At 44.1% G+C, this 128,459-nt stretch overlaps 6 protein-coding genes, 2 non-coding genes and 1 pseudogene across 15 annotated transcripts; 6 read left to right on the top strand and 3 right to left on the bottom strand.

The window, feature by feature from the left end:
- Positions 1–1,905: 1,905 nt before the first annotated feature.
- On the top strand, positions 1,906–31,137 carry NIPSNAP2 (nipsnap homolog 2). Of its 3 annotated transcripts, XM_057748753.1 has the most exons (10): positions 1,908–2,097; positions 11,454–11,593; positions 11,676–11,721; positions 14,603–14,697; positions 15,032–15,102; positions 16,257–16,397; positions 17,248–17,279; positions 24,197–24,291; positions 28,374–28,457; positions 29,985–31,137. In XM_057748753.1, the coding sequence occupies exons 1-10, from the start codon at positions 2,006–2,008 to the stop codon at positions 30,047–30,049; spliced, it is 861 nt and encodes a 286-aa protein (XP_057604736.1). In that variant the 5' UTR covers positions 1,908–2,005; the 3' UTR covers positions 30,050–31,137. The 3 variants fall into 3 exon arrangements, with proteins under 3 accessions (XP_057604738.1, XP_057604737.1, XP_057604736.1); XM_057748754.1 differs by lacking the exon at positions 16,257–16,397 and having other exon boundaries at positions 1,907–2,097; XM_057748755.1 differs by lacking the exons at positions 11,676–11,721; positions 15,032–15,102 and having other exon boundaries at positions 1,906–2,097.
- Positions 31,138–38,034: 6,897 nt separating this feature from the next.
- Positions 38,035–83,918, bottom strand: PSPH (phosphoserine phosphatase). 6 transcript variants are annotated; one of them, XM_057695174.1, is made up of 10 exons: positions 83,844–83,881; positions 74,678–74,944; positions 58,239–58,608; positions 57,479–57,625; positions 53,145–53,199; positions 43,436–43,594; positions 42,748–42,882; positions 42,142–42,287; positions 40,987–41,135; positions 38,035–38,533 (listed from the first exon to the last, which is right to left on the bottom strand). In XM_057695174.1, exons 6-10 carry the CDS (start codon positions 43,573–43,575, stop codon positions 38,426–38,428), a joined length of 678 nt encoding a protein of 225 aa, XP_057551157.1. In that variant the 5' UTR covers positions 43,576–43,594; positions 53,145–53,199; positions 57,479–57,625; positions 58,239–58,608; positions 74,678–74,944; positions 83,844–83,881; the 3' UTR covers positions 38,035–38,425. The 6 variants fall into 6 exon arrangements, with proteins under 6 accessions (XP_057551157.1, XP_057551155.1, XP_057551156.1 ...); XM_057695172.1 differs by having other exon boundaries at positions 83,774–83,846; XM_057695173.1 differs by lacking the exon at positions 74,678–74,944 and having other exon boundaries at positions 83,794–83,918.
- On the bottom strand, positions 65,755–66,588 carry LOC130829041 (tetraspanin-6-like; annotated as a pseudogene).
- LOC130861003 (small kinetochore-associated protein-like) lies at positions 67,219–68,009 on the top strand. The gene is given in 2 exon segments (XM_057749511.1): positions 67,219–67,438; positions 67,441–68,009. Coding segments are annotated over 2 exon segments (789 nt in total).
- A 172-nt stretch (positions 83,919–84,090) lies between the features above and the next one.
- CCT6A (chaperonin containing TCP1 subunit 6A) lies at positions 84,091–93,601 on the top strand. Its single transcript, XM_057747813.1, has 14 exons — positions 84,091–84,309; positions 84,764–84,827; positions 85,966–86,100; positions 86,925–87,098; positions 87,519–87,622; positions 88,222–88,332; positions 88,555–88,714; positions 88,800–88,882; positions 89,817–89,913; positions 90,230–90,377; positions 90,798–90,931; positions 91,593–91,695; positions 92,859–92,931; positions 93,201–93,601. Exons 1-14 carry the CDS (start codon positions 84,173–84,175, stop codon positions 93,271–93,273), a joined length of 1,596 nt encoding a protein of 531 aa, XP_057603796.1. The 5' UTR covers positions 84,091–84,172; the 3' UTR covers positions 93,274–93,601.
- Positions 86,649–86,782, top strand: LOC130829563 (small nucleolar RNA SNORA22). Its single transcript, XR_009047587.1, has one exon. It is a non-coding gene; the product is annotated as a small nucleolar RNA SNORA22 (small nucleolar RNA).
- On the top strand, positions 90,427–90,566 carry LOC130829554 (small nucleolar RNA SNORA15). Its single transcript, XR_009047578.1, has one exon. It is a non-coding gene; the product is annotated as a small nucleolar RNA SNORA15 (small nucleolar RNA).
- An 86-nt stretch (positions 93,602–93,687) lies between the features above and the next one.
- SUMF2 (sulfatase modifying factor 2) lies at positions 93,688–111,949 on the top strand. The gene is made up of 9 exons (XM_057747814.1): positions 93,688–94,765; positions 96,334–96,490; positions 99,776–99,890; positions 100,340–100,384; positions 100,744–100,894; positions 101,661–101,716; positions 109,445–109,529; positions 109,710–109,854; positions 111,100–111,949. Exons 1-9 carry the CDS (start codon positions 94,699–94,701, stop codon positions 111,182–111,184), a joined length of 906 nt encoding a protein of 301 aa, XP_057603797.1. The 5' UTR covers positions 93,688–94,698; the 3' UTR covers positions 111,185–111,949.
- Positions 111,950–112,308: 359 nt separating this feature from the next.
- LOC130860055 (phosphorylase b kinase gamma catalytic chain, skeletal muscle/heart isoform) lies at positions 112,309–120,981 on the bottom strand. Its single transcript, XM_057747815.1, has 10 exons — positions 120,848–120,981; positions 118,467–118,558; positions 117,774–117,952; positions 117,294–117,348; positions 114,449–114,514; positions 114,009–114,172; positions 113,520–113,610; positions 113,239–113,392; positions 112,969–113,094; positions 112,309–112,564 (listed from the first exon to the last, which is right to left on the bottom strand). Exons 2-10 carry the CDS (start codon positions 118,547–118,549, stop codon positions 112,319–112,321), a joined length of 1,164 nt encoding a protein of 387 aa, XP_057603798.1. The 5' UTR covers positions 118,550–118,558; positions 120,848–120,981; the 3' UTR covers positions 112,309–112,318.
- Between the last annotated feature and the right edge of the window lie 7,478 nt (positions 120,982–128,459).

Raw genomic sequence — 128,459 nt, 5'->3', positions numbered from 1 at the left:
ACATAAACTCAGTTAGGCAGGGAAGATGAAAAGAGGTTAGAGAAATGGTGTTCCAAAGTAGAACTCTCAGGGAGGGTGAGCCAAAGGGAGGCATCTTAGACTGTCTACCTAGGGGCAGCTATGCGGTACCGGTTTTCCTGGAGGGGACCAGTATCCTGTGCAAGCCATCTCTAAAAGCTCAAATATTTTAAATGCTCACATATACTCTAATGTATGATTTTTATCTTAACATAGATACTTTTCCTGAAAATCTTGGTGTAAAAGTTATCCTCCAGGAAGATGCCCCATGTTTATCCTATGATGTTGTAACCTAAGCCACACACCTGTGAAATAAGAGTACCTCCTTCCCTGCAGTAAAAAGCATTGGGCTAATGGAACTTCAGAGCAAAATGATAGAGGAGAGAAGAGTGCAGAATGAGTGGCCTAATACTAAACACAAAAGCCAGACCTGCAAAGAAATGCCTACGAAGTTAACATTTCAGGAAAATAGATTTGAAAGCACTTGTCTCCTGAAATAGAGCTGAGAAATCGGGGGAATATGTGAGAAATTTACATCGACACCACTGGCTTGAAGAGGCCCTGCCTCCCATGGTGCAGGATGGGGCCGTGTCCTTTCTGCCCTGGGGAGAGCCCACTCCAGCTTCCCTTTTGGGTCTCTCCAGCCTCTTTGACCTCATGAAGCATAAGCCAGTTGAGATCAGGAATTCCCTCAGCCACACAGCCTCTGGCCTCCGGTCCCTGTGCGCCTGGGCCTCCTTTCCACTGGCTGCTTTCCACCAGATGCCTCTCCCTGGTCTGGGGCAGGTCCTTGTTGCCACTCGTCCATCCACCTGATCCACCTGTGTCCCCCCGGTGGCTCCTTGCCATATGAACATGTTCAAGCATTGCTCCAGTCAGAAAAACTCCTGCACCCCTGGAGCCCCCTCTCCCTTCCTTCACCTCCAAGATTACCAGCTTCAGAGAACCCCTCAGCCCGCAAGCCCAGTTCCTGCCCCGCCCCGCCCCCCCCCCCCCCCAAGCAGAGACCTCCCAGCTCCCCAATCCTGAAATGCTCCCCTTGGTGGCTGGGGAGGCTCCCTGTTTCTCGCCCTTTTCTAACTGTCTAACTCCCTTTCTGCCCGCCTGGCCTTGGTTGGTTTCATGAGTACATGTGTGGCTCTTCTATCTTACCACAGGATACAGTTTCCCCAAACAGTGCCATCCTAACCCACGCCTTTGTCTAAGCTGTTTCCTTGGCCCGGAGTAGTCCTCCCTTCTTCCACGGGTCAACTCCTTCCCTTGGGACTGAGCTATCGTGCCAGCTCCCCAGGGTCTATCCTCCACAGGCTCTCTCGTCTGTGTCCCCATCTCTCCATTTCAACACTTGACACTCCAGTCATTTCACATCCAGCCCCACCAGACTGGGAAGGCTCAAGGGCGGGGATGGGGCCCAGCCCTCCGGTGCTGAAATCAACGGGAACAACGGAGTCTGGAAACCACGAGAGAACCTGAGTGTGCTTCCATCCAGAATGCTTTTATTACAGAGTAATTTATTTTTGAAAAGGCAATATATTTACACGGAGTCAACTCCAAAAAGGTATTCGGGGAGAAGCCCACCCGCCAGCTACGCACCCCAGGTCCGGGATTCCCCTCCTTGTGTTACGCTCTCCTTGTGGGTCTCTCCAGGTGCCTTCAAGCCTTGCCCTTGTTCCTTGGGCGCACCCCTTGCTAGGCACCGAGCTCCTTTTGCTGGAGCTCAAAGTATCAAAATCGATTCCTCTCCGGGTTTCCCGCTCCTTTTCCGCAGCTGCGGAACCCCGCCTCCCGGACGCACCGCGGACGCGACCACCGCGCGCCCCGCTCCCCCTGGCGGCCGCGCCCCGCACTGCAGCGGCCGCGCGCCCCGCCCCGCCCTGCCCCGCCCCCGCCTCGGCAGGCCCGGCCGGGGGAGGGGTCGCGGCGGCGGCGGCGGCGGCGGCGGCGTCAGCGGCGGCCCGGGCGGTGGGAGCCGAGGCGCCGGGGCAAGATGGCGGCGCGAGTGCTGCGCGCCGGCGGAGCGGCCTCGGCCGGCGGCTTCCTGCGGCGGGCCTGCCCCTGCGGCCTCCTGCCCGGGCTCCGGTGAGCAGCGCCGCCCTTTCCGGGAGCGACCGGGGAGGGGCCGCCGGCGGCGCGGAGGGCGCGGGGTCCCCGGCGCGGGTCTCCGCCCCGGCCGGGGCGCGCTTCCACAGGGCAGGGCCGCCCGGGCTCTGCGGGGTGGCGGGACCGGGGCCTCGGCGGGGCGAGCCGGAGCCTTAGCGGGGTCGGAGCGCCTGCCCGCCCGCCTGCCCGGCCAGCCGGGCTCAAGGTCACGGCGCGAACGACGCTCGGCTCCGAAGCCACGTCCGCGCGCCGAGCCGGCCTGGCCCACAGGACCTTGACCCGGCGCGACCCGGAGTGGTGGCCGAGCGGCGGGCGCGTGGCTGCGGCCGCAGGCCCTGAACTTGGCCCGCGGGGCTGCCACCGGGCCGTCTGGAAACGCTGGTCGCCCGCGCAGAGCCTCAGTGCCTGCATCCGCAGATGGCAGTAGAGATGCCCTCACCTCCTGGGTGGTTGTGAGGGAGAAATAAAATAACGTATCGTCCCCGGTGAGCCCTCAGTGGAGAGGCCGGGGGAGTAGTGAAGAGGTGTCAGCCCTAAGAACAGTCGTTGACTCGCATTTAGAAGTAGGTAGCGGGTCAAAAAGTGTGTACGGTTCTCAGCACTGTAAGGAGACGTTGGCTCGTGTTTAAACTTTTTTCCGAACCTCATTGGATTAAATATTTGGTTTTCTGAATCCAGCCCTGACATAGCCGTGTCCCATTTTCCAAATTGAAAAACCAAAGCCCATGCTAACTAACACGTCGATTTGCTTTCTCGGTTTCTTTACGTTGGGTAACTTAAATTTGCTCTTTTTGTTTGTGTTTAATTAAATAATGAGCCTGTAGACAATACTGTTGGCAGTTGAAAATGGAAAGAGGGAACGAACTACCTGTTTGCTAAACTGTTAATACGGGCCAGCTTTATACTGATACGGCTTAGTTAATGTAATCCTAGTAGCAATCTTAAGAAGTAAGTAATAGGATCTGCATTTTAGAGATGAGAAGGAACCTCAAAGGGCTTGAGATACATGGCTGGAAAAGGCATTTGAATTTGAACCCAGCTTTGTCCGGCTTGGGGCCAGTGTCCTTCCTAGGACTGATGCTCAACTTGTGTTTCAAAATTTGATATTTATGTTTCCAAGTTGATTCACAGATCAACCTCCTTTTATTTTTATTCTGTTATTAAGTGTCTACTGTTGCTTTATTTTTTCACATAGGTGATAAAAACCCATGAAATTGATATTTTCTTCCTTTCAAAAAAGACAGCTGAGACTGAGGGTGTTCACCGAAAGTGCCCAAGGTCACTTGAAGCTATAAACTGGAGATTTGGACCCAGGTGTGCCCAGTATCCCCACTTCCTGCTGGGGCCACATGCTCTTGACACTGGAGTCCTTGTCTCCATACAAGGTCCCCTGTACCTTCTGACTGCTCACTCCTTCCTGGGCTCTAGTCTTTCTTAACTGTAGGTGTTCTTTAAGACTCAATCTATACCCGGTTAACTGATTAATTCTATCAAATATTGAATGGATACGATGTCATCTGAGCCCTATGGACCTGAGCATAATAGCCATGGTCACTCTCCCCAGGAAGCCATGGCAGAGATGAAAACCCATGTAGCCTTACAGATTGAGAGGTGGGTACCATGGGAGAATGAAGGAACCTCCCACATGAGGTCATGAACCGCCTCTCTGAGAAGGTGACATAAGTTGAGACCCGAAGGGTCTGTAGGCATGAAAGCCCTGAATGGGAGGAGTCAGGCAGGCTGGAAAACCCTAGAAAAATCTAGGAGCACGAGTGAAGGGGAGACAGAGGACAGGTGACGAGGAGCAGGGGCCGGAAAATTCTAGGCCCTACAAGCCATTGAGAGAGCTTGGATTTTATTCTGAGAGCCGTGGAAGATATTTAAAGATACACACTGTAGTGTGACATGGTCTGACTTACGTTTTTAAAAGATCAGTCTGACTTTGAAAAGGGGACAGAATCCGGGTGGTGGCCCACTGGGCAGATGCTGGTGCCATTTACGGGGAGCGGTGTGTTTCAAAGGTGAAGGTGCCCACCACATGCCAGGTGCTTTTGGGAGGCATCAGTGAATAAGGCACACGATGCTTGCTAGTCATTCAGAGAAGGAGAAACAGGTGTGGGGTGGGGAGGGGGAGGATCCAGGGCAGTTTTGAACCTGGTGAAGTTTGAGATGGCTGTGAGCTATTCAAATAGAAAGGCCCAGTAAGCAGTTGGCCTACTGGACCTATATGACTCCCCCAAGGAGATGCTGGGACAGCATTTGGGAGTTGTCAGCATATAGGAATGCAAAATGTTAATAGATCCATGGGTTTCAGTATACTATACTGTCTTTGAAATTTTTCATAATAAAATGCTCTTTTAAACTGTGAGAATGGGTGAGGTCTGCTTGAGGAGTGTGGATAGAGAAAGAGCTGAGAAACAGGCCCTGGGCTGGATGCATATTTACAGGCTGGATACAGGAAGGAGAGGCAGCAAGGGAGCCGGAAGGGGCAGCTCCGGGAAGGTCATTATGGGTCAGTGCCCTGGGGGCAGTATTTCAAAGAGGGAGGGGTTCAGCTGTGCCACATACGGCTGAAAGGTTAAGTAAGGTGATGGAAGAAAACTTCACTTACCAACAGGGGTGTTGTGGGTGACCTTGCGAGAGTGGTTTCAGAGGGGGGTAGGAAGTGTTAGGGAGGCTTATTTGCCAACACATCTTAGCTCTGCTCAGCACCAGGCCCTCTGCTAAGCTGTTGTTTACTGAACATTGCACCAGTGTCCCCCGGCGCTGGAAATGACCGTGTACCCAGAACTTAACCCATCTTCCTCCTGCAAAGCCTGCTTGTTCCTCCCGGGTCCTCTCTCCCCAGTAATGGAACATCTTGCCTTTAGCGGTCCAGGCCAGAAACCAGAAGGTCTTCCCCAAGCTCTTCCCCTCCTGCTCCCACCCAGCTAGTCAGTTGCCAACTCTGTTCGTTCTGCCTCCGGCATGTCTCTGCCTCTGCATCACTGCTCCCCTGACTCAACTCTGATTCCTATGGCGAGTGTGGACTTGAGGCCATTGGTGAGGGGGACAGCTAGAGAATTCTGAGCAGGACATTTTCCTACTAGAAAGATCTTTGTGATGTGAACCTTGACTGGATCCTAATCCCTCTTCCTTTCCACCCCACCTCTACCAAGAAAAACTCTAAAAAACATGTTAGGGACATTTTAAAATGGAGTGGATGTTAGATATTATAGAATTATAGTAGCTCCTGCTTTAAGGCAAGACTTTTCTCTGGATCAGGCCCTTCAGCCTCCCCTCTCCCCTCACCTCTGCCGTATTCACACTCCTGGCTTTGGCTGCTGGAATTCTGCTTCCGAGAATGTCCTTCCTCCCGTGGGCAGCAACCCGACAAGCTGCTCATCTTTCAAGTCCTCAGCTCAACAAGTGCCTCTTCAGACAGTTGGTTCATGTCTCCCTCAGGCTGACCTAGACCCCACTTCCTCTGCCCCACCCCCGCCACACCCACCAGCTGTGTCTCCATGGAGGGGCTCCTCTTCCATTGGGCTGTGATCATGTTGGTCTGTCTGCTTCCACCAGCAAACCGAGCCCTGTGAACTCAGGGCAGGTTTATTCCTCTTTGTAGCCTCAGCCTGGCCCAGTGCGTGGCATGCACAGTGCACAGTCGGTGGATATTTAGTGCTCAGATGACCAAAGCCCATTACCTCATCCTGTGGTCTCCACATTAAACGTATTTCCCTTCTGTAATTTGCCCCAACTAAACCAAAACACTGTCTTCCACACCTAATCAGGACCCGTGTCTCCTCTTCACCTCAGGTGTATCTTTTGAATCTAATCCTTCCCCCTCATCGCTCCTGCCATCTTCTTAACCCAGGACCATCCTTTGGTTCATCCAGTGAGTATCAGATGCCTCCGGTGTGCTTGGTACTGCTGGGCTGGGCAGCCAGGAGCCCAGGAGCCATGCTCCCTGCCTTTCCTGCTGCAATCCACCTGCCACACCACTGCCAGGCTGCTTTGTACACCTAGATCTTTTCTGAAAACTTGCTGGCAGCGCCCCGTATACAGGATAAAGTCCAGCTGACAGGCTTGGTGTGTGGGAGCCCAGCCCCCCTGCCCCCCTTGCTCTCCCTTTACGCCTCTCACTGTCCTCCCATACCCTGTTCTGTTGCCTCCCTGAACACTTTGCTGTTCCAGAAATATGCGCCACAGCTTCACGACTCCATGCCCCTGGACACGTTGTTCCCTTTGACTGGAATTATCACTGGTTTTGTCCACCTGTCTTGCTTGTCCTCCAAGACAGAGCTGGAATGTCTCCACTGGAGTCCCTCTCGCTCCTTGCAGGCCAAGGCCAAGATGGTTCATTCCCTCGAGTTCCCACAGTGCATGAGTCCACAGTGTCCTTGACCACTCCGGCTGTTTTACTGATGGGTTTTTCCCATGAGACTGGGCAGGCAAGGCATCTGTTCATCTTTGTATCCATCAAGCCAGGCACATAATACTTATTCTATTTAAAATCTAATGTCTTGTAGGATGTGCTGCCCTCTACCTCAGCCTCTGTAAAGTGCCACCCAGCACATATGTTATAACGGCGGTTGCAGTGTTCGTCACTGTCAGTAAAGCACCCTGGCCCAGCTCGGGTTTTATCACCCTGACAGCTGTTGCTATGGCTGCTCCTACCCCTTTCCATGATTCAGCTTGGACAGTGAGATGGACTGGGCATGTGAGGCAGCTTAGGTCACATGCCAGTCAAAAGATTTCAGAGTTCGACAGTCAACTGGGGCTGTGCTGGGCCACACTGGTTTTCATTTGTCAAGACAATTGCTACCCAACTTTGACCCGTAAACAGCTCTCAGGTCTTGTGCCTATCCCGTGATGTTGACTATTTCTTAAGTTAATCTTTAGTTTACCAAGTGTTGTCATATCCCTTACCTCATTTTACCCATCCTAAAGTAAATCCCTTTGGTATTAAAATCTGGAACAAATGCTCACTTGGGGAGGCTTGGGGGGGGGGGGGGCGGGGAGGAGGCATCCCTTATTAGTGAAAATATTTTGACTTTTATTATTAGATCTGGGTTCATATTTTTATCTTGCCGCTTCTTAGCTCAGGTTGTGTAATAACCTCTGTGAGCCAATCCTTAAAATTCGATAATACCTACCTTGCTAGTTTGTTCCAGGGATTAAGTGAGAAGAGATAGACAAACTGCCTAATCCGGTGCCTAACAGAAAGTATGTGTTTATTAATTTGTAATCCCCTTAAATTCTAAGGAGGAAGAGAAGAATTACTTTGGAATTTTTTTCCCTTCCAGATTTAGTCTGTCAGTAATTCTTCATTATGTGCTCTTATTTTGTAAAGTATTAAATGCCATAGGAATTAAATACCAATATGTGTGCACGTGGTGTATGCTTGTCTGTGCACTTCTGAAAGGGTTCATTAAGAGCTATTGGTAGTGATTGCTTTGGTGAGTATTTTTGTGCATGTGAGTATTTCTTAATGAAATTCCTTAGTGCTGATATTTTTAGGAACTTCCATTGTACCCTTTTCCTAGTTATTCATAATTGTTATTCCTAAACTCTTAAAATTTATTTAACCAAAAAAAAAAAGTTTTAAACACAATTTCTGTTTAGTAAATTTAAAATCTGAAATTTAAAAAAAAAAACAGGAACTATACAGTCCCATTTAAAAAATCTTAAAACTTTCTACTTTACATATCACTAATTCTGTATGCTTGCCATTTTGCTTCACTATTTAAGCAAATATCCCAAAACATGGTGTGTTTAAAATACTTCAAACACAGGAATTCCCAGGTGGTCCAGTGGTTAGGACTCAGCACTTTCACCACCAAGGGCCTGGGTTCAGTCCCTGGTCAGGGAACTAAGATCCCACAAGCCACATGATGTGGCCAAAAAAAATAAAATACTTTAAACAAATTCACAAAATGTTTTTATTTTTATTGAAATAAATCTTACTGTGATTCATTTGGAGAATTGCCTTCTTCAGAATTAGTTTATTTATATAATCAAAGAGTGAATTGAAAACAGAGACAAATAGCATATGATTTTGATTTTTGCTAAAGAGCTAATAGTTTTTGTATATAATTTCATTTTAAAAGTTTTTTTAAGTAGTTTTAAAAACAATTTTTAAATATCTCACCATTAGTCAGATGCTGTCCTAAGTGCTTTAACCATATTTACTAGGGGTTAAACATATGCTTAAAAATATACAAGAGTAGAAAACATAGTCAATACAGAGATTATATGAGGAAAGCGGTGTCTCTTCTGCTTTTAACTCTCCATCCTTCCTTCAGGGATATCACCGTTAATACTTTTCTTAATTCTAAGGAATTTTAACACATAATAAAAGCAAAACGGAAGAATTTCCAACTTCTTTTTTTTCTTTTTTTATATCTTTATTGGATTATAATTGCTTTACAGTGTTGTGTTAGTTTCTGCTGTACAACAAAGTGAATCAGCTATATGTATACCTATATCCCCTCCCTCATGAGCCTCCCTCCCACCCTTCCCATCTCACCTCTCTAGGTCTTCACAAAGCACAGAGCTGATATCCCTGTGCTATACCACAGCTTCCCACTAGCTATCTGTTTTACACATGGTAGTGTATATATGTCAGTGCTACTCTCTCGATTCATCCCACCCTCCCCTGTGTCCACCAACTTCTTTTTACAAATGCCACTTAGGACTATATATTTGTGTCCTGTGCACTTACGTAAGAAAAATTGCGTGTACTGGTATTAACTTGTTATTTTGCTTATTTAATATGAGCTTGCTGCTTTTTAATCTTAAAAGATTTGAAAAAATGCTTTTCTATTTCTTGATCATTACTGCATTTATAGAAAACATTTTATTGTTAATTTTATATTTGTATATTTTATGTTGGTGTATTTGTAAGCTCCATCAGTCAAAAAAAAGGCTTTTTATCTAGTTTCTAGCTATTTGTGATAATATCCTATGAATTGGTTTTTAAATTAAAAAAAAATCATATGGGGAGAAAAGTGTTCTGTAATGTTTGTTCATAAAAGCAGCAAGTTGATTTTTTAAGCAAAAAAAGAAAAAGGCTGCCAATGTAACAAGTGAAATTTAGAGTTCTGTTTTTTCTAAAGCACCATAGTTGAATAAGAATAGGAGTTTGTAGTAATGTGGAATCCACACGTTCATCTCATGAGGCATTGGGGAATTTGCATCTCATGCGAGCTTTTCTTGCCTCTTGTTTAAACTCCCCTTCCTTAACACCTGGGGTCACGGTCTCTTTTCCACCTCTATGTGCTTTGTGGTGTCTGCGTTCTTAAGCAGGCCTGCTAAGCAGACTGAAAGTGGTCTGTAGGAAAACATCGAGTGTTTCCAAGAGATCCCCCAGAAAAGGCTCACGCTGGCCTGTCAGTATCCCGACCTTGTTTTGAAACACTGGATAAGATCTGATCATTTATATTGGCCATTTGGAATCCCAGCAGGTTACTGCTGTTGGCATGATCTAGCAAAGGGCAGAAAAGATCATTTATGTGTACATGAATTAAAGATCAAAACAATAAAGAGTATGCCGTGATAGCCCTGCCAGAGACAGTGGTCATCAGCATGAAAGCGGTCATGCAGAAAGGATGGGCAGACGCAAACGGCTACATTCTGTGTGATTCCATATATGAGACATTCTGCAGAAGGCACACTGTCAGTGGTTGCTAGGAGTTGGGCGAAGGGTTGATTACAAAAGGAGGCATTTTAGGGAGCGAAGGAATTGTCCTCCTATGGTGGTGGTTCCATGGCTTTACACATTTGTCAAAACTCATAGAACAGTATGTCCAAAAAAGAGTCATTTTACTGTGCGTGAACTAAAGTGGGGAAGGTGGAGGGACGCGGTTTGTCATTTGATTGTGGTTGTGTGAAGTTAGGAAGAGGATGAGTCTCAACCAGGCTCTAATTTTTAAAATCTTGTGCTCAGGTTATGTACACCTATATACCTTACCCATAAAGGAGTTTCTAAACATGCACTTTTAGATATTTTAGCTAATTTTAAGTATAAAAATAATATATGTATATGGGAAACTCTTCGAGAGTCAGAAGGTTATACAACGAAAAGGAAAACTCTCCTCCCACTCCAAGCCCAGTCACAGTCCCCAGCTGTCCTCACTGTTAGCAGTTCACTTTGTGTGTGTATTTATGATACTGTTCTGGGCCTGCTTTTCCGTGTAACTCATCTCAGAGATACCAGCATACCAGTGTGTGCAGATCTACCTCATTCTTCGTACTGATTGCACTCTGTTCTGACTTTGGATCTGCCTTGATTTATTTGACCAGTCTCCATTAATGGGTTCCACATGGCCTGTACCAGGAACAACCTGGAAGCAAAGCGGTAAGGAATGCTCACACACATTCAGCTGTGTGCGCTTGTCTAAATATAGCTGCCCATAGGACATACTACAAGTGCAACTCTTAGGCCGAAAGGCCAAGACAGTTTTAATTTTGCTGTAGATAATGCCACACTACCCTCTAGGGAGGTCACACAAATTTGTGATCCCACTCGTGAGTTAGACATGCACTTAAAATTTCACAGGTGAAGTGTAGTTTGTTACTTAAGTCAAATCGATCCTCACTTTCTGACAGTGTGCATAGTAAGAATTTAGTTATAAGATGAAAACAAGCAAATTATTTATACGTTAATGAAGTCTGTATTAGGTTTTTTCAGTTAAAAATCTTGATTCTAAGGTTAATTTAGTTTGGGGGTAAAATAATGTTTTTAAGGAAAGAATTCCTTTCACTTTCTCAGTATATTTCTTTTTACATTTTTTTATTGTGGTAAAGCACATATAATATAAAATTTGCCATTTTTAAGTGTACAATTCAATGGCGTTAAGTACATTCACATTGTTGTACAACCATCACCACCATCCACCTCTAGAACCTTTTCATCTTCCCCAGCTGAAACTCTGTACCCATTAAATAGTAGCCCCCCATTCTCTGCTCCCCTCCGCTCCTGGCAACCACCATTCTGCTTTCTTTCCCTGTGAATTTGACTATCCTAGGTTTCCATGTATGTTTTTTCTGTGTTGAAAATTTCCTTGGAGGAGGGAAGAACACATGGCGGAACTTGCAGTGGTGCATGTGAGAACTCTCCTCACAGCGCTTCTCTCTCATTGTGCTCCTGTGTTCCGAGTGCACGCTGTTGGCATGGAAAGTGGACATGTGATATCCCGGGTTCTAGAACAGTGCCTAGAATGTGTGTTCAAGGCGTTTGCTGAACAGACTGATGAGTGTCTGAAAATGATGCACTACGTGACACAACCTGAAGACCCTGAAATCTTTGAACCTCTGATTAAACTCAAATTTTTGCATTTGTTATTCCATAGGAAATTGGCGTCTTCCAATAACAGACCTCGAGAGGACAGCTGGTTAAAATCCTTATTTGTCCGGAAAGTTGATCCAAGGAAAGATGCTCACTCTAATCTCCTAGCCAAAAAGGAAACAAGCAGTCTGTACAAATTACAGTGTGAGTCATAGGTTTGCTATCTTCATAGTTGACTTTTTTCCCTTTGTTCATAAGTTTATCGTTGAATTTTCTTTTGTTTCAGTTCACAATGTTAAACCGGAATGCCTAGAAGCATACAACAAAATTTGGTGTGTATACCAAACTATCCTTTACTTGGGGAAAAATAATGATTTTAATATTTGTTGGTTACGCTAACCCTTGCTAGCAGAGCGAGGACTTTCACACCTCTTCTTAAAGCTGAATATTGAAAGGCTTTTAAGTTGAGCTCTGTGTGGGGTTACCAAGGGTGTTTTGATTTTAAGTGCTCATTCAGTTAAGTCCTCACATAGGCTGTCACTAGACTGTTCAGCTTGGAAGGAACCTTGCAAGGCGGTCTAGCCCAGCTACTTAATCCAGTGCCTGAGTCCTTTCTACAGCCCTTCCTGACGCTTCGCTTAAATACATTCCTACACTCCATCTCTGGACAGTTCTGAGTGTTATGTTAGAATTCACATTCCTGGGACCTCCACTGTTTCCAGTTTTGCTCCTAAGTAACACTGCCATGTGAGAGCCCTATATAGATTTCAGTAGAGCTGCCATTTCTTCGCAAGTCTTCCATCCACCAGGATTCGAGTCCCTTCAGCAGATTCTGATATGACATGAAAGCCATGTGTTCTTATAGAATATGGAAACTTTAAGGCCAAAGAGAATTAAGTGCATTAGTTCTTAGGTTAATAGAAATCGCATTTTAATGATCAGTTGTCCACAAATATAATTTAAAGCTTTGTTTTTAACCTTTCATATCTGCTGCTTTCATGGGAAAGCAAATGATTTTGTTACCAGAATCCACGTAACTTTCAGAACCAAAAAATCTTTTGTTGTTTTATTTTTGGAGGTGGTTCGTGAAATGTAACATTAGTGTTGAGTTTCTCGTTCACCTCAGCAGAGTCCTCTTTATTTTAAAAATGCCCTAAAAACAAAGCAAATGCTTTTTTCTAAATCTCACCTCATAAAATGAAATTTTTCTGTATGCTGATGTTTCTCTGGGTTACCTTTCCTGTCCTGTTTGTTTCACTTCCTTTCCTGTCTCAGATTCCTGGCCATCTAGTCATGTTCTCACTTCAAACTCAACGTGTAGAATCACCCTGCTCTTCCAGGTTCCCCGTGTGTGACTCTCACCATGGTTTTATTTGACTCTTTCCTTAGTTTTATGTGATTAGTCAGTCACTCAGGGCTATGCATGCTTCATTTGACGTGTATTTTGCTTCTCTTTGTTTGTTTCCCTCTCCAGGCCTGTTGAGGCCCATTTCCAAGTAGCCCTTTGTGACTACTTTCCTGGGCTTGAAGCTGCACCTGTACCTTTACCCCATCCTGCAGTCTATTACCCAAAAGTTTGTCAAATTGATCTGCTTGAGTTCTGTTTTCTCATTCATCATGTTTGTTTTTCTTTTCTCTGAAACTTTCAGCAGCTCCCTGTTTCCAGTACATAAAGACTGAGTGCCTACCTGGTTTTTAGGGGCCCAAGTAATGAGGTTCTTCCCAACCCATCAAGTTCTGGGTACAAGTACTACCTGCTGTACAGCCCCCTGGGTCATCTGTGCAGGCTTCCATCTGCCACACTAGCTCCAGTGCTGGGTTGTTTACTTCCTGCTCATGTCATGTGGCAAAAAGAAAACCCATTTCCATTTTGCTAACATAATCCATCTTTCCTCATCCCCGATTTCCATCAATCCCATGTTTTTTCTGAACATTCATGGGTCATACATCAGATAAATTCAATATCTGATCTTCATTTTAAAAGTAAAGGCACATGCAGTTTATTGTATGTCAATTATATCTCAATAAAAGTTATTAAAAAATTAAAAAATAAAAGTAAAGGCTACCCTTCAAAAAATATATGTGATTTGGTCATTGTACTGGGTCAAAAAGACATTTGACATAAGACCATTCAGAGCTTTTCTCTGTTAACTAGTCATAGCCACCCAGTCCTGATGCCCCAACATCAGGTAGTGATCACTAGCTTAATATCACTTGATGTCAGCAAATAATGTGAACAGGTTCCATTGCTAACCCTTGATATCTTTTTGCATCCATTGTTGGATCTGTATTGTACTTTTTCATCAGAATTTTTTATTCAAAAAATGTGCAGGTTTTAGCTTTTCTCTTGGTCTGATGCAGTTATGCCTCTTCCCTTTGCCTTTCCCTGTCCATTAGAACCTGTACTGTAAGGAGGTTTCCGTGGAGCCAGCTCTGATACCTCCGTTAAGTTTACACAGTGCTGTGACCGTGCACGATCTGCAGCAACAAACTGGGTGGCGTGTGCGGTGTGGGATTACGCAATACCTTTCCAGTCCCCTCAGCCGGTTGAATTGAGTAGAAACTAATTTATGCTTCATGTTGTCTCTTTCATTTGGATTCCCTTGCCGCTTTGATGCCCTTTGGGATTACTGGGGTTGGGGTTGCTTCCAGACTGTGTTGTGTTGCGGCTCCATCTTCTTCCCTAAAGCCCACTCGTCCTCTGCCCTGCTTCCTCTGCCTCCTGGGCCACTTCTGTCTTCTCCATCCTCAACATTACTTTCTTCCCTTGCTTTCTTCTCCCACGTTCTTTTTCTGCTGTTCCCATTCCTCTCATCTTTCCTATCTTTGGAACCAGCAGAAGTTAGCTTTTATACACATGACCATTCCTAAGTATATACTTTTTAAAATTTTTCTGAAACAGCAAATAATAGACTCATAGTTTCTGGAATTTTTGGACCTTTGTCTCCTCTTTATCGTTTTTATCCATATACTTGTATTACTTACCACTGTTCTATATAGCTGGCGTATCAGTCACCTAAGCTTCTGATAAGTGGAACATTAGAGTACAACAGAATTCAGCTAAAAGGATAATTCTGCACGTCTTTTTATCAGAAATATATTCTGCTATCAGAACATAGAGTAGATGACCTTTTCCTATTACTGATCATGTGTTGTCCATCTGGTGTAATTTTGTTGGTTGTTTAATTGGTGTTGCTCTTTCTTCTCTTTAAGTCAAGAGGTGTTGCCAAAGATTCATGAAGATAAACATTACCCTTGTACTTTGGTGGGAACTTGGAACACGTGGTATGGCGAGCAGGATCAAGCTGGTAGGAAGCAGAAGTCTTTGGAATAAACACTTGTTCCTTAAGCCTTTACTGTCATTACTTAAATGATTTTTAACTTAATGCTTGTTTTTATAATCAAGTTTTCCAAGTCTCAGTCTAATTTTATGGTTAAAGAAGTTTCTCCAGTAAATCTCTGCAAAAACTCCCTTTTGATCGTTTTTCGTGTTTGAATCTATTATTGAAACTTTATGGTATAACTCAAGCCAACACACATTACAGTTTTGTACTGTGTTAACACCATGCGTATCTGGAATATTTTCAAGATAAGAGTATCATGAGACTCTAAATGTATGTTATCTTTTAATATATATTTCAGTTCACCTCTGGAGGTATGAAGGCGGCTATCCAGCCCTCACAGAGGTTATGAGTAAACTCAGAGAAAATCAGGTAATGATTTTGAAAAAGACTAATGATATAATAGATGTTACTACAGAATTAAATGACACTTTTCTGTCATCAGTTTTTATTAGTAAACTGTTAGTTTTCTGTAATAAAAATTTTATTATTTAGACTCTTTTTTTTTTTTTTAAATTTGCTTGTGCCAGGTCTTAGTTGTGGTAGGCAGGCTCATTAGTTGTGGCACATGGGCTCCTTAGTTGTGGCATGTGAACTCTTAGTTGCAGCATGCATATGGAATCTAGTTCCCCGACCAGGGATCGAACCCGGGCCCCCTGCATTGGGAGTGCAGAGTCTTAACCACTGCCCCACCAGGGAAATCTCTATTATTTGGACTCTTGAGGTTGTATTTAAACATAGACTAACCAGTTGTAATACTATTAAAATAACAGTTCTTATTGTAAAAGTCAGTTGTACTTTGAAACTGATAAGGTGAAACTTTGAAACCAGTAAGTCAGCCTGGGTTACCTAACACACATCTGCTTCAGGAACTGACAGCCACATATTCTTCACCTTGGGCTGACTTTGCTGTCCTCCCCTTCCCTTCACTGACAGGTGTATGTTAATGGAGAAAATTCTACCAGTCATACATTATTAGGAAATGAAATCTTTTCTGTAGATTCCCCATCCATATATAAATGGGTTTTTTTTTTCTTTTTTTTTTTTCCTTTTTTTTCTTTTCCCCGCCACACTGTGAGGTTTGTGAGATCTTAGTTCTCTGATCAGGGATTGAAACCACACCCTTGGCAGTGAAAATACAGAGTCCTAACAACTGGACCACCAGGGAATTACCAATATAAATGGCTTTGGAATTATCTGATGTTTTGAGGTGTCCATGGTCACCTGTCTTAATATGCTGTCAAATGCTATTAGAAGAACCTAAAAACATAGGAAATTAAATTTGTTTACTTTGTCATTTGAATAATTAGGATGACTGTAGTTTGATATCTAAACTTGGACCCTTTTGAGAGTGAAAGGGAATACTAGTAGTCATTATGCTGGTTCAACAAGATGTGCACTGGGACTGTCTCAGGCCAACTGGACCCTATTTATAATATTCTATTATAGGACGAACATAAATGTTGCTAAAGTGGGTTGACATATAAATATTAGGAGATTTCACGAGCATCTTTGTTCACTCAAAGGAATTTGCAGAATTCCGTAAGGCAAGAAGCAACATGCTTCTCTCGAGGAAGAATCAACTGCTGTTGGAGTTTAGTTTCTGGAACGAGCCTGTCCCACGGTCAGGACCGAATATATATGAACTCAGATCTTATCAACTCCGAGTAAGCGCTGAAATAGGAGTTAACTGTCCCCTTGTGCTTCTGTGCAGAAGGATGTGCACCCCTGAGGCTGAATGGACAGCAGACGCTGAGCGAATGTTCTGTGATGTGTGTTTGGCTCGTTTTCTCCCCGTCCAGTTCTTCTCCTCTCGTTTCCTTTTTTTAAATCTTCTTTCTTTTTCATTCTTTCTCTTTGTTAAGCTCATTTGTTTTTTATAGCTTTATACATAAGAGGAAAGACCTAAAATGCAGGACGAGGTACATTATATAGCATCTGTTGTCATTAAACTAGAGCAACTAGTAAGTGTGTGACTATTGAATACATTATACAGCACTGTAAGAGGAAAGGGGAATAATATTTGTATGACTTTCTAGATATTTCCCTACTACATGAGGACTAAAAAGAAAGGCCCAGATGGCAACATAGTTAAAGTGATAACATATCAGTAAGATCTCTGTGGTCTAATACTCAGTATTATACTGGAAACAAATCAAGTGATGTCCTTGTTAGGTTTACTTAAATTGAATTATTTAAAAATTTCACAATAAAGTCTGAATAGGTACCAACAATTTAATCATGATGGGCCTAACTATGGTTTTCATAACGATAATTGGATGACTTAATTAACTCCCACTTTGTATGTTGTCTTCTCAGATGAAGCCATACAATATTACTCCCACTGTGGGATAGGTATGAACACGGTGAATAATATTATTTTGTTACAGTTTTTATCTGTTAGATGTCACATTATTGAAAGTTAATTTTTAAGTTAGTCTTGTCATTTGATTTTTTCATAATGTTATTTCCATATTTCTTCACAGAAGAACTAACCAAATCCAAATCTCTTTGCAGCCAGGAACTATGATTGAATGGGGCAATTACTGGTGAGTATGTGACCACATGATGAGTTTGTAAGTCTTATAAACAGATTCTTTTAGGCCATAGTGTTACTTCTAGAAATAAAACCTGGGGTTAGTGCCATGATTTGATACCAGATTGTTGTTTTGTTTGACATATTTGTATTATGAAAATTTTCAAACATCTACAAAACTAGAGAGAATGATACCACGAGTCCCCCTTCCTTACCCATTACTTAGCTTCAGTAATTATTAACACACAGCCAGTCTTGCTTAGGTCTAAATCCCCAACCCAGAGTATTTGGAAGTAAATACCAGACAACATACCATTTCATCTATAAATATTTTAGCATGTATCTCCAAGAGATAAGGACTTTTTTTTTTAAACAAAACGCCAGTGTTACATGAGGTTATATCATATTCTTCTTGGATATTGTCTTTTCTGAAATGTTGCTTTTGTCACATAAACAGAGCACCACAGTGATATGATTGCTTTTTTTCTTCTTCTTAGTTTAATTAGCAAAATACCAATTTTTCTTCAAACTGATCTATAGATTCAACAGAATCCCAATCAGAATCCCATCAGGCTTTAGAAATGCAAAGGGTGCAAAATAGCTAAAACAATCTTGAAAAAGGAACAAAGTTGGAGGACTCAGAGTTCTCAGTTTCAAAACTGAATGCAAAGCTAGAGTCATCGAGACAGTTTGGTACTGGCATAAGGACAGGCATATAGATCAATGGAATAGAATTGAAAGACGAAATAAATTCTCACATATGTGAGCAATTGGTTTTTGGCAAATGTACCAAGGCAATTCAGTGGGGACAGATAGTCTTTTCATCAAAGGGTCCTGAGACAACTATATATCCTTGCAAAAAGACAAATTTAGACCTCTGCCTCACACTATACGTAAAAATTAACCAAAAATGAATCATAGACCTATATATAAGAGCTAACATACAACACTTTCAGAAGAAAACATAAGAGAAACCCTTTGTGACCTAGGGTTAGGCAAAGAGTTCTTAGATAAACACCAAAATCACAATCCAGAAAAGAAAAAAAAAAAGATAAATTATAATTCATCAAAATTAAAAGCTTTTGTAATTCAAAGGATACAGTTTTAAAAATTAAAAGACAGGTCACAGACTGGGAGAAAATTTTGCAAATCACGTATCTGATAAAGGACTTGTATCCTGAATGTATAAAGAAATCATACAACTCAATAATAAGATAAATGACCCACTTAAAAAATAGGCAAAGGACTTGAATAGACAGTTCTCCAAAGATATACAAATAGCCAACAAGCATATGAAAAGATGGTCAGCATCACTAATCATAAGAGAAATGCAAATCAAAACCACAGTTATATGCCGTCCATCTCACAGAAAATAACCGGTGTTGGCAAAGATACAGAGAAATTGGAACCCTTGTGTACTGCAGGTAGGAATGTAAAATGGGGCAGTCATCATAGAAAACAGCACAGAGGTTCTTCAAAAGGTTAAAAATAGCATTACTATCTGACCGAGCAACCCTACTTCTGGGTATATATTCAAAAGAATTCAAAAGCAGCACCTCAAAGAGATTTGCACACCCATGTTCCTCACAGCATTATTCACAGTAGGTAAGAGGTGGAAGCAACCCAAATATCCATCAGCAGATGAATGGATAAAAATGTGGCCTATGCGTGTAATGGAACATCATGCAGCCTTTAAACAGAAGAAAATCCTGCCACATGCAGGGCAAACCTTGAGAACATTATGCTAAGCAAAATAAGCCAGTCACAAAAGGACAAATACTGTATGATTCCACTAATACAAAGTTTCTAAAATAGTCAAAACCCTAGAAACAGAAAATGAAAAGGTGGTTGCCAGGGGCTGGGTGGAGGGGAGTTGGTGTTTAGCGGGAATAGTTTCATTTTTGCAAGAAGAGAATGTTCTGCAGATCTGTTGCACAATACTGTGAATAGACTTGGCCCTGCCGGCCTATACACTTGAAAATGGTTGAGGTAAATTTAATATTAGGTGCTGTTTACCACAATAAAAAATAAAATCATAAAATAAATTTGAAAAACAAAATTAATGGGCAAAGAATTTGAATAGACATTTCCTCAGAGGAGCTCTGTGAATGCCTAAAAAGGACATGAAAAGTTGCTCAACATCCTTAGTCATTATGGCAATGCAAAGTAAAACCACAGTGAGATAGTACTTCATACCCACTAGGATGGCTGTAATTAAAAAGACAGAATAACGTGTTGATGAGGTTGTCAATGAATTGGTACCTTTATACATTGGTGAGAATGTAAAATGGTGTAGCCACTTTGGAAAAGGAGAACAGTGACTTTTTACTTACTTTCAATGTATATATGTTCCCTTTTTTTTGGTTATGAAATTTCTTGCTTTGGCTAGACAATTTCTAAGATCTCTTCTACCTCCAAAATATAGTTCTGGGATCTTTTTTTCTAATGAATCTTTTCTTCTTAGGTCATCAAAGGCTAAATAATGCAAGGTAGAATTCCTTTTCGTTTGAAAACTAAGAAATACATACTTGATTGTATATTATTATTGTACACACATTTTATTAAGGAATTGGGGGAAGGGATTCTATAAGTATAGTAATTAACTGTTCTGCTCACAGAATAGGATCACTCAGTTCAGTGTCTCCATGTTACTCATTGAGACTTGCCCACCGTGGAATCCACAAGGAAGTACTGAGGTTATTCTTCAGTTATTTTAAAAACTATTTATGAAGCCAGTTCAGCATTCAATTTATATTTTGGCACATAGGTAACTATTTAAGATGGTGACCTTCTCTTCAGTACATGCTTCTGATTATTTCCAGGCTAAGGCAAGTATGTTTTCTTTGCCTTCTGAGAAAGCGAATAAGAAAAATTCAGAATGAAGTGAACAATCCTGAATATTTATCACTATCAATGAAACTGAGGGTTTTTCCCCCTTTGGGTTAGAATGAACATTAAAGTGATTTGCTTAATTTCAATAATTTACGAATCAGATTTGTAATTTTTGTGATGATTATGATCACTTAACACTACACGTAAGGTTAAAGAAATTAATATCACTTGGAGGTAACCCATGAGGGCAATAGCAAGAGATCCATCCTTCACCCCTAAAGAAACTGAAAGTGTGGGTCACCTTCGTGGAGTTGAGCACGTGCTGAATGAAAGCCAAGATGTACAAAGTGACCTTGAGGAGACTGGCTTCCTCACTCCCACCGCAGGCTGCCCTTGCTCTGATTCCACACCTCCCTTTGAGATGTTCTAATTCAGTTGCTGTGATGCTTGCCTCTAAGAAGAGAATGCAGGGACTTCCTTGGTGACACAGTGGTTAAGAATCTGCCTGCCAATTCAAGGGACACAGGTTCAATCCCTGGGCCAGGAAGATCCCATATGACGTGGAGCAACTGAGTCCGTGCGCCACAGCTACTGAGCCTGAGCTCTAGAACCCGCAAGCCATAATTACTGAGCCTGTGTGCCACAATTACTGAAGCCCACGTGTCTAGAGCCCATGCTCCACAACAAGAGAAGCCACCGCAATGAGAAGCCACTGCAATGAGAAGCCCAAGCACTGCAACGAAGAGTAGCCCCCACTTGCTGCAACTAGAGAAAGCCCATGCGCAGCAACGAAGACCCAACACAGCCAATAAATAAATAAATTTATTTTTTAAAAAAAGTGCACTGGTCAAGCCAACTCAAGTATCTTGTCTCTCACTGTAGGTATTAGTGGACTGAATCCTTGTTCGTAGCCTCCAGCTCTTTTAAATGAATTAGAATGAATCCATCTTCTCAAGTCCTGTCCACTTCTAAATGAATTAGAATGAATCCATCGTCTCAAGTCCTGTCCACTTCTAAATGAATTAGAATGAATCCATCTTCTCAAGTCCCGTCCACTCTGGGATGACTGAGACATCAGGCCAAGCCTGGACAGCGTTGATATAAATTCACTGGGTAACTGGGGTGTGGAGTCTCTTGGGAGACTCTACCTGTGACTGACCTCCCTACATCACTTGACACTGCTTCCTTCATTCTTAACTTTGATTCTAGAAAACTGCTATAGGAAAAACATACATTTTAAAAACACATTTAGGATTTCAAGTTCACTAAATATAAAAATAAAGCACTGGTACAAACATGAAAGGTGTTTAAAGAGCGAATACCAGGACTTCCCTGGTGGTCCAGTGGTTAAGAATCCACTTTCCAATGCAGGAGATGAAGGTTCTCCCCCTGGTCATTGAACTAGATCCCACATGCCTCAGGGCAACTAAGCCCAAGTGCTCTAGAGCCTGCATGCCACAACTAGAGAGAAGCCAAAACTAAGACCTGATGCGGCCAAATAAATAAATGCAAGGGTGAGTAAAAAATTATCCGCACTCTGGCTGTAGAATTTATTTTGATTAACTGTTAGAAAAGACAAATACATCATTTTTTGACATAATCTCCTTGTTTTTCAATACACTTTGTCCATCTGTCAACAAGCTTTTGTATTCCCTCATTAAAAAATGTTTTAGGCTGAGCTGTGAGCCACGAATGCACCACTGTCTTCACTTCTTCATCAGAAGTGAATCTTCATCCTCGTAGGGCTGCTTTCAGGGGACCAAACTGGTGAAAGTCTGATGGAGCAAGATCAGGACTATAGGGAAGGTGCTTTAACACCTCAAATTGAAGTTTTTGTAGAGAGTCGACAGTGTGGGCTGAAGTATGTGGACGTGCGTTGCCGTGCAGGAGCACGACACCCTTGGATAGCAGTCCTCTGTGTTTAATCCGAAGTTTAGGCTTCAGCTCTTCAATAAGCATCTCACTGTAATCATCACTGTTGATTGTTGAACCTTTTTCCTGGTAATTTTCCAGTACTGGTGTTGAGAATCCCAGAAAACAATCATTTCATGTGTACACTCAATGTTGTCATCAGCTGTGGATGTGGACAGGCGTCCTGCTCCTTCTTGATGGCTAACACTTGTGTGACCTTCTTTGAATTTCTTTATCCATTTGTGCACAATTCTTCATGACAAAACACTTTCTCCATATTAAGCACAAAGTCTTCAATAAATAACGGCACCAGGTATGCCCTCAGACCACAAGAAGAAATCACTGCACACTGCTCTTCTTTTGTGCAGATCACAAGTGGGGCATCCATTTTTGCTCACACCGCAGTTACAAATGAACTGATGTAACATGTTCACACCTGCACAGCAGTGACTAGGGAGACAGTAGCCTTGAACAGGAAGCGCTGATAAGACATTGCGGCCCACAGAAGTTTTAATATAACAGGAGTGCAGATAATTTTTGACTGACCCTCATAGATATTTTAAAAATAATGAGCTGATACCTTTCAGGAAATCTTAAAAAGCAAAGTTTAAGGCAAGTGCCAGTTTTTAACCAGGTTAATCACAATTTCGTGTTATACACATGGACACATATATCCACACCTTCCTCCACACATGGTCCACACGTGATGGCACTTGGTACTCGTCCTAATGGTTTGCTCAGGTAAGTGAGGAAAAAAAGAGGCAATTTCAGGGTTGGCAGTGATGGTAATGACAGTGAATTGCCAGGAGGCTCATGTCCATGGTTCTTTCATATGCTGTCCAAGGGGTCGCAGAATCCCCCCCCACGCCCCGTAGTTCACGGAGCTTGCAGGTTTCTTAGAGCTCACTGTATGCAGCTGCTTTGTAGGTGTGCTTCCTTCATCTTTGTTTTAAGCCCCATTCTCGAGGCAGGGTCCTGTCTCCCTTGGAATACAGTGCCTGTGGCATCGTGGGGTTCTTGGATCCAGAATTCCCTCACTTTCTCTCAGCGTGTTCTTGGAAAGCAGCTCTTTTTAAGTTAACGAGTCCTACCTTCTGCCAGTTTTTTATTTATTTTTTTTAAGTTAGCTGTTTATTGGCTGTGTTGGGTCTTCATTGCTACACATGGGCTTTCTCTAGTTGCGGCGAGCGGGGGCTACTCTTCATTGTGGTGTGCGGGCTCCTCATTGCGGTGGCTTCTCTTGTTGCAGAGCACGGGCTCTAGGCACAAGGGCTTCAGTAGTTGCGGCACATGGGCTCAATAGTTGTGGCTCAACGGCTTAGTTGCTTCACAGCACGTGGGATCTTCCTGGAGCAGGGATCGAAGCCATGTCCCCTGCATTGGCAGGCGGATTCTTAACTACTGTGCCACCTAGGAAGTCCTTTGCTAGTTTTTTAGACTTTATGTTAAGAATCAGCAGTGCAACCACATATCCTCAGTTGCTGTGTGTGTGTGTTTCAATTTATTTATTTATTTTACTTATTTATTGGCAGCATTGGGTCTTCATTGCTGCACACAGGCTTTCTCTAGTTGGGGCCAGTGGGGGCTACTCTTCTTGTGGTGCACGGGCTCCTCATTGTAGCAGTTTCTCTTATCGTGGAGCACGGGCTTTAGGCGCATGGGCTTCAGTAGTTGCGGCACACGGGCTCAATAGTTGTGGCGCATGGGGTTAATTGCTCCGTGGCATGTGGAATCTTCCCAGAGCAGGGCTCGAACCCGTGTCCCCTACATTGGCAGGCGGATTCTTAACCACTGCACCACCTAGGAAGTCTGTGTGTGTGTTTTTAATGTTTGTTTTGGCTGTGCCAGGTCTTAGTTGCGGCATGTGGACTTCTTAGCTGTGGCGTGCGGGATCTAGTTCCCTGACCAGGGATCAAACCCAGGCCCGCTGCATTGGGAGCGCAGAGTCCTACCCACTGGACCATCAGGGAAGTCCCATGTTGTTTTTATTTTAATAGTTATGAATTACCATCCACTTCACAAAAATGACTGTTGTAGCTACAGAAAGGTACATTTACATCTTGCTTACATTAAAATGACTTTCAAGTGCATTTGATAATTTAAAAATTATTCTTTGTTCTGCACAACTCATGCTGAGGATGGAGGAAACTCACCTGATACAATATCTGAGTGTTCTTCTTCTTATAGGGCTCGCGCAATTCGCTTCAGACAGGACGGTAATGAAGCAGTTGGAGGATTCTTCTCCCAGATTGGGCAGCTATACATGGTGCATCATCTTTGGGGTATGTTTTTTTCCCTTCATTTTTGTGTTCCTGGGGTTTCAGAGTTCATTACTGAATAAGTTGTCCTAGGCAGTAAACTGTATCTCAAGTCAGGAACCTTAAACACTGCAGCCGGTGCAAATGTCGCAGGTGGAGCGTAGGTGCTGGGCTACAGAACAAGGGGTCAGTAGTGAAGGGTCCACAGATGGGCGGCACGTCGGTGAGCCGGCGAGTGAGAGTGGGGGTGAGGGAGGTGAGGCAGCAGCCCCAGGTGAGGGGAGAGAATTGAGCTGCTGAGGGCTTTTCCCAGGGTGGTCCCAGCCCCCCTTTCTGGACATCCCCCGCTCCCTCTGGACATTCCCGCCTTCCACGCAGAGGAGGTCCCTGCATGTGCACCCACCCCCTGCCTCAGGTCCAACTCCATTGTCCCAGAGGCCCTTCTCTCACCTTTTCCGTCCCCTCCCACTTTGGTTTGGCACCATCTTTGGTGTCTTTCAGGGCCTGACTCAGATGTTCCCCTTCATCCCCAAGGGCACATCGCTGTCCCCCTGAGCCCCCAGAGCCCAATACTGTGTGTGCGGTCACAGTCATGGCTGTTTGTGTCTGTCTCCCTGCTGAACGGGAACCGGGTCTCGGCGGTAGCTTGGTTCATTCTGGGCACATTTGTAAATGGTGATTAAAGTTAAAAAGATGAAAAGCATGCCTCTTGCCAAACCTTACTAATTCGCTGAGGTGTTGGTTTGCCCTGTTTGGTCCATCAGGTGCTGCAGGGTTGCATGCCTGGTGGGTTAGCAGGAGGCTCAGAGACAGGGTGACAGGTCTGCTGAGTGGGAAAGCAAAGCTGGGTGACAGGCCACCAGGCCGTGCTCAGTGGGTGACTCGGGGAGTTCCAGTTGGGGTTCTCCTCCTTAGGACTGTATATAGGGATATAAAAGGATACAAAGTTATGAATTGAGGGAAAACCAGTGAAAGGTGGAATGTGAGCTAGACTTCAGGATCTAGGTGGACTGACAGGGGAAAGAAAGATGGGAAGGCAGGTCTGGAACAGTGATGGAGACACAGGAAATTATAAAAAGCGCTCAGGAAATTACAAATAGTGCTGACAGGCTAAATGATAAGATACGTGCCAGGGACCTGGGTCTGAATGGGTGAGTTGAGTCAAGAAAAGTCATTTTCACATTGTGCTCCTGGAACCTTTCCCTGAAACCCTCAGTGTCTGGTGGGGAGACCCTGCTCCAGACCCCTGCCAGCCGCTGCTCCCCTCAGCCGCACACCCTAGGCTTCCCTGGCATTTAAAAGATTGAAACCCGCACCAAATAATTAGAGGCCACCAGTAACCCTTAGGTCCCAGAATGTCGGGGGCACCGGTGTTCCTGGGGGCTGTTTTCTAGCCAGCAGAGATTTGACCTCCTAAAGCATCAGAGTTTTCAAATGGAGTAGATTTGCAAAGAGATCTTTAAAAAGTGTGTTCTGTATCCCTGCCTTTTGAGATTACACTAATTGTAATTTAACCTTTATGGGTTTGAGATAGGAGTGAAGTCGTTTTTATTATTATTTTTTAGTGTATGATCTGGCCAGAGGATATAAACTGAAAAGACAGACCCCTCCCCTTCCTCAGCCTGGAGGGGCCTGAGGGCGGCCTCTGTAGTGAGTGAGCGCGGAGCTGAGATCTTGGGTGGGGATCCTTGTGCTTTGGCGCACAGGCAGAGGTCAGGCACATGTCTGTTCTGAGGCAGTGCCCTTCTCCACCTTCCTTTTTGTCTGCAGTCTATGTCCCAGATGTCCACTGCCCACTTCCTACTTTATAGGAAAAAGTATTGAGATGTGCAGAGATGAATTCTCAATTATCTGCCCCCAAAACTTACCCTCACTTTTCCATCTTTTTTAGAGAAAGAGAACCAACATTTACCACGTGCCTCCAGTGTGCTGGTTATTTATGCACCGTCCCCTTTAATCCTTACAGCCACACACCGCTAACGAGAGAGCTGGGACTCTCAGGTGGTGAATAAAGCACCCCGAACCCACAGCTGTTGAGCTGAGCCAGGCTCCCTTGCATGTGATGCCAGCCCGCCCCCTCCTCCCAAGGCCTCGCTGCTGCAGCCACGGCTCCCCCTCCGCCCCATCCCTGTGCTCCTTCCCTCGGTATCCGAATGGGCTCAGTGCCTCCCATCTTTAAAAGCCCCCCCAAATCCAAGGGTCCATTGACAGATGAACAGATGAACAAAATTTGGTTTGTACAAATTCATAGAAACAGAATGTAGAATAGAGGGTACCAGGGGTTGGGAGAAGAGGGGAATGGGGAGATATTGTTCAGTGGATAAGGTTTTAGAGATGAATGGTAATGGTGCAACGTGAATGCACTTAATGCCACTGAATTACACATTTAAAAATAGTTAAAATAGTAAATTTTATGTATATTTTAACCACCCCCCAATTTTTTTTAATTAAGAAAATTTTTTAAAGCACACAGGCCTCTCCAACCTGTGTTCCCTGCAAGGGAGGGTCACCATGACGTGCACCAGGCGTGCACCTGTCCCTGTGACCACCCTGCTGCTTGTCACGTGAATGTTAACTATTTTCCTCTGGGTGGCGAGAGGTAAAAGATTTTTTTCCTTCTATTTTTCAGCATCTTCAAAATTTTCTGTATTAAATTTACACTTCCATTACTAGTGGAGGGAAATTTTGTCTTTACATGGTCAAACTGCTAGGCCTACAAGGTTAGGTCTTCTCACAGGGAGAAGGAAGCCCCAAATCAGAAACTAGAACTGAGGAGGGAGCCTGGGTGACCTTTTAGTCTCAACTGACACTGTGTCCAGATGCCTAGGAGGCATTTCCCTGGTCAGTGGTTGGAAGGATCTTGCCCGGGTTGGGAATCAGAAACCAAAGCACACAGGTGAGACATCTGAATCATACCCCAAGGACGCTGACCCTTGGCCTGTGCTCTTCCCTGCATCTGGAGGGCCTTTCTCTCCCGTTCTTGCATTTTGACGATGAAATGTCCTTCTCAATCTCGAAGACCCACTTGGTCAAATCACAGCTTCCAGGCAGCTCTCCCTGGTCAGCCGTGTTCTCCCTGGTGCCTCTCTGCTCTTCACTGCCCGGAACACAGTCTCACCCAGGTCACTGTAGTGCTTTATAAATGCTGAGCAAAGTTGAGTCTAATATTGCTTGTCTGTAGTCTGACAGTGTCTGCTTACGGATTTAACCTGTTATTGAGGACGTTCACTTGGTTTGTAAAGGCACATCTTGAATCCCCTCAACTGTGAGCTTTCAGGGCGGATTGTTCTGTGTCTCCCACAAGGCCTAACAGTTTTGCTCAGAATAACAAGCTCACAGTTACCCCAGCTTAGTTCTAAATTCCCAAAATACAGATGGTCCCTGACTTATGATGGTTCAACTTACAATTTTTAATTTTCCAACCATGAAAAAGTGACCACATTCAGTAGAAACTGTACTTCAGATTTTGCATCTTGCTCTTTTCCTGGGCTTTCAGTACATCCTCTCCTGATGGGGGGCACTGGCAGCCGCAGCTCCCAGTCAGCTACATGATCACGAGGCTGAACAGCCCACATGCTCACACCTCTTCTGTCTTCACCTTTAGAGCAGCACTCAGTAAGATACATGAGATACTCAGCACTTTATTTATGAAATAGGCTTCATTATGGAATAAGCTAGGGTATTCCAGTAAGTTAGGTGTATTGAATGCATTTTTGACTTACATTTTCAGCTTATGATGGGTTTATGGGGATGTAACCCCATCATAAGTTGAGGAAGATCTGTAGGCTTTTTGAGAAAACAAGATGAGCAGCTGAATCAACACTTAATGGATATACAGTTGACCTCTGAACAGCACAGGTTTGAACGGCTTGGGTCCACTTATATGCAATTTTTTTTTCAGTAAATACACACAGTACTGCATGACCCACGGGTGGTTGGATCCGAGGGTGCAGAACCATGGATGCAGAGGGCTGGCTATGGGACTTGAGCACATGCAGATTTAGATATTCACAGCGGGTCCTGGAACCAGTCTCCCACTGTACTAGTGGAATGTAGGGCATCATGTTTGGTTTAAGTCTTAATTCTTCTGTGTGGCTGTTTTTAAGCTTACAAGGATCTTCAGACCAGGGAAGATATACGGAACGCAGCATGGCATAAACACGGCTGGGAAGAACTGGTGTATTATACAGGTAATCTCTTAATAGGCACAAAGCATTTCATTCTTTTCATCTCACTATTTTAATGTTCTTTCACCCTGAAGTTAATATGTATTTTTTTTTAAAAATGGTGTGTTGCTTTAGGATGGTGAATTGTAAGACTGAGGGAATGGAGAAATAGTCATATTTTTCTGTGATAGTTACATGATATTTTTGCAATAGAAAATATTCATTCTTTCAAGTATATATGTTTGGTACAGTTTTCAGATCTTTACATCATTATCTTTCTTGTACATTTCTATATTCTCTGAAAATTTATTATACAAATAAATTTTTTCTAAGCTTTTTCTTTCTCATCAAAATTGTCCATTCTGGACTTGAGGACACAGGGTTGGGAGGGGGGTGAAGGGGAGGCTGGGACAAAGTGAGAGAGTAGCATAGACATATATACACTACCAAATGTAAAATAGATAGCTAGTGGGAAGTTGCTGTATAACAAAAGGAGATCAACTCGATGATGGGTGATGCCTTAGAGGGCCAGGACAAGGGAGGGTGGGAGGGAGTCGTGGGAGGGAGGGGATATGGGGATATATGTATAAGTACAGCTGATTCACTTTGGTGTACCTCAAAAACTGGTAGGTGACTGTAAAGCAATTATAGTCCAATAAAGAGCTTAAAAAAAACTGTCCATTCCCCAAAACATTACAACTTAATATAGCAATTAAAATTTTTTTTAAATTGATCTTTAGACTTTCCATATGTACGTGTGTTTGCATGTGTACATACATGTACACCCATACATGTATGTATACTCATATATATACTATGAAATCCTAGTTGCTTGACTTTTAGAAGAAAACAGCAAGGCTGAGTACCACCCAGTGATACCAGTGCAGGTAATAAATACCACCCATGCTGCATGTCAGGTACATTTAAGCCCATGTCCTACCAGGAAGATCAAAGGGTAATTTGTTCTGGAAAATAACTACGAGGGTGAGTCAATAATTATCCGCACTCTGGCTGTAGAATTTATAGAAGGTTTAATGTAACTGGAGTGCAGATAATTTTTGACTCACTCTCATATTGTCTTTTAGTTCAAAAAAAATCATATAATTGTATGTGGCTTTGCTGCTTATTCTTACATTTCCATCAGTTCCCAAAGATGTGTTTTACTTAGCACTGACAGTTTTACAAGTACAGTGTATTTCTTCCTTTATACAGATACAGCCAAATTATTTGATTTTATATAAATTTTAATTCAGTTCAGAGAACCTTCTGAGAAACATCATTTTTCTCACAATATGGAGTCTCCTAATTTCCTACAAATGAAACACATTTCCAACAGAATGTTTTAATAATATCTTATGGGATGTCAACTGATCTGTCAGTAGCTTGTATTTCTACCCCTGAGATCAGTCTTGAATATTCCAGTACTCTGTTCTGATTTCAAGCAGCATAGCATGTCTTCTGAATATTCTCCGCAACCTATTTGTTAACGTATATTTTACTACCATCTGTTTAGAAAAGAACAAGCCCAGTAATCTTGATCCTTGTTTTCAGTCCCACTTATTCAGGAAATGGAATCCAGAATCATGATCCCACAGAAGACCTCACCCCTCCAGTAAAGCTACGGAATTTAGATGCGCCTACATAAATTTATGTGACAAGTACTTGTCATAAATTAATTTGAACTGTATATCAAGTGAAAGAAGAAACACTGAAGTGTAAACTGCTGTATATAGCTTGTAAGAGACCTCTTTTCTTTAAAATTTACATTATCACAAGAAAGTAAACTATTACAGTTTGGCTGATATTGTAACAGTGCTCTGTAGTCCTCTGAAACATCCCTGTATTTGTCAAATATACTTTATAATGCCAAGCCACCTCTCCCCACCCTCCAGGAAAAGAGGGCCCAAATTAAAACTGGAATCATCTCCAAATAAGAATCTAACCATGGAAAAAAAGTTAGCCATTTCTTTATAAAAAGCAAATCTGTTTTATAATTACAGATTTTTAGACAGATTTCTTGTATCAGGAAGAAATATAAATTTTGTCATGTTTCTGTAGCATTTTTTCTGAGTCTCGGACTAGGAACAAGTTATGTGTACCCAATACCTGCAAATGTTTTACTTCACTCTCATTTCTAATGTCAACATAGTAAAAACAGTGTGTCATTACAGAGCTGGAAGTAGTTGATCAGTAATTCAGTCTCCACATTGTGTATTGTGATGTCTTTATACGAGAGGAAAAAATGGCTTGAACCTGTGTATCATATGTGACTTTGAAATGAACACCTTGAATAGCACTAATTTTTATTTGTAATATTTTTCTATAACAAAACAAGTAGCACTAGGAAAAGAGGTTTTATTTTGTAAACAATCATCTGTGACCTCAGACATTCTCTGGTTAATATTTTAGTAAGCTCACAGCAGATTCTTCCAAGATCATGTATGAGGAGTGGTGCATGTTGAGATTTAAATTGGCATAAAGTTGCATACTTTGTCTAGCTCTGATTTAGTTTTTTAATATAGTGTGCCAATTTTGTGACTGTAATCATGTGTAAGTCCTGTTGAAATGAAAAACTATGTCTGACCCCCATATCACAGAATTTGTTAAAGTGTGAATAACTCATATCAAATGTCAAGCTTTTACATGTGAATGGTTTTCTCCAAGAACATATAAAAGTCAATAAATTCCTCTTAATTTTCACATATTACATGCTTGCGATCTTTTTTAATGAACTGGTGCTGAGGACGACCCCACCACTCTTGAAAGATAGCTGGTCCCAGTTCAGTGGGCATATGTGAGTCTACAGAATAAAATATTAAATAAATTCATAAGCCGCTCCTTGTGGCCACTTGGTAGGTGTTATGGGGAATGGGTGTTTGGGTACCAGTGCATAATGGCCTGATGTTTGGGGGCTGGGGCTGCCAGTGGAAGAACAGGCTCTGCTCCTTGATGGGGTACTTATCCTCCTTGGTGTTGAGTTCCTTAATCTATAAAATGGGGAGGTTGGATCCAGTAGCCTTTTTTTTTTTTTTCCTTTTAACTTTTTTTTTTTATTTTATTTTTTTGGGGGGTACACCAAGTTCAGTCATCTGTTTTTATACACATATCCCCATATTCCCTCCCTCCCTCCCTCAACTCCCCCCCCACCCTCCCCGTCCCAGTCCTCTAAGGCATCTTCCATCCTCAAGTTGGACTCCCTTTGTTATACAACTTCCCACTGGCTATCTATTTAACAGTTGGTACTATATATATGTCTGTGCTACTCTCTCGCTTTGTCTCAGCTTCCCCTTCACCCCCCATCACCTCCCCTCAGCTCTGAATTTCTGTAACTGGCTCTTCTTGGTAGCACAGGAAGCAGTTGGGAGAGAGAGGGTATAGCGAGCTGTGGCACAGAAAACCTGCAGTTTAGCACCAGCTACTCTACTGCTTAGATGCTCAGAGCATGTTTGCAGCCTGTGAATGAAAGAACTATTTATATGAAACTGCTTTCTAAACTACTTAAAGAAAAATGGTAGAATTACTATTTCTAGTAAAGGTAATCTAGCTATTCAAAACTGAAAAAAAATTGTCTGGGAACAGAGGGAATTTTCACTTACAAAATTGTGTGGACTTGTAAACGAAACAGACCCTGCAGAAGTCAGGAATCTATCATTCACCAGTGTATTAGGGTTCTTCCGAGAAATAACCAATACGATATCTAGATATAGATATAATTGAGGGGGGAGGGCAAGATTGGGCATTTGGGATTAGCAGAGGCAAACTATTATATACAGGATGGATAAACAACCAGGCCCTATTGTATAGCTTAGGGAACTATAGTCAATACCCTGTGACAAACTACAATGAAAAGAATATGAAAAAGAATACATATATATGTAAAACTGAGTCATTTGCTGTACAGAAGAAATGAACATTGTTAACTATACTTCAGTAAGTTTTTTTTTTTTAAGATACACTTAAAAGGAGATTTATTATAAGAATTGGCTCATGCGACTATGGAAGCCAAGAAGCCCCACAGTCTGTTGTTTGCCAGCTGGAGAACTAAGAAACCCAGTGGTAAGATTCTGTCCAAGTCCAAAGGCCTGAGAATCAGGGTGAGCTGATGGTGTAACTCTCAGTCCGAGGTCAAAGGCCCATAAATCAGAAGCTCCAGTATCAGAGCTAAAGGTGGGCATCCCAGCTCAAGAAAAGAATGAATTTGCCCTTCCTTCACCTTTTTGTTCCACTCAGGTCCCTGATGGGGTGGATGTCCGTCCACAAGCGGGAGGGCAGTGCGCTTTACCCAGTCTACTGAATCACATGCTAATCTCTTCCAGGAAAACCCTCAAAGACACACCCGGAAATAAAATTTTACCATCTGAGCATCCCTTAGGCCAGTCAAGTTGACACATAAAATTAACCACCACAACTGGGCTCAAGAGCTGCCCCAAACTGCCTCATCCACTTGACTCCCCGTCCACAGGCCATTCAGTATCTGGTGAGAACCAGAGTGTCCAGGTGCCAAATAGAATATGAGAGGATGATATTTTCTTTTAGAAACAGTTCTTTCTGTCTTGCTTTCTGTTCAGAAAAGCATAGAGGGGACTTCCCTGGTGGTCCAGTGGTAAAGAATCCACCTTCCAATGCAGGGGACGTGGGTTTGATCCTTGGTCAGGGAACTAAGATCCCACATGCCATGGGGCAACTAAGCTCACGTGCCTCAACTAGAGAGCCCGTGTGCCACAAGCTACAGAGCCCACACACTCTGGAGCCCACAAGCCACATCTAGAGAGAAGCCCATGCACCGCAACAAAAGATCCTGCATGCCGCAACTAAGACACAAGGCAGCCAAAAATAATATAAACAAATAAAATATTTAAAAAAGAAAAAAAGAAAGAAAGAAAAGTATAGAGAAATAAACTGTCTCTAAAATGGAGTTCTTTCAGAATACACCCTCCTCTGGAGTCCTGAGGAGTTTCTGTCCTAATTAAGTCATTAGATTTCACAAGGCAGTGAGAAAGCCTCACACTGCGCTTTAGTCTTCATTCAATTCAACAAACATTGAGCTTCTGTTCTGTGCCAAGCACCAGGCACTTGGAGTAACATGAACAAAACATGATCCCTGCCCTCGTGACGCTTACAATCCAGTGAGAGGAGACTGGCAATTAAAATACAGAACACTAAGTTACACGGCATGGTCGAGGCTGATAAATGCTGTAGTAGAAGAAGGTAGGGTGGGTGATGGAGATCAGGAATCTCAGGGTGGGCTGGGGGGGGCAGGGGGCGGGCAGTACATATTATTATATATGTCTGGTCAGAGTTGGCCTTGCTGAAAAGTTGAGATTTAAGCAAAAAATTGAAGGAGCTGAGGAAGTTAGCCAGTGTTTGGGGAGAAACCCCTCCACGCTGAGGGGATGGCTACAGCACAGGCGCTAAGGCAGGCTCCTGCCTGGTGTGCCCTAGAGCAGTGGAGACCACCGTAGCTGGTAAAAGAAGAGGTCAGAGAAGTCACGGAGCTGGATCAGTAGGGGGCTGGCTTTTACTCTAGGTGCAATGGGATCCATTGGAAGGTTTTGAGCAGAGGAAGGGCGTGATCTAACTTACACGTTAAATGGTGGCCTGGAAGTGGAAGTAGGGAGAATGGTCAGATTCTAAATATATTCTGACGGCACAGCCAAGATGATTTCCTGAACAATTGATTGTGGAATGTGAATGAGAGGGAAAAATTTTAAATGAGTTACATTTTTGCCCTCAGCAATGGAAAGGATGGGGAAGGCCGTAGGTGGAACAGATCTGCAGGAGTGATGATCAGGAGTTTTGCTTTATTCATGTTGAGTCTGAGATGTCTGTGCAGATATCCAGGTGGAGATATCAGGTGGGCTGTGGGTATATGAGTCTGAAATGCAGGAGAGCAGCCTGGCCAGCATACAGAATTTAAAGTCAATGGGGAGTGAATATAGAGAGAGAAGAGGACCGAGGTGAGGACGAACCAGGAAGGGAGAGTGAGTACCACCAGGGAAACAGGAAGAAACTCAAGGAAGCAGGATATCATGAAAGCCAAGTGAAGAAAGTCCATCCCGGATGAGATCATCCATGTCAAATGCTCCTACAAGGCTGGGTTGGATGAGGGCTGAAAACAGTTCATTGAGTTAGCAACAAGGCGACTTCCCTGGTGGTCCAGTGGTTGAGAATCCGCCTTCCAATGCAGGGGATACAGGTGTGATCCCTGGTCAGGGAACTAAGATCCCAAATGCTCGTGGAGCAACTAAGCCCACACCACAACTAAAAAAAGAGCCCATGTGCCACAACTGCTGAGCCCATGTGCCACAACTACACAGCCCACATGCTCTGGAGCCCACCCGCCACAGCTAGAGAGAAGCCGGTGTGCCACAACAAAGCTCTGCATGCCGCAACTAAGACCCAACTCAGCAAAAAATAAATAAATAATTTAGCAACACGGTGGTCACTCGGTGACTTTTGACAGCAACATTCTATTAATAAGCTAATTTATCAAATACACTTTATTTTAGCAATCCCTGCCCAATTTGTCAAATTCTTTTATTAAACCCCTGGAATTGAGCAAGTTATATTAATTTGTCCAACTACTAATTTTCCTTGGCAATATTCAAAATTTCCAAACATTTCCATTCACTGGGTATAAGTCTGGTGATTATTACCTATATAACCCAACTTATTTTTAATTATAGTTCATGTGATATCATCCCTGTTACTTTTTAAAAACCCTCTTGGAACCACACTTTGCTCTCCTCCCAACTAGCACTTGATAGAACCTGCTTCTTTTCCCTTATTCTCACAACTGCCTGTGAAAGATCCTTTTCTTCAGTTCTACATTAAACTTTTAAATTTCTTATTAAATTTATACTGTCAATTTCTGGCTCAGACATAGTAGATGTTCAATAACATGCTTGATGAGTCAACAGAAGGAAGAGAGGGAGAGAGGGAAGGAAGGGAAAGGGAAAGTATAGAGGCTGTCACTTCTGGGACTTCCCTGGCGGTCCAGTGGTTAAGACCCCGTGCTTCCACTGCAGGGGGCATGGGTTCAACCCCTGGTCAGGGAACTAAGATCCCACGTGCCATGCGGCCAAAAAAACATACTTTATAGAGACTGTCAGTTCTAATCGGAAAATACATGGGACTCTCAGAAAGCAGACACTGCTGTGTCTTTATTCCTACTATTTTCATATTCTAGCAATCCTTAGAAATACGACCTACCTAGATAAGCTTCATTAAAACAATTTAAAAGGAAGACAAACATATACAGAAATATGTTCAGAGTTGGAAACTGTGATCAGCAAAGTACTGAACAGTCTTCTGTTAACTATTACTAAAACTAGCACTTTTTCCATAGTTCAATAACCATTAAAAATGAGACCACTTGTATTTTTTCCAAAACAGGTTTACCATCGTAGGAAGTAAAATTTCATCTCCTGTATTAATATATGTTAACACTTGTAATCACAGTTCAGGGTGGATTCTCTCAGCCCCAGTAAATTATTCACGCTCTAGTAATGCGTAAGATAAAAAATGCTGTGGAAATCACTGGCCTAGGTTCCAGCTCTGAATGTGACCTTTCAGCAGTCATTAATTTCTGTGAGCTTGTTTCCTGTCTGCTAAAAATAGGACAGCGACATCTATACCTCTGACCTCAGGGTTGTGAGAATCATATGAGGAAACATGTGAAAACACCTTGGAAAATGGGAAAAGGAGCAGTGTGACTTGTGGTTAGATCACTCCTCAAGTTTTCTGAACCTGATCATAAAGATTCTGAGGGTCACAGAGGCAAAAGCCACCATGCTTGTGCCATCACCCCCCGCGGCCGACCACTTCAGTCTCTGAACTCTAGCTACGCTCCTGCGCTTGGTCTGGAATGCTGTCCCCTGCTCTTGGGAGTGGCAGCCAGGTGGGCCTCCCTAGGTGTCACGGAGAAACACTCGTCTCCATTGGAAGAGAGCGCGAGAATCCAATCCTCAATTTTCTCCTGTTTGCCTAAGCCAGTGCCCATAAGCAGAATGGTGGATGTCACAAGGATAGGAAGCCACATAACACCGCCACCGCTTTCTGAATCCTGTCCTGGTGTCACCATGTACATAACCCCTGGGAGAGCCTTTCTGTCGCTATTTCCAGTGAGTTCAGAATTAGAAAAGCATGGAAGAGGTTAATGCAGTTCTTGGGACATTTCAAACTCACCCCTCCAACACAACAAAGAAGGGACTGTGCCTGCTGCTTTTGTGCAGCTTGTGAGAGAGGGGCAGCCTGGGGGCCCGAGGAGGGGCTGCGTCACTGGTATAAAAGGTTCTCTGTGGCTATCACGATTCCTCAGCAGATCCGACTCCTCTGAGCCAACCTCAGCACGCACCTCCTGTCCAGCCCGCTGCCCAGCGGAGGGCAGGCTCTGAAGGCCTGGCAGTTAGGATGGACGGCACGGGGGTGGGCAGAGGCCCTCCAGTCCTCCACCCGGCGTGCTGCAGCTCGTGCACACAGGGTGGTGGCAGAGGCTGAGGCAGTTCCCAGAGCTCTGCACCGCCTGGCATGCCTGGTCCTGCCCACTTTGCGCCTCTGGGAGTGTCAACACTGCAAAACAGCTTCAAGGAGAGCTGCCAGCGAGCACTCGCAATTATGAAACAACTGCCTTGTTGTCTGTGGTCTCACTTAAATGTTGCCAAACCTATTTCATGGCTCTCCTACAGAAACTCTGATTTGGAAGGAAACTTGATTCATCTGATTTGATTATTTGGCTAAATAATTATCTGACTACTTGGCCAAATTTGATTATTTGGTTAAATTATAAATATGTCAAATAACTGCCAATGTTAAACGCTTCCGGCCTTTTCTATTTAATTATCCAAGAGTATCCACTCATGGCCTGCTTCTTCCTAAAGCTGTGCCTCTGTCTTTCCCCCAGTTTCCCACCAGGTAGAGGTTATAATCTCATATTCTCAAAGCATGTTCTGAAATGTCCCTTTCAAAAAAGGTACTGCTCAGAATAAACATGAACCTGGGCTTTCAGGTCCTCCCAAGTCATCTGGAAGAAAGAAATGGTTCATATATGTTCTGAGGAGTTCATTTAAGGGGAAATACTGATCTTTATTTAGGCTAAAACTTGTTTTTAATTCTTTTAATTCATGTGGTTATCAAATATCTATTTTTTAAGGTTGGTACTTTTGTTTAAGGCCCCATTGTTATCTTTTTTAAAAAGTCTTTGTAACATTCCCCAAATGACAAACACCAAAAGGTAATAAAAGCGCTTCCATCCGGCCCAGCCCTGCACCCCGTGGTGGGGGCTGAGTGGTGGGTACACTATGACAAACCCTCTGCCCTGTGCTCAGGAGAGTCTCGACTCCTTGGTTCCTTGCCCGGAGGTTGTTTCTACTCAAACACATAAAGTACTTGAAATACTGGATACTGAAATACATGGCAGGCAGAAGTTAAAATTCTACACATCGGAAATTCTCTGGCGGTCCAGTGGTTAGGACTCCACACTTTCACTGCCAAGTACCCGGGTTCAATCCCTTGTCAGGAAACTAAGATCCCACAAGCCACGTGGTGTGGCTCAAAAAAAAAAACAACAACGACAAAAAAAACCCAACATTCTACAAATCTGTTCTGATATGTGAATAAATTTTTATTTCTATATAAAGGGAAAACCAATTTCACGTAAAGCTACCTAATCCATATTTCCAGTAGTGAAGGCGTTAAATTCACTACCTACCTTCAAAACGCTTCAAATAAAATCTAGCTAGGAAAATACATAAAGAATTCAGACTATAAAACTCTGCAGATAATTAAATGGTCAAAATAATACCGGAACTACTGTTAACAAAAACCAAATCATAATATTCTAAGAGCCCTAACTATAGTTCACTTGGAAGTACACATAATCAGTACCAAATTTATATATTAGGTCGTAATAGGCAATTGGAAGCAAACAGTATCAAACTGTATAACTTTTAAAAATTAACCTGAAGTTGTTAAGAACTATACAAAAACTGATCTTATTCTTCCAGTTCTCCCAAAAGCTCTACAAAATCAGTGATGTACCATTCTGCGTTGTCCTTTACTTGCTGCCTGATCACATTTCCTCCAAATCCAATGAAAGCATCCTAAGAAGAGAACAAAAGGGAAACAGTTTAAAAGAGAGGGAGAAAGACACAGCGGCAGCCTAGGGCAATCAGTGCTGTTTAAAAGAATAAACTCTGTGCCAAGGGAGGTGAGCCCAGCCTCGCTGGGGCACCTCACTGCCCCCCTCCCCGTGCGCCTCCCCCCCACCCCACCGCCGCCCTGGGGATGAACGGGTCTGACCACCACCGCTGCAAATGCGCTTCAGCTGGACACTGTGGGCTTCAGGAGAACTGGAACCCTCTTAAAACCAAGACAACTGCTTACAAAAATAAAACCACACCAGGTGGTAAATGTCTGCGTTCTAAACTGGGTGGCCATCACATCCAAGCCAGACGATTTCAAAGAAAGAAGATCAAAGAGAAGCCTGTCGTGTCGTGGAAATGCCCAAAGCCTGGAATCAGGACCACAGCAGGTATCTCCCGGCGGCTGTCCTGGGAGAACCTGAGGGACCTCCCTCCCGGGAAGGTGTGTTATTCTGGGCTGAAGGAGATGGCAACCCCAGAGCACCTTAGCAGCACTCTATTTTTTCACTGGTGAATTATTTAAAGGTACATTGCTTCATTAACTTCTGCTCAGTGATACCTTCTTTTAGTGAAAGATCTTTTTAAATGGTATTTTCTCTTTTTCTGCCAGGCTACAGACACAATATACACTAATTTAGAAGTACAAAATTCTCTTACCTGCCCTTTGTCTTTGTTTTTATTTTCATACCATACAAGAGGGAAAAAATAACTAGATTCTTACTTCTAGTTAAATTTAACCTCTGTGGCAGCCCTTTCTGCATGCCAGCACCAGCTCAGGCTGTCCTAACACACTGACTTGTTCCTTCTCAGTCCAGAAGCTTTCCAGGGCTTCCCATGACCCAAAGGTAACACCAGAGTCCCTGGTATGTGGGATCTGCTTCTCTTGATGAAGGGAAAGCCTACTCCTGTCATTCCTGGCCCACTGACCAGCCCAGGACTATGCCCAGTACATCCTTACTGTGCTCTGCTGCTTCCCCTCCCTCTAGAAACTTCCCCCTCCAAGTCCTGCTGGGCCTCCACATGGTGGCTGCTAACTGTCCTTTAGGGTACAGATTCCTCTGACCACCTTCCAGGGCTACACACCTGCATGCACACCACTTTCTCCCGGGTCAGCTGTCTTCTGACTGGTAGGATCGTCTGGAATTTGTAATTTCACCCTTTCTGGACACAGGGAATGGGGGACCCCTGAGAGAACCCTGCATTTTATACCTTGAATTCCTCATTCAACTAGCCCGGCGCTCACTGCTTAGTTGACCCCGACATCAGCTGTAAATCATCTAAGAACGTGTTATGTCAAACTTTTTCAAGTAGTGTTAAAAGGATCCCAAAAGATTCTTTAACCATTTATGATTAATCATTGACAGAGACAGATAATATTTTTAGATCTCAGGAAACTAGGTAGTAAAACGTTCACCACTGTATTTGTGGTTCAGTTTTTCTTAAATTAGAGTGAGATGGTATAGTCAAAGTTCACCGTGAAATGGGATGTGAAATGGACATGTGATAGTTAAGATATTGGCTGTGCAGGATTTGTTTCCTGCTAGTCTCAAAAAACAATGTTAAGGGACTTCCTTAGTGGCGCAGTGGTTAAGAATCTCTCCCCCTGGGTTCGAGTCCTGGTCCAGGAAGATCCCACATGCTGCAGAGCAACTAAGCCCATGTGCCACAACTACTGAGCCTGTGCTCTAGAGCCCGCGAGCCACAACTATTGAGCCCACGTGCCAAAACTACTGAAGCCTGTGTACCTGGAGCCTGTGCTCCACAACAAGAGAAGCCACCGCAGTGAGAAGCCTGTGCACCACAATGAAGAGTAGCCCATGCTTGCCACAACTAGAGAAAGCTGGCACCCAGCAACGAAGACCCAACTCAGCCAATTAATTAATTAATTGATTAAGTAATTAATTTAAAAACAAACAAAAAACCAATATTAATTCAGAAGAATAAAATGCTTTAATACGGGCACGGTAGCAAACCTCCCTGAGCCTCAGTTCCTGATCAGTAAAAAGGAGAAGATAATACTTTTACCTCACTGGGCTGTTATGAGGATTAAATGAGATAACACATGAGGAAATATAAAACAACATTAAAATTTTGGTTATAGTATAACAGCTGCATTATTTGTGGAAATGAAGCCAAAACTTGTTGAGCACATACTTGGGCTAAGAGGTAGCAGTCATACTGCTGGGACAAGGGGTCTTTGGAAGTTTTAAAAGATTTTTAATTTCCTTATTTGCAACCTTCCTTGGGTTTACAAAAGGTCAATTAACATACTGAGATGGAATTTGTTTATTTTGTTTTTTATTTTACACTGATATAGGTTTTTGTTTAACTCTCATAAATTGTACTGAGTTCTAAGTCAGCTGTCAACAATAAAAGTACAACCGCAAAAAATTAGTACGCTTAATACATACAGCAGGAGGACAGGCTTCCATGTCTGTGGCTCCATCTCCAATCATGATTATTTTCTTAAAATGAAATTTTTCCTTTAAAAATTTAATAACTTTTCCTTTCCCACCAGATTCGGCTGTTGGCTGTGTCTCATCAAAGCCTGCATATGCACCTTAAAAGAGCCATTAAAACAGTATTAAAGATCCACACGATTATATCATTAGGGCCAGCTTTTTGCATAGATGATAGCCTCACCTTCGTGTCACTGACAAAGCTAAAAATGGCCTTTAGTAAAGTGACACAGCCTGGACTTCCCCGCTTATTCCTCAAGATGAACAAGCTTTGCTTTTAAATTACAAACACCTCTTGGCAAGGTTACTTCTTTAGGTGACAAACATCTTGGGGTAAATTAGCTTTATCCTCTAAGCTTCCAGTGTAGTAATTCTCAAAACTTGCTGAGGTGGCAGAACACCATGAAATAGTAATATATTAATTTACAACATGTTAATACACACTTTCATCTCAGAGGAGATTCCAATTTATACTTGATGCATTATTTCCATTCTTACAGTAATTACCACACTTATTCTCTACTTTTTTTTTAATGATTTCTATCTATAGACCCTTCAAAAGTGTTCCATTAACACACTTAAATTGTTTTAATTAATATTATTTGGCTTTAAGCATGTCAGGAACCCCTTGATATAACCAGAGACATCTTGAGATAACAGAAAACCATAGCTGTGGCTCTGTGATGGTCCAGAGAGGGGTCAGGAGGTGCCTCGAAAGGCCACTACGGTGCAGTGACTTGTTCACAAATAAACTCTCCTTCCTGAGTCTAAATTGATTCAAATACATGAGAGCTTTCATAAAACTGAAATATGATGCATAACAAAATAATTCCTATGTAACCCATATGACTTAGCGTGTTACTAAGTGCAGACATTTATCTACAGATAGATGATTATATGGATACTGAAGGTAGATGAGAGGATGATCTACTTCTACTTTACAGAACAAAGGATACCAAAGTGTAAAAGACATCAGTAAAGAGAATCCTTTATCTCAGTGTTTAACTGTGATGCTACCTTGCTTAAGCTGCATTCCAACAGACATTACCAAGGATATTGAATACAAAAACTGATAAGAAGGGGAAAGTGTTACCATTAAAGACTTACCATTAAAGTAGAATTTCAGCCTGTTGGCAAATACATTGGTTGATGGGATGTTGAGCTTTGAAGCAACATACTCCACAATGCTCCTAAAGCCACCAGATATTAGGAAAACTTGAACATTTCGCTCTTGTAGGCGACTTACTAGCTCCCTGCAAAAAAACATATAAAATACCAAACACTGATTAATACAAAAGAGAAAACATGAAACATGAAAAAGAAACTCAAATATATTTTTTCTCCTGAATGCATTTGCCCAAGGTACATCAGACAAGGTATACTGCCTAATGAATTAATGTTTTATATATTTTTTTTTCTAAAAGCACTTAGAAATTAATGGGTGGGGCTTGACTGCTTTAGGAAACCCTTCCACAACTCTATTCTGCCTATGGACCCAGAAACACAAGATGAAGAACAGGCTTAGGCTCTCCATGGGGAGAGAGGGAGGGCAGACATGGGCAGGACCAACCAGCAGACAAGACCACATACAAGTACCAAAAGAACCACACAGAAGGGAGCTCTAAAGTAATGGTGAGATACCCGTGGAAGAACGTGCCCCCACATGCAGGTGCTGATAGGGAGACAGTGTACCCAGACCAGGGATCTCCTTACCTGATGCCGGGGGTCAGGTGTGGGGGGTGCTCTGCTATGAGCCTCTGCACCTGTTCCCTGGAGGGCTGGATCAGAGCTAAGCGCTCTGTGAGGGCAGCCTTGAAAGGCACTGCCCCGCCCATGGCTCGCCGTGTCCTAGGAGGAAGACCCAACAATCAGGTCAGCCAAGTGCTGTCTTTGAAGTTTTCCTGCCTACCCACCCCAGCTCCTCACAAGGTCCACCCATGAGGAAGGTGCCCCACCATACGACAGATGTGCTGTGTTGCCATGGGAGTGAGTGAGGCCTGGGATAAACTATTGAAAAGTTTGCTTGAGAATCACATTAGTGATTCTCAACCACACTCTCAACCAGGACGCAAAGCAACGGACCCCTGAAGACCCTCCAGGCCGTCTTCTTTGGTTACTTATTGTCGTCACTCCCCTGACCAAGCTGAGTGTGTCATCCATATTTGTCATCCAGAGGCAACTATACACATTTTTTGCCATAAATATTTGTATAAATGGATGGTTGGATGATGTACACTACCAAATTCAGCTCAGTGATGGGAGAAAAAGCCTAGTGCCCACGTTTCATAGGCAGGGACTAAGATCAGGGAATTGTGGCTCTGGTTCTGCACGTCATCCAAAAGTCACTCTTCTTTTGCAATTCTTTATCATTTCGTACAAGGTGAATAAATACTGTTCCTACATTTCTGACACAGCATCCTCAACTCCACAGAATTTGGCCAGCTCATCAATTCCTTCTTCTCTGATGACCGTGCTATCAACATCAAAGCACACTGCATCAGCTGAACAGAAAAGTTTCCTCAACTCTGAATGGGAGACCATCTTTGGAAGAATTTTCCTCCTACAACAGAAAAAGATAAATATATTTAAAGACAAAAAAAAAAAAAACTCATAAAAAGGTCTAATTTTGCCTAGGAATATCAATATATTTTTTTAAATTTATTTATTTATTTATCTTATTGGCTATGTTGGGTCTTTTTTGCTGTGCGCGGGCTTTCTTTTTTTTTAGTTGCGGTGAGTGGGGGCTACTCTTCGTTGTGGTGCACAGGCTCCTCATTGCCGTGGCCTCTCTTGTTACGGAGCATGGGCTCTAGGCGCGTGGGCTTCAGTAGTTGCAGCACATGGACTCATAAGTTGTGGCTCACGGGCTCTAAAACGCAGGCTCAGTAGTTGTGGCACACAGGCTTAGTTACTCCGCGGCATGTGGGATTTTCCTGGAGCAGGGATCGAACCCGTGTCCCCTCCGTTGGCAGGTGGATTCTCAACCACTGCGCCACCTAGGAAGCCCTCAATACATTTTAATTTGTATCAAAGTCAGGGTAGCCCACATAAGCATGTCCTCATGGAGTCATTCATTTTTTTTTTAACACAAATTAAGCATCTTCCAAATGTCAGGCTCTGGGGTTACAAAGATGAGCGGGACCCAAACTCTGCTCCCAGAAATTCAGTCTAGTGAAGGTACCAACTTAGGGATATATTTGATGTTCAACCAATATTCAAGTACTGTTGACCTAACAATTAGAGCAACAAGGCAAGCACTGTAATGGAAATGTGCATAAGATACCACGAGCACACAGAGAAAACGTTTAACCTTGTCTCTGAAACAGGGCTTCCAAGAAGTTACAGGCATTTGAGCTGAATCTTGCAGAGTAAGTGGCCCTCTGAGTGGGTTCTCAAAGGGCAGGACGTGAATTGGGCGTGTGCTGGGAATTAGCAGGGAGGGGGATCTGGCAGCAAGACGAGAGGGTAGTGACGCCAGAGGGAAGAGCACAGGCAAAGGCAAGACGGCAGAAGCACAGATGACGAGCTGGAAGCTGCCTGACGGCCCAGTCCAGCTGCCAGGCAGTGCACAGGGAGTTAGTGTGGGCTAGGCTAAGAAGTTTGGATTTTAACTTCTGGCTAAGAGGAAATCTTGAAAGGCTTTCCCCCTCAGAAGAGAAGTCAGAGCTAAACATCCACATGTGTTAGTCTCCAGTGCAGAGGTGGTAACTGGAGGCACGGCTTGATGGAAGTCACCAGAGAAAGAGGAGAGGGGGAGAAAGAAGAGGGCTGAGGACAGAGTGCAGGAATGGGACATTCAAGTCAGGAGCCTGAGAAAGAAAATGAGAGGAGAAGGTAACGGGAAGAAACTGTGGGAGACCATAGTGCTACACAAGCTAGAGGATAGTTTCAAAAGAATTTTGAGTATTTCTTTTTTTTTTTTTTTTCCAAAAAATCACTGTACTAGAGTTGTGGAGGTGAACAAGATCCTAGAGGTCACGCAGACCACTCTCCCATCAGAGACTAATGTGTCATGTACAACAGCACACGAACGCTGCACATCATCTCTATTTAGCATAAACAGAGGCTGAAACAGACTCAAAGGAGGCTGGCCAACCCACTTTGCAACTGATTTCAAACCAGTGCATTTGGCAGGATGATCCAGTTCAAAGTTGACCTGGAAAAAAAAAAATCTTTTAAGCCAGAGGTCAGCAAACTACAGCTAGTAGGCCAAATCCAGCCTGCCACTTATCTTCGCACAGCCTATGAAGAATGACTTTTACATTTTAAATAGTTGGGAAAAAATAGAAGAACAATATTTTGTGAAACATGAAAATTAAAAAAAATTCAAAATTCAGTGTCTGTAAATAAAGTGTTATTGGAATACAGCCATGTTCATCGTTTATGTGTCTATAGCAGCTTTCCCACTACAACAGACAAGTTGAGTAGCTGTATCAGAGACTGTATGGCCTGCAAAGCCTGAAATATTTACCATGTGGCCCTTCACAGAAAAAATTTGCTGATCCTTGTTTTGAGCCCTTACAAGAGAGTACTCCAAACAGGAAATGTGAGTTTTATTGGAGACCTGCTAAAAACAGGCAAGGGAGGGTACATTAATGAATCCAGTTAGATAATACAATCTTGAACTCTGCACTAACATTATCAACCTAAATGTGAATAAGTCCCCATTCAACAGAAAACTATTCTTAAAAAACATGAATACTAAACACATCTGCTACTGGTTATCTACAATCTGTTTTCTCCTCCAGCATCACCCACTTGTTCAAGCGGATCCCTCAACTTAGAGGACTGACTTCCTAGGTTCGCATATCATCCACTCTCTGGGGCTGAGCGCCATTGCTGGTTGGCTCTCTTCTGTTCTCTTAATGTTGCAATGGCCCATGGTCCGTCCTTGGTCTTCTCTACCTATATTCACTCCCTAGATGAATTAATCCATCCAGGCTCATGGCTTTAAACGTCATCTCTATGACAGTAACTCCCAAATGTACACCTGCAGCTCAGTTTTCTCTCCCAAACTCTAAACTCCAACTACCTACCTGACTTCCACTCAGATGCCTGGTAAACATCCCAAACTTAACATGTCCCAAACTGAGCTCCTGATCTTCCTTCCCCACCAAAAACTGTCATTCTTGCAGCCTTCCTCCTCTCCCTTGATGGCAACTCCATTCTTCAGTCACCCTTGACATTTCTCTTTCTCTCAAATCCCACATCCACTCTTTCGGGAAATGCTGTTGGTTCTGCCTTTAAGATCCAACTAAAATACGACCACTCCTCACCACATCCACTGCTATTCTAGCCTGAGTCACCCATGTTTCTTGCCAAGATTATACCAAAGCCTCCTAAAAGGTCCCCACTCCAGTATTTGCTCTCAACACAACAGCCAGAGAATCCCTGTAAGTTGTAAGCCAAATCATGTTACACTCCTGGCTCAGAATCCTTCAACGGTTCTTCATTTTACTAAAAGTAAAAGCCAAAGTCCTTATGATTACCTAGAAGGTCTGCCCCCCAGCTGTGGCACAACCACCACCACCACCACCCCACTACCACCACCACCACGCCCTTGCCATTACTTCTCTGGCCTCATTTTCTACTCCTTTCCCCCTGTTTACTCTACTCCAGCCTCACTGGTCCTCTTGCTGCTCTGCAAATACACCAGGCAGGCTCCCCACTTAGGACCTTTGCTCCGGCTGTGCACTTGGAGGGAAGGCTCATCACGTGAATATTCACTTGGCCAATTCCTTTGGCAAGAGTTTGCCCAAATGTCAACCTGACCACCCTGTTTACCACGGTAACCTTCCTCCCTAACCTTATCCCCAATATTACTAACCTCCCTCATGATGCCCTACTTCTTTATTCTGTAACATCTCTCATCTTCCAACACTCAATAAAACTTTTATTATGTGATATCTATCTGTTCCCATTAGGATGTAAATTTCACAAGAGTACGCTCTTTATCAGCTTTGTTCACTGCTGGATGCTTAGGACTGAGTACAGTATTTGGCACATAGTAGGGCTCAGCAATACCTGTTGAATTAAGTGAATGAATAAAGCTCAAATGCCATTTTCACTGTTAAGACTTCCCTGATTCCCCTGAGCTGGAAAAAATATCTCCCCAGAACTTCCACAGTACTTGTGTAGACCTGTTTTTAAGATATGGAATTTATAATATTCCAACTTGTCTTAAATTGATTTATGTGCATATCACCTCCATTCTTGGATTGAAAGCTCTTTATATTAATATCCAAATTTTTCCAAAACACCTATTGCTTTGAACCTCTTTTGAGTAGATGCTCAATTAATTTCTGAAGGTTGAATGAATAAATAAAATGATACAACTGTGAATTACATACCCACAACTAACCATTTTTTAAACGTTTTATTGTGACAAATTCCAAATACATACAGAAATAGAAAGTATGAATACACAAACTCCATGTTATTTATCATCTTGCTCCAACAATCAGAGCAAATCTCACTTCACCAACAACACTATAAAAGTTTCCAACATTGGGGGTTGGAGCTCCCATATATCCAAGCAATCCTTGGACACCAGCAGGGTATCCTATACATCAACTCAATTCCAACACTATCTACCCAGAAAGAGAGCATCAGATTCCAGAGGTTAAGGGTTCAGTCCCACAAGACTGACCCCACTCCACCCCCGACACACACACACACACACACACACACACTTCAAATGCCAGTTACAACTCCAGATTATCACCTGTGCTTCTGACTGACTCACTATAGACCAAAGGTTCCAACGACCCCCTCCTTGGGTTTGATTAAATTGTTAGAGTGACTTACAGAACTTTACAAGATTTATTCTAAAAAGATATAACTCAGGAACAGCAGATGAAAGAAATGTACAGGGCAAGGTATGTGGGAAGGGGCATGGAGCTTCTGTGCCCTCTCCAGGCATGCCGTTCTCCTCAAATCTCCTTGTGTTCACCAACCCAGAAGCTCTTCAAATCCCGTCCTTTTCGGAGGACTCATTACAAGGGCATAATTTATTAAATCATTGGTCATTGGTGACTGAGCTCAGCCTCTAGCCTCTCTTTCCTCCCCAGAGGTCAGGGCAACGGGACCAAAAGTTCCAACCCTCTAATCACATGGTTGGCTCTCATGGCAAACAGCCCCCATCCTTAGGTGGGTCCAAAAGTCACCGCATTAACGTAAGAGACATCTTTATCGCTCTCATCACAGGAAATTCCAAGGATTTTAGGAGCTCTGAGCCAGAAATAGGGCAGGATCAAATACATGTTTATTACAAATCGCAATCTCACACCCACACACTTTCACCTTTGAGATAAATCTGATTTATCTCAAAGCAAATCATCATATCATTCCACACAAAATTATTTCAGTATGTATTTTTAAAAGGTAAAGACTTTCTTTTTAATGCAGTCATCAGCACTTAAATTTTAACTACACTACGTGCCTGCCTGTGTTCAGGTTTGGCTGCTGAGGACTGTAGAATCAAATCAGGTTAATCACATCAGACCTCATGATGCCCTTGCTCACCCATTCCTCATCATTAGCATATAAATTAACATGATGTCTCTGTTATTCAATTCATTTATACCCTTCATGATTTGAATCCTATTTCACCACTCTATTCCCCATTGCTCTTCTCCCCCGCCACAAACACTCACATACACACACCCACACTTCATGCTCAAAGAATACAGGGGATTTCTTGTTCCTTAAACATGTCATGGTTTTTTAATTCTCTGTACCTTTGCAAATGCTGTTCCCTCTGCCTTAAATCACCTAATTACTCATGTCTAGTGGGGAAATTCCTATTTATTCTTCAAGGTGCAGATTAAATGATTTTCCCTGTACTAGCACCTTCATAACCCCCTCAGAGAACTAATTAATCACTCCCATTCCTCTCCTAGACTGTGAGGTCCTTCAGGGTAGGGACCTTGACTGAATTATCTTTCTGTTTCCAGCACCGTGGGTGTTAAAATTAAATGTTTCATGAATTAAGAGTTGCACCTAAGCAGTTACTAAGAACTCAACACAGAATCAAATAGATTACTGTTCTCAATAAAACAATTCCAATTTAGTGTGCTATTACCCTAAAATTAAAATCCTTAACCAGCAATGATGACTATAACAGAGAAAGAGAATCAACATCATATATTCTGAAGTTGGAAGGAAACCCAAAGCCATTATCTGTGGCTAGTCCCATGCCTTTCTGCAGGAACAATATTAATACATCCATTTCACAGATTAACTAATAGAGGTATAAGGAAGTCAAATGCTTTACCCAAAGTCATACAGCTCCTAAGCGATGGCCAAAGAACTGAAACTTGGACCTCAAATGTACAGAGACAACGTAAGAGAGGTGGGTAAATTAAGCAGAATTAAATAAGGTTAGACATTGTTAAGAACGTAACATGGACCTGGGAAATGTCAAAGACTTTCACCAAGAATTCAGATTATGCTCCAGAGAAGACATACAGATGGCCAACAGGCACGTGAAAAGATGCTCGACATCGCTAATCATTAGAGAAATGCAAATCAAAACCACAATGAGGTACCACCTCACACTGGTCAGAATGGCCACTATCAAAAAGTCTACAAATAACAAAAGCTGCAAAGGGTGTGGAGAAAAGGGAACCCTCCTACACTGTTGGTGGGAATGTAAATTGGTACAGCCAGTATGGAGAACAGTATGGAGGTTCCTTAAAAACTAAAAAGAGAACTGCCATATGACCCAGCAATCCTACTCCTGGGCATATTTCCGGAAAAGACGAAAACTCTAATTCAAAAAGATACATGCACCCCAATATCTATAGCAGCACTATTGACAACAGCCAAGACATGAAAGCAACCTAAATGTTCATCAACAGATGAATGGATAGGGAAGATGTGGTATATTTATACAATGAAATATTAATCAGCCATAAAAAAGAATGAAATAATGCCATTTGCAGCAACATGGATGGACCTAGAGATTATCATACTAAGTGAATTAAGTCAGACAGAGAAAGACGAATATCACGATATCACTTATATGAGGAATCCAAAAAAAAAAAGATACAAATGAACTTATTTACAAAACAGAAAGGGGGGGGGGAGTCAAGGAAGGGAGGGAATACGGGGATATGTGTATAAAAACAGATGATTGAACCTGGTGTACCCCCCAAAAAAAATAAAAAATAAATAAATAAATAAATAAATAAAAAAAACAGAAAGAGACTCACAATCATAGAAAACAAACTTATGGTTCCCAAAGAGGAAAGGCGGGGGAGGGATAAATTTGGAATTTGGGATTAACAGACACACACTATTATATATAAATAAACAACAAGAACCTACTGTATAGCACAGGGAAGTATATTCAATATCTTGTAATAACCTGTAATGGAAAAGAATCTGAAAAAGAATACATATATACATACACACATATGTATGTATAATAATCACTTTGCTGTATACCTGAAACATTGTAAATCAACTATACTTCAATAAAAAATAAAAGTTAAAAAAAAAAAAAGAATTCAGACCAAAGTTCTGCTAGCTATACAACACAATAGGTGATGATTCACTAACAGTGAAAGAAGACCTGCCCATTCTTTGGGAAACCAGGAGACAGAAACAGCTTTCATAAACTGTCAAATTCCCACCAAGCCAGGGAACTCCAAGGAGCTCCATATCCCACTCTCTGTGCCTCAGAAATGCCCATCTGGCTCTGGTCCAGAGGGAATCAACCTAATATTACGTGGCTAGGCAGGCTCACTATAAAAGCCTAGAAGACAGAAGTCTATCAGCTGAGAAGCAGTGCTTAACGCAATGCAGTTCCAGTGAGCATGGAGAATGAGCCACTTGTAAATGGAGAGGAAGCTAGCAACAGACAAACAAATGAAGTGTGAGGAGCTAAAATGAGATAAATGTGCTGGGCTAAAGAACCTTACAAGAATGTACCGGAGGCAATACAAGTAATGAGGAATGGACAAGACTCCTGAGAATGAATGACAGGCTCCTAAAGCCTCAAAGCTGTAAGAAGATGAAGCCAGCCCACGGTGCCACTCTGTGCCTCGCACAAGACCTGGGAAACACAGAAGCGGCACCATCTTCAAGAGGCTCCCAGTCTCGTTGGGATGATCAGACAAATCATTATTGCTCACGTTTGAAAAGCCAGCACCTTGAGCCTCTTTCCAGCCACTGATATCAGCAATAGCTTCAACCAGATCATAAGCCTCAAGTATGAAAGGAAACATACATTTCCTCAAATAAAGTGAGGACTGATTTCCACAGGCTCAGAGGAACTCTAGTCCTGACTTATAACTCAGAATTGCTGACACCTGCATCCTGCGTTGCACTGTGGTTCCAAAGACAGATTTTGGTTCCAAAGACAGGAATTTTGAGACAAACTACTGGAGGACAGAGGGAACTAAAAGTGCCCACCAAACTGAGAGGCATCCTGAGACCAAAAAATGAGGCAGGCAGCTCCATATGATCAATGGATCAGTCTGTCATAGGTGACTTACTCGGAGGGTGGGGTCTGGATCAGGTGGACAATGACCCAGAAGCATTCGCAGCTGCACTTCCCACCACCAGGGGGCCACTGGGACAACTTCATAGTGCGTGGGGGTGGGTGCTTGGAAACAGGGCGTGCACTCCTAAGCCAAGGTTTATGAATGGGTACGTAGTCTCATGGGTGCCGCGAATAGTCAGGGGAGGTTTTCATCATTGTTTGGGGACTAACAGAGCACAGAGGCTACCTGGTCCTAATGATTATTAAACAATGTCTATTAACTACAAAGCCCTTGACGACAAGAAGTGACTCACTGCCCCGTACAGTCCTGGATAGGGTCAGCAGAAGGACAGGAGAAACTGTAAGGGTCCAAGATGGTGCTATTTATGCTAATAGCTGTACACAAACATCACACTGAAGTTAGGTGGAAGGCTGACCCTCTCCATGCCCTCCCTAGGAGATGGAGCAGGATTATATGACCTTAACTTTGCCCACTAAATGCTTGTGCCAGGGGATATGCCCTCCACCCCTTGGCTTACATGGGTTTCAACCCTTGCTTAGACTGTAGAATAAATGCAGGTTCCTTTAGCACTTTCCAACCCACACTGTAAAATGCTCTGCCTCTTTGTTCACTTCTGGTTCCCTCTTTTTTTTCACTGTCTCCACCAGGAGTGACTCATGATTCATGCAAATTCAAATTTTCATAGCTCCAGGGAGCAGACGGGAAATCTGCTGAGTAGGTTCAGTTGCTTCAAAGTGAATTGTGTACATTAGAAAAATCGTTGCTGGAGAATGGACTCTGGATCCCTCACATCTGGCCCTTGAAAGGAAGGGGGACGGGACAGGGGTGGAAGAAATCCTGGTGGAAAGGTCTGTGCTTAAGTATGGCAGCGCCCAGGCCTAGTCCCGACCACTGGCCCACTGCCTTCTGTCTCTCAGGACAGGACTCCTGCCCACCCAACCCCAAGCAGGTCCATCTTGGGGAACCAGAGGGCCAACTGGTTAAAGAAGCCACAGCCGACAACCCCTTCTCACCCCCAGCTCCAAAAGTACAAAAACAAGTTTTCCTTCAGGGCCAACCTTAGGAAGTTTGGTTTTAGATAAGAGGAGAAAAACTTCCTCATCCAAACAAACTCTGTTCCAACTTCTCCATCTAAGTATCTTGCAAGAGGCATCTAAGATCACTTTCACCAACTTCCGCTTTTGCTGAGATTGACCTCTTACCTTCACCTGTGTAAGAACAAATATAAGCTGGTACAGAGGTTGAAGCCCCCGACAGAGCAAAGTTTCCTGGGCTTAGATGGGCGTCACCTGGGGTGGCTTTGGTCATAGGAGTGAGTCTGTTTGGGGCCCTCCAAGCAGGGAAACAATGCCCAATGGAGTCTGAGAGGTTTCTGGATCAGAGGGGAGAGTCAAAGAGCATTCCTGTAACTAGGGCTAGGGTTCCTAGTCAATGCATTTATAGTATATTTTATGATAAAAAAAAGAACAGCTATTCTTTGGGGAACCTGAGATTTCTATGCATACCACATAGATTACAACAATTTTTTTAATTCATTGAAGGGTAAACTGTTAACTGATAAATATACAATGAAAACAGCAAAAGACAAATCAGACTCACGTTTCTCCAGTGCTGGATTCCTAGGAGATGACACTCTTCTCTTCCCGCTTCTTTCCTGAATAAAAACACAGCATAAAGTTCTGACTACAAATTTCTTTAAGAGAAATCTTGTGAGTTCTGCAAGAGTAAGAGCCTAGGAAAAAACGGAGAAAGGAACATCAAGGTTCAGACACAGGGAAGAAACAGGAGACTGTCTAGCTTCACTCTCCCTCCTAGTAGGGCCAGTACCAAGTAGGGTCAGCTGCAGTCTCCTAAGACTGCTTCCCCTGAGAAACACTTCACTTCTGCCTCCTTTAAGCACCGCAGAGAAGGAAACACTCTCTTCTCTGTGGCTTTATCTGCAAAAGCTTCGAGTCTGATGGGAAATCACCTACACTGGATTAGCAAGGCTCAAAGAAAAGGGAAAGGAGAGAGAAAGGGAAAGAGGATCTATCGGGAAAATACAATACAAATACAGAGAAGCCAACACAGATACATTACAGGTTCTACGAAACGGTCCCTGCTGTCTTCAAAATGAGGAACGTCAACAATATTCCAAGAACAGTCAGAGGGGAGTCCTGCTGCCCAATAACAAGGGAACAAAGCCAACAACTTCAAATTATAACCCTCATCATTTAAACTGTAAACAGAAGTGGATAAAGGTGCTCAATCTCAGAAGTAAAAGAGATAAAAAGAAATAGTTAAGAACAAGCAGCAAGAAAAAGCAAAGTAGAGGTTGACAAAAGAAGCCAGAATGGAAATGAATCCTTTGGAAGGTTCAAATACGGCCCTCACGGAACACAGAAAGGGTTCGATGTACCCTTTCTCTCACCAGAGTCACACAGGATAATACTCCCGTGAAGGTGGAAGAGTACCAGGTGTGCTCCAAGCCTCGTACCTAAGCCTACAGGTCTAGTGTTTCTTTCTCACTTTTCTGAGCATGACTGGCTTCTGCAGGTGTCCTGTCTGAATCCCACTTCCCTGCAAGCCAGTGAGAGCTGCACCCTAGTGGCCCTCTCAGGAAGCGGCTGCTCTTAAGAGCGAACCCACGGCCCAGAAAGGCAGGACAAGAAAAGGAATATTTCCAATTTGCTTCTTTAATATAGTTTATTCTTTCTCCCTTGATCCGTTTACATCTAAAGGAGAAACTGTTTTAATTATAAAGGCCTGCTCTATTTCTCTTCTAATTTAGAATTCATACTTTGCTACTGGCCTTTTTTTTTTTTTTTAAATTGGGCATGTATTAAATCATGTGAAAATTTAAGATGTCCTTTCTGTCCTTTGTTTCACTAACATGAAAATGACAAGACTCTGATCATTATTATATTGAAATCCTACCTGGTAGTTTTAATAAAATATAGACATCTTAAAATGTATATTCTTCCCTAACCTGTAGTCCAAGGCCGAAAATTAACTCCAAATGAATCAAGACCTAAACACAAAAGCTAAAATTATAAGACTTTTAAAACACAGGAGGAAAATTGTACACCTGTGGTAGGCAGCCTCTAAAACAGCCCCTAGTGGGAACTGCCTGGCGGTCCAGTGGTTAGGACTCCATGCTTCCACTGCAGGGGGCCTGGGTTCCATCCCTGGTTAGGGAACTAAAATCCTGCAGGCCAGGCAGTGTGGCCAATAAACAAAAAACATCCAAAAAACCTAGTGAACAGACTTCCTGCTATTCCAACCCATTGGTAACCCCCTGCCCTTGATAGTAAGCTGGGTTTAGTAACTCTCTTCCAATGAACAGAATGAGGCAGAGGTGACAGGATATCACTTGCAAAATGAGACTGACACAAACGAGTGTGTGTTTAACTGTGAGGTCTGAACAGGCTCTATGGATTGTGCCAATGTCAGTTCCTTGGGATGTTGCCTTCAGGGGAAGGGGAAGGGGAATGGGGGAAGGAGGAGTGCATGAGATTTCCCTGTGTATTTCTTTGCAGCCTTCTGTGAATCGATAATTATTTCTAATTATAAAGTATCAATAAAAGTGGCTTTTTTAAAGTGAGTTAATCTCAGGGAATTGCCTGGCAGTCCAGTGGTTAGGACTTGGCACTTTCACTGCTGGGGCCCATGTTCAATCCCTGGTCAGGGAACTAAGATCCTGCAAGCCATGCAGTGCAGCCAAAAAATAAAATAAAATAATAAAATAAAGTGAGTTAATCTCAGAAAAAAGAAGAAAAAAAAAAAAAAGAATGTGGCTTCCATCTTGCCTCAGCACCCCCACTCCTTACTCTGGGGGAAGGCAGCTGCCATGTTGGCAGCTGCCCTATGAGAGGCCCATGTGGCAGAACTGAGGGGATGTCCAGCAAACAGCCAGTGAGGAACTGAGGACCTCAGTCCAACAACCTCAAGGAACTGAATCCTGCTAACAACCAGGTGAATGCTCTGGGAGGCAGATCCTCCCCCAATAAAGTGTTCAGATAAGTTGACCTTGGCCAACTGCAACCTCTTAAGAGACCCTAAACCAGGACCACCCAGCTAAGCTGCTCCCAGATTTCTGACCCTCAGAAACTGTGAGAAAATAAACGTTTGTCATTTTAAGCTGCTGAGTTTTGGAATAATTTGTTATGCAGCGATAGATAGCTAATAGAACAACTTAAGGTAGGAAAAATTTTCTCAAATAAAATGCAAATAGCATGAATAATAAAAGGAAAAAAGTGATAAATTGGACTTCACCAAAATTAAAAACTTCTGCTTTTCAAAAGACCATTAAGGCAGGGGTTGGGGGTGTGGAATGGAGAAAGGAAAAAAAAGGCAAGTCACAGAATGGCAGAAAATGTTCATAATACATATAGTTGATAAAGGACTTTTATCGAGAATAAAGAACTCTTAGAACTCAATAAGACAAACAACTCATTAAAATATGAGCAACAGGCATTTCAAAAAAGATGTGCAAATAAACTCAAAAGAAGAATAAAGAAATTAAAAAGAGTGACAATATCATGTATTGGTGAGGACATGGAACAACTGGAACTCCTATACATTGCTGGTGGGAATGTAAAATGGCACAACCACTTTGGAAAACAGTTTGGCAGTTTCTTACGAAATTTAACATTTACCTAATGTAAGAGTCAGCAGTCCCACTCCTGGAAATTTATTCAAGAGAAATGAAAACATATTCAAAGCAGCCTTATTCGTGATAGCCCAAAATTAGAATGACCACCAACAGATAAATGGATAAACACATTGTATTACGTCCCTAGAATAGAACACTACTCAGCAATAAAAAGATATGAATTACTAATGCATGCTAGAACATGAATAAATATAGAAAACATTATACTGACCAGAAGAAGCCAGACACAAAAGAGTACATACAATATGATTCTGTTCATATGAAATCCCAGAAAATACAAACAAACGCTATAATGATAAAAATCAGGCCAGTAGAGCTAAGAGTGGGGGGACCTGATTGCAAAAAGGCCCTAGGAAACTTTTTTTTTTTTTTTTGGCACACAGGCTTAGTTGCTCCGTGGCATGTGGGACCTTCCTGGAGCAGGGATCAAACCCATGTCCTCTGCATTGGCAGGCGGATTCTCAACCACTGCACCACCTAGGAAGCCCCCCTAGGAAACTTTTAAGGGTGATGGAAGTGTCCTATTGTGGTGGTGATTATAAATGTGAACAACACTGTCAAAATTCATCAAAATGTACACTTAAAATGGGTGCCTATTATCGCATTAAATTATACATCAGTAAAACATTAGCTTAAAAAAAGTCACTAGGCATGTATCAAATAATCTGAAACTTAAAATGTCCAGACTACTTTGTTTCCCAACATGAAAGTGACAGGACTATGATCATTATATTAAAAACATACCAGGCAGCTGTAATAACATACAGAAATCCTGGATTTAACCTTTCTTCCCCGATCCTCATTCCAATACCAGTCAGTCAAATATTTAAAGGGTAAACACAATGTGCAAGTCACATATAAAGAAAACACAGTACATAGTTTAATGAATGGAAGTAACTCCCAGCTTGAAGCTGTACCTTTACAACAGCGTATCTTGTAAGTACATAATTAAAATTCTAATGGGACAGAAGTTGATGAAGTCAGCCACTGCAACTCTAAATTCTGGAGATTTTCCTACTCTTGTACTGATGACTCCTCTATGTAGGATTGCATCATTCATTCATGCTGTTTGGTAACAGGCAGCAGTGGGATAAAACAAGTGAAAACCATTCAAAAGTAAACGGATGCAAAGAAACCCTTGGAATCCCATGAAACATTTTACCTATTCCGATTAAGAAAAATAAATGTAGAATTACAGAGGCCCTGGGTGTAGGGCAGGCAGACCGGTCAATCACAGAAAGCTGGGCACACGGAGAGATAAACACATACCCAGACTCACCCGGGCGCTGCTGCTCGTTCCTGGGCCGCTGCCACTGCCTCCAGGTCTCCCGCGGCTGTAACCGTCCGACTGCAGGGGGGCCGAGGGCTGGCTCCGACGTTCAGTCGCGGAGTTCCGAGGGAGGTGACCTGGGCAGAGCCGCAGAGCCTTTACCAAACAATCATGAGATGTGCTGATAAGTGCTGTGGCTCCTGGCCGGGTTAGCATGCACTTTACTTAACTGGAGACTGCAGACCTCCGCTCTGCAGAGCCGGGCTGGGAAGAAGCCCTTGGCCCCGCCCCCGAGGGAGGGACTCCCTGAGCCCGCCTCCTGCAGCCTCTGGGGGCTCTGCGCCCGCGGACCTAGACTTGCACTCGGTGGTGGACTCTATCCTGCAAAGCCGCGGGCCACACCGCGTCTGCTTTGCGGAGGAGGAACAAAAGAGTTCCCGTCCTTCCCAAGCGCTCTCCACCGCCACCACCACTTGGGATAAGGTTAAGTGAGAGAAGCGAGGGACCTCTGCACTGATCTTGCAAATAATGAAAGCCCCTTAAAGACCTCTGAAATCTACGTTTGGCTTTACGCTCTTGTAGGAATGTAGGTCCCAAGAGAAATTCAAAAACTACTTACATTAGCAACTAAAATGCAAAACACCATGAGTGACAAAATGAGTCTTTGCACCCTTTTTTTTTTGTCATCCTATTTTCCTCTAGGTGTCACCTGCCCAGCTACTTTTATGCTGACTACATTAAATAAGGGTGATTGCTCCCAAACACTTACCTTTGGGCACAGCTGGTTGGAGCTGGGCAGTGAAGTCCTACCCTAAAACACAACCTGAAACCTAAGATACTGACAGTCATGTCTGCAGGCTCCCTCCAAAACTGGTCATTCAGGTAGAGGGGATGAAATTGCTGGAGCAAGACTCGGTCACAGCATCCCTGCCCTCTGCTACAGGACCCCTCAAAAAACACAGCTGTATCCAGAAACAGGAGTTCTGATGCTCCGCGGTCACATGTGCCTTTGAAGTTCAATATTCTCAGATTTCATTAGTGAGAAAATGTTCCCAGGTTTGGGGAACACCCGGTTTAATTTCTCCCAGATCTGCCAGAGATGGTTTTGATGAAGGATGGAAAGGAGGAATTTTGATGTTCTGAAATATGAGGTAAAAGGTCATACAATTAGCAGGGGAGGGCAAAATAACAGGGTCTAAAATAACAGTCTAGTCAAGAACTTGTTTCTATTTTATGACAAGGAATTCAGATATAAGGATAATGAAACAGGATGTTAAATACCAAATACTTGCATACAAGCATAAAATGGTAATTGAGAATTTATTTCAAGAGGAAAAGAAACCCACGTACAATAAATTTGAAACCGAAGAGTTCATTTTTGCTATTATTCATATTTCATAGGTGTTTAATATTAGATTTCAGATAAAATGTACCAAATAAAATCTGTCAGCTATTTATGATCCCTGTACCCACCTCACATTTACACCTGTATTAACACTCGTGGCTGTGAGGTGGCAAGAGTTATAGACACTGTTTAGGTAGAACACAAACCATTAAAAAAATTTTAAAAAAAGGTTGTCCAAAGGCAGCTAATGGGTGGTCACAGATCATGTAACAATCAGGAAGCAACACAGGTAACAATCAGACAAGGCATAGCTATTTAAACAGATGAGAATATGCTTCACTGTTCTTCTGGAATAATGCTAAATAGCACACCTGAATCAAATACAATATAGTATAATGAAGTCATAATGAAAACACTAGCACGTTATTTTGCAAAGTTTTAATCATAACTGGTTATTAAAAGTAATACAAGTAAGGTTCTCTATAGACCACATTTTTATAAGCTAACAAATTTTCTAATGATTAACTATGTTAGAATCAAGTTCAATTTTTTTTAAAAAGTAATTCAGTGCTAATAAAATAGCCTTCCAGGGACTTCCCTGGTGGCAAAGTGGTAAGAGTCTACCTGCCAATGCAGGGGACACGGGTTCGAGCCCTGGTCTGGGAAGATCCCACATGCCGTGGAGCAGCTGGGCCTAAGTGCCACAACTACTGAGCCTGTACTCTAGAGCCCTCAAGCCGCAACTACTGAACCCAAGAGCCGCCACTACTGAAGCCTGAGGGCCTAGAGCCAGTACTCCACAACAAGAGAAGCCACCTCAATGAGAAGCCTGCACACCACGATGAAGAGTAGCCCCCACTCACTGCAACTAGAGAAAGCCCGTGTGCAGGAATGAAGACCCAACACAGCCAAAAAATAAATAAAATAAAAATAAAATAAAACAGCCTTCTAAAGTATAGTACTTTGGAACAATCACTCTAGAAAACAATATAGTATTATTCAGCAACATTGAACCTGCACATTTTCTATGACCTAGCAATTCCACCTCAAGAATGCACTCAGAAGAAACTCTCATATGTGAGTACCAAGAGTTACATGTAAGAATGTTCACAGCAGTACTCTATACATATAAATAGTCATTGGCTGGAAACTTTAAAAAGATAATGTCACTTAACATCATAAATGATAGCTCATAAAATGCAGAATAGTAGTTACCTCTGGGGCAGGAAAGGAAATGAGACTGGGAAGAGATTATTAATAGAGTTAGTTTCCTAATGGTATTGATAATATTTCTTTATTTTAAGGGCAGTGTGTATACAGATTTTTGTATCTATGTATATATAAAATATTTTATAATACATTTAATATTTTATATCAATACATTAAATACCAATATATTAAAACAGTATATTTTAAAAGAATATAGTTAAAGAAAAAAATGCAATTTAATGTAAATACTGACATTCAAAATATCACACCCTGGAAATATGTCCATGATACATCATGTGAATAAAGCAGGTTGCAGAACACTATATATAGCTTGATTCCCATTTTTGAAAGAAGAAAACTCTGTGTATGTCTCTAAACATGTGCAGTATATGATTAAATATCTATGTCTGCATATAGTTGTTAACTCTGGGGAACAGTTAATTCTGGGAAGTAAAAGGAATGAAGAATTTACCTCTCTAATTTATTTGGTTTCACAGACACAGAGAACAGACTTGTGGTTGCCAAGGGGGAGGCAGCATGGGGGAGGGATGGACTGGGAGTGTGGGATTAGCAGATGCAAACTAGTATATATAGGATGGATAAACAAGGTCCTACTGCATAGCACAGGGAACCATACTCAATATCCTGTGATAAACCATAATGGAAAAGAATATGAAAAAGAACATATATATATAATATATATATAACTGAATTGCGTTGCTGTACAGCAGAAATTAACACAAAATTGTAAATCAACTATACTTCAATAAAATTTAAAAATATATTTAAAGTAACTTCTGTTAGGTCATAATAGTTGCTTGGAAGAATAAATTCTGATAATTAAAAAAAGAATAGTGTAAATCTATATCTACTGACAAAGAAGAACTTTGGGACATATTATTGAATAAAATGCAGAATACAAAACAGCATATATAGTATGAATTTATTCATATAAATCTGTGTGTAACTGAGAGATGTTTGGAATGTTTACCAAAATGTTGAGTAGTTACCTATCAATGATTTTCACTCTTCCTTGTACTCTTTTGTATGACTTGAATTTTCTACATAATTATGTATTATACATTATCTTTGGCATTAGGGAAAATACAGAGCTATCTTTATAATGCAGAAAAATGGGGAAATTTTACATTGCAAAGCAATATGATTGTGATATAGGTACTACAGCTATGTATGACTGAATCTCTGCCCTCCACCCCATAAATCATATAAAGCAGGACTTCCCCAGTGGCACAGTGGTTAAGAATCTGCCTGCCAATGCAGGGGACACAGGTTTGAGCCCTGGTCCGGCAAGATTCCACATGCCACGGAGCAGCTAAGCCTGTGTGCCACAACTACTGAGCTTGTGCTCTAGAGCCCGTGAGTCACAACTACTGAGCCTGAGTGCCACAACTACTGAGCCTGAGTGCCACAACTACTGAAGTCCATGTGCCTAGGGTCCGTGCTCCGCAACAAGAGAAGCCACAGAAATGAGAAGCCCAAGTAATGCAACGAAGAGTGCCCCCACTCGCCACAACTAGAGATAGCCCACACACAGCAGCAAAGACTCAACACAGCCATAAATAAATAAATACATAAATAAATCTTTTTTAAAAATCATATAAAGCAACAGGGAAATACAGGAAGGGAAAAATAAAACATGAAAATCCCATATTCAGCAATGCTGGGAAACAAAGAGCAACTGAAGACTACAAGACCTGAGTAAGGATTACCATGAGCAGCTGAGATTGGGCAGAGGTTGCATGGGAAGTGGCTCCTGGAGTGTTTAAGGGAACCAGCAGCAGCAGATCACAGAAAACACCAGCAAAAATAGATTCCCAGAGGATGAGAAAATACTCACTGAGGATGAGAGGTTCATGCCAAAGTTAAAAAATGTGTTATTCAAAACAATCAGAGCAGAAGTAGAGATAAAAAGAACTGAGGCTGAAGGACCTCCCTGGTGGTGCAGTGGTTAAGAATCTGCCTGCCAATGCAGGGGGCACAGGTTCGATCCCTGCTCCAGGAAGATCCCATGTGCCACTGAGAAACTAAGCCCATGCACCACAACTATGGAGCCTGTGCTCCAGAGCCCATGAGACACAACCACTGAGCCTGCATGCCACAACTACTGAAACCCACGAGCCTAGAGCCCATGCTCCACAACAAAAGCCACCACAATGAGAAGATCGTGCGCCACAACAAAGAGTAGCCCCCCGCTTTCCGCAACTAGAGAAAGCCCATGCACAGCAACGAAGACCCAACACAGCCAATAAATGAATAAATAAATTTACTGAAAAAGAAAAAAGAAAAAGAAAAGAACTGAGGTTGGGTTGCAGCTACAGGGAACATAGTAGAAAGAAGAGGTACAGGATGTCCAAAAGAATGTCTGGGAAACTCAGATATGATAAATCTCAGAAAGTAGATAAAAAGCTCACCTAAAGTGCAGGAGCTTTGTTTCCCGTGTGCAATGACTAGTGATGATGCCAGGGAGCACAGGTCGGGAGCAAAAGCTCAGTTTAGAACAGAGAAGCAAAGAAAGCAGGGCTACACAAAAACTACAGAAAGAGCCGCACTGAATGGGACAGTCAGATTGTGGCAGCTGAAAAACCTTTGCGTTGGGCAGCCCGGAAAACTACCTTGGTCTCTCTTGCCCTTTCTTCACAGAAGACCCTTGAAAATGGTTGGAAAACACAATTCATTTAATAATGGATTAAAGAAAAAGAAGTGACAAACACCTTTGTTATGAGTTGAACTGTGTGCCCCAGAAGTTTGTATGTTGAAGTTCTAACCCCTAGTACCTCAGAATGTGACTCTATTTGGAGATAAGGTCTTTAAAGAGAGGATTAATCTAAAATAAATAAATTAGATTGAGTCCTAAGCTAATCTGACTGGGGTCCTACTAAAAAGAGAAAATTTGGATGCATGGGGAGATACCAGAAATGTGAGTGTGCACAGAACAAAAACTATGTGAGGATGCAGTGAGAAGGCAGCCATCTGCAAGACAAGGAGAGGCCTCAGAAGAAACCAAACCTGCCAACACCTTGATCTTGGACTTCTAGTCTGCAGAACTTTGAGGCGGAAAAAATTCTATTTTTAAGCCACCCAGTTTGTGGTTTTTGTTACGCAAACTAATGCAACCTTTCATACAAAATTACTATTAAAACAGTAGAAAAGAGCAGCTAATCTTACCCATAGACAAAAAATACACACTAGAAAACTGTTGGCCACAGAAAAAAATGAAAACTGTGATTGATTATACATCATGCCTTGATATTTAAAAACACAATGAAGTGCCTACATCACAGGCAAACAAAAATACAAATTTAGGAATTCATGGAAGAGATGACAAGATAAGAGGAGGAGGTGAGACGACACATAAAATCCAGGAAAGAGGTAGAAAGGAGGAAAAAAAAAAAACAGCGAAAAATGAAGATGAAACTAAAAAGGAGAAACAAAAATAGATATTATGATAAAACTAACAAATATAGAGGGTAAAAGTGAGAAAAGCAAACAACATAAAATAATGAAAGGGAATTAAATAGAAAGCAATAGCTGTAGAAGACAGGCTGAGGAGATCCAACATATGCACAACTAAAATTCCCAAAGATAACCAAAACATTAGAATGAAACAAGTATTTAAAGATATATAAATAAAAGCTACTGAATTTAAAAATAAGAAAATACTCATTGAGGCTGCCAGGAAAATAGAGCTAGTAATTTATAAGGTGGAAAAAACAGGCTGACCTCACACTTCACAGATGAATTTAATGTCAGAAGAGAATGGGGCAATAGCTACAACAGTGTTTCTCAAAATGAGATCCTTCAACCAGCATCAACATCACCTGGGAGCTTATTAGAAAGACCAATTTTGGGGCCCACCTTAGACTACTGAATCTGAAACTCTGGGTATGGGGCCCAGTAATCTGTATACTGACAAGCCCCCTAGATGATTCTGATGCAGACTAAAATTGTAGAAGCACTGATCTATAAGACACTCAAGAAAATAAAGAATGAGTCAATGTTTTTTTAACCAAACCAAGTCACCATTCACATAAGGACTACAAACAATAGTTTTGATACATCAACTCTGGGAATGTTTTTCCCATGGGAATATTTTTCTTGGGGAAACTACTAATGAACACATTTCTACCAGCTAATGAATGACGAAGGAAACTTCCACAAAGGAACAAGCAGGAACACTAAGTATATATAACTACAAAACTAAGACTAAACAAACTTAGGTGTTGGGGAGAAAAAAACTAGAATATAAATTATTGCATACCCTGACAATATAGAAATGATTCTACCAAAAAATTAGGAGGGGAAAGATGATAGAAGAAATGAAGTAGGGTGAGTTTTTGTTGGTTGCTTCATCTACAGTAACTGAGAGTTAAAGGTGTTACTTGAAACATATTTAACAGTGTAAAGGTAATGTTTAAAAAATAATGTTCTAAATGTCCATTAACACATGAATGGAAAAAAAAGATGTGGTACATGTATACAACAGAATATTACTCAGCAGTAAAAATGAATGAAACGGGGACATTTGTCAAGACATGTAGGATGGACCTAGAGACTGTGATACAGAGCGAAGTGAGTCAGAAAAAGAAAAACAAATATTGTATATTAACACATATATGCAGAATATAGAAGAATGGTACAAATCAACCGGTTTGCAAGGCAGAAACAGAGACACAGATGTAGAGAACAAACATATGGACACCAAGTGGGGAAAGTGGGGAGGGTTGGCGGGGAATGAATCGGGAAATTGGGATTGCCATATATACATTACTAATAAGAAAACAAAACACCAAATTGTACACTCTAAATATATGCAGTTTATTGTATGTTAACGGTATCTCAATAAAAGTTCTTAAAACAAACAAACAAAAATAATGTTGTTAACTAAAATCAGTAGAGAAAAAATGAATAGATACAGTCTGAAAATTCTGAGAATTCACTAAAGGCATATTTATCAATATCACCATTAGAACAAAAATACAAAGCTTCCAAATATCAGAAAATTATAAATTTACATGTATATGTACACACACAAATCAAAGCAAGCAAAAGAAGACATAACACAAAACATGTCAGAATTAAGACTAAATATTTCTTTCATTTTAATAAATGTTAAAGGGGCTTGACTTAAATAGTATCTCTTAGAATAAAAACATTGTTAGATTGAATCAAAAAGTAAAACCAGAGGCTTCCCTGGTGATCCAGTGGGTAAGACTCCACGCTCCCATTACTGGGGGCCCAGGTTCAATTCCTGGTCGGGGAACTAGATCCCACATGCCCCAACTAAGAAGTCCACATGCCCCAATTAAGAAGTCCACATGCTGCAACGAAGATCCCCTGAGCCACAGCTAAGACCCAGTTCAGTCAAAATAAATAAATAAATATTAAAAAAAAGAAAAGAAAGTAAAACCAAAACTCTATGCTGTTTTTTCTGTTGGTTTTTGTTTTTTGTTTGCTTCATTTACAATTTACTAAGCTCTTCCAGTGTTTCAGAGTGATATGGAGATCTCAAGGATCTAACATGAATGGGACCAAAGGTGGACTTTGAACATATCAAGCAAATGTCTTGATCGAATCAGACTATTGGTGTAGGTTTTCAAGCTATCTGTAAGAAATGCTGGTCTTCCATCCAGGCGATCTTGTAATTCACAGGGTTGGGGGTGGGGATGTTAATATCCTCTACGCAGTGAGGAATAGGCCCCTGTTATGCTGGTTACACTATCTCATACTGGTTATTTGTTATGGCGCTGAGAGAGGCAGTAAGCTAGAAAGATTCCAATCAGCTGGAAGGAAGCAACTCCAAAAGAAATTCCTGCAACAACTCCCATTTCTGACTTTATAATCATCATCACCTTTATAAAACAACCTTCATTGTTTACTTTATCTGCAACTCTCTGAGGAGAACAATCTTCAAGTTTACAGTAGCTCTTGGGAAATCCTTTTTCTGAGTAATAATTAGTATCCTTCCAATCCCTATAGTCGGTGACACCACAACAATGCAACATATTTTGGATCTTGTCTACTGCATCGCTTCTATAATCTCCTGTAGTATTATACTGCTTTAAAGCTTTCTCATAATTATTCTTAAAGCTGTTCTTAACCTCATGTCTGAAAACAAATCCTATGATGGCAGCGACCAGTTCAACCAAAAAAATGAGTCAGAAACACTGCATACAGTTTTAGCATCCATGCAGAAGCTAGGCAGGTAGCAAAACAGCCGAAGGTGCCCCAAGAATAATGACAGTGCCAGTGCCAATGGGCACGAAGGGGACATTGGTGGCCTTTTCATTTAAAAGGCAAAAAACAATTCTCTAGGCTCACCTTGCCCCAAATGCCAATGGCAAGAAGGATAACACCAGTGATCCAAAAGATGATTGTGTAGATCAAGAGGACGCTCTTGAAACAAGTGATGAAGGGTTTGGTCTGCAGCCTCCGAAATGGGGACGCCATGACTAGCCTGAGACCCTTCCCCGCTGCGCCAGCTATGCTGTATTTTTGAAACTCACCTAAAAGTAATTCAGAAGGTTGAAAATAGGATGAGTAAAGACATACTAGTTAAGGGCAAATAAAAGAAAGCAAGAATAATGATTTTAATAGCAGCTCAAGTGGAACGCAGGCCAAAAAACCTTTAAATGAGAAAATATTGCTTACAGTTATAATTCAAAATGAACATAAATGTTATAAATATCACAAAGCAGAAATTACAGGTGATATAAGGAGAAATATACTGCTGTTTGCTATAAAGGAAGTATTTTTAACTAAGATTCAAAATCTACTAAAAACATTAATAAATTTGACCATAAAAAATAAAAATTTTCCACATAACAAAAAAAATATTTTTAAAATAAACCTAACCACTGCACAGCTTGCAGAATCTTAGTTCCCTGACGAGGGACTGAACCCAGGTGCTTGGCAGTGAAAGCAGGGAGTCCTAACCACTGGACCGCCAGGGAATTCCCTAGAAAACCTTTTTTTAACATACAGTTAAAAGACAAATCACGAAGTGAGAAAAAAGTATTTGCAGAATTAATTTCCCTCATATAAAAAGAAGTCCTAGAAAAAAGAACAAGACCAGTAATCCACAGAAAAGTGAGAGAAGACGTACAGTCAGTGCTCAGATAAAGGAAAACAAATGGCTTTAAAACCTAGGAAAGAAGCTCAATTTCACTTAAATGAAATGCAAATTAAAACTATACTGAGTGACGAGGCCTGCGGGCAGGAGCAGCAGGCGCCTGGGCCTCAGCCGTGCCGCCTCCTTACGGTGACCAGCGTGGTGCAGACAGTGTACACCCTGCAGCCCCGTTCTGTGCTGAGCAGCGGCGTGCCCGCAGACCCACAAACTCGAGCCACTTCTAAGAGCCTGTGACCTGTTAAGTCCAAAGAAGTTGATGTTTCCAACCTCACTCAGGAGGTTCCGAGAATGACGTTACCAGAGTCATCAGACCGAGACGCGAGAACGGGCAGGTGAAAGCTACAGACACTGCCACCAGGAGGGACATCAGGAAGAGCTACAAGCCACTGAGGGAGCAGAAATCAGAGGAAGAGCTCAAGGATAAGAACCAGCTCTTAGAGGCTGTCAACAAGCAGCTGCCCCAGAAATTGACTGAAACTCAGGGAGGGCTGAAGGACCTGACCCAACAAGTGGAGCTGCTAGAGAAGTTTCAGGACAACTGTTTGGCAGTTTTGGAGAGCAAGGGCCTCAAGCCAGGCAGTGAGACCCTGGCGTCACAGCAAGACTCTGCCACGGATCACGCGGACTCGATGTTGCTGTTAGAAACTTTGCAAGATGAACTGAAGCTTTTTAACGAAACAGCCAAAAAGCAGATGGCGGAGTTACAGGCCTTAAAGGTAAAGCTGAAGGTGAAAGAAGAGAGGGCCCAGTTCCTAGAACAACAGACCTTGTGTAACAGTCAAGTAAATGATTTTACAACAGCCCTTGAAGAAGTAGAGCAGCTATTAGAAATGTGATCAAATCAGGTGGCCACGTGGCTCCTTCTTGGGGATAAACTCTCAGAGGAAGCCACTTAGGACATCTGCTTCTTGGCCGTGATCTTCTAGGACACACCATCCCCAGAATGAAAACAGTTTCTGCAATAGGATTAAGGACAGTTTATGCTGGAATGGCGATTTCTCCTTTAAACAAGCGTTCCCAGCCTTCAGACTGGCCAGCTCTCCTGAACCTCACAGTATGTAATTGAGGCCTACAAGAGAGGGAGCCTGAAAGCTTGGATCAACCTCCTAGGCAACAAAGCAGCACAGCATTAGAATCAGGAGACTTAACCAGCCACAGCCAGAGAAGCCAAAAGGTGACATTCAGACGTGCAGGAAGAAACAGTGGAGCACAGGTGCTCCATGGGAGACATCCCTGAGGAGCCATGTGCTCTCCTCCTAACTTGGAATACATTCTGTCCCATCCTGGTTGGCTCTGTAACCTCACTGTTAATTTATGAGCTGGAAGTTACCTGAAATGGCTTAATAAATGGGGCGAAGGTACAGATATCAATAACACCTATGAAACAATACACCTTGGAGCTTTTAATCTAAATCACTTCTGTTCGTTTTTTTTATAAAGTGTTCCTTTTAACATAAATATTTCTGTAACTATTCAGACTGAAAAAAAAAAACTATACTGAGTGACTTCTCACTGTTGTAAAAAGAAGTTACAAATAAGGAAAGGGGAAGCACTAGAATGAACCCTGTGGTATTGGATTAGAATTGAAAATATGAGTATAAATGGATGGTTTTGCAGACTGAAATAGATGTGTATGTGTATGTGTTCATACAAATATTCTGCTGAGAGGGTCTAGAGGCAACGATACCCTAGCAGCAAAAAGCATACCTAGCACCCAGGTGTTACTTTCCAAATACCATTAACCAATAAGAAGAGCAGGGCTCTTTGGAGAAATAGCTGGCTTCAGGGCTGGGGCTGAGAAAATACAAGCTGAGTTTGGAACATTTTGTACTGTGCTGCCAGAAAGTAAAGAACTGCTGAGAAAATCATGGGGACAAGTCAAAAACACAAGAGCCAATCTGAAGAGCTCCTAATTTGAGCATCAAAATAAAGACTATAATTGACTACAATCCAAGAACAAAACAAGAATCCGTGAGAGAAGGAGAGAAGAGAAAGATCTTCCTTACAGTAGAATTCCAGTCAATAAACGTATAAAGAATGATCAAAATAGAAAATTACCATTTGGCAAACTGTCAGGTCTGAGATTTAATTTTATCCTACTTACAAACTAATAAGTTAGCCTGATACCATTTCATAGGTGGTGGCGAAAAACAGAGACACCTGGATCAGAGACAAAGGCCTTTATCCCTTACAGCACAGCAAACAGCATAAGCATCATTTTATTTCCAACAGTTCTCCTTGTTCTCAAGTTTCATGGGGGCAACATAATATGGGCCAGATGGATGCCTCACACACCGTGGGTTTGGATCGCAGCTGAGGAACTCCTGAGCTTGGGGAATCTGCTGCTTTCACAGCCAACAGTAGGAAAGCTGGCTCTTGGTCCAGCGGGAGATGTTAACTTGTCTCTGAAGATTAGCAGCTGCATAAATAATCCTAAGAAAAGGCCTAAGTAAAGAGCAGTCAGGGCCTTTACATTCTTGGTACCCACAGCAAGATGTGTAGAAGCAAAAGAGACCCATGGAGGACTGTCTCTATCAACACAAATATCAGTAATAATTGTTCCAAGCAAAAATCATTAATGGATGCTAAAATCAGTGGGCAATTAGGAGGGATATTATCAAAAAGACAACAGACAACAAAGTGTGGCAAGAATATAGAGGAGAGGATTAAGATGGCGGAGTAGGAGGACGCGTGCTCACTCTCTCTTGCAAGAGCACCAGAATTACAACTAACTGCTGAACAATCATCGACAGAAAGACACTGGAACTCACCTAAAAAAGACACCCCACATCCAGAAACAAAGGAGAAGCCACAATGAGATGGTAGGAGGGGCGCAATCGCGTTAAAATCTAATCCCATAAATGATGGGTGAGTGACTCACAAACTGGAGAACGGTTATACTGCAGAAGTCCACACACTAAAGTGAGGGTTATGAGCCCCACATCAGGCTTCCCAACCTGGGAGTCCAGCAACGGGAGGAGAAATCCCCAGAGAATCAGACTATGAAAGCCAGCTGGATTTGATTGCAGGACCTCCACAGGACTGGGAGAAACAGAGACTCCACTCTTGGAGGGCACACAAAAAAATGTGCTCACCAGGACCCAGGGGGAAGGAGCAGTGACCCCATAGGAGCCTGAACCAGACCTACCTGCTGATGTTGGAGGGTTGCCTGCAGAGGTGGGGGTCAGCTGTGGCTCACTGAGGAGACAGGGGCACTGGCAGCAGGGAAGTGCTCATTGGTGTGAGCCCTCCCAGAGTCTGCCATTAACCCCACCAAAGAGCCTGTAAGCTCCAGTGCTAGGTAGCCTCAGGCCAAACAACCAACAAGGTGTGAACACAGCCCCACCCATTAGCAAACAAGCAGATTAAAGTTTTACTGAGCTCTGCCCACCAAATCGGATTAAAGCCTTACTGAGCTCCGCCCACCTAGCCCTACCCATCATCAGTCCCTCCCATCAGGAAGCACACAGAAGCCTCCTAGATAGCTTCCCCCACAAGAGGGCAGACAGCAGAATCAAGCAGTATCAGCAGTATTTCGTCTTGTGGAACTGAAAACCACAGCCACAGAAAGACAGAGAAAATGAAAAAGCAGAGGACTTTGTACCAGATGAAGGCACAGGATAAAACCCCAGAAAAACAACTAAATGAAGAGGAGACAGGCACCCTTACAGAAAAAGAATTCAGAATAATGATAGTGAAGATGATCCAGGACTTTGAAAAAAGACTGGAGGCAAAGATCAAAAAGTTTACCAAAGACTTAGAAGAATTAAAGAGCAAACAAACAGAGATATGCAACACAATAAGTGAAATGAAAAATACACTAGAAGGAACCAACAGCAGATTAGCTGAGGCAGAAGGACGAATAAGTGACCTGGAAGACAGAATGGTGATAATCACTGATGCGGAAAAAAATAAAGAAAAAAGAATGAAAAGAACTGAAGACAGCCTAAGAGACCCCTGGGACAACGTTAAATGCATCGACATTCGCATTATAGGGGTCCCAAAAGGAGAAGAGAGAGAGAAAGGACCCGAGAAAATACTGGAAGAGATTCTAGTTGAAAACTTCCCTAACATGGGAAAGGAAATAGCTCCCCAAGTCCAGGAAGTGCAGAGAGTCCCAGGCAGGATAAACCCAAGGAGAAACATGCCAAGACATATAGTAGTCAAATTGACAAAAATTAAAGACAGAGAAACGTTACTAAAAGCAACAAGGGAAAAACGACAAATAACATACAAGGGAACTCCCATAAGGTTAACAACTGATTTCTCAGCAGAAACTCTGCAAGCCAGAAGGGAGTGGCATGATATATTTAAAGTGATGACCGAGAAGAACCTACAACCAACAATACTCTACCCAGCAAGGATCTCATTCAGATTCGATGGAGAAATCAAAAGCTTTACAGACAAGCAACAGCTAAGAGAGTTCAGCACCACCAAACCAGCCTTACAACAAATGCTAAAGGAACTTCTCTAAGCAGGAGTCATAAGAGAAGAAAAAAACCTACAAAAACAAAGCAATTAAGAATGGTAATAGGAACATACATAGCGATGATTACCTTGAATGTAAATGGACTAAATGCACCAACCAAAAGACACAAACTGGCTGAATGGATACAAAAACAAGACCCATATATATGCTGTCTACAAGAGACCCACTTCAGACCTAGGGACACATACAGCCTGAAAGTGAGGGGATGGAAAAAGATATTCCATGCAAATGGAAATCAAAAGAAAGCTGGAGTAGCAATAGTCATATCAGATAAAATAAACTTTAAAATCAAAAATGTTACAAGAGACAAGAAAGGACATTACATAAAGATCAAGGGATCCATCCAAGAAGAGGAGACAACAATTATAAATATATCTGCACCCAATATAGGAGCACCTCAATACATAAGGCAAATGCTAACAACTATGAAAGAGGAAATGCAAGGCAGAAATAGAGACAGGTGTAGAGAACAAACACATGGACACCAAGTGGGGAAAGCAGGGAGGGTTGCGGGGGGAAGAATTGGGAGATTGGGATACCAAATTGTACACTCTAAATATATGCTGTTTATTGTCTGTTAACTGTATCTCAATAAAAGTTCTTTTAAAAAAAAAGAATGTAGAGGAAAGGGAACCCTTATATGCTGCTGGTGAGAATGTAAACTGGTACAGCCATTATGGAAAACAGTACAGGAATTCCTAAAAAAATTAAAAATAAAACCACCATATGATTCAGCAGTCACACTTTTGGTATGTATCAGCTGTGGTCTGAATGTGTGAGTCCTCCCCAAAATTAACATGTTGGAATCTTAATGCCCAATGTATTAGTAGGTGGGATCTTTGGGGAGATGATTCATTCATGAGGGTAGAGCCCTCATGAAAAGGATTCGTGCTCTTATCACAGAGACCCCTAGCCCCTTCCACTATACAAAGACACAGAGGAAAGGCACTGGCTATGAATCAGGAAGAGAACCCTCATCTGACCAGGCTGGCACTTTGATCTTGCACTTTCCAGCCTCCAGAACAGGAACATGGCAAGGATGCCCACCTTCACCACTTCTATTCACTGTAGTACTGAAAGTTCTAGCCAGAACAATTAGGCAGGAAAAGAAATAAAAGGCATCTAAATTGGAAAGGAAGAAGTAAAATTATCTCTGTTTGCAGATGATATAATCTCATATGTAAAATACCCTAAAGATGCCATAAAAAAGCTATTAGAAGTAATAAATAAGTTTGGCAAAGTAGCAGGATAAAAAGTTCTTACACCATATCTGCAGTTACTTCCTCCACTGAAGTCTTGAACTCCTCAAAGTCATCCGTGAGGGTTGAAACCAACTTCTTCCAAACTCCTGTTAATGTTGATGTTTTGACCTCTTCCCATGAATTACAAATATTCTTAATGTTCTTAATAGCATCTAGAATGGTGAATCCTTTCCAGAAGGTTTTCAATTGACTTTGCCCAGATCCATCAGAGCAATCACTACCAATGGGAGCTACAGCCTTTTGAAATGTATTTCTTAAGTCATAAGACTTGAAAGTCAAAATTTCTCCTTGATGCATGGGCTGCAGAATGGATGTTGTTAGCAGGCATGAGGACAACATTAATCTCATTGTACATTTCATCAGCGCTCTTGGGTGACCAGGTGTATTGTCAATGAGCAGTAACATTTGGAAAGGAATCTTTCTCTGAGCAGAAGGTCTCAGTAGGCTTTAAATACTCAGTAAACTATGTTATAAACAGATGTGCTATCATCCAGGCTTTGTTGTTCCATTTATAGAGCACAGACAGAGTAGATTTAGCATAATTCTTAAGGGCCCTAGGATTTTCAGAATGGTAAATGAGCACTAGTTTCAAATGAAAGTCACCAGCTACATTAGCCCCTAACAAGAGAGTCAGCCTGTCCTCTGAAGCTTTGAAGCCAGGCATTGACTTCTCCTCTCTAGCTGTAGGAGTCCTAGATGGCATCTTCTTCCAATATAAGGCTGTTTAATCTACATTGAAAATCCAGCTTCATTAATTATCTTTGCTAGATCTTCTGGATAACTTGCTGCAGCTTCTACATCAGCACTTGTGGCTTCACCTTGCACTTTTATGTTATAGAGATTTCTTTCCTTAGACTTCATGAACCAACCTCAGCGAGCTTCAAACTTTTCCTCTGTAGCTTCCTTACCTCTCTCAGTCTTCATAGAATTGAAGAGTTAGGGCCTTGCTCTGGATTAGGCTTTGATTTAAGGGAATGTTGTGGCTATTTTGATCTTCTAAGCAGGCCACTAAAACTTTCTTCATATCAGCAATATGGCTGTTTTGCTTTCTTATTTATGTGTTCACTGGAGTAGCACTTTTAATTTCCTTCAAGAACTTTTCCTTTGCATTCAGAACTTGGCTAACTGGCACAAGAGGCCTAGCTTTTGGCCTGTCTCAGATTTCGACGTGCCTTCCTCACTAAGCTTAATCATTTCTAGCTTTTGATTTAACGTGAGAGACATGTGACTCCTTTCACTTGAACACTCAAAGGCCATTACAGAATTATTAATTCCCCTCATTTCAATATTGCTGTGTATCAGAAAATAGGGAGGCCCAAGGAGAGAGAGAGAGAGATGGGGAAATGGCTGGTAGATGGAGCAGTCAGAATGCCCACATTTATTAAGCTTGCCATCACATGTGGGCAGGTTTTGTGGTGCCCCCAAATAATTACAACAGTAACATCAAAGATCACTGACCACAGACCACCATAACAAAGATAATAATAATAAAAAGTTTGAAATACTGCAAGAATTAGTAAAATGTGACACAGAGATATGAAATAAGCAAATAGTGTTAAAAAAAATGGCACCAGTAGACTTCCTCAATGCAGGGTTGCCACAAACCTTCAATTTGTAAAAAGCGGAATATTTGGGAAATACAATGAAATGAAGTGCAATAAAACAAGATATGCCTGTACTATACACACACACCACAGAGAGAGAGGGAGAAAGAGAAAGAGACAGACAGAGGTACTTTAAGGAATTGGCTCACGTGACTGTGGAAGCTTGGGGAGTCCAAATTCTGCAGGATAGGGCAGCAGACTGGAGACCCAGGGAAGAGCTACAGTTCAAGTCCAAAGGCAGTCAGCTGGCAGAACTCTGTCTTGCTAGGCAGAGGTCAGGTCTTTGTTCTATTAAGGTCTTCAACTGATTGGATGAGGCCCGGGGGACTTCCTTGGTGGTCCAGTGGTTAAGACTCCATGCTTCCAATGCAGTGGCGCGGGTTCAATCCCTGGTCAGAGAACTAAGATCCCATATGCTGCTCTGCAAGGCCAAAAAAAAAAATTTTTTTTTTTAAAGAAAAAGAAGATTTACTGAATGAGGCCCACACGTTATACAGCATAATCTGCTTCACTCAAAGTCCTCTGAATTAAATGTTAATATTACCCAAAATATACCTTCACAGAAACATCCAGAACAATGTTTGCCTATGTATCTGTGCACTGTGGCCCAGTCAAAGTTAACACATAACCATCACAAGCCTACCCCTTGTCTAGTTGGCACTCAGATGCATCTCCTCAAATTTAATGATGCAATAAAGACAATAACAAGGTCATAATTTTGCCTAACATAATACAACTCTCCTGCATAGATAACTGAAAACACACTAATCCTTTCCCCAGAAGAGGAGGCAAAGACCTTGGGTGATGTTTATTCTTCTTCCTGACATCCTATAACTTGAATACTATGCTACAGAGTTAACAATAAATAGTATGACATAAAGTCAATAATGTTACATGACTATGTTACATGATAAAGGAATAAGAGAAAGAAGAAAACATAGATATTTGCTCAAGACACACGCACATGTATTAATAATAACATAAGGAAGAAATACTCATGACAAATAGAGCCCTCATTTCTGTAACTGGTCCTGCAGTTGTCAATGCTATTTAGAACTACCTTCTTCCACTCCCATACTGTATTCCCATTGCCCTCAGCAAGCACTTCAGTTGGTCATGGTTCTTTATCTGTTGGAGTGTAGTTTCCCATTGACTTTAATCACAGGCATGGTGATACTAAGAGACACCCTGTGGGATCTTTTGAATGTGTTATGGAAATGTGTCCAATTTCCCTTTTTTTGTTTTGTTGTTGCTGTTGCTGTTTTGGGCCACACCATGTGGCTTGCAGGATCCCAGTTCCTTGACCAGGGATGGAACATGGGCCCCCCCAGTGAAAGTGCCGAGTCTTAACCACTGGACCACCAGGGAAATCCCCCAATTTCCCTTTGGTACTCAGGATCAATATCCCCAGTCAGCCAAGTCAATTTCTTCTTTGCCGTTGACCCAGAAGCATGAGGAGCCCAAAGTGGCTGAGTGGCACTGTTAATTTCCAGTTCCGTGAAATTATTATTTTGTCTCCTAGTAAAAGCACTTCTCTCTTTGAAACTAAGACCTGTAGGCTAATAGAGCATAAGGTCATGAGAACAGGTAGCAAAAATTTTACTAGTGGATCACTAGGGGTGCCACTCTCATTTCCACTCCTTGATACCTGTGAATCCTGGCTATGGGAGAAACAGCACTGTATATTGGATGCTGATTCAAAGCACATAAGCCTCCTGGAGAACCTTGTCCCAGCCCTGCAAGGGACTGCCACCTAGCTAACCCCAAAACGGAGTCTTCGAAAAGCCATTCTGCCATTCTAACAAGCTGCTTCAGGATGGTGGGGAACATGGTAACATTAGTGAATTCCACGAGCATGGGCCCACTGCTGCACTTCATTTACTATCAAATGGGTTCTTGGACCAGAAGTAATACCATAATGGTGGATAGGGCATTCTCTAAGTCCACAGATGATAGTTTTAGCAGAAGCACTATGTGCAGGGAAGGCAACCCCATATCCAGAGTAAGGGTCTATTCCAATAACAAAATGTTGCCCCTTCCATGACATAAGTATGGTGCAGTGTAATCAACCTACCACCCCGTAGCTGGTTGGTGACACCATTCACCCCAGGGAATGGTGTCACATCAGGGACTCCGTGTTCCGCTGCTGGCAGATTGAGCACTCAGCAGTGGGGATAGTTAAGTCAGCCTTGGTGAATGAAGTCCATGTTGCTGATCCCATGCATAACCTCCATCCCTGCCCCCAGGGCCGCTTTTTTCAGAACTTCATTGGGCAATGACAGGGTTGGCTGAGGAAAGAGGACAACTGGTACCCACAGAATAAATTACTCTAGCCACTTATGAAAATCTTCCTCTGCTGAGGTCACCCTTTGGTGAGCATTCACATGGGACACAAATGACCTTCATGTTTTTCACCCATTCAGAGAGGTCAACTGATGTATCTCTTTCCAAGACTTCCTTGTCACCAATTTTCTAACTGTGTTCCTTTCAAGTCCCTGACCATCCAGCCAAACCACTGGCCACTGCCCATGAATATAATCACTCATCAGGCCTTTTCTCTTGCCAAGCAAAATGAAAAACCAGTTGCACTGCTTGAAGTTCTACCCACAAGGAGGATTTCCCTCTACCATTATCCTTCAGGAATGTCCCAGAAAGGAGCTATAATACTGCATCTGTCCACTTTTAGGTGGAGCCTGCATGTCCTTCAGAACCATCGGTAAACCAGGCCCGAGTTTTCTAATCCTCTGTCAACTGATCACAGGCAACTTCCTATGAGGCACAGGTGCAGGCTAGAAGAGAGAAGGTAAGATAGCAGTAGTTGGGATCATGGATATTTGGGCCACTTCTTCATGTAACTTACTTGTGCCTCCAGGGCCTACTGAAACTTTAGTTATAGTCTCAGAAGCAGAAAGGGGTGAGTCCTGAGGAGAATTACCAGTATCTTGCAAGGCAACTGCCTCACAGGAGGCCATTACAGTTTCACAAAGCAATGAGGGTAAATCTCCTTAGACAGGGTTAGAGGCTGCTTCTGCTGGCAAAGAAGATTTAACAGAATGTAGGGCTCAATATCCCCAACTTCATCAGGGTATTCTCACACATCCCACTCCAAATTTCAGATCCCATTCCTTCCTCATAATGCCCTCACTTTTCAATTTATATTGTAATTCAGCCACTCACATGATAAGATTTCAGCAACCTCAGCTCTGTGGCTATATCAGGATGGACACAGAAGCTTTCAGGTGATTTATATATTGCTTAAGCTGGGAATTTGAATCCCTGATCTCATCCTTTTCTTCCCTCACTTTGTCCAGTGACATTAGAAGCAACCAACCTCATCACATTCATTAGTTTGACAAAAAAATGTTCAAAGGTACCATATACATGGTTACCCAGGTCCTTGACTCTTATAAATGTGTTTCATTAGGAGCATCCAGTGATGATATTTTGCATATTTCTATTTTCATAACATGCGATGAACTATACCATTACTCTCTTTACTATTAGAATCACTGTCTTTAACTCTAATCATATGAGAAAGCCAATTCCAGAAACCCAAGAACCAATTCAGAAAATTCATCCTTAAGATTCCGCTCCCTTAGACGCCTCATCAGTACCATAATCTATATTAGTCAAGATTCTCCAGAGAAACAGAATAGGATGTGTATCTAGACACCTATCTATATCTATCTATCTAGATAGATAGATATACAGCCTCACAGGGTATCTACTGTTAAAGTGAAGACATTTAGGGCATCATTTACTATTAAAATGAGACTGATTTACTTTAAGGAATTGGCTAACATGATTCCAGAGGGTTGGTAAACTCAAAATCTGCAGGGTAGACTGGCAGACTGAGGCCCAGCGAAGAGATGCAGAGTCCATCTGCATGGACTGTCTGCTGGCAGAATTTCTTCTTGCTAGGGGGACATAAGTCTTTGTTCCATTAAGGCCTTCAACTGATTGGAGGAGGCCCACCCATTATTGTAGGATACTCTGCTTTACAGTAAATTTAATGTTTAAATTTTTTTTAAAGCTTTTTTTTTTTTAATGTATTTAATTTATTGGCTGCGTTGGGCCTTTGTTGCTGCACACGGGCTTTCTCTGCTGAGAGAGGGGGCTACTCTTCATTGTGGTGCGCAGGCAGCTCATTGTAGTGGCTTCTATTGTTGCATAGCACAGGCTCTAGGCACGTGGGTTTCAATAGTTGCGGCACATGGGCTCAACAGTTGTGGCTCACGGGCTCTAGAGCACAGGCTCAATAGTTGTGACACACAGGCTTAGTTGCTCCGTGGCATGTGGAATCTTCCCAGAGCAGGGCTTGAACCCATGTCCCCTGCATTGGCAGGCGGATTCTTAACCACTGTGCCACCTAGGAAGTCCTAATGTTTAAATTCTAAATCCACCAATTTAGATGTTAATTTTATCCAAAAAAAACCTTGCACAGAAATGTCTAGAATAAAGTTTGGCCTAATATCTGGGTACCATGGCCCAGCCACAATGACATAAAATTAACCATCATGGACTTCCTAGGTGGCGCAGTGGTAAAGAATCCGCCTGCCAATGCAGGGGACACAGGTTCGAGCCCTGCTCTGGGAAGATTCCACATGCCACGGAACAACTAAGCCTGTGAGCCACAACTATTGAGCCTGTGCTCTAGAGCCCATGAGCCACAACTATTGAGCCCACGTGCTGCAACTATTGAAGCCCACACACCTAGGGCCCGTGCTCCACAACAAGAGAAGCCACTACAATGAGGAGCCTGTGCACCACAATGAAGAGTAGCCCCCGCTCACAGCAACTAGAGAAAGCCCGCATGCAGCAACGAAGACCCAATGCAGCCAGTAAATAAATTAAATAATTTTAAAAAATTAACCATCACAAGTGGTCATCTCTGAGTGATGACATTATGAATTTATTTTAAATTTATTTGCTTTTGCTACTTTTTCTATAATGATTATGTATTATTTTTCTAATAAGAAAATCAAATATATTTTTTCAATAGTTAAAAAGATTTGCTTTAGGAAGTCTTCTCTTAATAGCATGGCACTGAGATTCTACATATCATAACAGGTCTTTAGTATCTTGTGTATATTACACATGTTGTTCTATGTTTGTCTCTCTACACTGGGAAGTCTCTGAAGGGGCCTTCTCTTTTCATGTGTATGTTTACTCCAAGCACAGTGCTCCGCAACAAAGTAGACAATCAGAGAATGAATGGCCAACAACAGAAGAAACATTACCCCAAATCAATAGTTACCTCACCTCCCCATACAAAACCTGCCCCTTTTCTGGAATTTCCTTGACCTCTTCAGACTCCTAGACTAGAAATAGTGACTATGTAGCACAGGTTTCCAAATTCAGTCATTTTTCTGTCAGAAAAGCCTCTAGCCCCTGACCTTTTGCTATCTCCACTTCCACTGCATTAATTTGAATACTCCATCTGTTAAAATATGTATTTTACTTAAAAAGTAATATACATGCTTTAAATACACGCTCTGAAAGCAACCTATGATCAAAAAGAGATTTTTAAAAACTAGATTAATTCTATTATTTATTTAAAAAGAAAAACAAACATGCAAAATAGCCAGAAAATTTCTGAAGAAAGATTGATGAAGAGCATCTGGCCCTACCAAATTCTGAAACATACTTTAAAACTATGGTAAACAAAACAATATGGTGTTGGTACTTACAACAGTATAGAACTGAATATAGTCCAAATTAGATCCAGATACGTCTGGGAATGTTGCATATGCTAATAATTACATTACACATTAATGGTGGAAAACAATTATTCTGGAAAAAAAATTAAATTGGGTTCTGTGTGAGTTTTTTCCAAGCACCAATAACCAATTCTCCAACTTCTCTCTGATTCTCCAACACCAATTGGGCATCCAGCAACTCAATTCAGTTCTGACACTATCTGGAGTTAGTGCAAACCCCACAGTTAAGGGTTCAGTCCCACAAGAGTGCCTCCACTTCAGACACTAGTTTCAAGTCGCAGGTCCCTAAGCTACCCACACTTCTGTCCAACTTGGTTACAGATATGGGAGTTCCCACAATCCCCTCTTTAGGGGAAACTGAAAAATTTTGAGACTGACCCTGAACTCAGGAAATCACTTGACTTAGGTTTAGCAGTTTATTAGAAAGGATACAACTCGGGCACACACAAATGGAAGAGATGAACAGGACAAGGTGCTGGGGGACTGACTTAGAGCTACCATGCCCTCTGGATGTACCACCCTACCAGGACATCAATGTGCTCACCCACACTGTTCAAGCATTTTTATAACCCATCTACAGCTCCCCTCCACTCCCCAAAGGTTGGGGGCACTGGGCTGAGATTTTCCATCCTCTAACCACATGTTTGGTCTTTCTAGTGACCAGCCCCCATCCTGAGGCTATTTAGGGTCCCTACCTTGACTCACACCGCATTAGCACAGACTCAAGTATATTCTGAAGGAGACTGTAAAGGATAACAAGACACTCCTATCACTCAGAAAACCAAAGGTTTTAGTTCTGTTCGAGGAACCAGGGACAAAGACCAAATATATATTTTTATTTTATCACATATTCTTATCTCATTCCTTACGAAAATGAAATAAATTCTAAATGAATCAAAGATTAAAATGAAATACAAAACCTTAAAAATACAAAAGAAAACATGGGAGAAATTTTAAAATATTTTTGTGTGTGTGTGTACAGCTTGTACAGCACAAAATTCAAACACACGTAAAAGAAAAAAAAATGATACAACTAACTACTTGAAAAAAATTTTAACATTTAATTGTAAAAAAGGCATAAAGACAAAATACAAATAGCACTGGGACAAATTAACTGCAACACAGAAAACATAAAGAGCTCTCACAAATCCACAAGAAATCTACTAGGAAAAGAGAAGACATAGTTCACAGAAAAAAACCCTACAAATGGCTCTTACATATAAGATATATGCTCAACCTCATTCTCAACAAACAAAACTTTAAGGGAGTTCCCTGGTGGACCAGTGGTTAGGACTCCATGCTCTCACTGGTGGGGGAACTAAGATCCTGGAAGCCTCAGCTAAAACAACAACAACAACAAAACACTTTAAGATACAATTTTTCACCTATAAATAAAATTGGCAAAGATAGAAACAAAATGTTAAACATTTTGAAGATATCCTGTCCTTTATATGCATAAATATTTAATTTTTTTTTTTTTTTTTGGCTGCACCATGTGGGATCTTGGTTCCCCAACGAGGGATTGAGCCTGTGCAGCCTGCAATGGAAGAAAGAAGCCTTAACCACTGGACTGCTAGGGAAGTCGCCTAAATATTTAATATTTTTATAAAATCATATATATGAATATATAAGACCCCAGACATACTTTGTACATTTCATATTTTCATGTCTATACTTACAGATCCCACTTTTATGGATACATAAATTGAGGGGGGGAGAGCTGCAAAAATAAAAATATCTGTATTTTTTTTTATGTCATTAATGTTAGGATTTTTTTTTAATACTTATTTGGCTGCACCAGGATCTTTTAGTTGCGGCACGCGTGTGGGATCTAGTTCCCTGATCTGGGATTGAACCCGGGCCCCCTGCATTGGGAGCATTAGCCACTGGACCACCAGGGAAGTCCCCAACGTTAATATTCTGATGCATGTCCTCTGTTCTTTTTTGTATAGATGCAGGGGAAATGCTTACAAAACTGAGAACATATTATAGATGCTATTTAGAACATGTTTTTGCCCCTTTTTATGTCATTATATATGCTCTCATCACCTTCTGCATGGACTTTTCAACACCTTTCTTTCTGACCGCCCTATCTCAGTCTTCTCCCTTAGTTCATCCTCCATTCCACCTCCAGTGTTACCTTCATCACTAGTTTTTTGGGTGGGTTCTCACTGCTGTCAGGCTTAGACTCAGACTTCTTAACTAACAAACCATGCCCTAACAGTCAGGACAAGCTACTTCTCCAGATTTGTCTCTTGTAAACTTTCTCCCTCCATTCTATGCACCCACCTTTCGCTGGGTATGCCAGGTCCTTCCACTGTCTGCTCTCTATCTGATATCACTCTCCAAAGCCCTCTTCTCCTGCAGACTCTATGTATCATTCAAAACTTACTTCCTCCAAGAAGCCTCCCCTGATGGTCAGAGCTAATACCTTTGTGCTCAGAGCACTTCATTCATCCCTTAAACAATATATCCTATACTTTACTGTCATTTACTTATCTCCCTAAGTTACATGCTTCTTGAGAACCAAGGATCTCCAGAACTAATCACGCAGCTCCTTCTACTGTATAGCTCAAACTTATATAGATGTTTTTGTGATTCTAATATACACAGCCACTTAAATGCATTATATACCAGGATATTCACTGCAGCCTTAGTAGGCGACCGACTGGGAACAACCTTTAAATGTTAAGCAGTAGGTGACTGCCTAATCAGGTCATTCTTACCAAGAATATGGTGCACCTGTTAATAAGGAGAAAGCCCTATTTGTATTGATATGTTACAGTCTCCAAGATACTCCAACTCTCCAAGAGTCACACACCCAACAGTGTGTATTATAAGTTGCCATTTTGTGTGGGGGAAATTCCTTACATTTTTACACATATTTATTTAGAAATTCAGAAAGCATCCGGGAAATTCAGAGTAACCAAAGGTAACCTATCGTGTATCTAAAGGTACATGTCAGGAGGAAGTTGAACTAGAGGAAGGAGGAAGACCTTTCACCATATACCCTTTGGCACCTTCTTAATTCTGAACACTTAGTTATCTATAAAAATAAAATACAAAACATTAGAGAAAACCTGATATCTTGGTGGAAGACGGGAACTGGATATTAGGAAACAATTGTGGACACCTTTCAGAATAGAGTCCTCTCAAAGGCAGGACACCACTGCTCAACCAAGGTTGAGTTTTCAAACCTGCCTTGAAGGCCTCAAGCCTCAGCACTGTGTCGTGAGCCCAAAGGGTGAAATGACTCTTGCTTCTCCTCCACTACCACCGCACCTATCAGGTAGCTTTCTAAAAGCTTCCAGCACTTTCCACCTCGCACTGTATCTCTTCATCTCCCCCAGGCCTAAAACACGTAGGATCCTGGGCGAGGGTCCTTAGCAGATTCTCTCTGTAACCCCCACAACACCTAGAACACCGTCCGGCACACAGCACATAGTCAAGACAAGCCTGGTGACCGGGATAAAAGTGGCGAGTGGGGGAGGGGGGAGGCCCACCCTACACCCTGCGGCCGGAGACCTCCGGGAAAGAGGAGCCACCTCTCCAGTCAAGCCTTGACGCACGCGGCCAACAAGCCCGCCTCGCCTACGTCCTCAGGTCCGGGATCCGCAAAGCCGGACCCCGGGCAGCCGCCACACGAGTGCCCTGCGAGCCCTGGTCGCCGTGGGGAGGGACACGCTCCTCCCCAGCGCGATGGCGCCGCGGCCAACGCGAGGGGCGGGGCCACGTACGGCCGCGACCCAACGAGCGGCGCCGGTTGAACCGCGGTCCAATGGCGGCGGCGCGCGGGCACGCTGGAGGCGGGCCCAGCGCGCCCGACTTTCCCAGAAGGCTCAGGATAGCGCCTCCCGGCCACGCCGAACCGGCGCTGCGTTTTCCTCGCGGCGGGGTCCCTCGTTTTCTTCTGCTGAGTCAGCTATGGCGGCGGTGAAGACCCTGAACCCCAAGGCCGAAGTGGCCCGAGCCCAGGCGGCGCTGGCGGTCAACATCAGCGCGGCCCGAGGGCTGCAGGACGTGCTGAGGACCAACTTGGGGCCTAAGGGCACCATGAAGATGTAAGGCGGGGCTGGCGGGGAGGGCCAGGCGGGCGCGGCGCGCCTCGCGCTGCTGCGGGCCTGCGTCGGGGATCGAGGCCTGGGGCTCGTCGCCTCCGGGCCTTTGCGGTCGCCACTGCGGACCTTCTTCCCCGCGCTGTCCCGGGTCGGTCTTATTTCTTGTCCTGGTTATTTGTTTTGGTTGGTGACATCTCCACCGGGAACAAAGCTGCCCGCGTGCGGGGCGCCCCCCCCCCCCCCCCCCCCGTCCCGCGCTTTGGACTTCAAAGACCCTGAGAACTGGTTCCCAGGTGGAAAGGGATGGGCACTGCACCATTCCTGTTACCAGGAGCAGAGAACCACCCCTTTGGCCCCAGGTCCCGAGGATCAGGGTAAAGCCCGATTTTTTATGGCCCTCCTAATTTGGTCTCCGTTGATAAAGTCACACTGTGATTCATTTCTGCCCATTGAACAGGCTTGTTTCTGGTGCTGGAGACATCAAGCTCACTAAAGATGGAAATGTGCTGCTTCACGAAATGGTGAGAGCCTGCTGTATTAGTTCCAAAATGTCTTGGTTTTCGGTAGTGCATTTGTTTTGTAGGAAGACTTTACTATTGGATATGCATCACTCTCAACAGGTAGTTTTCCAGACAGTGGAAGGAGTAGAAAAAATGTAATCGGTACTGCTATTGACAGTATAGTACAGTGAGGAGCCCTGAAGTCTAATAAACTTACTTTTGAATCCCCTACCCTTGCCATTTAAGGCCTTCGTTAAAGGGTTTTAATTATTAAAATTCTGATAAAACCTGAAAAGCTAAGAGCAGTTGATGTAATCAGGTAGGCAAAATGGGATAGGATGGTTTTACTTTTTCAAACAGCAGTAAGGATTAGCTAACCTAGAAGGTGTTGTTTTTGTTGGTGGGTTAAGTGGTGGCCTGTGCTAGCGGAGAGAGGTAGGAGTCATAGTTTAAACTTGATGTCAGAAAGGCCACCTCTACGTGACTTTCTGATTTTACCTAATTGAATGAAATAGTCTGCTTAGATTCTTAAAACTGCCAGTGTCCCAAAGATGTAAAAGACTGGAGAACTGTACACAATTAGAGAATAAGAAGACAAAAGCAGTGCAGCTGCCATGATTGGGCCTTTTGTAATTAAGAATATGTGGGTGGGGCTTCTCTGGTGGCCCAGTGGTTAAGAATCCACCTGCCAATGGATCCCTGAGCAGGGAGGATCCCACATGCTGTGGAGCAATTAAGCCTGTGCGCCACAATTTACTGAGCCTGTGCTCCACAACTAGAGAAAGCCCGCGCACAGCAACGAAGACCCAATACAGCCAATAAATAAATAAATAAATTTACTTTAAAAAAAAAAAAAGAACCTGTGGGTGACAAATGTAACAAATGTCCTGTTCTTCTCACCTTGAGTTAACTGGGCCTCACATTTCCTCATCAGTAAAATGGAAATAATTTGAGAAGTAAACAGTTCATATATGAAAATGTTTTCACCATCATAAACCGGCAGGATAGCTAATTGTGAGTTTTTAATCAAGGTAATACGTAGCTGTACACTTCGGCATTTTGTGCAGCTAGATTAGCCCTTCTCACATTTTAAGGTATATTTGGACTGTTTTCTTTTTAAGTTGTTTCAGGGATTTTTTTTTTCCTTCTCTACCTGCAGCAAATTCAGCACCCAACAGCCTCCTTAATAGCCAAAGTAGCAACAGCCCAGGATGACATAACTGGTGATGGTACCACTTCCAATGTCCTAATTATTGGAGAGCTTCTGAAGCAGGCGGATCTCTACATTTCTGAAGTATACATGATTCTCGTGTTTCTGTTGTTATTTTATCTTGTAAAGGGAAAAATCTTAGTTTTACTTATACAAACTGATATGCCAGTAGTAGCTGAGGGCATATAGTAGAATGTAAAAAGCATGGGGTTAAATCTGGGACCAAAGTCTGTATCCTAGTCTGACACAAATGTACTATGATCCTGGATGAGTTGAAGAATCTTCCTTGGCCTCACAGGTGGTTATTTAAATAAGAATACCACAACTTTTTAAGCCCTCAGTAGTTCCAAGATTAAAGCAAACCTCAGTGAATACTAATCTGATGTTAGGAGGAATTTTCTGGGAAGAGAGAAAGCAGACTCCCTGGTTTTGTTTTGTTTTGTTTCCCGATCATTATTGGAGTATAATAGCTTTACACTGTTGTGCCAGTTTCTGCTATACATCCATGTTTATTTCTTATTAGTAAATGGTGTGAGTTAATTTCAGATTACCTATAGAAAAGATACAGTGGTCCTCTTGACTGGCAACTGTTTATGACCCAGTTTTGAATTTTAGGCCTTATCCCTCGCGGTTTGCACAGTGAACACCCAAGTGTGCTTCATAGTTCCCTTGGCTTTGACTCTGTGCTAGAGCAATGTCTGTTCTTTTCCTCTGCATTGAAAGGACCATTTATCCTTTTAAATGTATTCAGAAAGTCAGCACATTATATTAATTGTGTTTAAGCGTATGAATGATCCAGAATATCCCTTCATAGATTTGCTTTATGAACTTTATAGTTGCTTTATACTTTCGTGTAACTGAAGGTCTCTGGTGTTAGTGGTGGTGTGGTAATTGTGTGTTTATTGTAGGGTCTTCATCCCAGAATAATTACAGAAGGATTTGAAGCTGCAAAGGAAAAGGCACTTCAGTTTTTGGAACAAGTCAAAGTAAGCAAAGAGATGGACAGGGAAACACTGATAGACGTGGCCAGAACATCTCTACGTACTAAAGTTCATGCTGAACTTGCTGATGTCTTAACAGAGGTATGTGTTACATTTAGTGTGTGTCTGGTACATTACACCTATACTGAAAACCCCTGGCAACTGGAAACAGCAGTATTCTTACTAATTCCAATTATAGAGTGCCATCTCAAGTCTTCACAGTTTCATACTGTGTGGAGTAAGTAGGTTCATTTTTGTGGCAGTGATAACCTGATCTGTGTCCCTAAAAAAAGAAAAAATAAAGTGAGAACATCATAATAGTATACCTGGCCAGGTTATAAAGATATAATCAGAGCTTTCAGTAAAAGGGGTTTATAAAATGGAGATTTCATTATTAAAAAGCCACCTGTTACCAGTATTTTTAATAGACAAGAAGCTGTCTACTTTAAACTTCTGAAGAATAAGTGATGTGTCTCAGCTTCTATAAGTCAAGTTCATTAAATGGTTATACTCCTGTTGCAGGCTGTAGTGGACTCCATTTTAGCCATTAAAAAGCAAGATGAACCTATTGACCTCTTCATGGTTGAGATCATGGAGATGAAACATAAGTCTGAAACTGATACAAGGTAGGTGGTAGAATGCTGTGAAATACTTGAGTATTTACAAACTTGAAGGAGTTTATACAGTACATATTTTTTGCCTGATTTTTTTCTCTTTGAATTAATATATATTGCCTACGTGAGTAATTTATTTAGTAGTATCGATGTTTCCTCTTGAAGTTAAAGGTATGATGTATTTATACATAGAATGGTTCTGAAAAGTCAGCTATATCAGTCATTTGGCATATATCAAACAAAGCATATGGGAGACTTTGGGGAATTTTAAAGAAAATTATTTCAAAGACCTAGTTTGAAAGCATTTTTTAAAGGAGGTGATCACAGTTTAATAGCCTACCGGTTGTGTCTTTTTCTGCAGAATTTTCTGTACAAAAGAGGGTCGTTACTTTCATTTGAATGGCTTGTTTTTGTCACGTTCTCACATTTTGCTTTTTCACAATTGAACTTTCCTAGGTATTACCTGAAAGTCTTGTTCAAATGGCTCAAGAAATAAAGCTGATTGTGTGAAAATTATCAATACAGTCTCAATTCAGCATTTTAATTTTGTTAGCATATGTTACACCCCATCTGGAAATCAGTAAGAATATAATTTTTATGTGTTTTAACAGCTTAGTCAGAGGTCTTGTTTTGGACCATGGGGCACGGCATCCTGATATGAAAAAGAGAGTAGAAGATGCATACATCCTCACATGCAACGTGTCATTAGAATATGAAAAAACGTGAGTTTATTGCTCCTTAAAAAGGGAAGAGAGGTGGAAGAGCTTGGTGTTTGGGGCAAGCCACTTTTCTGTGACTCAGTTTCTCCACTATACAGACAACAATGCCTCAACCGGGTTTTGGGAAATTATGGGAAGTAGCCTCTGAAAACGTACCGGGGTGGGATTGGAGCTCAGTGACTATTTGCTTAATGTTTCCTCCCCTTGCTGTAACTTCTTTTTTAGAGAAGTGAATTCTGGCTTTTTTTACAAAAGTGCAGAGGAGAGAGAGAAACTAGTGAAAGCTGAGAGAAAATTCATTGAAGACAGAGTTAAAAAAATAATAGACCTGAAAAAGAAAGTCTGTGGTGATTCAGATAAAGGATTTGTTGTTATTAATCAAAAGGTGAGAAATTTTGTTTTAATAAGCTAGTGTGTGTCTGTTTTTATTTTCAAGGTAAAATGCTGAAACTTATCTTTTGTTGTTATAGGGAATTGACCCCTTTTCCTTAGATGCTCTTGCAAAAGAAGGCATAGTAGCTCTGCGCAGAGCTAAAAGGAGGAATATGGAAAGGTACGGATAACACCTTTCATGTGTGACATGAATTTCACTTATTTTGCAAGTTAACTTGGATTATTCCTTCCCCCCCCACTTATTTTTGCGATTTTCTTATTTTCTACTGTGATAACATACATAATATAAAATTTATCATTTTACCTGTGTTTTTAAATGTACAGTTCAGTGTCATTAGGTTAAATTCACATTGTTGTACAACCATCACCATTATTTATTTTCAGAATTTTTTCCATCATTGCAAAGTGAAAGTCTATACTCATAAACAATAACTACACACACCCTCTCCAGTAAATACTATTCCATTTTCTGTCTCTATGAATTTGGTATTTCATGTAAGGGAATCATGCAGTATTTGTCCTGTGTCTGGCTTATTTCACTTAGCATAATCTTCAAAGTTTATGTTGTAGCATGTATCAGGATCACATTTCTTTTTAAGGATAATATTCCATTGCATGGGTATACCACTTTTAGTTTCATTTATTCATTTATCTGCCAGTGGGCATTTATTTGGGTGTGTATCTTGGCTGTTGTAAATAGTGCTCCTATGACTGTTGATATATACTTGTTTTATTTTTAAGAGATGGCCTATACTGTACGTATTTTTCCATGTCAAGAGACAGCATTAAGGGTTTTAGAGAAATAGTTTTCTCCCAGAGAGCTCACCATGATAAAAACTCTCATGCACCTGTAGCTTTCATATCAGGGAAGTATTTGCTGACTTGAGAAGAGTGTTTTAAATGGAGAGTTAGGAGAAAAGGCCAGTTTTCAGCTGGTTGGTGGTGAATGGAAAGGCTTAAGCTAAAATTCATTTTGGAATATGATTTTAGTATGTAATTCTGAAAAAGATTGCTTTCTAAAAATTATTGATCTCTAAACATAACTACTAAAATCCCTCTGCATCTCCCTTAAAACACTTGAATGTTTCTTTCAGGCTGACTCTTGCTTGTGGTGGGGTAGCCCTAAATTCTCTTGATGACCTAAATCCTGATTGTTTGGGACATGCAGGACTTGTCTATGAATATACATTGGTAAGTGTATTTTCTTTCCAAAATAATACTACTGTTTGGCTCATGAATTCTTCAGTAGTTAAAAAATTCATTCAAATTCAGGATGATATTTTTGCTTTGTTAACATACATTTTGATGATTTATGTGTAATAGTGTTAAGCCATTGATGGGAAAATCAAATTTCTTTTATGCAACTTTTTAAAAGAAATTATTTGCTTTAATGTGATCAGTTCTGTGCCCTATTAATATGCTACTTATTCTTCCATAAGCCCCTCTCCTCTGGTCATTCTTTGCACAGCCATATCCTGGTTTTTGAAAATGTTATCTCTTCACACAGGGAGAAGAGAAGTTCACCTTTATTGAGAAATGTAATAATCCTCGCTCGGTCACGTTATTGATCAAAGGACCAAATAAGCACACACTTACTCAAATCAAAGATGCAATAAGAGATGGCTTGAGGGCTGTTAAAAATGCTATTGATGATGGTAAGATCCTCACTGTATTTAAATTACATTCTTTTTGCTAGTCCAAAAGGCATGGCTGAATACTGTGTTCTTTTTATCAGTAGTTTACACAGCCAGACACCATGCAAAAGTAAAGTTTTCCCTTTAAAATGGCTATGATGGTATGCTAAGTTTTTTCATAGCATGCTGTTGTTAAAAGGGGATACAAATAAATGAACTAACACTAAGCTTGCAGGATTTTCCATGTGCTCGTTAAATCCTTCTGCTGTTTGAAACGTTGCTTATATTGCTTTCCAGTGCAATATTAAAATATGGTTATACTGAATGCTCAGATTAATGGCTTTTCTGTATGCCTTTTAACTTATATATTTTCTTATAATTGACGCTACAGTTTTATTTTCCTTGATAGTTTAGCATTTCTCTCTTCCCCTCACCCAACAGGCTGTGTAGTTCCAGGTGCTGGTGCAGTGGAAGTGGCAATGGCAGAAGCCCTGGTTAAATACAAGCCCAGCGTAAAGGGCAGGGCCCAGCTTGGAGTTCAAGCATTTGCTGATGCGTTGCTCATCATTCCCAAGGTGTGAATGCTTTAAAAGTTTTCGAAACTACACCAACGTGATTCATCTGATGAAAACTGTTTTGCTAATGTGGGTTTTTTTCATTGTGTGAACTTTGAATAAATAGGTTTCACCCTAACGCTAGAACAGGTGTTTCTCATTATCTGAATGTATTGGTTCTTCTGGGGGGAGGCTTGAATATCTGAAGTTTCAGATGGCATGAGATAGCTATTTTAAGAGGGTTTGCAGTGTAGCAGTTATACTTGAATACAAGCTTGCTTTTTTTTTTTTTTTTTTAATTTTACTTATTTATTTATTTTGGGGGGAGTACACCAAGTTCAATCATCTGTTTTTATACACATATCCCCGTATTCCCTCCCTCCCTCACAAGCTTGCTTTTTGTTTTATTTGTTTTGAACTAAGACTAATATTGTGATTTTTCTATTGTATGCGCATCTGAGGGTACAGCTTATGACCAGTGTATTGCTGGGCTTGAGATGGATTAGTGAGTTGATCAGTAGTGTATACCTAGTCATTCTCTGAAGTGAATATAAATACTGGTCTGTTTTCATTCATTAAAGGTTTTTTTTTAACTATTAATTGGAAATATTGTTCATTTATTGTAGACTTGATATCTGTTATTAGGTCCTGTCTTTTAAATAAATCTGTTTCCTTCCTTTAGGTTCTTGCTCAGAACTCCGGTTTTGACCTTCAGGAAACACTAGTTAAAGTTCAAGCAGAACATTCAGAGTCAGGTCAACTTGTGGGTGTGGACTTGAACACAGGTAAGGAGGATGTGACTGTTTGTAGGAGGAGAACTAGATACTATAGGTGAGGTAAGACCAGGAAGGATAAAAAACTGGAGACAGAAGAATCTTGGGAGTTGCTTTGCTGTTTGACACCAGTGCTATCAGGGATCTCTAGGTTCTAAAATGCGATACAAAAATGTAATGACTAGATACAAAGATAAAGGGAATCGAGACATTTGAAAATTTTACAAGAGTACAGATTTGTTGATATTGCTGAGTTGTGGTAAGTGGTTCGGATTAATGTTGAAGGGTTTCATGTTGAGCTTGCTTTACTGTTTTTTATCAGGGGCTTTGATTAAAATGATACATTTTGTGATCATATTCATGGGTGAAAAAAGGCTGAGGAGAGCAAAAAATTCTGGAAGAGGGAACCAAATCTAATAAAATGATTCAAGCCCTGATCTTAGGCCAGTGTAATACTAATTATACAAGCACAAGGTGGAAGAGAGATAACTGAGACACATCTGTGCAGTATGTGTAAGACCTATTGTGAACAGCATCATTTACATTCAAGTTAATATAAAAGGTTTTTTTTAATTTTTACTGGAGTATAGTTGATTTACAGTGTTGTTAGTTTCTGCTGTACAGCAAAGTGAATCAGTTATACATATATTCACTCTTTTAGATTCTGTTCCCATATAGGTCATTACAGAGTATTGAGTAGAGTTCCCTGTGCTATACAGTAGGTTCTTGTTTTCTGTTTTATATATAGTAGTGTGTATAGGTCAATCCCAGTCTCCCAATTAAGTTAATATAAAAGGTTTCTGGAATGAGGGAAATGATAAGCCCGTTTTGCCAGATTATAGTTCCAACTGCTATACTTTAATATGGACAAACAGGAATGTCTCCAGAAAAAGAGATGTTGAAATATTTGGTAACCAAATAGAGCACTCCTATCACTGGAAGTATTTTAAGTAGAGATGAGCCACTCATCATAGCTGCTGTGTACAAGAGTCATGGTCTGGAGTACAATATTGGGCTACTTGAGGAACTTTGGGTTCTCATAGTTAATACTGGAGGAAATGAGTAACCATTGATGAGTAAAAGCAGCACAAAATACTCTTGTTAGTTTTTTTAGACAGCATTCTGATCTTATGAACTGATGTGTGTGATTTTAAGAATACTGGGTTACTTTTCAGGTGAGCCAATGGTCGCAGCAGAAGTAGGCATATGGGATAACTATTGTGTAAAGAAACAGCTTCTTCATTCCTGGTAAGTTTGGGAAAGCCAAAACTATAAAATAACATTTAGGGAATCGTAATACTCTTTGAAGTTGGTCTGTTTTGTTTAATTTTCTTTTCATAAGAAAATGTAATCAGTCAAAAGTCTAGCAGCTAAGCTAGCCTTCTATGTATGGAGGGGAAAGGGGAAACTTGACTGGATATAATTTGCACAGTTTAGTTGGAGATTGAGTTGAATTAGCGTTGATACCTCAAACCTGAGCAGTCTGATTATTCCCCCCCCCCCCCCCCCCTTTTCAGCACTGTGATTGCCACCAACATTCTCCTGGTTGATGAGATCATGAGAGCTGGAATGTCTTCTCTAAAAGGTTGAATTGAAGCTTCCCTTGTATCATCTGAATCATGAAGACTCTACAGAGTGATCCCGAGAATATGACCATGGAATTTTTGTCCACGCTTCAAACAGTTTTCAAAGGATTTTCTTTACCCATATAAAAAAAAGGAGAGAACACTGGCACCTATTCAGGTCCTAAAGTTCTGAAATTATAATTGCAGTGTTTTTTAAATTGCACTGCAGTGTACACATACAGCAGGCCATACTCACCCAATAAACAGGATGTTTTGTTCTACCTTCTGTGAGATAAAAATACATGTTAGATAAGCATATGTTATCTACCTTGTTATTAAATATTCCTTGAGAAACAAATTTTAATGGTGTAATAATTCTAATGAATGTATTTTATCTCCAGTAGTTCCCTGTCATTAAGCATTTAAGTTTTAAATTTTTAGGCTAGTTAAAATAAGACTTTAGTAACTTAAGGTTTTGAAAGCATTCCTGTTTCTTTAGTATAAATTCTTTTGAGCAGGGGTCACCAGCCCCTAGGCCGCAGACTGGTAATGGTCAGACTGGTAAGGAACTGCTCCGCACAGCATGGGCTCAAATTACCACCTGAACCATTTCCTCACCACCCGTGTCCCCGCCCTCCCCAGGGAAAAATCGTCCACCAATCCGGTCCCTGGTGGCAAAAAGTTTAGGGACCGCTGCTTTTCAGGAAAAAAAAACCTTGGATAAATTGGACTTTTCATGCTTTTGAAGCAGTTTTGCTGAATTAAATCCTTTCCAGAAATTGTAGTGAGTAGAAAGATGGAACTAGAGGCAAGGAAGTTGAAAGCTGCAAGTCTAAAGCAGCAAGCTAGAAAAGGTAGAAGTTAAAAACATGGCTAAAGGTGTGGTGACTAAGGACTAGGTGAGAGAAGAGATTTTCAGACGAGACTGTTCACACCTCAGAACCTTTGCTTACACTTATACCCCTTCGCAACCGTATTGTAATCTTTCTCACCCAAATTATTGTTCTCTCCTACATGCTTCCACAAAATACAGTAGGAGTACCTGAAACCCTTGAAAGTCAAATTGTCTGTTGCTAAGCTTTGTGCTTGGAGGACCAGGCAGTTGCCTACAGTGAGGGCGATAAATAAGTTGAAATCTTTGCTGTGATATTGCGATGGTATCCCAGGGCACGAAAGGAATCTGAATATAAAGGGGAAGGGAATCTGTCCCACCAAATGTCCACAAGCAAATGAAGCGCCTTCTGGAGGGGCGGGGTCTCGACCCTAACCCTGAGTGGGCCGGCAAATCTTGAAACCCCGGCCCCACCCGCCGCCCGGGCCGCTTACGGGAGCTTTGCGCACGCGCGCGTAGGGGACGGCGGCCGACGTGATGCGTGCGGGGCGCGTGCGCAGCAGAGCCGCACGGTGGCGCGCTTCCTGCTCGTGACGCTCCCGGGTTCGTGTTCTCGGCATGGGCACCTTGCTGTCGCCGTTGCTGACTCTGCTATCGCTCCTTTCCGGCCCATGGCTCGAACTAGGTCAGTGTGCTGGCCTGCCCGGCTGCTTCTGGCGCCATTTGTCCCTGGAGGCATGAGGAAAGGCATGGGGCGCTCGGCCCTGGCGGGGACAGAGACGGTGGCCCGTCTGCCCGCGTCCTGCACGGGCTTGCAGCGGCCGGAGGTGCTTCCCAGAGGCGGCCAATTTGGCGAGGTGTATCTCACTTCTTTTTTACTCTTAACTTATTATTCTGGAATCTTTCGAACGTTAAAAAAAATAAATAAATAAAACGAGCCTCTCCCGGCCCGCACGTACCCGTTGTCCAGTTTAAACAGTTACCAATTTTATGGCTTTAATCTTGCTCTTTGGGACCCCTCCCGCTTTCCGCCTTTCCTGGGAGATTCATTTTGGAGTGAATCGAAGCACGATACAGTTTTATTCCTAAATGGCTTGAATAACCAAAAGGACAAGAAGTCACAGGAAAAACAAGTGTCACTTTCCCACCTAAAAAATTAACAGTGCTCCTTCCTAGCATTAAACATCCAGTTAGTGTTCAAATGCATGTACAGTGTTTTTAATTTATAGTTTACTTGTTGAATTAGTGTCAAAATAAAACTGATATTCTGCTATTGTGTGTTGTTTCTTAATTCTGTTTTAATCTGAGAATTTCCTGCTTTCTCTATTCCAACCCCCACCCCCACTGAAGTGGATGAAATCATCAGTGTGAGTGTGTCAGAATGAGAAAAGGGCCAAAGATAGGATCGTGTGGAACATGAAAAGATGTGGACTCTGCCTTTAGGGAACTTACGATATTTAGACATTATTAGGTAGAAACATAACAAAGTAGTACATCAAACCAGAAAAGTGTGCCCTTTTGGAAATAGCACTGACCTGGAAGTAAGGAGACCTGGGTCTCTCCTGTTAACTAGCTCTTTAAGTCATTTTCCCTTTTAGGTCTTGGTTTCCTCCTGTCAAATGAGGGAGTTGAAATAAAGATCCTTTTAATTCTGATTTTTGGAGGTTTTCAAACAGCAAGTATAAAGGAGTTCATCCAGTCATATGATGATAATTACTGTGCACTTGTGCTGGGTGCCGAGCATACACTGGCAAAATACATGTAGTTCCTTTCTTTCTGGAGCATATATGATGGTGAAAATCATTAGGAATTGATAAGAGTTCAAACAAGTGAAGAGCAAGAGGTAGAGAAACTTGAGCAGAAGTATGGGTAGAAAGTTGATAGATATATTTCAGGGTTTAGTGTCTAGATTTATCTTGCTGGGACAAAAGATTGTTGTGTAGAAAAATAAGAGAGGTAAGGAAAGGAAATAAACATTTGTTGGAAACCAACTATGTGCTAAACATTTCACACATTTCAATACAGCCATACATTTGAGTTAGTTATATATTATTCCCATTTTATAGATGAAGAAACTGAAATCCAGACTATAATTTGCCCAAGGTCACCCAGCAAATTAAGTGACAACAAGAATTTAAAGCCAAATTTTTTAAGCCTCCATTCTTTTTCATTATAGCATTATGAGTCATACATATGATTCAAATATTGCTACTTGTTTTATATAACATGTCCGACTCTCTTTTTTCTCTGCAGGGAATGGGCAGATGACCAACATGGTCCAGCTACCAGGTGGGAGATTCCAGATGGGAACAAATTCACCAGATGGCAGAGATGGTGAAGGACCTGTCCGGGAGGTGACAGTAAAACCCTTTGCCATCGACATATTTCCTGTCACCAACAAAGACTTCAGGTACATCCAGTGTTCTTCCAGCAGAAGCAAAGGCAATAATCTCCATAATATTTAAAAGGAGATGAGCTTGTTCACAATCACATATCTTTGCAGTGGTACAGCGAGATAAGTGTTATCTACGTTTTTAAGATGAAGAATCTGAAGTCCAAAGAGGTTTACCTCACTTTGCGTTAGTGGCAGAGCTGGCCCTGGAACTCACATCCCCTGACTCTTTAGCCAGTGGATTGTCCAGTGCACTGGGCATAGCACTGAGAAATGTGGGCAGAAATCAGACTCAAGAGAAACCTCTGCAACAGGGGAGAAGGAAGTGGAAGAAGGGTCTTACTAGCTGAGAGTCCCTTAAATTCCCTCTCTGTCTCTCTCTCTGTCTTTTTTTTTTTTTTTTCTTGGCTGTGTTGGGTCTTCGTTGCTGCGCTCAGGCTTTCTGTAGTTGTGGCGAACAGGAGCTACTTTTCATTGTGGTGTGCAGGCTTCTCATTTGCAGTGGCTTCTCTTGTTGCAGAGCACAAGCTCTAGGCATGTGGGCTTCAGTAGTTGCAGCACGTGGGCTCAGTAGTTCGAGCCCTGGTTTGGGAAGATCCCACATGCTGCAGAGCAACTAAGCCCGTGTGCCATAACTACTGAGCCTGTGCTTTAGAGCCCATGAGCCACAACTACTGAGCCCACATGCCACAACTGCTGAAGTCTGCATGCCTAGACCTGTGCTCTGCAACAAGAGAAGCCCACTCACCTAAAAGAAGAGTGGCCCCCACTTGCCGCAAAGAGAGAAAGCCCACACATAGCAAGGAAGACCCAATGCAGCCAATTAATTAATCATTTTTTAAAAGATGACACTGTAAACAAATGTTAACAATTTAAGGATCACTTAAGTGTATTGTATAGCAGAAGTATAGCAGAAGACTTAGCAGCACTTAAAAATCCTGTTGTCAGAAAGAGATAAGGGGACTTCCTAGGTGGCGCAGTGGTTAAGAATCCACCTGCCAATGCAGGGGACACGGATTCAAGCCCAGCTCCAAGAAGATCCCACATGCCACAGAGCAACTAAGCCCATGAGCCACAACTATTGAGCCTGCGCTCTAGATCCCGTGAGCCACAACTGTTGAGACTGAGACTGTGTGCTGCAACTACTGAAGCCCATGTGCCTAGAGCCTGTGCTCCACAAGAAGAGAAGCCACCGCAATGAGGAGCCCACACACCACAATGAAGAGTAGCCCCTGCTCACCACAACTAGAGAAAGCCTGTGTGCAATAACAAAAGACCTAATGCAGCCAATAAATAAATAATTAATTAATTTAAAAAAAGAGATAGGAAGTGTTAAGTGAGGAAAGTAGATTACAAAATACTAAATAGAGTATGATCCCATTTTTTAAAACGGTGTGTTTAGAATGTATATGCATTGAAAAAGAACTGGAAGTTGCAACACTGCATTAGGTGATGGATTCTGCTCATGTTTTTGTGACTTCCAAGTGAAAATAATTATAGGAAGCACCTTCTGAAAGTGATTTAAAAATCTTTGGTTGTGGGGTAAAGGCAGAGAGAATATGGACAGGTATATCTTAGTTGGTGTGATAATGGATGATTTTAGTTTTTTTCTTTTTACCTACTTATATTTCCTTGTTTTTCTATAATATAATGTTATATGTGCTTTTAAAAAATATTTTTAAATAGGAAAGTTATTAAAATCAAAGGAGAAATCACTTCTGATCAGGCTTGTACCACATCATGACAACCAGAAAGTTTGCTAGATAGATGTATCCTTTTTTTTTAACAGTATACGTCCCTAGTGTGAGATGCATTTTTGTATCTTTATATTTTTTTAAAAGTTTTTTTATTATTTATTTATTTTATTTTGGGCTGCATTGGGTCTTTGTTGCTGCACACGGGCTTTCTCTAGTTGTGGCGAGTGGGGCTACTCTTCATTGCAGTGCGCACGTTTCTCACTGCGGTGGCTTCTCTTGTGGAGCACGGGATCTATGTGCGCGGGCTCAGTAGTTGTGGCTCACAGGCCCTAGAGCACAGGCTCAGTGGTTGTGGCACACAGGCTTAGTTGCTCCACGGCATGTAGGATCTTCCCGGCCCAGGGATCGAACCAGTGTCCCCTGCATTGGCAGGTGGATTCTTAATCACTGTGCCACCAGGGAAGCCCCAGATGTATTCTTTTATATTTCAAATTATGACCTTTTATATGATGGAAATATAACGTCACCTCCAGCAAGCCCCTAAACTTTGCTTAGAACCCATAATCTGTCTTTGCCTCTCTGGTAAAAGAGTCTCAAACCGTTCAGATGGTCAGAGGTCGGTTAATAGCTGTTGCTATCAAATCTCCTCCCCTCCTCCTCATTCTCAATGCCCCTTTGGTGGGTGAACAGTGTCTTCTCGTATCAGAGGGCTGGCACAGACAGAGTACTCTTAGCTCAATGAAAACAACCCATCTTACCCTGGAAATTGGCTTGCTGAAATTTGCTCAGCCATCCCAGACTATATGAAAAGCCATCCTAAAATCTCAGCGAGTCATTTTTGTTTGACTCAATTTCTCTCATCTGTTAAAGGAAGATAATAACCCCTTTTCTGCCTCCCTCGCCTGATTGTTGTGAGGTTAGGGATGTGACAAAGACCTTTCAGGAGAGAGACCCTTCCCCACCCTTGACTCTTCTCAGCAGCTTTATTTATTATTTGCAGACACTGGAGACAACCCAGGTGACCTGCAACTGGTGAACGGATAAACAAAACGTGGTTCATCCGTCCAACAAAACACTACGCAGCAATGGAAAGGAACAAATCGGGTGGGGGCAGGGGGGAAGGAACAGACTACTGATACGGGCAACAGCATGGATGAATCTTGGAATCACTATGCTAAGTGAAAGAAGCCAGACCCCAAATACTACTGTATCATTCAACTTATGTGAATTTATATTCTGGGAAAGGTAAAAAGTATAGAGGCAAAAAACAGATCAGTGGTCACAGAAGCAATGGGGAATTTGGGGGTGGGGGGTTGTTGATGGAACTGCTCTGCATCTTGATTGTGATGGTGACTGCGTGCTTTGTCAAATTCACAAAACTATACACCAGAAAGAGTGAATTCTCCTGTTTGTGAACTGCACACACAGCAACAAGATTTTAAAAGAAAAATCTGCACAGGCTCTCAGGTTAATTCCTTGTAGTTCTTGAAAATTCTGTGATGTGTGACTAACAGGATGAGGGTATATGAGGTTTTCTGGAGCAGGAGAGGGTGAGGGTGGAGCACAGAACCCTACCAGCTGAACTATATGAAATATCTCCTTACAGGGATTTTGTCAGGGAGAAAAAGTACCAGACAGAGGCTGAGGTGTTCGGGTGGAGCTTTGTCTTCGAGGACCTGGTCTCCGATGAGGTTAGACACAAAGCAACGCAGAAAATGCAGGTAAGAGAACCTGGGTTTGCAGCTGACGGGATGGGGGCAGGACCTGGACGGAGAATCCTGTGAGATCTGAGGTTACCTGGGCCACAGTAGAGAATCAAACCTGAGAACAGGAGGCAGGGAGGAAGCAAGAGAGACCCACCCTGGAAGAGTCAGGTGAACAACACACTCCCAGGAAGTTCACCCTATGCTGGTTTCTATATAGAGAGACTCTGTAAAGATGCAGATACACACAGGGTTCAAGATACTCCCTGGACCAGCAAGAGAACCTCCTGAGACGCCTCCCTCTAATATGGGTGGTGAGATGTCACACTTGAAAGATTCTGGACACAGCCTCACTTGGACCCCCTGCGTCTCAGCCTGAAGTCTCTGCTCTACCTCCTGGATGTCAGTCAGGAAGGTGCCCTTGCTCGGTCAGAGCATCTTGTAATCTTGCTCCTTCTCTTTTGCAGGCTCTTCTCTGGTGGCTTCCAGTGGAAAGGGCATTCTGGAGGCAGGTAAGGGTTGGCTCCTCTGCCTTGTTTTCTATCCCTGCTGACTCTTACTCTGTAGGCCTGGCTTCCCTAGACCCCTTACCATCTAGAATGCTGAGGATGACAGAGAAATTTCAGGGAAGCAGCCAAGCCCCCTGTTTCCTCTGCCCTAATCCTTTTACCCCAGCCCATCCCATTTCTCCCTTTTGTCTCATATTTAGTCCTTCTTTCTGACTCTGGACCTCTCCTCACTCACCAGGCTCTCTCTGCCCACTTCCTTGCTCCATTTAGTGATAAAGGCTGAACTCAGGCACCCTAAGGCTAGCCTTCCTCAGCCTTCCACGAGCTCGCAGCAGCTTGTCTCACTTCATCCTGGCTATCAGCCTGCAGGTCCCGGCTCTGGCATCCGAGAGAAACTGGAGCTCCCAGTGGTACACGTGAGCTGGAACGATGCCCATGCCTACTGTGCTTGGCGGGGGAAACGGCTGCCCACTGAGGAAGAGTGGGAGTTTGCTGCCCGAGGGGGCTTGAAGGGTATAGAGATGCCAAGGCAATTTCCCTTTATTCGTTCTCCCCTTCCTGCCTTCATGGGGGGCTTTAAAGGGTGGGACGGGCTTGTGCTCCCTCAAGCAGTGCTGCTTACACTGTGTGGTGATGGAGCAGTTGGTGGTGGTGTTATTTCTAATCTATTTCAGACCAATACTTCCATAAAATAGCATAAAAATTAATAACTGGAAAATGGAATGAAAAAAACATACTTTTTTTTTCTCATTGGAGATTCAGTTCCAGACATGTTCCATTTCAATGAGTATGATCAGAAAAAGTGTATTACCTACACTGTATACCTTTTGCATAGCTGTATAGGGATTAATATAACATTGCTATTTGCTCATAACTTTGTCATTTTGCAGTCTTAGCAAAACAGAAATTTAGAGTGGAATAGCAGTTTCCCATATGCAACATCTCTGTTCATTTATCCAAGCCAAGTCCAATGAACAAGTTTCTCAAAGCTTACTCTCAATTTCTGTACTTAACCCAGCATGAGCTGGTATCAGATACTTTGCAGAATGGCATTGGTCAGAACCACACCTAGAATTGTCCTATCCTGGAGCAAATCAGAAGCCAGGGGCTCTGAGTGCAATACTGTGAGTGGAAGGGAGGGGCATGAGAAGTAACAGTAAGTACTCTTACTCTTCTCATCACCTCCTCACTTCCTTTCACTTCCCTCCCTCTCTGTTTCTCCCTTCTTCCCCAACTCCTCACCTCTCCCTCCTCCACTGTCTCCTTGCCCTCCTGGCAGGTCAGGTTTACCCCTGGGGAAACGAGTTCCAGCCAAACCGCACCAACCTGTGGCAGGTAAGAGACACATTCCTCCCTCCTGTCCCTTCTCAGAGTGTTGATTGAGACCTGCTTCGGGCTAGATACTGTGTTAGGCTGTGGGACTCGGAAGGTTTCGTGTTCTAACGGAACTGAAGACTGGTAAAGGGCTAAAGGGCAGAACGACAGCCTGGTGGGGCTGCATAGTGAAGATGTGCAGCGTGTGCCCGGGAGGGCATCACTGTCTGGGAGAGCGGGGTGTGACTTCACAGTGAACGTGCCATTTGAGCTGGTTAGACTGGAGTTTGCCAAGAGAAAAGTGGAGGAAACAACATGCATGTCAGCAGTGGATTAGGAAAGGGTGCTGTTCAGAACAAACTCAGAGAGCCTAGTGCACAGGAACACGGGAGGCATAGGAGAGGAAGTCGGCAGTGGATTGGAGGCAGGTTGTGAAGGACCAGGTGTGCCAAGATGTGGTTTTAGTTTTTACCCTCCGGGCATTGGGGAGCCGACAGAGCTTTTGAAACAGGAGAGCAACAGCATCATTTTGATGTGGGGGGATGCTGATTGTTGAAAATTCACGAGGGACCAAATGAAGTAGAGCTGCAGGAGATCTCTGAACTCGAGGCTGCAGCAGTGGTCCAGGGGATTGTGAACACATCAGTGAAGTGGAAGTGAGATCAAGAAGAAGCCACGTGGGGGAAGAATCAAGATGGCAGAGTAGGAGGATGTGCGCTCACTCCCTCTTGCAAGAGCACTGGAATTACAACTAACTGCTGAACAGCCATCTACAGAAAGACACTGGAACTCACCAAAAAAAACTACCACACATCCAGAGACAAAGGAGAAACCGCAATGAGACAGTAGGAGGGGCGCAATCGCCTTAAAATCAAATTGCATAAGTGCTGGATGGGTGACTCACAAACTGGAGAGCAGTTATACTGCAGAAGTCCTGAGGGTTCTGAGCCCCACATCAGGCTTTCTAACCTGGCGGTCCAGCAACAGGAGGAGGAATCCCCAGAAAATCAGACTTTGAAAGCCAGCGGGATTTGATTGCAGGACCTACACAGGACTGGGGGAAACGGAGACTCCAGTCTTGGAGGGAACACAAAAAAGTGTGCTCACCAGGACCCAGGGGGAAGGAGCAGTGACCCCATAGGAGACTGAACTAGACCTACCTGCTGGTGTTGGAGGGTTGCCTGCAGAGGTGGGGGGCAGCTGTGGCTCACCGAAGAGACGGGGGCACTGGCAGCAGAGGTTCTGAGAAGTGCTCATTGGTGTGAGCCCTTCCAGAGTCCACCATTAGCTCCACCAAAGAGCCTGTAAGCTCCAGGGCTGGGTTGCCTCAGGCCAAAGGACCACCAGGGTGGGAACACAGCCCCACCCATTAGCAGACAAACAGATTAAAGTGTCACTGAGCTCCACCCACCAAATCAGATTAAAGTTTTACTGAGCTCCGCCCACCCAGCCCAACCCACCATCAGTCCCTCCCATCAGGAAGCATCCACAAGCCTCCTAGACAGCTTCCTCCACAAGAGGGCAGACAGCAGAATCAAGCAGTATCAGCAGTATTTCATCTTGTGGAACTGAAAATCACAGCCACAGAAAGACACAGAAAATGAAAAGGCAAAAGACTTTGTACCAGATGAAGGGACAAGATAAAACACCAGAAAAACAACTAAATGAAGAGGAGATAGGCACTATTCCGGAAAAAGAATTCAGAATAATGATGGTGAAGATGATCCAGGACTTTGGAAAGAGATTGGATGCAAAGATCGAAAAGTTGCAAGAAAAGTTTACCAAAGACCTAGAAGAATTAAAGAACAAACAAACAGAGATATGCAACACAATAACTGAAATGAAAAATACACTGGAAGGAACCAATAGCAGATTAACTGAGGCAGAAGGACGAATAAGTGACCTGGAAGATAGAATGGTGATAATCACTGATGCGGAAAAAAATAAAAAAGAATGAAAAGAACTGAAGACAGCCTAAGAGACCTCTGGGACAATGTTAAACTCACCAACATTCGCATTATAGGGGTCCCAGAAGGAGAAGAGAGAGAGAAAGGACCTGAGAAAATACTGGAAGAGATTCTAGTTGAAAAATTCCCTAACATGGGAAAGGAAATAGCTCCCCAAGTCCAGGAAGCGCAGAGAGTCCCAGGCAGGATAAACCCAAGGAGAAACACGCCAAGACATATAGTAGTCAAATTGACAAAAATTAAAGACAGAGAAAAGTTATTGAAAACAACAAGGGAAAAACGACAAATAACATACAAGGGACCTCCCATCAGGTTAACAGCTGATTTCTCAGCAGAAACTCTACAAGCCAGAAGGGAGTGGCACGATATATTTAAAGTGATGAAAGGGAAGAACCTACAACCAACAATACTCTACCCAGCAAGGATCTCATTCAGATTCGATGGAGAAATCAAAAGCTTTACAGACAAGCAACAGCTAAGAGAATTCAGCACCACCAAACCAGCCTTACAACACATGCTAAAGGAACTTCTCTAAGCGGGAAACATAAGAGAAGAAAAGGACCTACAAAAACAAACCCAAAACAATTAAGAAAATGGTAATAGGAGCATACATATCAATAATCACCTTGAATGTAAATGGACTAAATGCACCAACCAAAAGACACAGACTGGCTGAATGGATACAAAAACAAGACCCATATATATTCTGTCTACAAGAGACCCACTTCAGACCTAGGGACACATACAGCCTGAAAGTGAGGGGATGGAAAAAGATATTCCATGCAAATGGAAATCAAAAGAAAGCTGGAGTAACAATACTCATATCAGATAAAATAGCCTTTAAAATCAAAACTGTTACAAGAGACAAGAAAGGACACTACATAAAGATTGAGGGATCCATCCAAGAAGAAGAGATAACAATTATAAGTATATCTGCACCCAGTATAGGAGCACCTCAATACATAAGGCAAATGCTAACAACTATGAAAGAGGAAATCGACAGTAACACAATCATAGTGGGGGACTTTAACACCCCACTTACACCAATGGACAGATCATCCAGACAGAAAATTAATAAGGAAACACCAGCTTTAAATGACACAATAAATCAGCTGGATTTAATAGATATCTATACAACATTACATCCCAAAACAGCAGATTACACATTCTTCTCAAGTGCGCATGGGACATTCTCCAGGATAGATCCCATTTGGGGTCATAAATCAAGCCTTGGTAAATTCAAGAAAAATGAAATTGTATCAAGCATCTTTTCTGGCCACAATGCTATGAGATTAGAAATCAATTACAGGAAAAAAACTGTAAAACACACAAACACATGGAGGCTAAACAACACACTACTAAATAACCAGCAGATCACCGAAGAAATCAAAGAGGAAATCAAAAAATACCTAGAGACAAATGACAATGAAAACACAACGATCCAAAACCTATGGGATGCAGCAAAGGCAGTTCTAAGAGGGAAGTTTATAGCGATACAATCCTACCTCAAGAAACAAGAAACATCCCAAATAAACAATCTAACCTTACACCTAAAGAAACTAGAAAAAGAAGAGCAAACAAAACCCCACGTTAGTAGATGGAGAGAAATCATAAACATCAGAGCAGAAATAAATGAAATAGAAACAAAGAAAACAATAGCACAAATCAATAAAACTAAAAGCTGGTTCTTTGAGAAGATAAATAAAATTGATAAACCTCTAGCAAGACTCATCAAGAAAAAGAGGGAGAGGACGCAAATCAATAAAATTAGAAATGAAACAGAAGTTACAACAGACACTGCAGAAATAAAAAGCACCATAAGAGATTACTACAAGCAACTATATGCCAATAAAATGGACAACCTGGATGAAATGGACAGATTCTTAGAAAGGGATAACCTTCCAAGACTGAATCAGGAAGACATAGAAAATATGAACAGACCAATCACAAGTAATGAAATTGAAACTGTGATTAAAAATCTCCCAACAAATAAAAGTCCAGGACCAGATGGCTTCACAGGTGAATTTTATCAAACATTTAGAGAAGAGCTAACACCTATCCTTCTCAAACTCTTCCAAAAAATTGCAGAGGAAGGAACAATCCCAAACTCATTTTATGAAGCCACCATCACCCTGATACCAAAACCAGACAAAGATACTACAAAAAAAGAAAACTACAGACCAATATCACTGATGAATTTAGATGCAAAAATCCTCAACAAAATACTAGCCAACAGAATCCAACAACACATTAAAAGGATCATACACCATGATCAAGTGGGGTTTATCCCTGGAATGCAAGGATTCTTCAATATATGCAAATCAATCAATGTGATACAACACATTAACAAACTGAAGGATAAAAACCACATGATCATCTCAATATATGCAGAAAAAGCTTTTGACAAAATTCAACACCCATTTATGATAAAAACTCTCCAGAAGTGGGCATAGAGGGAACCTACCTCAACATAATAAAGGCCATATATGACAAACTGACAGCAAACATCATTCTCAATGGTGAAAAACTGGAAGCATTCCCTGTAAGATCAGGAACAAGACAAGGATGTCCACTCTTGCCACTACTGTTCAACATAGTTTTGGAAGTCCTTGCCTCAGCCATCAGAGAAGAAAATGAAATAAAATGAATCCAAATTGGAAAAGCGGAAGTAAAACTGTCACTGTTTGCAGATGACATGATACTAAACATAGAAAATCCGAAAGATGCCACCAGAAAACTACTCGAGCTAATCAATGAATTTGGTAAAGTTGCAGGATACAAAATTAACACACAGAAATCTCTTGCATTTCTATACACCAACAATGAAAGATCAGAAAGAGAAATTAAGGAAACAGTCCCATTCACCGTTGCAACAAAAAGAGTAAAATACCTAGGAATAAACCTAACGAAGGAGGTAAAAGACCTGTATTCAGAAAACTATAAGACACTAATGAAAGAAATCAAAGAAGACACAAACAGATGGAGGGACATACCATGTTCTTGGATTGGAAGAATCAACATTGTGAAAATGACTATACTACCCAAAGCAATTTACAGATTCAATGCAATCCCCATCAAATTACCAACGGCATTTTTCACAGAACTAGAACAAGAAATTTTACGATTTGTATGGAAACGCAAAAGACCCCAAATAGCCAAAGCACTGTTGAGAAGGAAAGATGGAGTTGGGGGAATCAGGCTTCCTGACGTCAGGCTATACTATAAGGCTACAGTGATCAAGACAGTATGGTACTGGCACAAAAACAGAAATATAGATCAATGGAACAGGATAGAAAGCCCAGAGATAAACTATGGTCAACTAATCTGTGACAAAAGAGGCAAGGATATACAATGGAGAAAAGGCAGCCTCTTCAATAAGTGGTGCTGGGAAAACTGGACAGCTACATGTAAAAGAATGAAATTAGAACACTTCCTAACACCATACACAAAAATAAACTCAAAATGGATTAAAGACCTAAATGTAAGGCCAGACACTACAAAACTCCTAGAGGAAAACATAGCAAGAACACTCTTCGACGTAAATAACAGCAAGATCTTTTCTGATCCACCCCCTAGAATAATGGAAATAAAAACAGAAATAAATAAGTGGGACCTAATGAAACTTCAAAGCTTCTGCACAGCAAAGGAAACTATAAGCAAGACGAAAAGACAACCCTCAGAATGGGAAAAAATATTTGCAAATGAATCAACAGACAAAGGATTAATCTCCAAAATATATAAACAGTTCATCCAGCTCAATATCAAAAAAATAACCCAATCAAAAAATGGGCAGAAGACCTAAATAGGCATTTCTCCAAAGAAGACATACAGATGGCCAAGAAACACATGAAAAGCTGCTCAACATCACTAATTATTAGAGAAATGCAAATCAAAACGACAATGAGGTATCACCTCACACCGGTTAGAATGGGCATCATCAGAAAATCTACAAACAGTAAATGCTGGAGAGGGTGTGGAGAAAAAGGAACGCTCTTGCATTGCTGATGGGAATGTAAATTGATACAGCCACTATGGAGAACAGTATGGAGGTTCCTTGCAAAACTAAAAATAGAACTACCATATGACCCAGCAATCCCACTGCTGGGCACATACCCAGAGAACACCATAATTCAAAAAGACACATGCACTCCAGTGTTCATTTCAGCACTATTTACAATAGCCAAGACATGGAAGCAACCTAAATGTCTGTCAGTAGATGAATGGATAAAGAAGATGTGGTACATACATACAATGGAATATTACTCAGCTGTAGAAAGCAATGAAACTGGGACATTTCTAGAGACATGGATGGACCTAGAGACTGTCATACAGAGTGAAGTGAGTCAGAAAGAGAAAAACAAATATTATATATCAACACATATATGTGGACTATACAAAAATGGTACAAATCAACCGCTTTGCAAGGCAGAAATAGAGACACAGATGTAGAGAACAAATATATGGACACCGAAGGGGAAAGCGGGGAGGATTGGGGGGGGGGAACGAATTGGGAGACTGGAATATCAAATTGTACACTCTAAATATATGCAGTTTATTGTAAAAAATAAACAAGTTAAAAGTTAAAAAAAAAAAAGAGGAAGCCACGTGGGAGACACCTGCCTCAGAGGAGAGTCAGGGCTTGGTACTTAGCCAGATGCGGAGGAGTGGAAGAGAAGGATTCAAGCATGAATCCAGGCTTGGGCAATAAGCGCCAGTGCGACCATCATCCAGACTAGATAGTATGCACTTTGGGGGTCAGGGGGATAGAACTCCGTCAGTTTAGGATCAGCCTAGCTTCAGATGCCTCTGGGTCATTGATATGCTCAGTTAGAGGTTGAAGGTATGAGTGGAGTTTAGGACAGAGGTCTGGGTCAGAGCACGTGGTTTGGAGTCACCTGCATACACCATAGGCAAGAGTGACATCCCCCAGGGGGACTCTGCAGCGGGAGACCAGCACCAGCGTTTTAGGGTGAAGCCTTGAAAAGGGCCTGCGGGGTAGACTGACCTTTTAGATGATCTTGAGATCAGAGCTTTGCGAGAAGTCAGATCTGACTTATTCACCATAGGATCTTTGATAAATTAACTGTTTTGAGTCTCAATTGGTCGCTTTTTAAAGGGAGAAAATACTTGCCTCACAACCTTATCAGGATTAAAAGACACAGACGCAGCAGCCCTAGCACATAGTCTTCGATGAGTCAGTTGTAGCCCCTTCTTCTTCCCTTTCATAAGAGCAGCCGCCACAGAGCGGGGGCAGCTGAACGCGTGTTAATGACAAGCAGGATGAGCGAGCTGAACAGATTGCGTTAGCAAATACAGTTACTTTTTCCGGAATCCTGGCCGTAAAGAACGAGCGGTGAGGAAGGCGGGGTCAGGGCAGATGAGGGAGAGCTAAGCCTGTCGGTGGTGGAAGGGGAAGCGATGGTACAGGGGAGCACAGGACGGGCATCTTGGTTCCTGAGGAGGTGGGGGGGGCAGGGCACAGAGGAGGGGAGGCGGAGCCTTTCTTGTCAAGGCACATGGGGAGGAAGTCGAGGAAAAAGTGGGAGTGGGACGGGTTGGTGTGGACACAGGGGCAACACACCCTTCATGATCCAGCCAGCAGTCGTGGTGGAGGACATGAGGCAACTGGTTTCGGAGCTCAGGGTGGGAACCTTAGGTCACTGCGCCGTGCCCTTCCCCTATCCCAGAGGATACCGCAAGATGGCCTTGGTTTAAACTCCTCTGGACAGGTGGGAGCAGCTGCCTTGGGACAAATCTTTTAGCCTCAACTTCTCCCCCTCAGGGAAAGTTCCCCAAGGGCGACAAGGCTGAGGATGGCTTCCACGGAGTCTCCCCAGTGAAGGCCTTCCCCCCACAGAACAGCTATGGTAAGATTGCTCCTCGGGTTGCCGTCAGCGGTCACAGGTCGGTTGGTGGGATGGTCCTGCCTGATAGAGGAGGCGGAGAGAAGCAGCACTGGGAAGCCTTCACTCCCCAGGGCGGTTGATGGCCAGGAGGGGCGGGGGTGGCGCTCCCCAGCCTGGACCGGACCCGCCGCTCTGCCGCAGGGCTCTATGACCTCGTGGGCAACGTGTGGGAGTGGACAGCGTCCGCGTACCAGGCTGCCGAGCAGGACATGCGCGTCCTCCGGGGGGCGTCCTGGATCGACACAGCTGACGGCTCTGCCAATCACCGGGCCCGGGTCACCACCAGGTGAGGGGCTTAGTGACTGGGGGCCGAGGGTCCGGGTCCTGGTCTCCCAGAGCACAGGTGGCACCGGAGCTGGAGTGGGCGCTGCTTCTGCACCTCTCCCTCCACCAGGGGTTGTGGGTACAGGGAGGAAGGAAGCTGAGCTTGCTATGAAAAGGCAAGAGCCCAAGACTACTTGTGCCTTTTCCTGCCAGCTCTCAGCACCAAGGGAGACTCTGTGTCCAGCATCTTAATTATATGGGTTTCCCCTCTGTCCTCAGAGCTGGGCTTGCAGAGGAAGGGAAGCGGAATGGCCACATCGATAGGTCATGGCCAGGGGTCGTGGAAATATTGGCTCTTTCAACAAGTGGGCACATGAAAAATCGTTGTCTACAACCATTTTGTTTTATAATCAAGGAACAGTAGGCTCCGGGAGGTCCTGGAACCTGCTCATTTCACACAGATGGTTAGCGGTGGCACAGCTGGTTAGTGGTGAATGGTAGAGTCCTGGCTCCCGAGTCCCCTTCTAGGACTTTCTACTTTGTTTATCTGTAAATTTGTTTTAGTTAATCTCCCTGCAACTCCTTCTACTCCTGGATTCTGTAAGGACTGTAGAGAGGCCACAGTGCCTGTGGCCTCAGGGTATCAAATGTGCAGGTGTTTCTTTGATACGTTGAAGCCCCGGGATTTTCCTCACTTTTTTCTTTAGAACAGAGTATTGGCCTGGGGACCGGGAAACTGGGTTTGCCGTTGTGCTACTGAAGCAGTGGTTGGCTTTGGTCAAGACAGTTAAATCTTTCTAGTATCTGATTCTGGGTCTGTGAGATGGTGAAAAAAACCCACCTTTCAGAGCAGTAAGGGAAATGGCAAATGAAGGAATACATGTGAAACTTCTTTGGAAAGTGCGAGGTACTGATTGGTGCTGTGATGTTCTCCCTTCTTGCCAGCAGGATTTTTTCGGCTGAGTTATTCTGAACTACCGACAGTCCAAGATATTAGTCATGGCCTTTCCTGCCTTCCAGTTCAGTCTCTCAAAACCACCCTCACTTCCTCCACTCTGTCCCCAAGGTCCCTTCTTACCCCTTTCCCCTAGGAATGGCGCACCCTCAGGCCCTGCCCTCACACCAGGTTCCTTTCCAGACCAGGCCCTCCCCAGCCTTCGGGTGCCCCGAGCCACAGCAGGCCCTGGGCGCTGGAGCAGGAGAGCTGGCTAAGGCCCCGGGCCCCTTTCTCAAAAAATGTCCGTTCTCTCCCCTTCTCTGGCGGCAGGATGGGCAACACTCCAGATTCAGCCTCAGACAACCTAGGCTTCCGCTGTGCTTCCAGTGCAGGCCGACCGCCTGGGGAGCTGTGAGCGGCCATGCAGAGACGAGAAGAGTCCCCCGTGGCACTCGTGGCACCCCCTGGGCACATTCCAAACACACCCAAACTCTTCAGACGACCTCCGTCCCCTCCCCCACCCTCTGTGGCAGGCATCTCTCTCCAGGGCAGGAAAGGACCCTGACCTCCATGGAGGGGTGCCGCTGTCTCTTGGAGAAGGGACCCAACTTATTGATTGTGGCCAGGAGCTGGATGTTTCCTATAGAGGTCCAATGTTGACCCTGTAGGGGCCAGATGCTCAAAAGAGTTGGGGTACAGTGCTCTGAAGGGCAGTTTGTGAAAAAATTTTAAATCTGCTCCCTCCCCCTTTCTCCCTGTCTGACCCCAGGATGTGACATTGTTTGCTCAGGACAGAATTTCCCCAGGGCTCCTTATTTTCCCGGCAAGTTGCTGTAGAAAGAAAATGGTTCCTTCATTTGCCTTATTGGTGGGGTGACGTGCACCTCCGAGGGAACCTAGTTTCCACTGTGTGTGAAATGCAGTCCTGTGGGCTCTTTAAAGCACAGTGTCAGTCTTACAAGGGTCGAGGAGAACAACAGATTTGCCAGGCGAAACTGCACCACGGGAGTCCCAGAGTGAATCAGTCATACTCCACAGAGACAAAGCGCAGGAGCTTCCCTTTCTATTGTTTGCTATGAGAGGGCTACCATCTGCCTCTAGGAACATGTCCCCATTGAAGAGCCTGCTCCCATGGTGTCACTGGACGTTGTGAGGTCAGTAAACTCTCCTGTGATTGTAATTCTCAGACTGTTCTGGCATCCTCACCCTGGGGCCCTAAAGCAAGTGCATGGAGTGTCAGTAACTCTGGGCCTCCCCTGAGGAGAAGCGCAGAGGGTGGTACAGCTGGCGGTGGAGCGACAGGGGCTCCCGGTTCTGGACCAAAGCTGGACGCCACTCTGCGGGCCTGGCTCCGACGGCGCTGACCACCACGTGGTGCCTCCAAGAGGGGAGAGTGGCTGCAGTTCCTGGGTCCTGGCCAGGGCCAAGTGCCGCCTCTGGCCAGAGGCCTGCACTCCTCCTCACCCCTTTGCCCTCCATTTCGGTGGCGTGCCCTCCCTGGCTGACCCCACCCCCCCTTCCCCACCTGTCCTGCCCGCCCAGCCGCCCCTCAGTAGTCCTCCTCAGCCAGGGAGAGGAGCACGGCCTTGGGTGTGTTCTCGAAGAGGGCCGCCCGGTTCTGCTGCTGCCCCTTCTTCACCCAGTGGCCGTAGATCCGGAAAGCATAGGCGTCGATGAGTCGCCGCAGGGGCCGGAGGGCATAGGGGTCTCGGATGACGATCTCCCGGGTCACGGGCTTCACGCGGCGGTACTGGTAGTAGATGCGCACGGAAGCCAGCACCGTCAGGCAGATCACCTGCGGAGGCCGGGGCCTCAGAGCTGCACCCGCCCCGCGGGCCTGGCTCCTTCCCCGCCCGGGTCCAGTGCCCGCAGGCCCTGGGCTTGTTTGCCACAGAGCCTCGTGTGGCTTCCGCTGGGCCTGTCCTCGTGTCCGCCTTCTCCTCCCGCCCTTCCCCATCCCCCCACCCGCGCGCCCACCATTCCCCCCGTTCCCACCCCACCAGCAAGCGGAGGCCTTAAGGCTGTTGGAGCCAGAAGAAGCTGAGCTGGAACCAGCACAGGCCTGGGCGGGAGGAGGAGGGCAGGTGCCCTGGCAGCCCCGTGGGCGTGACAGGTCCCCAAGAAGGGCCCCGCGGACTTGGCCTTGAGGGCCCTGCAGCACCCGCCCCGGGGTCCCGCGTGGGAGGCGAGCTTCAGTACCTTGAACTTCCCGCGGGGGCTGAAGTGCCGCACTTCCTCCACCACGTACTGCTGGAAGAAGGGGTGCGCTAAGGCCTCTTCTGCCGAACAGCGGCCCTGGGGGCTCACCACCAGGAAGCGGGACACCTGAGCGAGGCCGGCGGAACCGAGGGATCAAGGCTGGTCCCCCGTGGCGGGCGCCTCCATCCCGCAGCACGCGCGGCGCACGCCCCTCTCCCCGCGGCACCTGCCCCGCGCCGGGGCCGCGCGCCAGCAGGCCTGGCCCCTCACCAAGTCCTTCACGGTGTCCGAGTAATCGTCCCACTCTGGCGAGCCGAACTGGTAGTTGCCGCTCATGATCATCCTCAGCATCAGCATCTGCTTGCGGTGCCAGAAGGGCGGGGAGCCGGCCAGCAGCGTGTACATGATGACTCCTGTGCTCCACCTGGCCGCGGGCGGGCGAGGGAGGCAGGGGCCGCTGGAGCGCCCCCTCTCCCCTCCCCAGCCAGGTGCGCCCGGCCACGGGGGCAGCCCTGTCCCTACGGGTCACCTCCCTCCCCCGAAGCACTCACATGTCCACCTCCTTCCCGTAGCCGGGGTGGTCATCGTTCATGGAGCACTCAATGATCTCAGGGGCCAGGTAACTGGGGGTCCCACACACCTCTGCAGGGACAGTTTCCATCAAGACAGGTCAGCAGGGGCACTTGGAAGAGGAAAGCCCAAGGAGATAATGGAGATGGGACCAAAGTGCTGGCTAGGCTGGGATTCTCCGAACGCGGGCCTGGTTCAGGGCCAAGGGCAGGCCCAGGGTGCTGGCTCCTGTGGCCACCCGACTGGGGCCCCTCGCTGGCCTGGTCACTTCGAGCCATGGTGGCCTGGAACGCAGGCAGTGGGAACCTGGCTTAGCCCGGTCTGGGGAAGAGACACCCAGCCCTGAAACGGTAGGATTTTTATTCTGGGGGGAAAACCCAGGCAATCTCTGTTCCTGGGAGAGCTGAGGAGAGCCCCTGACCCGCTGAGTCCCTGAGCCCCTGACACGGGCCGAGGCCACGTTACCGGACCTCGCAGCTTCTCTCCGGGCTGCAGCTGGCAGGAAAAGCCAAAGTCTGTGAGCTTGATGTTCATGTCATCGTCCAAGAGGATGTTCTCGGGCTTCAGATCCCGGTGCACGATGTTGAGTTTGTGCAGGTTGGAGATCACCTCCAACAGGGCTCGCATGATCTTTCTGGGGTGGGACAGGCACAGGTTACTCTCATCTGCTGCTCTGCAGGGTCAGGTAACAGGCAGGGACACCAGAGCCCATAGGCCAGCCGGACTGCAAGTGAGGGAGGACTCAAGACAGGCCAGCCTGCCTGGGCTGAGTCAAGGGGGGAGGGAGGCCACCAAAGCCCGCCAAGCACACGCCCCACCCAGAGGAGTGCACGCCACGCTTCCTGCAAGACCTCGGTGCCTGAGCACTGGATGCAGGCCAGAAGTAGGGAGGGGGCAAGTCGACCCTCACCTGGTTTCCTTCTCACTCAGGGTGACCTTCTCAGTGAGGTAATCAAAGAGCTCCCCCCTCTTCATCCTGTGGGGACAGAGGGTTTGTAGCTGCATGTGCCCCAAGGCTACCCCCTCCTTACCCTGCTCCCGGAGAACTGTTTCCCACCTCACACCTCCAGGGGTACGTGGGCTGCTTCCCACGTAGGACCAAGGTCTGCGGGGAGGAGCCAGGGAAGTGAGTGGAGAGGCTGTCTGGGAAGGTTGGGGGAAGGGCAAGGGGGGCTGGGGAGGGGGATGGCTCCAGTGGGGAGGTCCCCCCGTCTGTGGGAGTGACAGCATGGACCGGGACTCCTCAGGGTCAAAACCAGGGCTGGGAGGGGAGAGAGGGACCCTGAGCCACTGGCCCAAGGCCCCAGACCCAGATCAGAAGGACAGGACTATCCTGACTGTTCCCAGGAACAAAGAGAAGCAGCAGCAGTACGAGTGATGGAAGAGCAGTTTTGCCTATTTTAGAATTTCTTAGGATTAAAAATTGTGGTTCCATCTTCTCACTTGGGATGATCTACAAAGAGGTCTCTGCTAGAATCCGCTAGCTATACCCTGGAAGGGAACTTGGGGCAGCGTTAAAAATAGCTTCCCCAAGCAACTTCTTCAAAGGTTAGAGACATTGGAGCTGTCCCCAAGGGCTCTACAGGACGGTGCTACCGAGCGGAGGTGGGGCAGCTGCAGCTGGGCAAGTCTGCAGGGGTGCTGGGCAAGGCTACTGGTTAAACACAAAAGGTGCATCCTGCCCAGCCCTCCAGGAAAAGCAGAGCCCAAGGGAGGAATTCTGGCCAGTATCCAAGGGAGGCAGGAAGATAGTTAACTGAGGGGGGGCGGGGCGGGGAGTTCTGTTTGAGGAGCTACCCAGAAATTAGAGAAGTAAGCCTTGTTTCATACACTGTCGGAACTGTGTCCCTAAAAGCAATCGTGCCTCCAGTTCTGATCACTTTAATTCCATGTTAAACACACGAGGAGAACTCACTAATAGCAGCTGTCAAAAGACTGACCCGTCAACACTGGGACCCTGCCTGGTGCATGAGCAGTCTCCGGCCTTCCTGGAGCTGGCAGGTTAACTATACAGACGCCACGTTACATTGTGTCTCCAAGAAAAAACAACACGGCACATGTTCAGTATGGCTCCACAGTGACGTGTTCCAGCAATACACAATCTGCTGAAATGATTTTCTCAAGTAAATCTAGTCCCGAACTTAGCAGTTACGTATGGAGAAATCAAGACAATGATTTGTGCAACAGAGATGTGTGTTCTTTAGTGAGGAGTCAGTGGAGCCGGGGCTTGGGAACTGGAGAGGTCCCTTCTCTGAGAAACTCCTAATAAAAGTGGTAAGACGTCTTAGGGCAGTCTTCACGGAGCACTTTGTGTGGTTGGAATGTGATGCTTGGAGGCTGGTGAGATGGGCAATATCACTTTTCCTGTCTTGAGAAAACAGAGGCTCTCGCAGCTAAAAGGCCCATGGGTCCCCGGGGGCAGAGGGCCCTGCGACGAGGAGCTCATCTCAGGAGCCCTGTTGGTGCGCAAGCAGGGGAAGAGTGCCGCGGTGCTGCTGATGCTGACGGTGCTGTCAGCCTTGGCAGCACATCCCACATACCGTCTCTACCACTGGCCTCCCTGGTGGGCCCCTTGCCCCCACACTGCTGGCCTCCTCCTCTCCACTCAACCTCCTTACACTCAGTGGGATCCTTTATCAAAGGAAGTCGGGGACTTCTCTGGTGGCGCAGTGGCTGGGATCTGCCTGCCAATGCAGGAGACACGGGTTCGACCCCTGATCCAGGAAGATGCCACATGCCTCTGATCAACTAAGCCCGGGCACCACAGCTACTGAGCCTGTGCTCTAGAGCCCGAGAGCCACAACTGCTGAGCCCGAGAGCTGCAAGTGCTGAAGCTGACGGGCCTAGATCCCGTGCTCCACAAGTAGAGAAGCCACCGCAATGAGAAGCCCGAGCATGGCAACAAAGAGTAGCCCCCCATCTCTGCAACTAGAGAAAGCCCGTGCGCAACAACAAAAGACCCTCTGCAGCCCCCCAAAACAACATGAAACAAAACAAACAAAAAACTAAGTCACATCATATCACCCTCCTGCACTTGGCCCTCCAGATTTCTCACCTCCACAACGCCTGCATAGTCTGCCTTTGGCACTTAGTGACCTTGCATCCTGCCTTCGCCACAGGCTTGCTCCTCTCCCCCACCCTGACTTCCTTGCTGAGCCTCAAACACACCAAGCCCACCAGCAGGGCCGCTGCTCTGGCTCTCCCCTCTGGAGGCTCCTTCTCCAGGTCTTGGCTCAGATCCCTGCCTCCCTCCATCCAGGTCTCTGCTCAGGTCGCCTCCTGGAGAGCATTCCCTGCTCACTGCCTCCGACCCTTCTCAGCTTGACGTCTGTGAGTGTGTGGATAACTCTGTGTGGGTTTTATGACTTGATGGTTTTCCGTTCACTCCCTGTGAAAATCAGCGCATGAAGTAGGATTGCATATCCTCAAAGTCTAGAATAAGTATTCAATGCCCGCCATGGTCATCACCATGGTAGTTACTAGTAATTAGCAGTTACATTGTACCAGTCACTGTGTGGTCATTACTCCTGGCGTACCCATGAGAAACCTGCTACTGAAAGAAATCATCCGGCCCGTAAGTGATGGACCCAGGATTTAAAACCTGGCAGCCTGACCCCAGGGGCTGATCTGCCTGTAGCATCTGTGACCTTCTGTGGCATCCACCGTGCAGGGGGCTGGCTGCTGGTCTCCAGGAAGCCCTGCGTGGGGGGCCACGATAGAAGTTTCTCCAACAGGCCCCAGGCCTGGGTACTTACAGATCAAACACCAAGAAGAAGAAAGTGTTGGTCTCATAAGTGTCCTTCAGCTGTACTGAAATGGAAATGGCTCGCTCGTCTCAGGCAGCAGAGGAGCCCGGGCGGGGGCAGTGGAGGCGCAGGGGCAAGGGGACCACAGCCACTGGGGCCTGACTCCGGAGCTGGAGGGGGTGTCACGATGGTGTTCCCCAGCAGGGCAGGGGGCACCCAGGGACGTCGCGCTCCCACTCCCCCACCCGCACCCAGCCCTGCCTGCCAGCCCTCCTGTGGGGCTGGAAGAGGAGGCTCAGAGCTGAATCCCGGGGGCAGTGAGGGTGCAGCCGGGAGCCTCAAGCCCCTGGGCACTGGGCCGGCAGGGCCTTGGGGTGCGGGAGACGCGCTGGGTGGTGCTGGCGAGCTGCCCTGGGGCCCGCTGCCCGGCTCGGGTTATCCGAGCAGAACCGTGGCGAGCACCCGGCGCGGCGCGGGGCCGTCACTCACTGATGTTGGGGTGTCCCGAGACCTTGCGCAGGATGTCCACCTCCTTCTGCGTGGCCTCTCGCAGCTCCCGCACCTCCGCGGAGCTGAAGCTGCCCCCACCCGTGATGTCGATGATCTTCACGGCGTACTCCTGGCACGTGGGCTTGTGGATGCAGCGCCTGACCACGCTGCTCACGCCCCTGGGGGTGCAGAGGACAGGCGGTCCCACGGGCCCCTCACCCCGGGGGGGCCCAGCTCCAGGCCGCAGCACAGACGGCCTGCCTTGTCCCCCAGCTCCCTGTGAGCTTTGGGGGTGGTGGGATGAAGAAGGCACAGGGAGGGCGATTTGCCTGGAGCTGAGGAGGAAGAAGCCTGCCCTCGGGCCTCCTGGCTCCTCGTTCAGTGCTCTTTCCGGGCATGGAGGAGGAAGCCGTACCCTCTTAGGGCCGTGAGCTTCCCGCTGACGCCTGATCCCTGACCCTGGCCCCAAACTGGGGGACTCTTTGCTGGGTGAGGTCTCTGATCTGGGTGCTCTCATACCTGCTTCCTCTGTCCCAGTTCAGGAAGGCAGGACCCCAAACTGAGGGGGATCCGAGCGGACAGTGCTTTGGGGATGGACATGGGGTCAGCGCTGCGGGTCCAGCAGAGAGTGCTCCCGCCCGCGGCGCTGGCCAGAGCCCAGGACAGCACGTCCCGGGGCAGGTGGGGCCGTACCTGCCCAGGATCTCCTTGGTCTCGTAGTTCTCATAGAAGCCCTGTGCAGACTGGGCTTCCGGCAGTGCCTTGTCGCGGGTCATGTTCAGCTCCTTAAAGAGGGGAACAGAAAGAAGCCGTCAGCCTTCCTGAGCTGGGGGATATGCTCTTTGAGGGCTGAAACCGTTTATCCCCCTTTTTTTTTTCTTCTTCTTCTTTTTTTGCTGCACCGCCCAGCATGTGGGATCTTAGTTCCCGGACCAGGGATCGATCCTGTGCCCCTGCACTGGAAGTGCGGAGTCTTAACCACTGGACCAGCAGGGACGTCCCTCTCCCTCATCTTTGTATCTCCTGGCATAGGTCTGGCCTCTTGTGCATGTTCCAGATAAATGTTTGTGACTTTTAAAAAAGGCTTTGGAAAGAGCCCGGCTTGCTTCCCCCCACTGGCTGGAAGCTCTGGGGAGCCCAGGTGACCGCGTGGCTCCCGGCCTGTTCTCGTTGAAGCCGTGGCTCCCCCGTAGGAGCAGCAGACGGTCAGCCGGGCTCAGGGCCAGGCTCGAGGCAGGCGTGGGGCCACTGGGCCCCAAGGTGAGCTCTGATGAGGCCAGCACACCCCTGAGTTTAGAAAGCACCACCGAGAAACTTGGCAAAGGACACACGAGAGTGTTGTTTCCTTTCCTCTTGGGGGAGACGAGGCTGGTCCTGCTTCTCCTCTGCCTGCTCTCTGCACTTGGGAGAAGGGGAGACGCTTCACGGTTTCCGTCGTCAAACATGCCGCTCCCACAGCCTCTGCATATCTCCCCCACTTGCAACTGTCCTGCCCGGAAACCATCCCTCCTTCTGGGACAGGCTTGCTGTGCTTCCACTGGTGCTTCCTCACCCATTCTGCCCTTAACAAGGCTTCTGTGGTCCCTGACCCTCCTTCTCTCTTCTTTCCTCCCCACCTCCCAGTCTCCCTCCCTTCCTTCCTCCCTTCCTTCCTTCCTTCCCTCTTTCCTCCTTCCTTTCTTTCTTTCACACTCTGAGAACTACTGTGCCAGGTGCTCTGAGGGAAGCAGAGCTTGGGGGGTGAGTCCTGGTCCCAGCCTCTGGCATCACTTGTGCTCTCATCTCCATCAGACCATGATCATCTCTAGAAGGTGCCGACCATCCCTCCCCACGGCGCCCCGTGCAGGTGTGTCACAGGTGCTGCTCCGCAGACATAAGTCGATGGCCGGAGGTGTCCCTTGGAGCCAGGTTCCTGCCGGCAGGATGGTCCTGTCCTCAGAATGTCCTCCCTAGTGACGGCCAATGAGCCCTGAGCGGTCCTGCGGCAGCGTGGGGCAAACGGAGCCAGGACCCTCGGGCCTAGACCTGGAGAAGCTGGCGGCGTTGCTTGGGGGATGTAGAGGCCACTGGGTACTGAACTCCTACCTCGCACGGAGGAACTGAGGAAGGGAGAAGATGCTGTACTGACTGGAATGGGACAGGTAGGTGATGGGCACGAGCTGCCTCTCAGCAGGGCCAAAGGTGCCTGTGGTCCCGCTCCCACTGCCCTTTCTGTGTCCAGGAAGGCCTGGCCTGTCAAAGGCGCCAGTCTGCTGACCAGCCACGCAGCAGCCCTGGCTGCCCCAGGACAGGCTGGCTGTTCCAGGAAGCCTGGTGTCCCCACTGCTGGGTGCCTGGTTACCAGAGGAAGGATTCGAATAACAACAGCCCCCTCTGCCAGCAGCAGGCTCTGGAGCTGTCACTGCTCCACCCCCACCCCGTCAGCAGCCCCAGCTGAGCACAGGGGCGTCTGCTCCCCATAAAAACTAGCCCAGTTCCTGGAAGTCCTTCAAAGTTCCCAAGATGGGCATCGGTTCCCCCTCCTCCCCCCAGCTCCCAAAGGTCTCTCCCTTCCCGCAGCCCTCCATGCACAGAGGGTGTATCTGGACCCAGCCCGGGATGCCCTCCTGCCTAGGGGCCCCTTTCCCTGGCACAGCCGGCTCAGCTGAGTTCCAGCAACACTCACCTCTCCTGGGGTGGGTGGAGAGGTCTTTCCTGCCTCACCCCCTCCCTCTACGCCTGCCTTGGGGCCGACTTCATGTTTCTGTGCTCTGCCCCCACCTGCATTCCCCACGCCTTACCCAAGAGGCCTCTGGAAAGGGTCCCCAAAGGGGAGTAGGTAGCCTGGTCCGTTTTGGAACATAACATCCCTCCCCAAAACTCAGAGATTCGGAAAAGACAGTCACGGGGATCTGCTTTCTGTAGACAGGTACCACAGAGGGGGCCTGCAAGAGTCACTGCTGCCCCTCTTCTGGCCCATCTGCCTTCAGAAGTGGGGAAGAGGGGCCGAACGGATTTGGGGTGTTCTGTCTGTCTCCCCACAGCCTCTCCTACTCCCCACCTGGCTTTTATCACTCACTGGCCCAGCTACTCACCGCTTGGTCCTCGCAGGGCCTGGAGGGAACGAGACAGGAATCCCAAAGGTCCCTGGGCCCCCTGGGGAGCAGGGACAGCTGAAGGCTGAAGCGTGGCCCGAGCAGACACGTGTGGCCAGAGTGGGGTATCTTGCTGCTCCTCCTTGGGGCTTTGCTGCTTGAGGACGGAAGGCTGCTGTGCCAAAAATAAACCACAGCTGCAAAGCTGGGATGCAGCCAAGGCTCAGCGGGACAGCGCACGGGACAGAGGCTGACCTCTGGTGGAGGGTGAGGGGAGCTGCGGGGGCCTGGGAGCAGGCGGGAGCGCGCGAGGGGACCAGTCTTCCCTCCGGAGCGCACTCAGCCTCCAGCTCAGAGGAGCTGCAGCCAGCTTGCTGGGAACACGCTGGCTTCTCGGGGAGCCATTTCTGCGAGTGCTGAGAGCTGAGCCCTGCAGACGCCCCGCGCCCCTGCGTGCCCACCCTGCAGCCCTGCCTGCCACAGGGACCCGCGCGGCTACGGGCTGTGTGGCTGCCCCACCAAATGCAGACCTCGAGGTAGGGAACAGTCCCTTCAGGACTCCATCTCTCATCTGCCTCCATGAGTTCAGCCTTAACTCACTTTGTGTTCAGCCTGCAGTTCCTCACGAGTGAGAGGAGCTCCCTGTGCCAGGAAAGCACGTGGGCTCTCACCGTGTGCGGCTCCGGGCGCTCTGGCTGAGGTCCTCGTCGGCCTGCGTCTAGCTTGAGAGGTTGACAGAGCTGGAAACAATGTATGCGACGTGCTGGCACACAAGTGCTCACCCTCATTCTAAAGCTACGTGTTCTTCAGACTCATAATTTTTTTTTTAATTTTGAAAAAAATTATTTATTTCTTGAATTTATTGGCTGCATTGGTTCTTCGCTGCTGCGTGCGGGCTTTCTCTAGTTGTGGCGAGCGGGGTTGCTCTTCGTTGAGGTGGGCAGACTTCTCGTTGTGATGGCTTCTCTTGTGGAGCACGGGCTCTACATGCACGGGCTTCAGTAGTTGTGGCTTGCAGGCTCTAGCACACAGGCTCACGAATTGTGGTGAGTGGGCCTAGTTGCTCCGAGGCATGTGGGATCTTCCTGGTCCAGGGATTGCACCCGTGTCCCTTGCTTTGGCAGGCGTATTCTTAACCACTGTGCCACCAGGGAGGTCCCCAAACCCCTAATTCTAACACACCAAATGAAGAAAGGGGCACTATAGTGCTTCATACAGGGGAGCCCATGAAAACCCATTCATTGAGCATTTTACAGTGCACTTCATACGCACTCCCACTTGGGCCCCCAACACTTTGGGATTAAGCCACTATTAGAGAGAATGTGACTTGCTCAGTGAGGTTGCCAAGTAGGTGAGTAGGAGGGCCTGGGTGAACCTCAGATGTAGGCCCACGGGCTCTTCCCATTATATCATGCTCACCATCTCTTCCACTCCGGGGAACTGCTTTGCCTAATTGCTATAGAGAAAGGAGTTATAAATGACTTTGTCCCTATCCTTAAAGGCGTATTGAGATGCAACATCTGGTTCTAAAGATGAAAACACTGGAATCTCCTTTCATGTACTGTCAATAAGCCTTTTTCCCCTCCGAATTCTAAGCTGTGGACTCCTGCTGGCATACACTTTCAATGTATGACAAAAATCCCTTCTGACTGTAGGGCAAAAGGCTAATACACCCAGTGGATTATTCCCTGTGCCCTTCTGTGTAGCCATGGCTCCCACCAGGGACAGGCCAGGGCAGCCAGACTCTGGCATTTTACTGTCAGTGGTTCATTTTCCTTTGATTCATTGATTCAACCATAGTTGGGTACTCACCGTATACTGTCACGCCTTGGCCATAAGGGGCATTAACACTGAACTCAGAGGTCCTGAGCCTTTAGGAAACTGGGTAAAGGAGCCTGCTTATGAGCCCGGGAGGGACTATGCAGGGGGATGGCCAGCAGTGAATTGTCTGTGGTCATTCAGGTCCTCAGGCAAGGCAGTCTTGGCCTCTTTCAGGAACGAATGATTAGGCACAGGATGGGCCACTGTAAGAACACCGCTGAGGACAGGAGGTAACAACTGAATAATTTACTTACTACAGCACTTCACTCACCTGGCAGTAACAAAGAGGGAAAAAATTAGATAATGGAACCTTTGAAAGCAGGAAAATCGCAGAGCATAATGTAGACTGGAGGTCAACTCCCAGAAGTAAATGAAGTTTTAAGTTCTTTGTGAGGGATGGAGCTGGGTTCCTTTCAAAAAATACAATGCACCCCAAGTTGTGTCCATCTCCTTAAGACAATATGGAGTGAGCAGCTTGAGTCTTTCAGGAAGAGGAAGCTACAATGCCTTAAGAAGAATAAAAACATATGCAGGGAAAATGCCTATATTAAAAGAATGATTTTGCATCTCCAACCAATTAATTGAATATTCTAGGGTAAGAGTGACATGTAGTGCTGACCTGGCCACAGGGAGCCCACACGTTTAATGCGTCTGCTCCCACACTTCCTTTATCATTCACCTAATCCAAACAATTAGTATTTTAAAGTTTCCTTTACTGCTCAGCTTACTGAACACGGGCTCTAAAGGCCTGTAGCACCTGGAGCCGTTTTAATGCGCAGCACGCTTGCTGGGGAGCTGCTCCTTACGTAACTATTTCTCTACCAAAGCACCGCAGGAAGCTCTGCCAGGGTCTCCAGGTGGCCACTACCTTAATATCCAGAGACTATAAACTAGATGCACCTAAAGACACGTAGAGACAACTGTGTTCTTCTGCACAATGCATTCTGTTCAGCATGTGTATACCATGTGTGATTTATAACCTTATACTTCAGGGACACATTTGGAAAGAAAATCACTTTATTCTAATTAATTCACAAACAATAACATCAGAAAAGCATGTTTAAGAGGCCACACAAACATCTGCCCAGCCCCAACTCAATACCATCTCAATGAGCTTCTATATGGTGAGAACACCCTCTTCCACTGCAGTCCTGAAGCATAAAAACTATTAATGATTGAGGAGACATTTAACTGGTGGTTTCACACTTTATATCTTCACTATCAATTGTACTTTTAACCCTAAATCAACGTGGTCACAAGAGCTGATTTTTCATGCCTTCAATCGGCACTTCTCCATTAAGCTAATCCTGCAAACAGAAAAGGTTTGTCAGAAGAGCACTAGCTACAGGGACTTCCCTTAACCCTGGCAGTGGTTAAGAATCCACCTGCCAATGCAGGGGACACGGGTTCGATCCCTGGGCAGGGAAGATCCCACGTGCGGCAGAGCAACTAAGCCCGTGCACCACAACTACTGAGCCTGTGCTCTAGAGTCCACAAGCCACAACTACTGAACCCGTGAGCCACAACTACTGAAGCCCACGTGCCTCGAGCCCATGCTTTGCAACAAAAGGAGCCACAGTAAAGAGAAGCCTGCGCGTCACAACAAAGAATAGCCCCTACTCTCCACAACTAGAGAAATCTCGCACACAGCGATGAAGATCCAAGGCAGTCTAAATAAATAAATAAGTAAATAATAAAAAAAATTTTTAAAGGCCTTCCCTGGTAGCACAGTGGTTAAGAATCGGCCTGCCAATGAAGGGGACATGGGTGGGATCCCTGCTCCAGGAAGATCCGACATGCCACAGAGCAACTAAGCCACAACTGCTGAGCCTGCACTCTAGAGCCCGTGAGCCACAGCTAATGAGCCCACGTGCCTCAACTACTGAAGCCCATGCACCTAGAGCCCGTGCTCTGCAACAAGAGAAGCCACGCAATGAGAAGCCCATGCACAACAACAAAGAGTAGCCCCTGCTTGCTGCAACTAGAGAAAGCCTGCATGCAATAACGAAGACCCAACACGGCCAATAAAAAAAATAAATAAAATAAAATTAATAAAGAAAATTTTAAAAAAAAGAAAGAAGAGCACTAGCTACATATTCTCAAAAAAACAGAAGTCCTCCCAATTATGAAAGCAGGGATGAAGCCCAAGGTTATTAATTTCTTTCATAAGCTGTTTAAGGCATCCTGCAACCAATAAAACTTCAACTCTACACTTGCCACAACTAAGAAGAGACAGGGTGTATGTGCTTCTGGGGACAGAGTCCTGAAGCAGAAATATAGTTACTTTGATATTAGATGTAGCTTCTAATAAACTTGGCCATGCACTCTTTTAATTCCACAGTTCAACCACCCGTAAGGATTAACTTCTCCCCTATTTCCTACATAAATGAAGGTGGGAAAATGAAAGTAAGCATTTTTAATAGAGGGTGAATTCTTTGGTTGATAGGAGGAAATTACATAAAAACAAGTTGACTGCCAACATTCCTGAGAGCCTACATCTCAAAGTCCCACTGAGGGATTTAATAAACTTGTCTCTCTCAAATGAGGTGTGTAGAATGACAATGCTTGGGACTTCCTAGGTTGCACAGTGGTTGAGAATCCACCTGCCAATGCAGGGGACACGGGTTCGATCCCTGCTCTGGGAGGATCCCACATGCCACGGAGCATCAAAGCCCATGCACCACAACTATTGAGCCTGAGCCCGTGAGCCACAACTACTGAAGCCCACACGCCTAGAGCCCATGCTCCACAAACAAGAGAAGCCACCACAATGAGGAGCCCGTGTACCACAATGAAGAGTATCCACCTCTCTCTGCAACTAGGGAAAGCCCGTGTGCAGCATTGAAGACCCAACACAGCCAATAAATAAATAAATAAATAATTATTAAAAAAGAAAAAAAGAATGACAATGCTCTATCATCACAGCAGTCCCTAACCTTTTTAGGCACCAGGGACTGGTTTCGTGGAAGACAATTTTTCCACGGACCAGGGTGGGTGGGGGATGGTTTCAGGATGATTCAAGCACATTACATTTATTGTGCAGTTTATTTCTATTATTATTACATTGTAATAGATAATGAAATAATTATATAACTCACTATAATGAAGAATCAGTGGAAGCCCTGAGTTTGTTTTCCTGCAACTAGATGGTCCCAGCTGGGGATGATGGGAGACAGTGACACCTGAAGTGTGTTGTTTATGTCCTGTCTACGTAATCTCGTTTTAGTTGCTGTCACTGCAGAAAACACTGCTTCACAAAGATAGGATGTTGGAAATAGAAGCAGGCTTTTCAGGGCTTTTGTGCCAATCTCAGGATACTCTGCCTTGACTTTAATCCAGAATGTATGGAGATTTGAAGTTGTCTCAAACATACTTTTAAGGCCACCGTCATTTGCGATCTCAAGCAGTTGATCCTCTTCGAGCACGGACAAAGTCCATTCACCTGGCTTATTCACAAATGGGTCTCGGATCCATTCCTGCCCCGTTGGGGGGTCTTTTGGGATGGGGAAGCAGTGCTCAAACTCTTTTGAAAGCTGAAGTAGGTGATCATGCACCAGCTGGGAGAAAGAAGGCCCTGGCTCAGTCTCTTTCAAAATCTCTGCTAATGTTTGAAACATGTTGAAAGTCCCAGTGTTCACTGGTTGCCCCCACAACTGCAGTTTGGCTTTGAATGCAGCCACTTTATCTGCCGACTTGAACACGGTTGTTGTTCTCCCCTGAAGTCACAGATTGAGTTTGTTGAGCAGGTTAAATATGTCACACAAGCAAGCAAGTTTTGTCACCCATTCTGTGACACTGAAATGTGCTGCTAGTGGTGATTGTTTTTCTAAAAGAAATCTCTGGAGCAGCTCTCATCACTCTGGCCAGTGATCTACCTTTAGAAAGCCTTCTCGGGCTTCCTAGGTGGCGCAGTTGTTGAGAATCTGCCTGCCAATGCAGGGGACACAGGTTCCATCCCTGCTCCAGGAAGATTCCACATGCCGTGGAGCAACTAAGCCCGTGCGCCACAACTATCGAGCCTGCGCTTTAGAGCCCGTGAGCCACAACTATTGAGCCCATGTGCTGCAACTATTGAAGCCCACATGCCTAGAGCCCGTGCTCTGCAACAAGAGAAGCCACGGCAATGAGGAGCCCACACACCACAACAAAGAGTAGCCCCACTCACCTCAACTAAAAAAAGAAAGCCCACACACAGCAAAAAAGACCCAACACAGACAATAAAATAAATAAATAAATTTATAAAAAAAATAAAGAAAGCCTTCTCACTTCTGTGTGTAAGAGAAGTCGTGTGCTCTGCGTCCGTCTCCTCACAGAGCTGCGCAAACAGACGTGAGTTAAGGGCATGTACTTTAATGCAGCTGTCCCCAAATATTTTGGCACTGGGGACCGGTTTCCTGGAAGACAATTTTTCCACAGACCGGGGGTGGGGGATGGTTCAGGCGGTAATGTGACGGATGGGGAGCCATGGGGAGCAGCAGATGAAGCTTCACTCACTCAACCGCCATTCACCTCCTGCTGTGTGCCCTGGTCCTAACAACCACGGACCAGTACTGGTCCTCAGTCAGGGGGGCTGGGGACCAATGGTGTATGGTGAATGTCCAAACATTGTTGAATCAATGAATCAAAGGAAAATGAACCACTGACAGTAAAATGCCAGAGTCTGGCTGCCCTGGCCTGTCCCTGGTGGGAGCCATGGCTACACAGAAGGGCACAGGGAATAATCCACTGGGTGTATTAGCCTTTTGCCCTACAGTCAGAAGGGATTTTTGTCATACATTGAAAGTGTATGCCAGCAGGAGTCCACAGCTTAGAATTCGGAGGGGAAAAAGGCTTATTGACAGTACATGAAAGGAGATTCCAGTGTTTTCATCTTTAGAACCAGATGTTGCATCTCAATACGCCTTTAAGGATAGGGACAAAGTCATTTATAACTCCTTTCTCTATAGCAATTAGGCAAAGCAGTTCCCCGGAGTGGAAGAGATGGTGAGCATGATATAATGGGAAGAGCCCGTGGGCCTACATCTGAGGTTCACCCAGGCCCTCCTACTCACCTACTTGGCAACCTCACTGAGCAAGTCACATTCTCTCTAATAGTGGCTTAATCCCAAAGTGTTGGGGGCCCAAGTGGGAGTGCGTATGAAGTGCACTGTAAAATGCTCAATGAATGGGTTTTCATGGGCTCCCCTGTATGAAGCACTATAGTGCCCCTTTCTTCATTTGGTGTGTTAGAATTAGGGGTTTGGGGACCTCCCTGGTGGCACAGTGGTTAAGAATACGCCTGCCAAAGCAAGGGACACGGGTGCAATCCCTGGACCAGGAAGATCCCACATGCCTCGGAGCAACTAGGCCCACTCACCACAATTCGTGAGCCTGTGTGCTAGAGCCTGCAAGCCACAACTACTGAAGCCCGTGCATGTAGAGCCCGTGCTCCACAAGAGAAGCCATCACAACGAGAAGTCTGCCCACCTCAACGAAGAGCAACCCCGCTCGCCACAACTAGAGAAAGCCCGCACGCAGCAGCGAAGAACCAATGCAGCCAATAAATTCAAGAAATAAATAATTTTTTTCAAAATTAAAAAAAAAATTATGAGTCTGAAGAACACGTAGCTTTAGAATGAGGGTGAGCACTTGTGTGCCAGCACGTCGCATACATTGTTTCCAGCTCTGTCAACCTCTCAAGCTAGACGCAGGCCGACGAGGACCTCAGCCAGAGCGCCCGGAGCCGCACACGGTGAGAGCCCACGTGCTTTCCTGGCACAGGGAGCTCCTCTCACTCGTGAGGAACTGCAGG

This window comes from Hippopotamus amphibius, chromosome 9 (assembly GCF_030028045.1).
Source record: "Hippopotamus amphibius kiboko isolate mHipAmp2 chromosome 9, mHipAmp2.hap2, whole genome shotgun sequence".
Classification (NCBI taxonomy): domain Eukaryota; kingdom Metazoa; phylum Chordata; class Mammalia; order Artiodactyla; family Hippopotamidae; genus Hippopotamus; species Hippopotamus amphibius.
This window is presented reverse-complemented; position numbering and strand designations above follow the sequence as displayed.

Coding starts and splice junctions, on each gene's coding strand:
- LOC130860055 (XM_057747815.1), bottom strand. CDS start 118,549: ATGACCCGCGACAAGGCACTGCCGGAAGCCCAGTCTGCACAGGGCTTC. Junction 117,349..117,773: donor CTCGGGACACCCCAACATCA/GTGAGTGACGGC, acceptor TTTCCATTTCAG/TACAGCTGAAGGACACTTAT. Junction 114,173..114,448: donor CTGAGTGAGAAGGAAACCAG/GTGAGGGTCGAC, acceptor GTCCCACCCCAG/AAAGATCATGCGAGCCCTGT.
- PSPH (XM_057695173.1), bottom strand. CDS start 43,575: ATGGTCTCCCATTCAGAGTTGAGGAAACTTTTCTGTTCAGCTGATGCA. Junction 42,883..43,435: donor GAGGATGCTGTGTCAGAAAT/GTAGGAACAGTA, acceptor TCTTCCTCCTAG/GACACGGCGAGCCATGGGCG. Junction 41,136..42,141: donor GCTGAAATTCTACTTTAATG/GTAAGTCTTTAA, acceptor GGCTCTTTTAAG/GTGCATATGCAGGCTTTGAT.
- CCT6A (XM_057747813.1), top strand. CDS start 84,173: ATGGCGGCGGTGAAGACCCTGAACCCCAAGGCCGAAGTGGCCCGAGCC. Junction 84,828..85,965: donor ATGTGCTGCTTCACGAAATG/GTGAGAGCCTGC, acceptor CTCTACCTGCAG/CAAATTCAGCACCCAACAGC. Junction 90,378..90,797: donor TAAAAATGCTATTGATGATG/GTAAGATCCTCA, acceptor CTCACCCAACAG/GCTGTGTAGTTCCAGGTGCT.
- SUMF2 (XM_057747814.1), top strand. CDS start 94,699: ATGGGCACCTTGCTGTCGCCGTTGCTGACTCTGCTATCGCTCCTTTCC. Junction 101,717..109,444: donor ACCGCACCAACCTGTGGCAG/GTAAGAGACACA, acceptor TCTCCCCCTCAG/GGAAAGTTCCCCAAGGGCGA. Junction 109,855..111,099: donor CGGGCCCGGGTCACCACCAG/GTGAGGGGCTTA, acceptor CTCTGGCGGCAG/GATGGGCAACACTCCAGATT.
- NIPSNAP2 (XM_057748753.1), top strand. CDS start 2,006: ATGGCGGCGCGAGTGCTGCGCGCCGGCGGAGCGGCCTCGGCCGGCGGC. Junction 2,098..11,453: donor GGCCTCCTGCCCGGGCTCCG/GTGAGCAGCGCC, acceptor GTTATTCCATAG/GAAATTGGCGTCTTCCAATA. Junction 11,594..11,675: donor CAGTCTGTACAAATTACAGT/GTGAGTCATAGG, acceptor CTTTTGTTTCAG/TTCACAATGTTAAACCGGAA.